At 36.0% G+C, this 144,179-nt stretch overlaps 1 protein-coding gene across 2 annotated transcripts; it reads right to left on the bottom strand.

Moving 5' to 3' along the window:
• Positions 1 to 34,396: 34,396 nt before the first annotated feature.
• Positions 34,397 to 114,401, bottom strand: LOC131068500 (calmodulin-binding transcription activator 3). 2 transcript variants are annotated; one of them, XM_058003685.2, is made up of 12 exons: positions 113,866 to 114,401; positions 103,751 to 103,870; positions 71,850 to 71,965; positions 60,911 to 60,999; positions 59,617 to 59,662; positions 42,477 to 43,023; positions 42,016 to 42,371; positions 39,608 to 40,195; positions 38,704 to 39,407; positions 37,513 to 38,101; positions 36,482 to 36,799; positions 34,397 to 35,036 (listed from the first exon to the last, which is right to left on the bottom strand). In XM_058003685.2, the coding sequence occupies exons 1-12, from the start codon at positions 113,903 to 113,905 to the stop codon at positions 34,938 to 34,940; spliced, it is 3,612 nt and encodes a 1,203-aa protein (XP_057859668.2). In that variant the 5' UTR covers positions 113,906 to 114,401; the 3' UTR covers positions 34,397 to 34,937. The 2 variants fall into 2 exon arrangements, with proteins under 2 accessions (XP_057859668.2, XP_057859669.2); XM_058003686.2 differs by having other exon boundaries at positions 42,549 to 43,023.
• Positions 114,402 to 144,179: the final 29,778 nt, after the last annotated feature.

Here is a 144,179-nt window from a genome sequence, read left to right as displayed (position 1 = left end):
GACAAAATGGTGATTTTGCTACCACATCACCTGACACGGGATAGTTTGGTCGAACTCAGTTTGGCCATCTTGACAGTTATAACTCAGTTTGGCTGAACTCTTGGTGTCATCTAGGTGCCACGACCGCGCCAACAAGTGCCACATGGTAGGAAAATAGTCTGGTCGAACTTAGTCCAGTCGAACTAAGTTCAGCTAGACTGCATTAGTTAGCCCAAAGGATGACACAACATTATGCTTTTTCCCTATTAGAACATTTATTTTATCATATTTTTCTATGGTGAAGGATTTATTCTATAATCAAGAAGTATCCTACTATTGAAATAGATTATCTATAATATATTTTTTAATGGTAATAAATATATAGTGAGTTGAAAAATCCAAGCTATTTAGTGTGCTATTAACTCAATACATTTTTCGCCAAATCACATACTAACTAATTCAGATATTTCTAAGGTTTTCTTATGCTCTCAAGTGGCATATTGATGTATCATGGAATAATTACCAAAATGAAATACCATGCAAAACTTTCTTAAGATTCTTGAGAAGATATAAGCTCTACATGTCAAATTACAAATGCAAAGGTCTAATTCCCATCTACAAGCCTACTATCAAGATCATTCTAATAGATTTTATTTACAAGCTAAAAAAGTCACATAAAACCACAATTAAGCACAACATGAGCCTAACCAAGGGTTTAAGACTAAATATACCAATTCTTATAAGATTGTAACTTATCATTGTACCTAAGAGGTGAAAAACACCTATAGGAGCATCATGACCTTTTCTACCAATTATGTCGACCATATCAAAGGTACAAAAAAACTTTATAAAAAAAATCAAACCAAATACAACACATGTTTTGTTTACATTATAATTTATATTATGTTTCAATATCCACAAAAGGACTTGGGAATTGCATTGCAAATCATCATAATCTTATTTAAATGTTGTAAGTAAATGGTATTTAAGTTCTTAGGAGTACAAAGAATTAGCAACTTGATGAGCAATTGGAAAAAAAATTATTATATTCACTCATCATACTACTTTTTATGAAAATTATAGATTTGGTAGATGAGCAATTGTTGCTACCACAAGGATTTCTAAGGTAATATCCAATGTTTTGAGTTTGAATTTATGATGTTTATTGTGAGTTTAATTTTATTTTACACTAAATTTCCTTTCTCTTGAATCGATTAAAAAACCAATAATTTCTTAGTTTCTATGAATATTTGACAAAATTGTGGATCATAGTGCATGTGCATTCATTTTTGCACTACCAACATAAATATCAATTGAGTCTTCATTGATTTTTATTTTTTTTTAACTAATTCTATTGCACATTAATTTAAAAATCCTCATGGTAAACAATGCAAGAATCACATTATGTTGTAGCTTTTCATACACTCATTCTTATAATAAATAACCTACCACAATTGCCTCTTAGGTATTACTAATCTTTTTAATTAGTAATTTGTATTAATTTATATGATAAAAGAATATTTTAATTAAATTTTTAATATCAACTTCAGAGCTTTGTTAATGATTGTAGGCATCTAAAAATGGTTAATGCTTGCAGTGTTGTACTTTCACATGTATGTGTTACCTTGTTTTAGGGTTTTTGCATCTTATTAACATTTCTTCTATGTCGTGCACTTGATCTTTATCATTTGTTGACATCTTGGCATTCGTCTACATTTTCTTTCCCCTTTGATTGTGTTTCTGGCATTTTCAATTAGGTATTGTCAACATCATCTTCGACTTGTAATCTTTGGTCATAGTCATCTTATCATGTCAATTGGACATCGTCAATCCTAATTGATGTCGAATTAGGGTTTTGTCTTCGATCTTTATCACTTTCAATCATTTTTTATCAATTATCATCATTTTCGATCCTTTTGGATCCCTTGCCAATTGTCAATTGTCAATCCCTTATCAATTTGTGATCGGTTTGTCATTGGTCTTTTGTCATTCGACCTTCATCAAGTCGACCTTTTATCAATCTTCGATCAATTTGTCATCGGCCTCAATCAATCATCATTTCTCGTCAATTTTGGATCAATTAGTCATTGATCCTTATCAATTGTCCTCTATCAATTTGAATCCCCTTGTCAATTATTGATCAATTTGTCATTGATCTTTGTCATCGAAATCGACTCTTTATCAATCATCAAGTCTTCATCATTTAATCATGAACGACCCTATATCAATTTCTTTAGTCTTGTCATGACCTAATTGATATCCTTTCATTTCTAATCTATCTCCTAGGGTTTTGTGATTTAATCATTTAATCCTAATTAGCATTCCCCTCTAGGTTAAATAAATCAATTTATTTATCCTAGGTCTCTCTTGTAACAATTAAATATTTCATTTAACTGGCTAATTATGCTCCCTTTGTGAATTAATTAATAAATGAGAATTTATTAATTAATGTCACCTAATTTCCTAATTTCCTCATTTCTAATTTCCTAATTCACTAATTTCTCTTTTCCACTATTTACTAATTAGTTTCAAATCTAATTTCCACCTAATTATCCCTCTCTAGTTTCCCCTATTTTTGTGCTTCCTTTTTCATAAGATGGAAGCACGATTCTCTCATTCGTCATAAGTGTTGACATAGCAACATGTCATAGCTCTTGACATAGCAACTTGTCCTCACACCTTGCATGGGAAATTCATCATAGTCATGACATAGAAGGTGTCATAACCCTTCCCTTTTCGAATCATTGTGCCAATTTTGAATGAAATTGCTTTTCTCATCCTCTTTCATGCTAATTTCATCCTTTCATCAATTTGTCTATAAATTGGTCTCTCTCATCATTGATTTTCAACCACATTTTCGAGTATCCTTGCATTGTTGTTTTCACTTTTCAATCTTGCTTCCATCACACTTGCAACCTTGTAGGTGATATCCACACAAGTCCCATTTGAAGGAGAAAGAAAGCCAATGGAGAATTATGGAGAATATATCCGCATTTGTAATGGTTTGCATTTGATTTGATCATCTTGTCTTCATAGCTCTATTGAGTGTATTGGGACATTTTTCATTGCTATTTAGCTTTGTGGTTAGCTAATGTTCATTGCTTTGTTCTTGAATTCCTAGCTACATTTCTTGGTGAACCCGACGTGAAATACACTCATTTCTGATCACATTTTGTAGATTTAAACATGGTCTTATGTGTTTTGATTTGATTCATATTTTGACAATACTAACATGATTTATTTGCCTTGTCTATATCCCATATTTTGACAAGTTATAATTATGTTTTGTGCCTTTTCTATGATCAATTTATGACCACATATTTGTTGATATAATCCATCTTCAGGCTGATTTATATACCATGTTTTTATTGATCAAATGACATTAGAACAACAACATTTTTGACAACATTCTCACAATTTCTTTTCTGCAGATTTGAAAGGCACTCAAAACATCAACATAGCATTCCAATGTGCTTATTTTTTGGCAGATTTAAAACTGCATTAAAATCAGCAAAATAGCATTCCCACGTGCTTTCTTTTTGGACAGATTTAAAAACATTTAAATGCAGCAACGTGTAGTTAATAGAACTTAATATTTGGGGTTATTAGCCTTGTTAGTAGTTTGGTAGTTAGTTTATTTCTTTCTTTTTTAGTTTGTTTAGCATTTTTTTTCAGTTTTAGTTAGTATTTATTTCATTAGTGTTAGTGTTAGTTTCAGTTTAGATTAGTTAGATTTTAGTTTGGTTTTTTTTTTTTCTTTTTCTTTTTTTTTTCTTTTTTAAAATGATAGCTTAGTTTGGTTTTAAACTAGAATTGTTATCATTAGATTTTGGTGATTGTTTATTTAGATTAGATTTTATTTTTTTGTTAATTTAGATTATTTTTAGATTAGATTTTTTTTTTTGGTTAATTTAGATTAATTTTAGATTAGATTTTATTTTTTGTTAATTCAGATTACTTTTAGATTAGATTTTATTCTTTGTTAATTTAGATTAGTTTTAAATTAGATTTTTTTTGTTAATTTAGATTAGTTTTAGAATTTTTTTATTTTTATTTTAGATTAGTTTTGGTTTATTTTAGTAATTTAATTTGTATTGTTAGATTAGAGTTTGGTATTTAGTTAGATTAGTTTGTTAGTTTGTTAGTTTGCATGTTAGTATTTTCTTTTGGTTGGCTTTTTATATTATTTTGGCAATTAATTTTGAGCTTTCTTTTGTGCAGGTTATCATTTCCGTGCATTGAAGACAAACATTGAAACTACTAATGTATTTGGTGCAGGATGTGGCCAAAGTTGTTCACCTAAAACAGAGTGTTTGTGATTTTTAGCTTAGTGCACATTTCGATTTTCTAAAGGATAAAGAACACCATGTTTGCTATGTCTTATTTTATTTTGTGTGTCATTTTACTTTTAGAGGGCCTGCCTCCCGATTTTCCTGGAACTTCGCATAGGCATTGGTGACAGGGAACAACCCAAGTGGTAACAAGCTAACGTGAAGCTCTTCTGAGCCAATATAAATAAATGTGTCTATGAGGAAACTCAGGCAACATGTGTTGATGTGTCATACCGATGTGAGTCTCCCTTAGTGTCTGTCTGGCACGTGAAAAATTGTAGAGCGTAACCTCTATGGGCTAGGAGGCCTCCTTTAACGGAGTGGAAAAAGTTGCTGATTATGACCAGCCGGGATGCCTTGACTAAAACCTTTTGTGCTTAGAGACAAAAAACCTTCTATTTTCTCGTGCAGGAGGTCAGGCCTCTGAAGCCATCCCACAATTTTGCGACTCATTGTAGAGATAGCAGTTCCTTGGGAAGTGATGACCTAAGGAATCAGAACTTGGTATGCTCGTAGAAGTGAGTGTCGTGGAGGGGAGCCAGTGCTACCAAGTTCCTAGGCTATCCACTATGAGTGGGTGCAACTGAGATAAATCTCAAGTGGGAATCCAATAAGTATTGTCCTTGTCAGCCATAGGATTTGTTGTCGAAGGTGCATGAGTGTAAAAGTCAAACAAACATTTTGTTTTCCATGTTTGTCAAAAGGTGAATCACAAACAAAAGGACATAATCAACATCCCAATCAACCTTGGTTTTTCAAAAGCAAACAAAGTCCAAACAAGGGTCAAAATTTTGTTCAAGTATTCATCCAACATTTATGAACATGGCCTCTTTAAACATTGTATATCCTTGTTTCAAAATTCATCTCACTTAGGGTTAGGTTTTGCATAGTTTAAACCTAGTTCCTAGGACACAGTCATTATCCTCCATTTTAGTCCATTTCATTGTAAGTATCCTCATTTTGCACTTAGGCTTAAATTCATTCCCCTAGGTCTTGTCTTAGGTTGATATTGTCATATATTTGCATTTATATCCTTAGTTTACCACCATTAGGTCATATCATATCATCAAACCATAGGTCATATCTTTGCATCATAACCATAACTTTGGCCCATATCATAGCTTTGAGTCATTTCATATCTTTAGGTCATTTCATATCTCTAGGCCATAACACATCTTGAGGTCTTGTTCTTAATTTCATACCCTAGGTCATTGTCATTATAATTGTCCTTTTGCATTTAGCCTCAAAACTAGGTTTGTCTAACTCCAAAAATCAAATCTTTACATAAAACCCTAAGTCATTATTAGGGAGTCTTGACCTTGTCCAAAAATTTGTCCTTTCATCAACATCATCATTTTGTCAAGCCTAGCTTAGTATCCAGGCATATAGGTGAGACATTTTCACTTTGTTATTTGTCCTTTTGTCAATTGAGGTCTTGGCTTCATTTTAATTTCCCAAGGTTGCGTCTTAAGGTTTGCATTCCAAGAGTTTGTCCAAACCTTGAAAAGTAAAAAAAAAAGGTTGCATTATTGTCATAGATTGTATCGTCATTCACCTAGGTTGCATTTAGTTGCATATCATTATCATTCAAAAATTGAAAATCCCAAAAAAAATCCATAGTGACATGTCTATTGAAACAAGATTCCAACCTCCTATGATGCAACAAAGTTTGACATATCAACCAATGATTGGTCTAATGAATAACACAATCCAATCAAGTTTTAATCCAAGGTAGTAACAATTCGATCCAACTCAACAACACATAAATATTCATCAAGCATTTTATGATGAAACAAGTGTCTAAATACGAAAACTGGAGGAAAAATTAGCTCGAGAAAGAGAGATTGTAGAACAAAAAATGAAAAAACAGTTACAAGATTAGATCCCAAATGATGAAAATGCTTCAAAAATTTCAAGGTTCAAATCAAAACATTGAGCCAATTAATGTAAAATCTATCATCAAACGATCAGACATACCTGCTCTCCTCTCACAAATAGAGTTGATGAAACAATTTCAAGCCAAGAGTACAAACTTTAACCATGTCCCAAATCAAGTCTTGTTTGACCAAGTTCCAAATCAAACTTTGTTCAACCAAATCCAAAGTCAAACCTCATCTAACCAAACTCCATTCAATCAAATTTTGAATCAACAACCAATGATCCAACATACACAACCGACACAACCAATGGTCCAACATTTTCAAAATGCACAACCAATGGTTCAACATATCCACCATTTTCAACCAACACAACCAATGGTCCAGCATATACAACCAACACATTGAATGGTGCAAGTTCAACAATTTTCTCAACTGACCATACTATTGAAATGTGGCAACTGATCAGCAAAGTATTGTACACTCAGCATGTATCCTCATCGGGGTCTGAGGCCGAGTCGGGCCTCGGGTGGGGGTTTGGGGGCGGCAGCCCCCAAAGCGGGCGAAGCCCGCTACGGGGGTTTGGGGGTCGTAGCCCCAAATAAAAAAAAAAATTGTCATGTTTTTGTTGATGAAAACTGACATTGTAATAAAACTCTAAAAAGGTCGACTTTGTTTGTTGCCCTAAAAATGCATGTTATAAGCGGCTAGGATGCTTAAGGCATTGTAAGGTTGATGTATTATTTTTGCTGGATAATAAGAAAGATTGGACGACTGTGTATGGTGGACGTAACCCATTCTAGGTGAACCACGTTAAATCTTTGTGTTATCTGTGTCCTATTTTATTCCTTTATCTTTTGTATTTAAATCTGCATATAATTGTTAGTTCATATTTGCTTCGGATCTACTTGAAACCCTAACAATTGGTATCAAAGCGAGGTTTTATGTAAATTGGCAGGACTTTCAGATTTGAGTGGGAGCAATGGAGGATTCCAAATTCAAGGTCAAAAAGTTTAACGACCAGAATTATCAGTTATGGAAAATGCAGATGGAGGATTACTTGTATCAAAAGGATTTGTGGTGGCCATTAGAAGAAAAGGCAAAGAAAGTGACCACAATGTCAGATGAAGAATGGGACATTTTAGATAGAAAGGCACTGGGATCCATTCGATTGTTTATTGCACCGTCTATAGCTTTCAATATAACAGAAGCAAAAATGGTTGTAGATTTGATGGCGACATTGGCTAAGCTGTATGAAAAACCCTCGGCTTCGAATAAGGTATTTCTTATGAAGCATTTGTTTAATTTGAAATTGAGTGAGGGAGGATCTGTAGCGGAGCACTTAAATGAATTTAATACAATTACCAGTCAATTGTCTTCGGTAAAAATTACTTTTGCAGAAGAGGTTAAGGCTCTCTTGATTTTGTGTTCTTTGCCAGAAAGCTAGAATAGCTTGGTTATGGCTATAAGTAAGTCTGTCTTTGGAAAAAATACTTTGGTATTTGATGATATTGTTGGTGTTATCCTAAGCAAGGAAATGCGAAGGAAAAGCACAGGTGAGACTCCAACATCATCAAGTAGTGTTTTGAATGTGGAGAACAGAGGAAGATCAAAGGAAAGAGGAAAAGGCCCTTGGAATGAGAAGTCACGAGGGAAGTCAAAGAAAGGACGCTCTCAATCTAGAGGAAAGAAAGATTGCTAGTACTCCGAAAAGCCTGGTCATCTAAAGAAAGACTGTTGGTCTCGAAAAAACAAAGAATGAGACAAAAATGAAAACGACAGTAAGGAAGCTAATATTGCAAGTAATACTGTACAAGATGCTTTAATCTCATGTTTGGATAATGTTAATGATTCCTGGGTAATAGATTTTGGGGCTTCATTTCATGCTACACCCCATAGAAAATATTTTCTAGATTATGTTCAAGGTGATTTTGGACATGTCTATTTGGGTGATGATGAGCCCTATCAAATTGCTGGAAAAGGAAAGATAAAGATCAAGTTGCAGAATGGTAATGACTGGTTTCTGCAGGAGGTAAGACATGTTCCTAACTTAAGAAGAAATTTAATTTTTGCAGGGCAACTAGGTAGTGAAGGTTGCATAGTTACCTTCTCAGACAGTATCTGGAAGGTCAGTAAAGGATCATTAGTAGTAGCTAAAGGTGCGAAGGTAGGCAGATTATATCTGTGTACTGGTAACACTTACTCTACCTTAGCTGCTACAGATAAAGTTACTGCAGGGACACCAACAATAGATGTTGCAAGAACAGATTCGATAATGTGGCACCATAGGCTTGGGCACATGAGTGAGAAAGGGATGAAAACCCTTCACTCCAAAAATATATTGCCAAGACTAAAGAAGATTGATTTAGAGTTCTGTGAAAACTGTGTTTATGGCAAACAGAAAAGAGTTAGATTTCTCAAGGTTGGGAAAGAGAAGAAGAGTGAGAAGTTAGAGCTTGTGCATTCAAATGTATGGGGACCGGCTCAAGTGTCATCTCTTGGTGGCTCTTGTTATTATGTTATTTTTATTGATGACTCAACCAGAAAAACATGGGTATATTTCCTAAAACAAAAATCAGATGTTTTTGAAACTTTTAAGAAATGGAAAGCTTTGGTTGAGAATGAGATAGGAAAAAGGTTGAAGTGTCTCAAATCGGATAATGGAGTTGAGTATTGCAGCAAGGAATTTGAAGATTACTGCTCCTTAAATGGGATTAGAAAGCAGAAGACAGTTCCAGGAACTCCATAGGAAAATGGTGTGTCAGAGAGAATGAATAGGACTATCATGGAACGCGCGAGGAGCATGAGATTGCATGTTGGATTGCCCTTACATTTTTGGGCAGGTTTTGTACATACTGTTGTCTATTTGATAAATAGAGGACCTTCAACCCCTTTGGATGGTGGTATTTCAAAGGAGGCATGGACTGGTAAAAAGGTAAATTATTCTTTTCTGAAAATGTTTGGTTGTGAAGCCTTTGTCCATGTTGATAAAGAAAACAGAACCAAGCTTGATGCTAAATCTCAGAAATGTGCCTTCATTGGATATGGGATAGATGAATATGGCTATCGGTTATGGGATTTTGAAAATAAGAAAATAATTAGAAGTAGAGATGTTATATTCAATGAGAAGGTTATGTATAAAGAACAGATGCAGGAAAAGAAGCATGAATAGGACAAGCAAGAATATGTGGTGTTGGATGAGATTCCTGAAAATGAAATGCCAGAGGTACCTGATGCTCAACAACAACAGAATGTCCCACAAACTCCTGCAAGTGTTAGACGTTCTACGAGGTCAAGTAGACCCCCTGAAAGATTTTCTCCTTCTTTGTATTCTATATTATTAACTGATTCTGGTAAACCAGAAGAATGTGAAGAAGTAATGCAGGTGGATGCCAAACAACAGTGGGAGCTAGGCATGAAAGAGGAGATGAACTCCTTGATGAAAAATAAGACTTGGGACTTAGTCCCTTTACCTGCAAAAAAAAGAGCCTTTCCTAACAAATGGGTTTATCGGCTGAAGGAGGAGGAAGGAGGTCAAAAAAGATATAAGGCTAGACTTGTGGTAAAAGGTTTTGCACAGAAAAAGGGTATAGATTATGATGAAATATTTTCTCCAGTTGTAAAAATGACTTCAATTAGAACCGTACTTAGTCTTGTGGCTACAGATGATTTACATCTTGAACAATTAGATGTCAAAATAGCTTTCTCCATGGAGATTTGGAGGAGGAAATTTACATAATGCAACCACAGGGATATGAGATCAAAGGTAAGGAGAACTTGGTGTGCAGGTTGAAGAAAAGTCTGTATGGCCTAAAGCAAGCACCCCGACAATGGTATTTAAAATTTGATAGTTTCATGGCTGAACATGGTTATCATAGATGTCATTCTGATCATTGTGTATATTTTAAGAGATTGGATAATGGCAGTTATATTATCCTGTTGCTTTATGTTGATGACATGCTTGTTGTTGGGTCTAACATGGAACACATAAATGATCTTAAACATAAATTAGCCAGGTCATTTGCCATGAAGGATTTGGGTGTAGCTAAGCAATTTCTGGGTCTGAGGATTACACAGGACAGAAAAATAGAACCTTGAATTTGTCCCAAATTGAGTATATAAAGAAGGTGTTGAAAAGATTTAACATGCAAGATGCAAAAGCAGTTAGTACACCTTTGGCTAGTCATTTCAAATTGACTAAGGAGATGTGCCCAAAGGCACAAGGAAGAGGTAAAGAAAATGTCTAACATCCCGTATTCATCAGCTATTGGCAGTCTGATGTATGCAATGGTATGCACAGGGCCAGATATTGCACATGCAGTGGGAGTTGTGAGCAAGTTTATGAGTCCGGGTATGGAACATTGGAATGTTGTGAAATGGATCCTTCGGTATTTGAAAGGAACCACTACAAAGGCATTATGTTTCAAAGGATTTAATGCTTCTCTGAGTGGATTTGTTGACTCTGATCTAGCAGGTGATATTGATTCACGGAGGAGCACTACAGGATATGTTTTTACTATAGGGGGAACTGTAGTCAATTGAATTTCTAGGCTGCAAAAGGTTGTTGCACTTTCAACCACTGAAGTTGAGTATGTTGCTGCTATAGAAGCCAGCAAGGAGATGATTTGGTTACAATGTTTTCTAGCGGAATTGGGTCAGACACAGGACGATCGCCCATTGTATACTGATAGCTAGAGTGTCATTCATCTTGCGAAGAACTCTGCTTTTCATTCAAGGACAAAGCACATTCAGCTCAGGTACCACTTCATCTAGACTGTTTTGGAAGAGGGTCAGTTATGGCTTGAGAAGATTCACACAAGTGAGAATCCTGCTGATATGTTCACGAAGGCAGTTCCATAGGAGAAGCTGATTTTTTCATTAGTTTCTGTTGGTCTTCTTGATTGATAATTATGGAATTTATACCAGTCGAGTCCTAGTGTTTTATCCAGCGGATGTTGCATGTATAGTGGTGTCGTGTAGTATCAGTCTCTAAGTGGGAGATTGTTCGGTGTGGAGCCTGATCAGTCTCCAAGTGGGAGATTGTTGAAATGTGGTGAATGATCAGCAAAGTACTTTACACTCAGCACGTATCCTCGTCGGGGTCTGGGGCCGAACCGAGCCCCGGGCAGGGGTTTGGAGGCGGTAGCCCCCAAAGCGAGCGAAGCCCGCTACGGGGGTTTGGGGGTGGTAGTCCCCAAAGTGGACGAAGCCCGCTATGGGGGTTTGGGGCCCAAGAAAAAAAAATTGCCGGTTTTTTGTTGATGAAAACCGACATTGTAATAAAACCCTAAAAAGGCCGACTTTGTTTGTTGCCCTAAAAATGCATGTTATAAGCGGTTGGGTTGCTTGAGGCATTGTAAGGTTGATGTACTATTTTTGCTGGATAATAAGAAAGATTGGACGGCTGTGTCTGGTGGACGTAACCCATTCTGGGTGAACCATGTTAAATCTCTGTGTTATCTGTGTCCTATTTTATTCCTTTATCTTTTGTATTTAAATCTGCATATAATTGTTATTCATATTTGCTTCGGATCTTCTTGAAACCCAAACACATACCATGTCAACAATTTGCTCAACCAACTGTCAAGTATCAACAACAAACACATTTTAACAAATCAATATCAACTACAACCAAACATTCAAAAACCAAAGTTGCAACTCACATCAGGCCAAATTTCTAACATGTCAAACCAATTCTACCAACATTCAATTCAAAATCAAAATATAACATCGAACCAAAACCAAATCATCTTCAAACAAGTTCAAAATCAAAACCCAATCATGTCAAAACCTCATAAGGATTCAAATGTGTCTCCAAAGAAAAATGGTTCTATCACACAACTTTTAAAGATATTCCTTAACAATTCTTCCAAGAAAGATCAAAATTGTGCACCTATTTCTAGCAAAGACTCATCTCCTCATAAAATAGTTGACTCTCTAGTGGCATCTATTCCTACACCTTTCAAATCTTCGCAAGAACCTTCCATATCATCCTCATCAAACGATACACCCAAGGGCTATCCACAATTGATTTCCAAGCTAGTCTGATTCATGATGCAAGTCTCTACCATGCTTTATAAATCCTAGACCCAATGCCACTAGGCACTTCATTTTCCATTACACTTGTTGCAGAGGACCCCATTCAAATCCCATCTCCCTCATGTCCAAGCATGACTCCTTGCCAAAATCCCCCATGCATGTTCAAAGTCCAACCCCACGTCAAGAGGATAATTTAGAGCACAAACAATTGAGTCCTAAAACAAGTCAAGATCAAGATCATGAAACCTTACCATTTCATCCAATTATTGACCAGGATCCCATCTTCCCAGACACTTATGATGTTCCCACCATCCATTTCCATCGTATCCAAAATCCCATTAACATTCCACTCCCTAAGCAAGATCAAGATATCTCAATCCATCCTATCCCAAATTATCCTCTTCCATTGCATGACCAAAATGTCTTTTTAATTCTCATTGAAAATCCATTGCCTGAGAAAGGTCAAGATATCCTTTTCATTATTCCCAATGATACCATTGAAAGCCAAGAGAAAAACACTTTTAAAGATGAATCCAATGATCTTCCTCCTTATCCAGATCAACGTATCCTTTCAGCTTCATGTCCACCATAAGATCATATGATCCCTTTAAATCCCCTGCAAGATTTCATCTCCCCAGATGATCCCTTTATTCATCCCATTATGTTGCATGAAGAGTATGTCATTAATCTTGATTCCCCACACAATCCTAGTCCCCCTGTCATTGATCCTAATCCCCCTCATGATCCTAATCCCCCTAATGATTCTAATATGTTGACGCAAGATATTCATGAACCCCCTACATGCACAATGGGTTCCTCCACTTTGGTCTAGTCTGATTCACTTCATGATCCCATCATTCCTTTCATATCGCATCCACCTCATAATGGACTCACGTCTTCTTCCCAAAGAAAATATTCTCCTGCAAGTCAAAATATTCATAAAGGCAAAGGGGTAGACCTTCACAAGAAGGAACCCATTTATATCAAAAAATATCTTAATGGTCATGGCCTCGGTACCATTTCTCAAGATGTTGGTATCCCTACCAAACCTAAATCCAAAAATACGCCTTCTCCTTCATCTCTTCCATCCATTTTAGGTCCTTATATGCCTTCATCCCCTACTCAAGGTCAGCAAAGGCACACATCTTTGAGAACCTTTCGCCCATCCAAAATACCTTCATATCATTCCTATTCGTCCATGCATTCATTTCTCCCTCCAAGCAATTTGGATGCCAAGCATAAAATCTATAAGTTCAACGATCCATATGTATTCAAGGATCAACATGTCCAGTCTAATTGACATGTCAAAATAGAGCAAAATATGATCCAAAAAGAAAAAGAAATGTCCAAAAGGACAAAAAGGCCCACTAAGAAAAAGAAAGAAAAGTCAAAAGCTATATGGGTTCCTAAATCCCTTATGCAAGAAATGTGCTCCAAGGAACTACAAAAGAATGAAAAATAAAAAACAATGTGGATTCCTAAGCAGCTCCTTGAAGCACAACAGTCTAAAGAAAAATCCAGATTGGCATCCCAAATTGTTATTCCTCCATCTAAACCTTTAAAATATATTCCTTCGTCACCTCCTTCATCCATTTTGGGTCCTTATGTCCCAAAATCCCCATCCTTTCCTCCATTAAAATCTCAATATCCAAAATCCATTTTTCCTCCATCAGTCCACCACCCCTCAAGGTGTGTGCCAATGATGATCTTGTCAAAATTTCCATCTTCTCAAGCCAAAATATTCCACCCCCTCCATTATCCAGTGCATATTTTCCATCCTTATGTCCCTCTAATCCAATCTTTTGCATAAATCTTGGCCTTAGTCCCATTTTATTTCCATGTCAGTATCCTACCAACGTATTTGAGCATACCTTAATAGTCATGGTCCATTTTTCAAGGCTACTGTCCAAACAAAAAGATCATTTAGTCCTTCTTCCATCCCCTATCAAGTGTCCATTTTCTTCTACAAGTCAAAAATTCAAAAATCAAAAAGTAAAAAATGAAAAAGAAAAAAAAAATACAAAAAAAAAAGAAAGAAAAATACAAAAAAAAGCAAAAAAGCAAAAAGCAAAAAAAAATACAAAAGTAAAAATTGAAAAGCAAAAAAAAAATACAAAGATGAAAAAAAAATTAAAAAAAGAAAAATAATTCATCCATTAGTGAAAACTTGGCAAACAAGCTCATTGGGAAAGTACCATGATAAAAACTTGGCAAACAGGTGTCATGTGTAATATATGAACTTCTTGCATACCATACTTGGGGGCATGTTCCATTTATGCTATCCTATCATGTCCTATTACCCTCCATTATCATGTCATATCATATCACCCTCCATTATCCTATCGTCCCTCATATCCATATTCCTTTTTCCACCTTTGATCTTGACAAGGCTGAGGATCTTCATGAATGTCATACATCCTCTTTGCAGCTTTCAGTCTATCATAGTTTTTGGTTTTTATCTATTGGCTTATTACAAGCTTTCATCCATATTCATTAGCTTATTGCAACCTTCCATCATTATCCCTTAGCCTATCACATAAGGACGTAAAATGCATCACATGGTTTTAAAAACCCTCTTGACATGTCCCTCATGCCATACCACTACTTTACATTGTCATATCCAGTCCCTTATCCCATCGCGCGATAGCCCTTGGAAATTCAATCCATTGTGTCTCCATAATAAATGGCATGTGTCTTCCCTCTATCCACCAACATTTCAGCAAGCTTATTTGTATGTTTGTTATATTCCTTGCCTTGCTAGACACTGGGGGCAAATTTGTTATGATCATTTGATAGTTATCATTGTGAGAAGCTTAGAATCTATGGCATGTACATAACTTATAAAATCATGAAAAAAATAACTAAAAAATTGAATATGATCCTGAAAAAAAAAAATTTAAAAATCGAAAAATGTCCTGAAAAAAATCCAAAAATAAACGAAAAATGTCCTAAAAAAAATCCAAAAAAATAAAAAAATGTCCTAAAATAAAACAAAAAAATCGTAAAGTCTTGAAAAAAAATAAAAAAATCTAGAAAATTATCTTGAAATAACACAAAAACATCGAAAAATGTCTTGAACAAAAGCACCAAAAATTCAAATTTTCAAAAACCCTAAAAATTGGAAAGCATAAAAAATTCAAAAATAATCGCTTTTGTTTCATTTTGCCAATAAACGATTCCCTTTATATATAGATAGAAATTTTGAGCAGACGTCCAATAGAAACACGATAAAACATTATGCTTACACAAAATCATGTATTAATAGATGAACTATTCAAGCAACAAGCTTTCAAACTGATTCAATTGTCACATCAATCAAAACAACATCAATATTATCGGTCCTTTGTCAAACATTATCATGGGTCTTATACAACGTGTAGTATACTTGAAACTAGACTGTGGCATGTCTTAGAAGGGGTACTGCATTCTCTGAAACCAAACTGCATGATCGTCCTTTCGTCACAACATTATCAACTTTTGACAACGAAGATTAGAATGTTTGTTTGACTTGTTTGAATTTGTGAGTCTTATCTTTCATTGATTTATCTTTGACCATGTTCCTCTGTTGCTCGATGATGTCACTGAGTGATTTAGAATGGTCGGGATGGCTCATGGTCCTTTTTTGTTTTTGTCTTTTGTTTGTGGGGTGTCCTAGCATTCTAGGGCAAGTATGTTTTGGGTGTCAATGATAAGTGCATTAGCATTGTGAACGCCGCACATACCTTGACCCTTGACACACGTAATGTCTTAGGTTGTTTTTGACTCATTCCTTGTCTACAATGTGGGATTGCATTATTGCCCTGGCCTTCATTGCCATGGTGCCTTGCATCCGTTTTTCCATATTAAATAAAGGCTCTCACCTACATTTTTGCATTTGTGAAAGAAAGTTTTCTTCACCACTAATTGTTCTTTGTCTAATTTATGCTTACTAACATTTCTTTTGTCAGTCCTTGAAGTCATCTTGGTCTAGTCCTGGCATTTTTTTCGGCCAATTCCTCGAGGGGGCATACATATATCCTAATTGTCATCTAGGGCATATTTCTCGATTGTTCTTTGAAACAACGCTCATAATCGCATTGTCACAAAGAGGGGCAAAATATAGGCATCTAAAAATGGTTAATGCTTGTGGCGTCGTACTTTCTCATGTTCGTGTTACCTTCTTTTAGGGTTTTCGCATCTTATTAACATTCCTTCTATGTTGTGCACCCGATCTTTATCATTTGTTGACATCTTGGCATTCTTCTGCATTTTCTTTCCCCTTTGATTGTGTTTCTCGCATTTTCAATTAGGTTTTGTCAACATCATCTTCAACTTGTAATCTTTGGTCGTAATCATCTTATCATGTCAATTGAACATCATCAATCCTAACTGATGTCGAATTAGGGTTTTGTCCTCGATCTTTATCATTTTCAATCATGTTTGATCAATTATCATCATTTTCGATCCTTTTGGATCCCTTATCAATTGTCAATTGTCAATTGTCAATCCCTTATCAATTTGTGACCGATTTGTCATTGGTTTTGCATCATTTGACCTTCATCAAGTCGACCTTTTATCAATCTTCGATCAATTTGTCATCGGTCTCAATCAATCATCATTTCTCATCAATTTTGGATCGATTAGTCATTGATCCTTATCAATTATCCTCTATCAATTTGATTCCCCTTGTCAATTATTGATCAATTTTTCATTGATCTTTGTCATCAAAATCGACAGTTTATCAATAATCAAGTCTTCATCATTTAATGATGATCGACCCTATATCAATTGTTTTAGTCTTGTCATGACCTAATTGATATCCTTTCATTTTTAATCTATCTCCTAGGGTGTTAATCATTTAATCCTAATTAGCATTCCCCTCTAGGTTAAATAAATCAATTTATTTATCCTAGGTCTCTCTTGTAATAATTAAATATTTCATTTAACTAGATAATTATGTCCCCTTTGTGAATTAATTAATAAATGAGAATTTATTAATTAGTGTCACCTAATTTCCTAATTTTCTCATTTCTAATTTCTTAATTCGCTAATTTCTCTTTTCCACCTATTTACTAATTAGTTTCAAATCAAATTTCCACCTAATTATCCCTCTCTAGTTTCCCCTATTTTTGTGCTTCCTTTGTCATAAGATGGAAGCACGATTCTCTCATTCGTCATAAGTGTTGACATAGAAACATGTCATAGCTCTTGACATAGCAACTTGTCCTCACACCTTGCATGGGAAATTCGTCATAGTCATGGCATAGAAGGTTTCATAACCCTTCCCTTTTCGAATCATTGTGCCAATTTCGAATGATTTCTTTTCTCATTCTCTTTCATGCTAATTTCATCCTTTCATCATTTTTTCTATAAATTGGTCTCTCGTCATTTATTTTAACCACATTTTCGAGTATCCTTACGCTTTTTTTTTCACTTTGAAATCTTGCTTCCATCACACTTGCAACCTTGTAGGTGATATCCACACAAGTCCCATTTGAAGGAGAAAGAAAACCAATGGAGCATTATGGAGGATATATTCGTGTTTGTAATGCTTTGCATTTGGTTTGATTATCTTGTCTCCATAGCTCTATTGAGTGTATTAGGACATTTTTCATTGCAATTTAGCTTTGTGGTTAGCTAATGTTCATTGCTTTGTTCCAGAATTCCTAGCTACAATTATATTTGTGTTAATAATTATATATCACAACTCATATACACCTACTAGAACGTGGTAATCTTCAAAGGCCATGGTAGTCTCTACATTTTGACCTAAACTTTAAAAGTTCATTTGAATGGGCCGACTTATGTATCCCTTCTTAAGAACTAGAAACTCCATAGTTCGCATACTAGTAATAAAGAATTTGCATCCTTGCATCTAAGATCAAACATCACAAATATTCATCAAGTTTTGTTTTCAATTCAATCCAATTATAGTAGAATGATAATGAACACATTCTATTCAAGTGTTGGTTCCATGTCAGCATTAGTTCATGAACACCCACCAAACCACATAGGGACCATATTGTTCCAACATCACATGTTCTCACGGCGATTGTCTTGAATACATTACCTTTGTACAACATGGATAGAGCCTTCTTATGTTGCACATACATAGATGATTAGCTCTTCCACACTTCACAAGAACACATGGGGGTATTAGCTCCAACATATGTCACCTATACACAAGGTGACTAATTCAAACACCTATCATATATATGCAATGTGAATAGCTTAATAACTTCTCAAGTACACATAGTGACCAACTAGCAAACAATAAGTAGTTGAAATCTTACTACAAGCATATTTTCCTTGTCCAAGTTCACTAACACATAAGTTGCATCCCATCTAAAAAGTGAATGTCGATTCATCTCATGTTACACCATGGATTCCATCCTTTTTCTTAATCCACCAACATCTATGATGACAAGCAAGCATCTCATGCCAATTTTTGTCATCACTAAAAAGGGCAAAAAATAAACAATGTGCACAGTCCATAATCATGTATCAATAGGAAGTGGATGCAGCACTATTGCATGCATCTTCCCATTACTAAGTGTGCTTACACTTATTCTATTCAAGTGTATCTCACCCAAGAAAAGGAATGTTATTCAATCACGTCCTATATCATGGGTCCCATCTTTTTTACCTGGCTCTTTGCACCAGTTTTAATGATAGGAAAGCATCTCATATTACCTGTAATCATCACTAGGTAAGGTGCATTTGTAACAACACACATTACATAAGACCAATAATAATATTTTCATAGTTTTTTAAATCTTTTTGAGTCATTAGATCCTAACATCTAGTTCCTCCATGCCACTAACAAAAGCCAGTCCAACCTAGTTAGGGTAGCTCTTCGCACCTATCACCTACATGGTAATGGTGAAAGTTGGATAAGAACTATCATACCAAGGGTAGCTCCTAGCATTCATCACATCTATACAACCAACTAAACCCTAAGATATGGCAATTAGCCTTGACATATATCACCTATATGGTATTAGAGACAATGAGTTAGACTACACCTACATCATATCATGGATAGCTCCTTACATCCTTCACTTTTGTGCTACCAGTCAAAACTATCCAACCCATAAGATATAGTGGATAACACCTAACATCCATCACTTGCACAATATTAGTCATAGTCAACTATCCACATTTGTATCATACTTGATTTTGACATGAAGCATCATCTTACATCCAATTGTGTACAATCAACATATCACAACAATTCAAAAATATTGATCAAGTTGACCTAATTATATAACACATAAAGTGGTCCATAAACCTACACATAATTTTGTAGTCGTGGATAACTTATCAAACACATGAGAATCACATTGAACTCATATGATCTAGTCTTATATGAACATATAAATGCATAAGTAATTAAAGTCCATTCACTTTATTCAATTGTTATCCAAAAATGCATTAATTATTAGACTATAATTAAACCTATAGTAGTAATATTAAACAATATCCCACTTCTAACTACGCGGCATTTTGTATAGTACCAATTTAGCATATCATTATTCACCTAGTAGACATAAAGATAAATAAACCATATCAAATTTAATAATACCTACTATTAATTGACCATTGTTGGGAAAGGTGATTATAAAGAAATCTATCCTAATCTCATAATAGATCTAAGTATGAATATAAAGTAGCTAACCATTTATGCTTAATAAGAGTTGTTTGCATTATGAGATCATAATGGCTTAATTCAACATTGACATTAAATATACATTAGTAGGTTACCCTAACTCACCCATAGCCATGTAATGGAAAATTTACTCATACCCTTATTTTGAGAAGAATAGACGTCAATAAGTCTTGAGGATAACCTATACCATCCTCTATTTGTTAATGATTCAAGACATGATGCCATAGTGTTTGACACATTAACTCCAATTATTTTAATTCATATAAGATTAGAGGCATTCTCACATGTTCAAATCATGAAAAACCATAAGGATAGTGACTAAATTTTCATCTAAGATTGGAGTATATTTTAGAAATATAGTTACCACAAACCTCGTAGTAGGTAATCTTGGTTATTATGGGCTACCTTTCATTGGCTCGAACCTATATAGTTGAAACATATTATTGCTAGGATGATCTTACAATCATCTAATGCGAATTTAGCTTCAATTTTGAGAATGTTGAGTTATCCCATAAACCCTTCCCCGTGAACTTGGGTCATAGGACTACTACATAGCAACTTTCAAATAAGATAAAAGTACCATATATTTCTTCTCACAATAATCTCTCAAGTAAAATACACAAAAGTTCCCATATCCAAGATTTCATAGCCACTCAAGTAACATCGCTCATTGGAGAGAACAAAAAGAATACTAGAGTAGGAAAACTATAAAAGGATTTAAGATGAAATAGTGTAACAAACCACCATTTACCAATATCAAATCTACAACCATAACTCATAGGGTTTTATTGATTACTAATGCATATCCCAACAAGGCTCCTAAAAATTATTCTCAATGGTTAATAATGCTTAATTGTAAACAGGGAAACCCAACCAGGTTTCTAATTTAGTAAGTATAAACTATAAAACTTCATTCTAAAGACATCAAGAACTCAAATTAGACCTTACCACCTTTATTATTCACAATTCGACATCAACATCCCCAAACCTATTATAGGTTCATCTCATTAGCATGTGGCTAGGATGAAAACCTACCAACAAGAAATTATCTTTGTCTACATGGACATATTGTAACAATCATCATATAAGTTCTCTCAATATTTATATTGTTGAAGTAATCTTTAATTCATTTCCTCACACCTCTTAGGATAAATAAGGACAAACTAATTATTTAGAACACCTCTAAGATTTTCCACTAGGTATGAAAGGCTACAATAAGATTCAATGACATCAAATATCATAATCACATTAAATTATCACATATTTATTAATGGAATCCACCATGCGTCAAGGCCACATAACAATCATATGATCTTACTTCTTAGTTATGGGTAAGTTGGGGATACAACTCTCATTTTTTACTATATCAACTCTCTTGCTTGTAAAACTTGCAAGTTTAAACTCACCAGTCCTACCCATTATTCCTTTCACTATGCCCTCTACCTATGATGGATTGCAAACAATATTACACATCCTTTGGCTTTGGTGATCACCCATTGTGCCCTACAAGTTGGTAGTGATCATGTTTCCCCTTTGGCATGGGATCCCTTTGCTAACCCTAGTCACATCTTAGGTTTTGTGCCTAAGTTTGTGCCCAGATTTGACTCATTGGCAACTTCTAGTGCCATGGATGTTGGTTGTGTCCCCTTTTCTATTGGTGGATGTTGCTTTGCTCAAATGACTCACTCGGGGTGCTAGTCATCCTTTGAGGGAAAAATCTTATTCTCTTCTCTATGCCAACTCATGATTAGTGGTGGTTTGTGGCTAAAATGAGGTAGAAAATGAGGACTTCTACCAACATAGAGGTATGGTGTGCAGATTCTACAACCTTTGCCATTCTCTTCTTGACCTTCACAACTAGGTGTTAGATTTTGGGAGGCCTCTCATGGCTAGTAAGATTGAGCTCTTCCAATGTGCTAAAGATTTATTAATTTCCACCTTTGCCTCTTCTAAGGACAAGTTTAGTGTTGGGTAAGTTGTGGGATTGGGGAGAGAACTATCTCTATATTAAACCTTGGCCAGCTTCTTGTAACCCCCTTATTGGACAACTTAATGTGTGTCTAGTTTGGGTGAGACTTTGAAATATCTCCCTCCAGTTTTGAGAGGTTTCTTTTTACAAGGCCATTGGCAACTCTATTGATTGCTTCATGAAGGTTCGTGATTCTACTTCCTTCATGAACCGATCTACTTTTTCTCACACTCTAATAGACATTGTCATATCCAAGCCTCTTCATAGGGATATGGTTTTGATGAATGGGCATTGGCCTTAGACTCAACCTCTTGATTATGAGGGTTTCCCTTTCAGATGTCATTGCTACTTCTCCATTGGTTAGATGGCTATGGATTTTCCTCTCTCACATCATAAGGGAATTTCCTCTTGGTGTAAGAATACTAACAATGATCACTTGAATATTCATGTTCTTGATTCTTTGCCAAGCAACTCCTCGTGATGAGTCCCTAGCTTATGTTGTGTCTTTGCCATGCCTTGTAGACCTTATTGGGGAACATCCTTGAGCTTGTAGCTTGATTTGCCCTTAGTTTCATCTCAACCATAAATTCTCATATGGTGGAAGGTCATCTTTTGCCTCATCGTGCTATTTCTCCCTCTACATGTGTGCTAATAGGCTCTCCATGGGGATTCTCCTCCTGCTTCCCCTTGTTCTGAGAATTCGAAAGATAATATCTCCTAGACAATAATTGTAAGAAAGAAGAAAGGTCTTCTTAATTCATTCCCAGACTCAAACTTGAGTGTTGGGTGAAAGGCCAATTTGTTCCAAGCCTGGAATTCTCTAAGTAGGACCTCAAGGCTACCAACTCTCTCTTTCATTTGTATTCACAACTCGGGTGTAACTATTCCTCTTTCTCTTGGTTGTGTTGTCTCTATCATGTTTGGGCTTGTTTTGCGAGCCTTTTTGGCAACCTTTGTGAAGGTTTGAGACCCTCGTTTCACTTAACTTAATGATAGTCATTAAAGACTTACCTTAAGCATGAGGAATACCCTAGTCATAATACTTAAAACAATTGCCAACACCATAATTAGCAATACCATATCCATTAGATCACCATATGAACATATACAATCCATAATAATAATAATAATCTTAAGCTTCTACTTACCTTATTGTGCAATATGATATTTCTTATAATAGTCCAACATGTTGATTATAAAATATTCACACTTGCCACTTATAACCAAGTATGATCTTGATGGTCAAAAATAAGATATCAGGGGATGTTATACTATACTTCAGATTATTTCTCTTAACTCATCTCAACACCATCAAAATAAATGATAATCATCATTTACTTAGTACACAATCAAACCAAAATCTAGTTTAGTTTGAGTATTGTTCCCTCGCTTCACTAAAATTCAATATCGGGTTTCTTATACTTTAGGTCAACAAGCATCATGTAGTCATATAAAGACAATACCCTCAAATTTGAAGAAGATTGCCAAAATTATTGACTTGGCAAATTGAAAATATGTTCAAGACAATGTGGTTCTAATGTCATTGAAAGAAGTCGTTGTCATGCAATTGTGTGCCAAGCTCGTAATAAGTAAACCTTGTTCCTAGCTCATAATATAAGGATATTTACAACTATAGTTCTAATCTAAATCTGTATGCCACCTTATTCTATATAACCACTTAAGGTAAGAATATACACTGCCATCAACTTTTGTCTAAAAGGAAGTTCAAACATTCTAAGGATGAAATAATTTTACCTTGAAAGGATTAATCCATAACCATGCAAAGTTGACATGGTTTGGGCAATTAGTAAACCTCAAATTTGTAGGTCTATTTATACACTTCATTTGTAACCAACATTCCTTTAATCTTTCTATCAATTCAATAGTACCACTACACCTAATGGTACTGAGCTTGAGGAATAACTACAACTTAATGAAGATGAAAAGAACAATGATTTCTCTAGAAAAGGGATTGTTCTACCATACTTTGCATAACGTGTATCTACGGAAGTTTTGATTGAATGTCAATGAATTTGTTTATTACAAAGATATGTGAGGGAAAAAATATATAAAATTGCAAGCAGCCTAACAAGGCAAGAAAACACATGCATCAATACTCTATGGTCTACCAAAAGAAACCCCTGAATGACACTACTCGACATTGCAGTGCAAAATGACAAGGATTTTGAATCACACTAAGCTTGTCCTCTACATGATCTAAAAAGCCTTGAACACTGCATTTCACAGGCATTTCCTTAGTGCCTTGTAAGGGAAACCAACTATTGTGATCAATATCACTATCCCTAATCTTGGATTAAAGAGTAAACATTTCCCCAGTTTCATTTTCTTGTTTAGTTTGTTCCAAGATTAAATTTAGTGTATGGATACAATCTTAAGGGCTCATTTCAAAAGGTTCACTATTGACTATAGTAATAGATGATGAAATGGGACCCAAAATAAACCCCAATACACCCCCCTAACACATCTCATACAATTCCCCATTCACCTTAGCACTACCCCTACACATCACATCTCCAAACAAAGGGTGCTAGGCAAGAATTGACATAGAAGTTCACTCACTTCTTCCATGCAATATCCCTATTTTGGTAGAAATCATTTACATTTTGAGGAGCTGAAAGAAACATAAAAAAAATATTCTCATGCAGCGATAACTATTCTTTTGTTTTTGATTAAGGAAAAACAAGTTTTTAAGGGACCAGAAACCCTTTACAAGACAGGTTTTAGAAGGACCTGCAACCCGAACTGAAAGATAAGCTTGAAAGTCCACTCAAAGAAATAGAACACAAAAGAGACTCGGCACAACCCACCAAAAGAAGGGGAACAACAAATTCCCCCACCAAAAACCAACAGGCTGCAAAAAACCAGCAGCCCTAACCCAACCAGGAAGGATCAAGAATTTGTCCTACCCTTGTGGGATTGAAGGGTCATATCAAAAGAGGACTGGGACAATTTAGATTTTTTACTTTTAACAGTGATCCATCCCTCCTCAACCCTAGTAGCAACCTTTTGCCAAGAGGAAGGATCCAGAATAGAAGGCCTCCCAACATCAGGAGGAACAAAGCTAGCATCCAGAGAGGCAGGGACAGCAGAAGATCCAGCAGCAATCTGGGATGCGGGAGAGCCATCCATTGAAGAAGAAGATCCAGCATTTTTCAAACGATCAATCGGGGTGCCACTACAAGCATCCACACATTCCTAAGGAACAGAGGTAGCAACCAGAGGCTTGTCGGCCTGAGGAACCTGTGCCACCACCTGGGAGAAGCTTTTCTTTTTAACAAAATAGTGTTCAGAGGATGCACCCTTCCACCAAGTAGCAAATCTTTTTTTCTTTTTATCTATTTCACACCGTGCAGCAACATGTCCAGATTGGAAGCACTTTCGACATCTAAAGGGGATACCTTCAAAGTCGAGCAGTTGGACCCAAGATCCCAAGGAAGATTCAATTTCTAACTCAGTTGGAAGCCCTTTAGAGACATCAATGTTAACCAAAATCTGAGCATAAGTAGAATGATAAATTTGGAAAGAATCCTTATCAATCATTAGGAATTCGCCTAAAGCCTCCCCCACTTCCTCTAGCAGAGAGTCCATCCATAGATGAAGCGGAAGGTTAGGGAGCCTAACCCAAATAGGAATCTCATTAAATGAATCAGTAGATGGGTTAAAACCCGGGAACCAGGGTTTTACCATCAAAATAAATTTGTCTTCCTAGCTGAAAGGATTAATACCTAAGATTTTTGATCTATTAAGGGATATAGCTATATCAAAATAACTCTTCTTTTGTTGATTTATTATGCATAGTTTCAATAGCCAGAGAATGAATATGAGTAGCTATATCCCTTGAGAAGCATCATCATGTTACATGTACATCTTGAATAATTTGCAACAAATACTCATCACAAATGCATGGTAGTGTTATTGCGTGTTTATGACACAATGAACACACAATAAAGATGCCCAAAAGACACTCTATCCTCTCTTGAATAAAACCACCATACAATGCCTCGCCAGGAAACCCCAAAGGGATAAGCTAAAACACAAGAATAGAGTGCAAATAATTTTTTTTTTTGAAAGTTAAACACAACATAATGATACAACGAGATATCAAAATTCAGATTACATAGTGGAAGACATCAACTAACACCTAAAGGGTTTCCCAACATGATTACTTAATTCCACAATTCACTTAACTCACACTAATAAATCCAATAATTGATTATCTTATAACGAGATAATTCTTAAACAAGGATAATTTCTTTCAGATAGATGAAAATATAGATCACAATATAAGGTTCATCCATTAAGATTTATCTATACCCTTCATTCAAACTTTCATTTAGAATTTAAGTCATGCATCTAATTTAACAACACACTTGAATTTTATCATAAACTAATGAGTTCTTTCCATGCATACTTAATTTCATTTTCAATAACTGAATGCATTCTATTGCTCTAATCTACAATCTACCATGATCCCATTTTAGCATTTAAACGATGACTGCATAGATGCATTTAAGATTAATTTCTTCTAACCTACTTATACATTCTATCAAAATGTCATCCATACATGCTAACACTAAACATGAAACATAAGAACAAAAGCATCACATAACACCAAGATGATCTCGGAGTTCACCCCTAAAGGGCTACATCTCCGAGTCTACTCAACTGCAAGACCCCTCTGATAAATAAATAAGTTCATAATACATAAGGTTCTCATTATTTACAATCCTGTCATCAAGGCGAAGCATAACCAATATACAAATGACCACATCGGTCAATAAATACATAAACAATCCCTAAAAAGGAAAGGATCCAGTTGCACGTATGCTAAGATTGCAAAGAAGATCATATAGTGATTCCAAGGTTTACACTACGAACTAGAAACTTTAATGTTGAATATAGCTTCTCGAGTGATGTATGCCGATAATCCAAGGGGCAATTGTAAATTTCAATGACAATGAAGAATTTCCGCTTTATATTTTTATTTTGAATTTTCTCAATTTAGACTTTTAAAAAAATGAAAAGGGAAAGGGTTTTAGAAATTCTATACTACTAAGAGTTTAAAAGATGATAAAGATTAGGTGAAACTAATAACCACACTTTGCTTCCCCACACTAAGGACAACTACACAAAGTAGGTGCAATCTTCAAGGGTTGTGCTAAAGATTTTCATACTATGAATAATACATCAAATGAACAATATTTATCCAAAGTAGAAGTTAAAGCATCAACAAAATAAGCTCAAACCAACTTTGCACAATGAACAAAAATCATATGTTCATTAAAAGTATGAGAAATAATTTCACCAATCTATACTATCAAATCTTTCATTCAGCTAACAACTTTGTAAAGCAAATCTATTCTACGCTGAAGAAAACATGAAACCATGCAACCATGTGATAACAATAAGGGTTCAAAGCAAATGCAAATGAACATTTATTATCAAAATTGCTCTTAGCAACAATCTCATAAATCTCTCCACAAAATAAAATGAGAGAAGAGAAGCTTATATAGAGTTCCAAAAACAAATGAAAGGTTGAGATCTATCAAAGATCAACGGTGGAGATCAAGACACAACTACCCTAATTAGGGTTTCCCATAATAGCAATAAGAACAAATGCATGAAAGACAAGTGGCGTGAGGAGCCATCTTCTAGGAAGGTGCATCCTTATCCTCTTGAGTGGTAGTATGTTCGATGAATCTAGACACAATGGAATTGACCTCTTCCATCATGACATGTGGCAGCATATTCATCTTGAATTCTATTTCATCCAAGTCATCTGCATACATGGCAAAAGCATTCTCCCATTCCAACTCTGCTTCTGGAAGGCATCCCGGATGGACAAGAAATTTGATGCCTTAGTCAAATTCTGTTTCAGGATTTGTTCGGTGATGCCAAATAAATTCTCCTGAGTTCTGAGCTTTAGATTTTCCACTTGCATATCATTTTCTTGAATGGTTTCTTTCCCAAGTATATCAGCAGCTACAAGGAAAATCTTGTTATGAATTTCTCTAATTTGTTCCTCAACTTTGATACCATCAGCTTTCACCCTCTCTATGACTTCACTTCGTGCAATTAATGCCCAATACCATGTGTTGAAATCATATACAACACTTGTTGCAATTACCTATTCATCAAGTAATTCTTTCTTAGGAATTCCTTTCAACACCCTTAGGCATAGGATTACTCTATCCTAAATATCATTAAGGTCCTCCCATGTTTGCAATTCTGGAGAGCAAAGAAGAAGTTTGTCCATACGTCAACATCAACTTTTCCACAAATGTGGTAGCTTCTACACTATTGCTTGTCATCCATTCTTTAGCCTCTTTAGTTGTCACCTTTCCCTCTTTGAAGTCTCCAATTGTTTCCTGAGGAAGACTCAAAAGTGGAGGGGCCACTGCATCTTCTTGATCAACGGGATTGACCAAATGTTGAATATACTTCTTCAAGCGCTCAATTTCCTTTTTGTATTATCTTTTCTTTCCTACTTCCTTTTCCAGTCTTGCCTTGATGGAACTGACAAAATTGTCCAAGTCCTCAACTTCTTGACCCTTAGTGGTTGGGCCCAAATTGATAGTGGTAATTTCATACTCCTGAGGAGTAATGTCTTCCTTTGCTTTATCAACCTTCAACACAGCAATCTGAACTGAACGACAGCTTGTTTCATCCCTCTAAATTGTGGAAAAACTCTTGGTTGTCTTGTTTACTGCCATCTTCTCTAATCTAGCCAAGAAATCAGTTGTGTCATCCTCTTCCTGAACTTCCATAGGCGCTTTTATTTTCATTCTTTCTTTTAACCAATCGGGAATTGTAGATTGTTCAATACCTTCTTTTTCCCCATTATTCTATTCACACGGATTATCCTCGACCCCATGAAGAGCGGAAATCATTCCCTCTTGGAATCCCCCATCTAGGATATCCAGCTCATCATTATCTAACTTAAGTATTGTTGTGTTTGAAGGAGATGGGGGCTCTTGATCCTCCTGCTGGATTGATTCAAGATTCTCTTCATGGATTGGAGAAGGAATCCTTATCTCGGCCAGTGATTCATCCTCAAGAATCAATATGCTGTCCAAATTCCTAGATGTAGTGGAATGTGATGGCTCTAATTTCTGTCTTTTTTCAGCAGGTTCCTCATTCACAATTTTCTTCCCCTTTGACCTTGTAGAGTCATCAATTGCTTACTTCCTTTTTCTTGAATTAATGTTTTCAATTGGCCCAACACTCTAAGATACTCCTTCATTAGAAGAATATGACTCTATTACGCCCATTAAATTATAAGTGAGAGTCATATTCTTTCACTTCATCTCTTGGACTTGCTAATCAACCCACCATTGTGAATACTTGACAAATGGCCACATCAGGGTGGCTAAATCTGTGAGATCTAGTTCCGACCATCTCACTGGAGGAAGAGGCTTATTCTCATCAAAGGGTGGCCGAGTGTACTCTCCATCATTCTCTAGTTGGTCTGGTACACGGAAAAGCTCAGTTGTCCTAATCAAACTTATAGGTAATCTGAACCATAGTCTTTTCCTAACATCAAATTCATCCACAACATTTGCCCAAAAGTCCTCAAGATCCACTTTGTGCCTGTACTTCTCTTCATTTACTAGTCCAATGTGATTGTGGGGGTCAAAATTAGCCTTGGATCGGTAGAAAATGAAGGGATACCACTGCATCTCTAGCCTTGCACTTTCAGCTGCATGTGTTGATGAGTAGGATTCAAGCATATTTCCAATGAAAAATGGAAAGGAGATGGCAGCCTTGTGCTTTTCTCTTTGGAAACTCTCATATGTCTCCAATTGCCTAAGAACTTCAAGCAATATCATTATATTGGTGCGATATATCATAAATCGGTAAGGACATCCAGTAAATCCCCAGACTCTCACATATGTGAATCTCAGATATTGGATAAACCAGGATCCATATTTGCTTATCAAGTCCTTGGCTTCTTGAGTGAGCCTCTGATGAGTTCCTCCCTGCATTATCCTAGTGATGTACATCAAAAATGCATCATTCACTCGCTTGAAATGGGATTTTTCATGAAGTTGCAATTGTGGATAACAATCATAAGCTTTGAATTCATTTTCGGCATTACCTACTTCATCTTTGCAAATCAGTCTTATGTATTTGTAGTTTCTTGCTAGAAGGTAAATAATGTGGGAGCTCAGGTAAAAGGACCTTGTATTTTCCAAATTTCTTAGTTGTTCATCTAGGTGGTCGTTGATTATCCGAGATCAATTGAACATTTTGACCCTTGAAGTAATCTCATCCATAAAATAGTACATCTTAGTTTCAAATGGCACACCCTAAGGGTTGTCCATAAATCTATTTAGCAGCAAAATAATGTACCCATAATCCTCCTTGAAATCAATGTGAAGCAACTTCTTTGGCACTTTTTTAAGAGTGGGCCTCAGCTTCTACAGCCATAGCTTATTGACAGTTGTCGCACAAGGCTCAAGCTGGTCCTCATAATTTCTTTTGGTTTCCTCTTTGGTTTGGAATGAAGTCCAATTGTAACTTGGAATCCTGAATGCTTCCTAGATGGCCAATTCTCCAAGATAAGCCAACACTCTCCCGTCTGGCACAATGATCTACCTTTCTTGGGCATTATAATGCATAGCACATTCAACCATCAGCTCAACACATTCCACAGCTGGTGGAAATCCAACTGCTTGGACAAGGCCATTCATCATCGTTTGTCAAGCAATTGGTGTGGGTAAGAATCCATCTTTCCCATACATTCTTCTTTTAAAATCCTTGAAATCTATGTGACCAAGGTTGGTGTCTCCAACCTTTTTCCACTTGGAATTGATTTTGGATTCAGGCTGCAACCCTTTGCTGGCAAACTTCATCTGGACCTTTCTTGATATTCCTCCCTAAGTGGTCAACAACCTACAGGAAACGTGAAAAATGAATATTATTTTCAAGTAAACTTTGAAGTTTTAACCCTGGTTTTGAACTCCTTTGTCCAAAAATTTTAACTTTCAGCCTGTCATAAGATGAAAATCTGTGAAAAAATCAGATTGTAATATGGAAGAAATCAGTCCAAATCTAAGTAGAATTCATGAAATAATTGCTTAGGGCAAAAAAAGATGAAGGAAATCCACCAAAACTCATATTTTGAACTTCTGAAATTTTACTTTGACTGATTCTGGTGAAAAAATTTATCCTCTACTTCTTGAAAATTCACTTTATCCTTCGAAAAATGTTCCTTCATTGAACCTGGGAGAGACAGACCTTTCACTTTCAAACTTGAGAAAGAATGAAGTTGACAAATGACAAGTTAAAATTGATATAAGGTTGAAGAATTCGACCATTTTGGCAATTTCATGTTTTTTAATGGATTCATTGAACTTGGCCCTCTTTTCATCTTTCTTGAAATAGCAACTCAATCTCTACAAAAGACTTCGAAAGAAAGTTTCCAATTTTGTTCTTGGCACCACTTCACACTTACCCAAAATATCTTCTCTTTGTCCATGTAAGCGAATGAGTTGGCATGGAATCTTTAGATTCTTCGTGTTGAAAAAAATTGCTAAGTGTTAGGCAAAAATTTTAAAATTTCTCTAAGTGTTGGATAAATTTCCTTTTTTAACCCTCCAAACTTGGTTAAACTTCTAACCATGGTGGACTTTACCATGTGTTAGGACATTTCATTTTTTATCATGGGGGACTTGATGTGGTTTCATGTCATATTTGTTTCTATCCTTGTCGAACCTTGCCATGTTTCATGTCAAACTTACCTCATGCTTGGCGGACTTTGCCACTTGTCAAGCCAATCTTAATCCCCCCTAGGCGGATTTCATGTGGCCTTAGGCCATCTCGCTGACTTGGAGGGGCGGACTTCTTCATTTGCAAGACATCTTCCTTCATTTCTCCTTGGGCAGACTTGGCACGTCCATAAGCCGCATTTGGCAGAGTTGGCACCTTGGCAAGCCAATCTTGGCAGAGTTGACACCTTGGCAAGCCATTTCTGGCAGACTTCATGATTGTCATGCCACTTTGACCAAGTGTTGGGTGGAGATCATTGTTTCCATGCCATTTCTAACCCTTCATGTGTGAGGCAGAGTTTATGTTTGCTAGGACGTTTTGGCCAAGTGCCAAGGCAGACTTCATCCTTGGTCAAGCTTTTCAAACATGTGGCATAGAAGACTTTGCCATTGCCTAAGACATTGTCTTTTTCAACAAGGCAGAATTTGTATTGGTCTGAGACACGGCCATCCCCATTTAGAAACATTTCTTTGTGGCATAGACAATTAATGGATTTTCTTGCTCAACAGTTCATGTTTGTCTGGAACTTCTGGATCAATGCCCTGTCTAAAGAGTTTTCCTTGCTTTTCATAATTGGAGATACAATTTTTTTATTTGGAAGACAGGAACCCTGTTGACATGGACTTGAGTGACCCAATCCTAGGTCAACTTTCAAAAAAGCTGAAAAAAACTACTTCCCGGATTGGTGCCAAAAATCGAAAAAGCAAAAAAGCAGAATCCCACAAAAATAGTTAAGTGTCAGAATTGACCCTAAGCAGTTGTGTTTTTTGTCCTTCAGGCCTTCTAAGCACTTTGATGGTGGTGTCCAAACACTGTTCTGATGATGATTTCCCTGACTGACCTTGATGACCTCTTGAAAACTCTAATTCCAAACTCTCAAAGATTGGCAGCTAAGAACCCTAAAGAAGCAGAAACTGGGGGTCCCCATTTGCAATGGGGGCGATGTGTGAAAAATGTCACAACAGATGGGAGCACATGATAGAAGCATGACTAGAGCAGTGAGGCAATGGCCACCACCCTCAAACTGTAGGTTAACCAAATAAACAAAGTAGAAGGGCATACTAATCTCCTGTTTTCTCTCTTGCTTGTGCAATCCTGCAGACGTAATAAAGAGGAGAGTGGAAAGGGGTGCCAGGGCTTAGTAATGGTGTGACAGATTGGCTTCCTCCCTCAAGGCACCCATGCCTCTAACTCTAATGTGTCTAGTCCCATAGTATTTCGTGGTCCTTCTGCAACTTGGTAGATGTATTGACCACCACTATTTTGTTTCCCTTCTCTTGTTATTTTGTGGGGAGGGGGAACTTATGTTATTTTATTTTAACATTCATATGAGGGATGTGACAACTTAGTGATTGAACAACTGCCTCTACCAACTGGTCTTTCTCCACCATAAGGTATTTCAGGATAAAATTCACTGTTTCAGTTTGAATTTGTGATATTTTATTCTACATTTAATTCTGTTTAACGCATTCCTTCCTCTTGACTGTAATAAAATATCAGTGATTGCTTAATTTCTACAAGTAATTATGGATACTGGGGATCATATTTTATGGATTTATTTTCAACATGTCTGCATAAATATCATTTTAGTCCTGATTGTTTTCCTTGCACACCATTTCCGTTATACATTTAGAATAAATCCTGTCAGGTTACCACAGCCAGAATTCCATATTGTTGTAGCTTTTCATACACTCTCATCTTCCTATAGAACACCATATATTTTGTATGTTTCTCAAGGTAGAAACCAGTTTTCATTTAAATTTTTAGGCAAGCAGAAAGAATGTGCTCACCATGCTCAATAATTTTGTAGTATTTTGATTATAAAGCACCCTTCTGATTAAGTTTGAAGAGATCACTTGGAACCTACAGAAGGAAGTTCTCATCGATCGAGGAAGATATCATTGATACTGAAGAATGGATTTATTATACAGGGGCAATGCATCTAGCCCTTCACAAGAAGAGTACATGAAATGCAATTTTCTATTGAACGAGAAACTAAGCATTTGAAATACAAGTGATTGACCATAACAGTAAAGAAATTTTCCCTTGAAAGAAACACAACATATTAAAGGTCAAAATTATGCAGAAAACAAGGCAGCCACACCAAGGCAATTCCCTACAACATAGATTTGAGTCTAGTTGCAATTCTCCTTCAGTGCCCATGTAATATTGCAGTGGCATGTAGCACACATAAAATATGATTTCATTTTAGAGGTGGTTAATAAACTATCGTGTCAATCAAATATTAGTTTAGTATCTTACTTCAGCCAAGATGTGGCCTTGCAGTGTTCTGAAAGATATTTGGAAGAGTGCTCGTGTTGAGGTGAGAGCATGTTTTGTCCAAAATGGACTGTAAAGTTTAAAAAAACAAATTGAGGTTAAGGAAACGTTATATTTTAGATTTGGCAATTTATAGGTGCTCCTAGTGTAAGCTTTGATACGGCATTCATGAAAGGCTTGAAAAGATAAGTTTTCATAATTATTAATATACATGCTTTCCATGACCTAATCCCAAAATTCAAGTGCCTTCTGACAACTGCTGAATTACTTATCATGTGTCCAGGCACTAAATTTGTTTCCACAATTATTTGGGTACAATATTCAGTCTTTGCTAGGTCATGAACATGAATTAAAATGACTGGTTGACAAAGATGCAAGTGGTTTCAAAAGTTATTTAAAGAACCAAATTGCCAATTCCTGGATATCAGTTTGAGCATTATGTCCTGATAATCAAATATGCAGTTATATATTTCAATAATACGACAAAGGAATTCCAGCTTCAAATTATAACTTGCCAGGGACAAATCAGACAATAATCAGCCATGTTTCTCATTACATCCCTAGTTTTAAGTTCAGCTAAATGAAAACTGAATTAAAATATGAAAAATATACAAACAAGGTTGCAGTAGTGTGATAAATTTGCCATGAATATTTTTAAAAGTTTCCCTTCCCAGGCATCCTTCGATTTGTGACAGGACAATTGTTTGATCATGCATATAGACGTTACAGGACTATCCATGCAGATACTTTCAAGTGTACAGACTTTCAGAGCTTACAAATCTACATATGGTGATTCTGGTATTGGTTTTACAATGCTTCAAACATTTCTGTTAACTGTAATAAATACATCCACTTGAGACTCCATGGAACTCACCGACTTGGATAAATGCATGTAGAAGATAACTCATTCGCCCAAATGCCCTGCGAAAGATAATGTAAAGAACAAAAGAAAAAAATATAGATTATAATACAAGTGCCACAAGTTCTTGATAAGCAGCATTAAACAAAACTAAGATCAGACGTTAATCTGTAATTGACATGAGAACATCTTGATCTTCTGCATTGCTTTTGGAGTTAATTGTGTTTTGAGACTGCACATCTGAGATTCCTCCAGTATCAACCTGAGTAACAAATTAAAACTTGTTCAGAAATACAAGTCTGAATGTGGAAAATGAATGACAGGAACAGACATAAAATGCAGAAAGGTAGAGACTAAAGAGTCAAGACTGCCAAAAAAAAGGCTGGATCATTTTCGTTCTTTATTTTATTAATATGTTTTCAACATCCTTTATAATATAAAACATCTCAAAGTAGAAAACAAAAATTTATCAAACATCATTTTAGAATTTTTTTTGCAAAATTTGGTTACCTTGACATCCAAACTAATTTATAGAATCTGAATCACAATAAAAAATAATTACAATATTACAACATAGTTAGAAATGATCATAGTTTGCAGACTCAGACTCGGAGAGTACTTGACAAGTCCAAGATTTTCAACTCAGCAAAAACTTGGCACTTAAAAAGTAGTAAAAATTAAAATTTTAAAAAAAACATATTTTTTACAAAATTCAATTACATATGTATTAAATTAAAAATTGACATCTCAAAAGAGAAAATGTGTGGTTTATAGCAAAAAAATGTGAAAATTACGTTTTAACCAGCAATTTCTCATGTTGGTGTTTTTACCCATATTTTTCCTGTGTCTATAAGAACTCCACAAGTTAAACTTGTAAAAACTCGTGCACCCAAAAAAAAAAGAGTACTCGGCAACTCATAATGTACTCACAGAGTTTGCGAACTATGTCAAATGCTAAAGCAATCATTATAATTCCCCTTGATGTGAAATGGCAAGAAATTTTGTATTGTTCTTCCCCAGACGGTGGCAGAACACAGTATGTTTTAATTCTTGAAGAACGTGCCTGCATTTGATAAATAGTCCAAAACCTAGCATATCGAGAGCAAGGAATCTTGGTGGAATGATAGTCACTTCAACCAAAAGGCAAGGAAGATAGTGACTGTCAAACAAACAAAAGGCATGTAAAGAAAAAGATACTGAAGATGAAGTGTTAACCAATGATCAATACTACCAAACTGGACCAAACCAAAAATTGTTGAAATGGAAGGACCTCTTTAATGATCTTGAGGTGAATATTACGGTTTATCAATTTTGAGCAACAGCCTCTTTATCTAAGGAACCTTTCACAATAAGTAATATAATATAATTCCTTTTATTACAATGAAATCAAATCATCTAACACATCCCAATCCCTCCTCCACATCCCTATCACACAAAATAAAAACATCTGCCTCATCCAAATATTTTCAAATTGATCAATTTCTCAAAATTATATTTGATCCACAAGAGGTTTTATGTAGAAAAAACAAAATATACCTTCAATAGCTATGTGAAAACAGGCCACAACACAAGAAAAATTCCAAAGGCTTGAAATTCATATATATGATTCATGAATATTTTGTTGCCATAAAAACTAGTTGATAAGCATGGGAAGAATATTTGAAAAGTCATTAATTCATCAGAATTATTTAATGACAAAATGCCTACCTTATTTTCTTGTGAAATGGCTAATAATCGCCGGTATTGATCTCGTGCTTCTGGATACTGGACCATGGACTGGACACGTGCAAGGGCCTTTTCAACAGCAGCTTCCATTTGCTTTCTTCCAGCCCGCAAAAAATCATAATCATCATTTTCATTACGGTTACCATGTTTTGCACCTGAACCTTCAATAGCTCCTTCTGCTCGAAAACCACGCAATCCAACTCGCTTTCGTCTCCAGCGCAAGATTGCCTTTTCCACAATTCCAACTGACCAAACAATCTTTTTATAATTTTTTCTAACTTGATGTCCCCTTACATGTGCCTGTATGGTGTCAAAAAGGTTAGTTTAGATTTGCCAAATGAAATAAAATGAGTATGATTAATTACCAAAAACTTTATCCCCATCATGATTTGCCTTTGAATTCGCTTCAATAACATTATAGAATATATCTAATTCCTCCTCTGTTAAACCACCAACTTAATCCAACATGAATATAGGTACCAATTACTTAAACAAACATCAATGAGTTGTTTGTACCAATGACATCATTAATTCACCTTTAAAGACCATTTATGTTACCAAACAACTGAATATTTTAGCAAATTTACACTGGAATATTATCTAAAATTCTTTAGATTTTATAAGGCTATTAGATAGTTTCAGTAGCTCTGTAAATCTCCTATACCTGAGAAAACCTGTTGTGCTATCATATTCAACTCATAACATCTAAAATCATGCAAACAGATTAACAGCTGCTTAAAAGCCGATACCCTAACCAGAATCTATGAATCAATCAAAACTTTATATTTTAAACTTCACTGGAAATCAGCAAAGATTTAAAAAACATGACAATCTTATATAAACAAGTTTGAATCAATTCAATTTAAATCTATAAAATTAAATGACAGCCAAAAATAGGTAATTATTAGCTGTCACTTTCTAGTATTCTAATCTTTGTTTACATTTTTGCAGACTGCATAGTTTTTATGCTTTGTGCTGCAAAAATATTGATGGCAAAGTACATTACTATATACCTGAATTTTGACAATGCGTTGGCGAATAATCAAAAATTCCTTGCGACCCTTCCAACCACGAAACTTTCGCTGTATGCGTATAGCTGCCGTGTGCAAAGGCTCATCAGTGTTACCCAACTTAGATGATCTTTGAACAGAAATATATGAAAGTGCTTTTTCCTCTGACATTCCACACTTATCATCTCCATATTGAATCAATTGCTTCCTGCGGAATGAATGCACTCGAAAGGCTCCTTGGATACGGGCTGCTGCTTGAGCAGCATTTCTGACTGCAGCGAGTGAGTCTTTTAATGACAATTGGTCTTCTCTTCCTCCATCTTCAAGCTGAAGAATATTGCGCTCTGCCACAGTCTCCACAGCTTTCTCACCAGCAAGAGTTGCTGAAACACTTCCCATAATATTTTCATTTATTGACAAATTAGACAGATGACTTGTCAAAGAAGACTCTGCCAAATAACCTGCAATGCCTTTGTGTCCCCGACTGGAAGCCAAATCTGCAGGTGTACGGCCAGCAGAAAATTCAGGTGTTGGATCTGTCAATGCCCCTGGAGCTGCCTCTAAGTTGATAAGTGCAGACACCGTCCGTTCTCTGAAACAACGAGTACCAATAAAATTAATTCTTGACTCAATCAAGCCCGTCATGGGATTAGAACATCTTTATTACTAAATCATGAACATCCATTGGGGCTATCTACAAGTTCGCTGAACTGTATTGGAAAGGACCTACAACTGATTTGTTAACCCCATTAATCTTTGTATGTGGCATTGAAAAATTTATATTGCATAGTCCAAGATTGTTAGTCCAAGTACTTCTATATTTTGCTATTCCAAATCGCACTCTTGATCACTGCATGTTTTTGTCTGCAAATAAACCTTTAGTACAAGTGCACAATGGGAGACAACATCTATCTAATATCAAATTTGGTGCACGATGGACCTCAGGAATTTGGGACTTGCAAAGACTACATTTGTTTATTGTTTGACATGTCATTTGCACGTCTATCCATTTAAGTAAAAATGTTCAAGATAAAAGAAAATATTTGCATACTCATAATCAACATTTTTTTGTACATTGTTGTTGACACTATATCCATGGTCAACATGAAAAACTTTAATTAAAATATATTTTTCCAAAATACACCATAAAACGAGTATATCAATTGAAAAAATTTAATTTGCAAAGATGAATACCTTCCATAATATGCAGCCCAGTGAAGTGCTGTCCAACCATGCAAGTCACGAAAGTTGACATTGACACCAGCAGAAACAATTGGATTCATTGCCCAGTCATAACCAAGAGCAGCTGCCAAGTGTATAGCTCCTTTCCCCTGGTCATCTAATACACATGGCCCTTTACCTTCATCATTTATTTTTGAAAGAAGCCAAGCATACAATTCTTCCTTGAGTAACTTCTGCACCAACTTTGCACGCACCTTAGCAAACTCAGCTGTAGATTCTTTTATAGATCTCTCCATCTCTAACCACTCTGCCTCACTGTCTTTCCTCAGAGAAGTTAACTTATCGTGTATGTTACAACTCCCATCCTCATTGACAGATGATGGTATTTGTGCTTTGTTAAAATTCAAACACAGCAATTTTGCAAATTGTATCTGAAGTCTCAATTCTTCTCCAGCTTCATTATCCATATCTGTGCTGGCAATCATGTCTTGAGATGGACCTGCACGATACTCAAACTCCCGTATTTCACTACAAGCCAACCTATCACTGCAAGTAACATAAAAAGGTACTCTTGCAGAAGAATGGGGAGGAGCTTGACATCGAAGAACACCTGGGCCCAAAACATCTGCTGAAACCTCAATTTCCCCAAACATACATGACAGTTTATACTTATAGATATCCTTTATGCCTCCCACGAATTTGCCTGTTATTAGGACCTGTAGTGATCCACAGAGAAATTAGTTTCTCAATCTCAAAAAGTAAATTAATATTGCTTTTTCTATTTTTTATAATTTAAAAAACATACTATTAGTAACTCAGCGATGAGAGATTAAACATGGCCTCCACTGCTGCATTAACAGCAATAGACATCAACAAGAGAAAAGACATCTACTATTGAGCAGAGACATCAGCATACCTTTGTGTCCACTTCTGAATATGCCCAGTCAGGAGAGAAATCAGAGATACTGAACAGCTGGTCTTTTGATAGTGAAGGGCTCATCAAATCACCATCTAATTGAATTTGACGAGACAAACTTGACACTTCCTCAACTCCATTTTGACCTTCAAGTGTGTTCCAATACATACCAGAATCAGATGCCACCAGTGAGTCCTCACCATCTCCACCAATTTCTCTACTCATCCATCGCCCAAAACTATCCAGTTTCTTCAAACCCTCTTGACCTTCAACTTCAAAAGAACATTCTTGTGAGAACTGCCTGCACATCTGAGGGTAAAGTGAATTCTCCTGTGGTTTTATATCATTTTCAGTCTCCAGTTTAGCTATATATTCATTTTCAAAAAGCTGATTGGTGCCATCATTCTGTGTCTCCTGCTTCATCTGCTGATTATTTTGCTGATGTGAAGGTTCTTGAAACAGACCCAAATCTTTTAAATTGCTGTTCTTCTGTTGCATAAGATTCAGAGACCCATATCCCAACCCTGCCATCTGTTGATTATCTGCACTGCTTAGCATGGTATTCGGTATAAACCTGTGTGATCCCATCTATAGATCATCCAAATGAAACAAAATGTCAGGGGTCAATTATCATTATCTTCAGCACAGCCAAGATATGTATATGCCTAGCTGAAAAAATTTCCCCCCAAAACACTGAATTGATTTTTTGTTGCATAACATTCAAGGAAACATTGTGCCCTGTTGTTTATCTACAATGATAAGCACAGTGTTCAGAATAATCCTATGTGATCTCATCTAAAGATCATGCAGACACAACAAAAAGCCAGGGTTCAATTATCATAATCCTCTGCACGTTGAAGATATGTACATTTCTAGGTGAAAAAATGCCCAACCAAATCACTAAAATAGATTTAAATTTGATCTAATGAGACTCCTCTTTTAGATGAATGACTTAGACATAAAAGGCTCTCAAGCAGTAGCGTTGGTTTGGGAGATACACAATGGCAATCAAGGCCTCAAACCATGGGAGCTCATATCGCTTACAACCATTTTATTATGGGTACACTTACTACTTTTTTCAGGGTTTGTGCCAGTGCTACAAGCATACATTGCATATGTTTCTACCATGCAGAATTCAGAAATACAAAACATTAATTAAAAATGGGTAATGGGCATGTACATGCAGTGCAATAAGCAACATTGTCAAAATGTTTGTAACAAGGAGAGGATTTAAGTAAGAAGTTACAGAGGTATTGTGTGCATTGGTCACCAGTTGGCAACATTTTTGTTCTCTTCATTTTGGCACCTAGTAAAGTCTAATGTTTGCATTACATTGCAGGGCAGATCCTCAAGATACTGTCACCAATTTGGCTGGCTATTACTCAAACCCAGTCCAGTCATGATTTTTTGGCCCTGCAAGATCTGTCCAATTTCATCTGGATTTCTCAATTTCTATAGAAAATTTAATGAATTCCCAATTATTTTTGACATCCCAAACAAATTAAATTCTTAAAACCCAGTAAGCTAAGTCACAGGATACGGCGATTTTCATGGATGAGGTTCGAATTTAATCCAATTTCAAACTTCTATAAAAAAAAATCGAATTTAATCGAATTTCCTCTATAAAGCACTGCTATCCGCCTCTAAACACAACTCAGCTGGTCGTGGGTATTCTTTGTATATGCTTTGTATCTATTGGGTCATGGGTGTCTGCAACTGCTGGGTCGCCCTCGGATTTTCTCCAACAAGGGTCGCTATTCTGATAATTTATTAGAAGTATACATATATTTAAAAATAAACAAAATTATAGAAGGCGAATTTTATCCGAATTTTTTTTCGAATTTTTCCCTTGTCGAATTTCATCCGAATTTCATGGCTGTCGAATTCGAATTTAAATTCAAACCTTGTGACTTAGCCAGTAAGTATGCTTTTAGAATTAGAGGAGATCAATAGTAGCAGCACAATGTGGAACAAATTACCCGATAATGAACAAACAAATAAAATTGTAAGCCAAACTAGAGCAATCTGTAACTCCCCTGCAATGAGTCTATTAGATTATTGAAATGCTGAAAACTCTGATGGACTTTGTCACTTTAATTGAACAACATGTGACATTCGTTTTTGCTCCATGGTTGAGGATTCCTCGACTCTGATGTATCAATTGAAGTTCATCAAGTAGAACCACAGGAAAATTTCTACACTGGAAAAAAGTAGAATTCATACATCCTCAATCAGATTCATAGGTTAAGATGATGAGATTATTATCATCGACTCGGGTACAAACCACAGGAGGCAAAAATCATAACCGGAAACAATTTTTAATACATAAACATCATTAGTTTATATAGAGCGTACAATCAAAAATGTGGTATGCACGGAATGGTGTTTTTGACAAAAAAATTATTGACCTGCTCAAAATTGTTCTGCATATCTCCTCTTGCCAAGGCTTGAAGATGAGCGTCTGTGTAAGTTTGATGTCCACCACCAAGCTCACTGCTTACATATGTTTCCATTGCAATGCTTCTCTGTGTTCTTTGGATATCCTCACGAGTCATGGATTGCAAGGAAGGGGCCTTTGTCTCCTCTGCATCATTTGGAAAACCTGTTTTGGAAAGCTCTAACACACCTGTCCATGTAGCTGGATTGTTCCCATGCCCATTATTAATCCTGTTACCACCTACAACCACATTCTTGCTTTGCATACTTAAATCATTGGATCCTGAAGTAGCAATTGGAGAGAATATCTGCCTTCCAGAATAATCCCCTGTGTTCAAATATAAAGAATTTTTATCATTATTGCATAGAGAGAAAACATCATCTTCATATGATTTTTTTATTTTCATTGAAATTAGAAAATTGAATATCCTACCTTGACTTAGAGTTAGGCTTGAATTTTCCCTATTTCTATAAAGCCCCAAAGAAGCATTTTGAAAAGGAATACCCAATTGACTGTCTTCAATTTGTTTAGAAAAATGTCCTTGTGAAGGTTGTTTCAGTCCTAGGAATGAATATTGCTCAGGGACAATTTCACTTGCATTAAGAGGACTGTAGCTCATTTTATCCACTGGAAAATTCCCAATTGTCTTCCGATGTGTCTGAGGTTGATATCCTGTAGAATCTACAACCAATTCCTCATTTTCATTTAGTTGTCTTAGAATAGATTCTTGGTCTGCTGATGAGGCTTCGCCTTCAAGTGAAAAGGCACCACCAACATCATCTCCAGATTCACCTTCCTCAAATTCAGAGGAATGAGTTTGCCCATTCCATTCAGTGCTAGCACTTGAAGCATAGGTTGTTTGTGCCAACAAAGAACTCGTGTGTGCTTGATTTGAATATGAAGTTATCTGTCCCACTGAATTTGCTATCTGCCCAGCTCTTTCTGTATGTGCAGAACGTGGAGCTCCACCTTTGTTACCCTGAAAAGAGTCCCTTGGTCAAAATACTTTACCTTGAAAAGAGTTCCTCAAAATACAGATATAACATAGCTATTTAGTATTCACTAAAGAATAAAAATGAAATAGGCAACAATAAACATCAAAGATGAATTCCCTATTATACTTGTAATTTGCAATGAAGGACAACAATGTACATGTAGAGTGCTTTCTAAAAGGCCACAAGTCTCTGAAATAACCAATAATAACTCTTTATGAAACACAAGAATTCTGATTGCAGAGAAAAAATTCAACTACAGAATAGAAACAAATTATCTTAATGTCCAGAAATGAGGGATGTAGGACAATCAGACTGAGAAGTACAACAAGTTTGAATAGTTGACAGGAGTGCTTAAAAGATGTCAAGAACCAAAAATAAAAACCTCAAGCCGAATTAAGACCTTCAAACCAAGAAACAAAGAATCTAGAATATGCCTTACTATACCAGTAACAGAAACGTGGCTGTAAGCTGTATGTTAGAAGTATAAAAGATGTATTAGCTATATGACTGTGAAGAAATTACTCTGAGCTGAATAAAAATCAGAAGACATTGTACTATGTCTGTAACTCAATTGTTTTGGGAGAATGCTAATGCAGGGCGCATTCTCCACTTGTGGTGTACTGACCATCTATGTGATAACTCTTACCGTGTCCGGATGTTTTTCTTTTATGATTGGATTAAAGTTTATAATGATTTGATTATGACAAAATGTAATTGCAGGATGGATATGTGCCTTGCTAGATTACAGGACAGAAATTGCATACTTCATTATGCGTTATTTTATTCCTGAATGTAAATTAGTTGCCTCAGCTGCTCAGAATAATTTAATGGTTTATTGGGAATGACAATATGCAATTGAGTTAATAGTTGGATTAGCATTAGTCTAAGTTACCAAATCGGAATCGAGTATTGGTACCAGTACATAGATATTATACACCAGTAAGGTAAATTTTTTAACGGGAGTAAGTACATATAAAATTATGACAAAATTTTATGTATACATATATTAGATTTATTGACTACTAACTAATAAAATATTAATATAAAGTTATACTGTATTAAATTTACTTTTTTTAAATGTTAAATATTAATGATAAAAATTAAAAAGATCAAAGCAGAATAGTATAGACATCGATAGGAATATCAAATATAGATACAACTATTTTTCAAAACCTACTAATATGAATGCCACTTAATACGGCATTCCTAAAATCACTCTCACACACATAAATATATAACAATTGAATAATAAATAATATTAATAATAAAATTAACAATAAATATTAATAACAAATAATATTAAACTTAATTAATAATCAATTTAATAATATTTAAAATAATTTATTATAAATAACATCTATTTAAGTTTAGTAAACAATAAACTTCATTAACAATGATTGTAAACAATATTAAATTCAGTAAAATTCTATGCTCCAGAGGGATGCGTCCCCTAGCTTGGTACCCCTATCCCCATACCAAAAACTTCTCAGAGACTCAGGGACGGCCAAGAAACGTCCCCTCCATGTCCCCCTTTTGAGCAAAAAATTGGATACGTTCTAGAAACGACCTAGAAACCAACTAGGGTCCTACAGCCCAGCTCTATTTTGGACGCCAGTTTTTTTTTTCAAAAACACATTTTTAAATGAAAAAAAGGGGTAGACAAGCACACAAGGACCCCCCACCCCTTTAAAAAAACCTAATCATAATCCATCCATCAAAACAACAAAAAAGAAAAAAAAATGTTTGTTCATTTTAAATTTTGCAAACAAAGAGAAGAGCAGCTGGTAAGGAGAGAACAGCAGTTCAAAGAGGAGACTAGGGCATCCAATCCACTGCTTTGGAGGCAAATTTTTCATCTTACATTTGTTTTTGCAATTTGTTTTGCATTTTTTTAGATTTTTTCAAGTTCTTCAACACATAGGGAGGGCATTACAAGCTTTTTTTTGTTTGAAATCTAGGTTACCGGGTTCGCCTCTGGGCCCCCCTGGTACGGGTCCGGGTTCGACCGGGTCCGTGGTACGGGTCCGGTTCGACCTGGGTTTGACCAGGGTTCGAAAAACCCAGAGTGGGTTCGACCCTGGTCGAACCCAGTCGAACCCGGGGTCGAACCCAGTCGAACCTGGGCGGCTGGGCGGCCTGTAAAGTCAAAAAACAATGCAAATTTAATTTTTGTTTCAATTCCGCCTTGTAAAAAGTGAAAGTTATAACCTTAAAAAGCAGAAAATTAGACGTCTTAAAAAATAGAAAACTGATGCACGCCATGGAGTTCCGTGTGGGTTTAAAAAATAGAAAACTGATGCACGCCATGGCGCTGCCCCCAGACCCCCGCAAGGGGCGTTGCCCCTTGACCCCGTTGGGGGCGCTGCCCCTTGACCCCGTTGGGGGCGCTGCCGGCAAAATCCAGGTCCTCAGTTTGAAAAATTAAACTTGGATGTTCTTAGTTTGAATCCATTTAATGATCAAACTTTAAATTGTTGAAAGTTGAAACAATGATACTTGAATATTTTATCATTTTGATATTAGACTTGATGTATATGATGCTGTTATGGTATGATCATGATGCTACGATTACAAGTTTATGTTGGTTTTGTTGTTTATATGATGCTATGTGACATGCTAATCTTAATTCATGCTTATAGGTTGCATATATATATAATTTACATGTTTTTGTACAAACGAACCCAAACCCCTTTTCAAAATTTTGCCGTACCGGCGTACCGGGTTCTTCGAACCCGAACCGGTACCCGAACCCGAACCGGTAACTTAGTTTGAAATTGAAGCTCTCTTTGAAATTATTATCAAAAATGAATCATGAGCAACAATGGAGAGTTTGCAGCCTAGTGTGTCAATGCCTACAAGATGCATGGATGTCACTTCTCATGCAGCAGAGGGTTCTACTTCTACTGGGGGAAAGAAGAGAAGTGCTAATGTTGCAGATTTGTTTAACATTCAATCACGAGATGTGGCTGAATCCTCTAGTGCTATGTTTTTTATGCTCATGCCATACCATTTCATGTCTCATGTTCACTATATTTTAAACAAATGTTCAAAGATTTTCAAGCTACTTGTCCCTCATTTGATCCTCCTAGAGAAACTAAGCTACGCACCACCCTTCTTGATAGAGAGTACTCCAAGGTGAGTGTTTTGATGGAAGACATAAGACAAACATGGATAAGGGATGGATGCTCCATAATCATGGATGGCTAGACTGATATCAAACATCGGCCACTCATCAATCTTATTGTCACTAGTTCAGCGGGCTCTTATTTTCTTAGAGCTATTGATTGTTTGAGTCCATTTTCAGATTTTGAGAAATGCCATAGAGGAAGTTGGAGCCTCTAATGTTGTGCAGGTAATGACCAATTCAGCCCATGTAACTTAGCTGGATTAATGGTGGAGGGTGCTTATAAGCACATTTTTTGGACCCCATGTTGTGTGCATGCATTGAACAATACCTTGAAGGACATTGGGAAGATAGATTGGGTGAAGGCAGTGGTGTCAGAGGCTAAAGATGTGCAGATGTTCATTTGCAACCATCACACTTCACTTGCTTTGTTTAGGACATTTTCGAGAAAGGAATTCCACAGATTAAATATGCCAGCTACTTCATTTTATTAGAGAAGATGCTTGAAGTCCAAGAGACTCTGCAATCAATGGTAGTTAATGCAGAAAAGGGTCGATGGCATGAGGCAAGCACACAAGAAGGAAGAAATATTAAACAAAAAATCCTTGATGATGACTGGTGGTCCACAATGAGGCAAGAAAATTAGCATTGCTGATTTTATTATTTAATTTTTAAAATGTTAATTTAATATACGTTTCTAACTTGTGAAACATGTCCGTTCCTTTTGATGATTTTAATTTTTGTAACTTGTTTGCACTTGCAGATATGTTTGCCCTTTCATTGAACCTAGTGTGCAAGTGATTAGATATGCTGATATTGACTCTCCTAACCTTGTAGAGATTTATAAGACCTTTGATAGCATGCTTGGACAAATCAAGCGAGCAATCCATGGCTAGGACCCTACTTTGGGATATTAAGAGGAGCATCTTAGGTCCGTAGTGACGCAACAATGGAACAGTATGAACACCCTACATCATATGGAAGCCTATCCTCTCAATCCTAAATGGTATGTACCAAAACCACGGAAAGTGCCTCGAATCTAATGATGCGGAGATGAAAGAAGGCTTCATGAGGGCCCTTGCAAAAATGTATATTGAAGAGGAATCTACCATACTTCACACAAAGTGGCGTGTATTTGCCAATCTCCATGGTCCAACCTTCAGCAAAGTAGACACAAGGTCGGATAAAGCCACATTAGCTCAAATTGAACCTAGTGGATGGTGGATGTGGCATGGCAAGAATGCACTAGAGTTGAGAGTACTTGTTGTTCATCTTCTTTCATAGGTTGCCAATTCCTCTGTTGTAGAGAGGAATTGGTCCACATATAGCTTCATCCAATTAGTCAAGAGGAACAACCTTACTTCTAGATAATCGGAGAAGTTGGCGGTTGTACATAGTGCTTTGCGGCTGCAAGATCACCAGACTCCAAAGAATCCCGAAAATGCTATGCAAATTGATGAGGAGGAGACACCGGAGGAATTGGTTAGGGTTCCATTGCCTGAGGCAGCCCCTTATACTAGCAGTGACTCAAACTCGAGCTCCCATTTAGATTTAGACCTACCATATGCCGATTAGGGACTGCCATAAATTGTCTTAGTTCTATGTTTATGTCATTTCATAGTTGAAACTTAAAGCCTCTAGTCATTTTTGTTATAATTCTTATATAATATATATGAACATTGATAATGAAAACATTTGAATTTTGTTAATTTGTTTGCTGATTCTCATGTGAAATCTCAATTCAGGTCTAATGTTGTGCATTAAGCTTCTACAATGTCTATGATGAATGCTTTATCAATGTTATGATATGAATATTTGAAATTTCTTTTTAAAAATTTCCCTATTTTTTAACAGCCATCCCTTGCCATCCCCATCCCCATCCCCAAAACTCCATGGAGCATAGGTAAAGTTTTAATAAATTAAAAAATAAAAACTGAAAACTAATGCTAAACTTAAATAATACTAGAGCCTAAGTTCAGTTAAAGGAAAAAATAAAAAACTCAAAACTCGACAACAATAAAAAAGAACATTCCAACGGCAAGAGGGAGAAGAAGGGCAGAAGAAATGATGTGAAAGCAACCTAAAGACAAACAGTTGATGACCCATGACACAATGCAACCTAAAAGGGAGTTAAACATGATATCAAAGTCTTGATCAAGTTAAACATGATATCGAAGTCTTGATCAAATGGCTCTTTCTTCCTCATCTGCTACTGCTGGTGAAAATGCGGTGAAAACTATTGTCATTTAAGGTCTCGGTCATATGTTTATGTAAAAAAAAGTTATACAAAATGCATTGAAATTCATCCACCACTAGGACTGCTGTGACAACTCCTTGTATAAGTTAGAATCGCCCAGGTATGCTCCTTGACCACTTTAAATGATTCCACCTCAAAAAAGCATACCCTACAGATTCCATGGGCATTTTGTACCCGAACCTGATTTGGAAACAAAGTATACCCAGTTGTGCAGTGTGTTACTGCCAATTCAGTAATATAGTTATTAGTGAGTTTTTTAATTAGAAGTTAATAATTAGTTGAAAATTATACACGCAAGTCTTAAAATAATGCCTACGTAACCTGGGGACGTGTCCCCGGCCTGAAATGCCCCATCCCAGTCCCGGGGACGCCCGTCCCCCCCCTCCCGTCCCCAAATATAGGGGTATTTGCAGGGGACGTCTCGGAAATGGGGGGGCAGCTTGCCCAATCATAGGGGGCGTCCGTACATCCCGAGGATGGCTGGACATCTCCTATGACCGAGCTAATTCAAAACATTAAAACATGTCATTTTTTTAATGTTTTTTGTTGTGAAATAATTAAAAATTAAATTAAAAGTATCATCTTCGACCTAAATGGTTCGAAGTCTTAAAAAATAAAAAAATAAAAACAAAACGATTTTAATATTATTATATTAATTTTTTAATACTTCAAACTATTATATATTATTAAATTTAAATAATTAGAATTTCATATTAAATTTAAATTTTAATAGTTAAAAACATAAAAGCTAAAACTTAATAAGTTAATAATTTAATACTTAAAACCTACTATAATAGTGGAGTGCGAATTTTTTTTAGTTTGATTTATTTTTATTCCCTGCCGAACATAGCCTGTTATTCCCGAACATAAAGAGTTTTTATCATTTTAAAGTTTAAACTTTATCATTTTAAGCAAAAAGGGTTTGCAAGTTACCGGCCAAGCTGGAAGTGGAAATCGCATTTAGTCTTGGATGGAAATCGCATTCTTTGCATGTCGTGGAAACTAGGAAAGTCTGTCGTAGTCTTCTTTACCTGCCGTGGTAGTCTTCTTTATCGTGGAGAGCCGTGGGTAGTGTGTCGTGGAGAGCCGTGGGCAGTGTGTGTGGAGAGCCGTGGGAAAATCTGCCGTGAGTAGTGGGTAGTGGCTTCATCGATTGGCCATTCAACAGCAGCAAGGTTTTTAATTTTAAACTTTTTTCATTCTTAATTTTATTTTGAAAGGGAATGATATGCATTCCCCATACTATCATTTCCAAGTATAATAGTATTAATATTTGACTGCAACATTCTCAGAGATTTTACATAAATGATAAAAGTTTTAGTTTTATCATTTATGTAATCTCTAAGAATCTAGTTTTTTTTCTAGCCTTCTAGGGCATGTATTGTTGTAGCTACAATGGCATTTTCATTTTATTTCTCAATGAATACGAATCTTGTATAAATAAATATAATATATTAATTGAGAGAAATGTGACAATGTCTGATTGTTTTTTATTTTTTTGTATTTTATCAGCTCATTCAAACTCAAAAAAAACGAGCAGCAGTGAGAGCAGTGGGGGTGATAGTAGTAGTGAGAATGAAGTGGAAGTGGTTGGTAGAAATGCAAGTGGAAGTGCTGGGAGAAGTAGTGGGCAGCAACCTGTTGTATTTAAATGCCCTTCAAAAATTATGGAAACATATGCAAAGGGCCCTTTAAATAAAACAAAACCTCTTCTCCAATATGTTACGCCTAAGGGTGAAAAAAAACAAAATTCAGGAGGGAGTAGGGTGTGGAATTGTCATGTTTGTCTGACAGATTTTAGGGGCGGCTACACAAGGGTAAAATCTCATTTTTTGGGTGTTCCGGGCCATAGGGTCAAAGCTTGTCCAGAACTAAAAGATGACGAGAGAATAGAATGTCATAGATTGCATATGGAGGCAGAAATGGGGAAACAAGGTGTGGTAACACCACCACCTTCCTTTGTATCTTCACAAACAGTTGGGCCTATGACATCCACTATTTGTAGTAGTAGTAAAATTGGGACAAGAGGAAAGAGGAAGATGGGCAGTGAGAAGGCAAGATCAATAGAAGCTTTGTTTAATGTAAAAGGACGTGAAGCTTTAGAGTCATCTATAGGTAGATTCATTTTTGCTAATGCCATCCCATTTCATATGGAACGTTCTTCTTACTTCAAACAAATGGTCATGGATATACCCAATTTCGGTCCCACAATCACACCCCGTGGAGATCATAAGCTACGGACTACTATCTTAGACAAAGAGTATTCCAAGGTTAATGTGATTGTGGGACCCAATTTTGGTCCCACAATCACACCCCATGGAGATCATAAGCTACGGACTACTATCTTAGACAGAGAGTATTCCAAGGTTAATGTGTTAATGGAGGATATGAAACGAACTTGGATGAGGACCGGTTTGCTCTATTGTGATGGATGGGTGGACTGATGTTAGACATCGGCCACTCATCAATATCATTGTCACATGCCCTGTTGGTTCTTATTTTTTGAAAGTTGATTGTTCAGGGAAGCGTAAAGATGCAGAGTTCCAATTTAGCATTTTGAGAGATGCCATAGAGGAGGTTGGGGCATCTAATGTTGTACAGGTGATCACTGATTTAGCACATGTGTGCAAATCAGCAGGTTTGATGGGAGAGGGAGCTTACAGGCACATCTTTTGGACCCCACGTTGTGTTCATGCATTGAAAGATATAGGAAAAATAGATTGGGTAAAGCAAGTGGTGGCAGAAGCTAGAGACATTCAAATGTTCATTTGCAACCACCACACCTCACTTGCTCTCTTTAGATCATTTTCAAAGGAGTTCCTCAAACCCGTTGAAACAAGGTATGCTAATGCCACTTAATTTTGTATCAAACTTCCAATTTTTTATTTTAATTCTCATTGAATAAAATATAGATATGCAATTTAATTTTTTTATTATTTTAATGAATGTAGGTATGCCTTTTCATCTTGTTGGAGAGGATGCTTGAGGTGCATGATCCTCTACAGTTGATGGTGGTGAATCCTGAATGGACTAGATGGCAGGAATCAAACTCTACTGAAGGAAAATCTGCCAAACAAAAGATCCTTGATGACAATTGGTGGTCCACTGTGAGGTATGACATCCCTGATTTTATTATTAAATTGCTGATTGTTTTAAAAATTAAATATTAGATTGCTGATTTTCATATTCTGGTTTTAAAATTTTAAACTTTGCACTTGCAGATATGTTTGCTCTATCATCTCACCTATTGTAGATGTCATCAGATATGCTGATACAAACTCTCCTAGTCTTGGAGAGATACACGAGACATTTGACAGTATACTTGGGAAGATTAAGCAAACAATTTTGGCTAAGGATCCTACTTTGGGGTTCTATGAGCAACATATTAGGCCCATTGTGACACGGAGATGGAACATAATGAGCACCCCACTTCATATGGAAGCCTATGCATTGAATCCCAAATGGTATGCACCAAGGGATGGAAGGATGCCTCCATGTGATGATGATGAGGTTTTAGATGGGCTCACATGGGCTATTGATAAGATATATACAGGGGAGAAGGCTTTCATACTCCATGCACAATTCCTTGACTTCGCAAATCTTAATGGTCCTACATTGAGTAAACCACAAGCGAGGTTGGACATAGCCATATTAGCCCAAAAAGACCCTATTGGATGGTGGACATGGCATGGGAGGGATACACCACAATTCAAATTGCTTGCCACTCGCCTACTTTCACAGGTTGCTAGTTCCTTTGCTGCAGAGAGGAATTGGGCCACATATGGCTTTATCCACTCTATCAAGAGGAATAGACTTACCTCTAGACTAGCGGAGAAGCTAGTGGTTGTGCATAGTGCTCTTCGACTTCAGGATCGTCAGGCTCCAGAGTATCAACAGACTCCAGCTTTATGTTGGGATGTTGATCCCAAAGATGTGGCCCAAGTTGATGAGGAGGAGGCACCACAGAGATTGGTTGGGATTCCATTGGATGAGGTTGACGTGGACCATGATAGTGGCAGAGACTCAGAGGACTGATTTTGACGCAATGTTAGTAGATGCAAATTAGGGGCAGCATTATACTTTGCTTTTTTGTATTTACTTAGTACTATTTTGGTTTTCATATCGTAGTTGACAATGAAACTATATGGCAGCAATGTAGCCTTTGGGCATTTTGTATGTTATTTCTTTAATATCTATTATGATATGCATATTGACAATGTGAATGAATTGAAATTTTGAATTATGAATGCATCGAGTATTGACAATGTTGTATGTTCAAAATTTACATTCTAAAACGTTTTCATAGTGTATCATACACATGCTATATCCATGTTTTCATATGAATATAATGTATATATGCATGCTTTATCCATGTTTTCATATGAACATTTAGAATTTTCCTATATATTTTAAATTTTCCCTATATTTTATATTGTCGTCCCCATCCCCAAATTTGGCAAAAACAAATTGCCATCCCAGAAACTCGTCCCGCTGTCCCCATCTTGGAAACTCGAGGTAACGTAGAATAATACACATTAGTCATTTCTGAAAGATTTTATTCATATTGTTTTATGAAAGAAATGAAAATTTATTAGCAAATTGAAAACATTTATGTTTGAAATTATCTAGTTCTAATGTGAAAAGGAACAAAAAACTATTAGTGGTTTAGGAATTTTTATCAAAATGGAAAGAATGCATATTTTGAAAGAACCTGTTCATTTATTCTCTCTACCATGTAAAAATTCTTGCTTGGGAAAGAAGGCTTGTTTTTCTTGAAACCCTTGAATAGAGAATTGGAGAATTGGAAGGGGTTTGTTTGATGACAGAGAGCTTGCTTGTTGAAAGGATTGTTGTGCTTGTTTGTTTTCTTGGGATTGATTCCCACCTCAACAATCTCCATTCAAAAGCTTGCACAGTAAAGAGATATTTTGGTTCTATTAAAGAATGAAATCTCTTCATGTAAATTCCTTGTTTGGACATACTCTCGTATCCTTTGGGTTAGGGATATGGCTTAGGCGAATATGATTGAATTTAAATTGGAAAAGAATATATTTTGTTAAGAAATGGATAGGATTGTAGGTTTCATTTGTTGTAGTTTTCAGTGGCTTTTTTAAACCACAAAACAAATAGCCAAACCCTTTAAAAGTTCCTAGAAATTATGTAATTCATATTTGTAATATTGAGTGGATTTAGAACAAAAGGGTAGCATTAAAACTTAAAAAGTCAATTGGGTGAGTTTCTAGTTTTCCCCTCACCTTTTTGGATTAAAGGGTATATTTGGAATTCTGAAATTGAGTTTTAATTTGGTGAAAAAAAATACTGAAAAGTTTGACAATAATTAATGGTAGAACTTGGTTTTATGGCTCTTCGTGAAATCTTGAAAAGACAAAATTTTGGAATTTTGAAGATTTTAGATGGTATTATTTTGTGGCCTTACGTTTTTTGCATGGCAAATGAAATTATTAAATGTTTGGATATCAGTGCGATGATAACATGCCTTGTCTTCTGCACTATGAACATTTTGAGTAACACAATGATTTAGTGTATGTTAATTGATGAATAGTAATATGGTTTCGGGGTGGTCTTCCTTCTTTCCTCAACCACATTGAAATAAAAAGAATACTATTTGAGAATAGTAAAGGACAATCTTATTGAATTAAAAAGATCTGATATTCCATGTATTTAGCCTATTTCATTCTCTTTGGTTTGATTGGTATCCAAGTTGTGAATTGTATGTTAAATCCTCAAAGGTTTATGTATTCAAAGTGTTGTTGTGCATTGAATCCATATTGGATTATTTATCCACATTTCGCTATTGCACTGAATGGTGTGTGAAAACCATGTGCAACCCTTGGGCAAATTTTGGTGTCTTGCTTGAGACCCTTCTATGTATGTGACATTGCTATTGATAGACAAGTATCCATGATCTTCTCTCTTCATAGCTCGAAAGTTGCCTAGGGTGGCATAAGCACCTATTTCAATTTGTAATGTCCCCTATTTGTGAATGCCCTAATTTAGCCCTACATCACAATTTCCAAATGAACAAGAGCAAGGTTAGAGATATCTATCACCTGATTGAGACCTTGCAAAACAGGTTAGAAACCATTTACAACAATAATTCATAAAACAGATCTTCTTAATTAGGAATCATTACAGCATATAGCAGAAATATCAATTTCATCATAAGATATTTTAAATATGTTTGAGGAAGCTCATCCATAGGAGAGCTAGGATAAGGTGACTCGATAGGGTGTCCTAGAGATCCTCTACCATAGGCCCAAGAGCGGATATACCATCCCTCTTGGCCTCATGTGGCCCATGCAATCCATATGAGGTGGTGTATCTAGTGAGGTGTCCTATACCCATTCCCCCTCATCTTACCATCCATTTCCCACTTCCTAATTGGACTTCTTGGTGTATTAATTCACCATGATAGATTGATGAGGCATATTCACAATAGGTGCCCCGGAAGCCCATCTCTTCTAAGCCCAAAGGCAGTACCCCCTGGCCTCATGGGACCCTTCAATCACCACCATGAGCTGGCATACCTAGACAAGTACCCCATCATCGTTCTGCTCGTTGTAATCCCCTCATTACCCCTATCATGGCTGAATTTAATAATCAGTCAGGACATATAAAGAGTTCAATATTGCGCCTGTATTCTACATATAATGATCAGACATATACAGTAGCATACCATTGATCAGTAATGAGCAGACACCAATAATACTCGTTATGCTATGTTAGCAGTCATAAACAATAATACATTATTAATCAACAGTGTGCAGATATATATATATATATATATATATATATATATATATATATATATATATATATATATAGAGAGAGAGAGAGAGAGAGAGAGAGTATTCACTATGCCAAGTATAGGAAACTCATACCAAACTACAGTATTGAATCAAACTACTGTATATTTCAATTTCTTATTAATGCCAAAATCTAATCTTATTCCCTGATGTCCATTGAATGCTGACACGATCCTCTTCTATCCCCTCCTTTGAAGAGTCATGCTCTTTCATCGACTGGCCGTGTTGATTGTGGAGAGACACCTCCCTACGACTGACTGCTGCCCCCTCATATTCCACCTTGGATTTGAAAAGCCAGGTTTAACCAATCAGAACCCCTTTTCATTTAACCTTTAACTAATTATTAGTTTGCAATAAAAATCGTGGCAACTCTTGGGGAGAAATAATCGATCCTTAAGTTGAATGTTGTTCATAATTATCATTTCAGTCCACCAGAGATAAGAGATCAAGGCAATGGTTCAATCTCATGAAATTTCATCACTGGCAAAAGGGGATGTCAGATAGGGGGCATGACACTATTATGCTCAACAATGGTAATACGATTGGGAAGCAAGTAACACCCCCCATTGGTCCCCATGTCAAAGAACACATGGGGAGCTTGAAGAGGTCTCGGTTTAGTGTATTGCAATGTTCTACGGGGACACACGCCCCCCCCCCCCTCAAATCCTAGTGTTTCGAGGATGGGGATGTTTCCGGGACATCCTACCACCTCTGTTAGTTCTCTAGGGATACCTAACCATCCCTCGGACATCCAGGTGTCCCTCGACTGTCCATTGGACGCCCAAAAGAACCCCATGGACTGTCACATAAAAAGTAACAAAAAAATTAAAAAAACATTAATTTTTTTTTGAAAGTAGAACCCAAGGCCAAACCCTAATGGCCAATGGACCTCACTAATGCCTCCTAAACTCTATTTCACACTCCAAATCCTCATTTTGACTCACAAACTCATTTCAACAACTAGGTTGAAGAGGAGCAAAAGAGAGAGTGGAGTGAAAAGGTGTGATTGATGCACATTCATCGGAGATGGAAAAAGTGGTGAAGGATGTAAGGAAGAGTGATGCTCTTTGGGGTGATGCAAAATATATGATCTCCATCATTACTCCAGTTTCCCAAGTCATTAGATATGGGGATTCTGATGCACATTCGTTAGAGATGGAATAAGCTCAACACTCCCTTGCACATGGCTGCCTATGCATTGAACCCCAAGTGTTACAAGCATAGGCCTAGTAGAGTTACACACATACAAAATGTTGAGGTGAAGGCAAGGTACCCTAGGTCCATTGAAACGATGTATGATCCTATTGAGGCCAACATTATTCATACTGAGTGGACAAAATTTGCCACTCTTAGGGGTTATTCTGAGGCAGCCGAGATGGGTATGGTAACTACAACATAGGAGAACCTGATTATTTGGTGGAATTGCCATGGACCAATTTCTTCGACTACCACTCTAACCATTTGATGACTATCTTAGGTATCTAGCTCTTCAGCTTCTAAGAGGATCTAGCCCACTTATGCATCATCCACTCTATTAATAGGAACAATCTTACCTCTAGGAGTGCAAAGAAGCTTGTGGTTGTACATAGTGCTTTATGTCTCAATGACCGCAAGACACTTTTGTACAAAGAGAGTACAACAGCACGGAGGGATGTAGAGCTAGAGGAGCCATCATAGGTTGATGAGGATGCTACAATTACAGAGGCAAGGCTAGTTGGTATTAGTTTGGCAGACCTTGACCATGCGAAGTCCAATAGTTCTAGCAATGAGGAATTTGGGGATGACTAAAGGCCTCACTTATTAGATTTTGTTATTTCGACATCATTGTACTCATTGTAATCATCTTTATGAAATCTTGAGTGTAATATACATTTTGAATTTGACAATTTCATTGTTCAAACTTCAACGTTAAATTGTTAGTGTTGAATGCTCACTTCAAATTTTAGTAGTATTCAAGTATTTTAGTATTTAGCATTTTACTAATTAGTAATTTGCCAAGGCTTCATTCAAAAATTCAAAATTGTGATTCTTATACATCTCTTTACAACTATTACAACTATTTCTTCAAGTACTATATGTATATTAGTGTTGTCCCCCCGCCATCCCCAAACTTAGGCCCTTGGTTCCCCCATCCCCTCATCAAGAAACTCCATGGAACTATGTATTGCCTCATTTGCATTTATGCCTTAAATTTAGTAAAGGTTGTAATCATGTTATTATTGAATTTAATCTTGTATTTGATCTCGAATGACACTCATCCTTGTGCTTTTGGATTTAGGCTTGTAATGTTAATCCTTATTGTATTTCATATTTTGGTAGCAAATGCATGTGTAAATGGGATCTTGTGATCCTAGATTAGAGTGGTAGTTAATCATTTGAATGCTATGAGTGGATCTCATAGAATCAATGATATAGTGTTATGTAGTTGACATTATGTTTGGGAATCGCATTGCTCTTTTATGTGTGTCACACTAAATGTGTTATGTCAATGCTTGAATGGTAAAATGTTTTTTTGATAAAACTGAATTAATGTAATTCATATATGTTCAATCTCGCTACATGAAAGGCATAATCAAGATGTATGGTTCAAACCATTTGCAAACAACCCTTGGAACATGAAAGTTTCACTATGTTAGTGTTTGGTTGCTTTAGGCTTTGTCTAGGCCTAGCCCTTCACTCACCTCAAGTTTTGTACCCTTGAGTCTTGTCTTGAAACATGGTAAGTTGGTCTTGTGAGTTATTTATGTCTTGAGGCTTGTTGTAGATCCTTTGGTTCACCTTACAAACATTTTTTATGCTTTCATGAACCCCATAATCATATTGAGCCCTATTTCCTATTTGAAATTGTATGTCTGGAACAAGGGCAATTTGCACCAGCAACATTGGCAATTTGAAGAATCACCCCAGCAACTTGGACTGGCGATAGTGATGATTTGATCCTCACATGATTGTTTTGGAGACAATGGGCACTTCTGGACTTTTTTTGAAAAAGTTGTCTAAAGGAGATTATTGTCTCGTGATTATCAGAGATCAATAGAACTTTACCTCGCCACAAGGTCATCATGGGGCTATTGTCACATGACTGAGTAAGTCTTATATTTGTGCGGTCATGTTTGAGCACTGACTTGGTGCTCTACTGCGTGACATCACATTGTGGTGCGGCAACTCTAGGGTGTAAGCATGTAATTGAGCCATGTCTGTGTTGCAATTGTAATGTGACAAATTTGTTCATTCATTCATGACCACTACCGTCTCGAGTGAAAGCTTGGAACAATACAAATGGTGTTGCATACAGGGATAATTTTTATCTGCACTTCCTCTAGGAGTGTGCTGCTTGATGATTTGTCAATATCCAATCACACTTTTCCTAATTTCATTGCGGGTTGTTATCAATTGCACCTCTCAGTGGAAGAGGTTATACACACACACACACTTGCAGATGTACAAAACTCTCTACTTGGCTACAAATGACAAAGTAGTGTATAAAATAATAAGAACCATCATATATGAAAGAAATATGTTACAATGGAATGTTGAAGATTGGCAGCGTCGGTTATCACTTCCAGCCTGAGGAAGACAAATGTGTAAGTGGCCTAATCGGCTAAGATGGAGTGTTGATCAGATTCCTACAGGCCAACATAGATAGCATAAAGGTTGTGATAATTATTGTGATATAATAATTATATTGATAGGCATTGATAATATAATTATTATGATATAATAATTATATTAATAATATTATTATTATTATTGAGATTATATAATATAATATAATATAATATAATTATCTTATATTATTATTGAGATTATATTATATTATTATAATATAATAATTATATTATATTATATAATAACATAATATAACTATTGGGCCAAGAGTGGTGACCCTTAGTGAAGGGACACCACCAATATATATAATTGAAGTGATGAACACATACAATCAATTAATGGACAATATGTAGATTGGCACCCATATGCAGCAATAAAAGAAAGAATCAATACCTGTGGTAAAATCAACATGGAAGTTGTACCAATAATAACCAAAATTAAAATCATAATTCATACGGTACATGCCAGAAAAATAAATTCATTATATATCAATCTTATTAGCAATCATTATGTATGTGCCTCAAAACAAATGTGTCTACAGAGGTGCATGAATGTATCTAGTCAGCAATGTATCACTGCATCACCAAAGTAGGAAATATAAATTGTCATATGCATGTATCCACCTGTACATGCATCAAATCAATGCATACAGAGGATCAAATTTACACCAGGTAAGTTAACATACATTACCAATAAACAAAATTATATTTTTCAATTCCAACATCTGCACAGACTACAAGAGATGGCTGCAAACACTCACCTCTTTGACTTCTCGATAATGAACAAGAACAATATGCTCATATTGCCTGTGGAAAATAATACACACATTAATGTTAACACTATTAAAAATTGTTTCCATATCTTTTCTGAAATAAAATGTATTTCATTAAATGCAAACAAGTTGTCACAACAAATGAGGCGAAGAGTACTCAGTCATAAGAAAAAAAACCCATAATGTTAAAACTTAGAAGTATGCATAAAGAGTCACTGATGCATGTCCAGATTAAAGCCAACTTATTTACAGTGTGTGTTCTGGGAGTATAATTCCATCTTCCTAAGAGTTTGAATTTTCTCTGTTACATTGTTTATGTGATACCTAAGTAACAAGGTTCCCATTCATGTTTGTCTTCAAGTTCAGCAAGGAAAAAATATAAAACAAAAGTCATCCTGGCAAGCATGGCACGAATTCTTGGTGTGTTGCAAATAAGCTTCATCAGACTCTACGTACAACTTGATCTGATTCCACCAATGATATCTAAATTTCTAGAGAGAAAAAGAAAAATTCTTACAATTATTTTATATGAATTGCAGGGTATTGTAATAAAATTTGCCCGATTTTGAACTTTTTGGTTGACATGCAGCCAACTCTGTGGCACTGTATGATACACTTTAAAATGGGTTTTTTACAGGTGAATGCTTTTGACCTGGAGCTATGAACCAGTAATAATTTGGGCCATGGATGTACTCCTTGGGCAGAACTCAAATGCCCCACTCCACATCTTGCGGGTAAATCAAGATACAAGATTGTGGGGGGCCCTCAATTGTTAACACAGTGGAGAATAACCCCACGAGGTTTGAACCTTTAAAAAAGTTGCCGCCACAAGGATAGTAAGAAATAAAAAACAGATGTCACATTAATCCTCTATGCCAGAGAGTATAACAGTTGTATTGTTGTGTTTTTGTTGATGTCTTTTCTAGAGTTGGTTGTATTCATCTGAATAGACTCTAGCTATCAGTGGGCTCATTATGAAGATCAACAATGTACTTTTGCAGTGCTTGGACCATTTAATATTTGTGTAATGTTATTTTCCTGAGTCCAAAAAACAGTCATTGCAACCCTTATATTTAAAATCTTTTAACTAAAGAAAAAAATAGTCTTGACAGTAATGGTTCATAACTACTTATTGTGTTAAAATCACAATCAATTGGATAAAACAAAATCAAACACATTCATTGAGGAAAAAGGTGAAGATGTGAAGCATGAAGAAAAGGAGACAAGCCAACCATGCTACTAAGAGTGTGAATGGAAAGGAGATTGGGACAAACATACTCACTCATCAAGCATCCAGTAACATCGTCGCTGGAAGTTTTCATTATCTTCACCATGAGCATAATAACAATGAAGCACATCAATACTGCCAGCCTGTACAAACCAAACAAAAAAAAGACTTAAAATGCCAAGCACATGAGATACAAGAAACAAAATAGCGAAGATTTGTTTTCTGAAAAACCACAAAACATTATTTTAAACACAGAATATAAAATGCGCAAATGTACACACACACACATACTTATGTCATAGTGTTAGGTCATAAGAAAAACAACCTTTCGGAACTGGATAAGTAATAATAAGTACAGTCCTATAAAAAAATACAAAATGTCAGCTCATCCAAAATCATATGAATTAAAATGCTGAAAAGAGAGAAACTGATGCCTACATTACGTATGTACATATTCAATATTCAACATCGTTTTTACAGGTTTCACTTTCAATTCTACTATTCATTGAAGAATATAACACCAGTATGTAGACCCATTTTCGCATATCCTGTCTACTATGAGATATGAGAGAGCAACTCAAAAAGTTTCTTATAATCCCTGCATCAACTTGATCAGAGGAGCTTGTTCTTTATCTTTGAGAGGTTTCCCAAGGTTTAACTAGGGCTACCAAGTTAATTACCCGCTTCTTTGAACTATTCCGTTCATTGGAAATTTATAATATGTTAAGTAGCATGAGGTGCCAAACACCCTCTTCATATATCACCACCTGCATACCTCAATCGTATTATCCCATCAGGCATTAAGGATTCAATTCTCCTTGATGATGCAGGTTAGCTAGTTCTCACCGCTAACTACCATTCCACAAAGAGGCCCCTACCCTGTCATGACATCTTCTTCATCCATTTCATTATTTATTCAACAATGAACTTACTAGTGCAAGTTTTTTTTGTTATTACATAGGTGATGACTCAATTAGCTTGGAAGCACCCACTTTTCCAACATCTTTTCAGAAATGTAAGATCAAATAGTTTCTCAAAAGAAATCCTTTGTTACTGAATTGGCACATATACAGGCCAATTCTGGGTACAAACATAATTTACAAGGGGTCTTTTTCCTCCATTGTCATGTCACGAGCTCAGCATCAGGATGTATTTTATCACTGTCATATTTAGAAGTTATTTGCTAGGGACTGCAATAATTGAGCTTGAATTAAGTGTCCAGTTCATTCCATCTACCTGCTCCCCAATACAAATGTTTATTCCATTTCAATGGGTGGAGGGAGGAAAGGGTATTTTGCCTCTCCATGAGAACATTTTTAAAACGAGAAGGCTTGATGGGAGGGGTTGTCATGATACAATGTGCCTCACATATCAGGGGCGCTGCCATTCATTATTAATTTAATCTTTTTTAATAAAAAAACTAGAGAAATGCCCCTAGAATAGGACACATGGATGCCCCATGATACCATCTCCATGCCGCTTAGAATGCATTCACATGGAGACAACTACTGACATAATATAAACCTTTACATGATTCCGTATTTATTTTTGCCCTCAAAGGTGAATCTTACAAAACTGAACTTTGGCTGCAGAATTATTTAAGTTTAGCTTTAGTTTTTAGATTTTTAATTTATTAGAATTCTATTAAATTTAATATCATTTTTAACAATTATTACTCTTATAGCTATTTTTTAATTTAAGTTATTGTTAATTAAACTTAATTTATTGGTATATTTAGTGTGTATATATGTGTGCATATATATCAAACTAAATATACCAATAAATTAAAATTTCCCTATATATGTACATATAGCTGCTTTATCTATTTTTCATATGAACATTTTAAAATTTCCCTATATATGTACATATAGCTGCTTTATCCATATATATGAACATTTTAAAATTTCCTTATATATGAATATAATGTACATATAGCTGCTTTATCCATGTTTTCATATGAATATAATGTATATATACATGCTTTATCTATTTTTCATATGAACATTTTAAAATTTCCCTGTATATTTTAAATTTTCCCTATATTTTATATAGCCATCCCCTTTGCCATCCCCCCGCCGTCCACAAAATTGGCAAAAAAAATTGCCATCCCAGAAACTCATCCTGCCATCCCCTGCTGTCCCCATCCCGGAAACTCAGGGTACCATAGTATAATTTATATATTAATATTGTATATACTATATATGATTATTTATGAATTTTACATATTTTTTATATGGATGTTCCCAAACATATCCGACCCACCCTTGTACCCAATTTCAATTCTGATTTCACAACTTAGAAAAATATCATCATGTGTTGCCCTCCCATGACAAATATACATATACTAGTATATATATCTTTAATACATCTATCTAAAAGACACTAAGAGATATCACTATAATATTCACTTATATAATTATAAATTAATTATTGATTATTTTGTTATGATGAACAATTATAATTACATTAATATTATTATTTATAAAAAATATGTAAGTATTGTATTTAAATTATATTCTTTATATTATTTTTTTAATTTAAATATCTATATACGTATATAGAATATTTGTTTTTGATGGGGATGCATCCCTACCCCTAAGACCCTCATCCCCTAGTGTGTTTCTGAGATGGTGTGACATTAGGGGACATGCCTCCATTGTTGTGTGTTTATTGTTCAAGTTTTACAGACTTTTACTTCTAAATTTTTACCAATGAGAAGGGAATTTGAGGGGTGGGAACACGAGACAGCCAAGCATCCCCAATGGAAAAGAAATCTCTGCATCAGTTTTAACAACAAAAAAATAAGTTATTAATTTTTTTAGGGTTGTATGGGTGTGAGGGTCCCACAAACCCTCACAAACATATCCAACCCACCCCTGTACCCAATTTCAATTCTGATTTGACAACTTAGAAAAATTTCATCATGTGTTGCCCTCCCATGACAAATATACATATACTAGTATATATATCTTTAATACATCCATCTAAAAGACACCAAGAGAGATCACTATAATATCTACTTATATAATTAGAAATTAATTATTAATTATTGTTTATGATGAACAATTATAATTACATTAATATTATTATTTATAAAAAAATATGTAAGTATTGTATTTAAATTATATAATACATTTTTTTTAATTTAAATTTAAATATCTATATACGTATATAGAATATTTGTTTTTGATGGCGATGCATCCCCACCCCTCATCCCCTAGTGTGTTTCTGAGATGGTGTAACATTGGGGGATGTGCCTCCATTGTTGTGTTCATTGTTCAAGTTTTACAGACTTTTACTTCTAAATTTTTACCAATGAGAAAGGAAATTGAGGGATGGGAATGCGAGACAGCCAAGCATCCCCAATGGAAAAGAAATCTCTGCATCAGTTTTAACAAAAAAAATAAGTTATTTATTTTTTTAGGGTTGTAAGGGTGTGAGGGTCCCCACAAACCCTCCCATGCCCCTTATAAACCCTAAGATCAAATTTTCAATGCAAAACAAAAAACTAAGAGTTGCAGTGCTGCCTCCATTGTTGTGTGTTCACTAATCAGTTTTACAGACTTTTCCTTTAAATTTTTATCAATTGGAAGGAGATTTGAGGGGTGGGGATAGTAGAGAACTTGACACCTCAATAATACAACAATTGAAAAATTGAAGCCTGGTTGCTTGAGTTGAACCTCAACGATGAGGAAATTTCAAAGAATATACAACAGTGTCAAGGTAGGTTTCAAGATTGCAACTGGTTTTAATTTTAAACTTCTAAAAAATGTTTTGGCTTCAATTTGTTATACCACAATCTATTTTATTTTGTTAGAGAGGATGTTGCAGATGCGGTATGATCTACACTCCATGGTGGTTTGTGGAGTCTGGGAAAAAACAGGCTCAATAAAAGACAAAAGAAGGGAAGGTGTTGAGAGAAAGGGTGCTTAATGAGACTTGGTGATCCACTATCAAATAAGAAAAATTGTTTTGAGTTTGTGTTTTACTTTTTAATTCAATTTTTTTTAAATTTAATTGTTGCTTGTAGATATGTTTTCGCTATAATATCACTTGTTGTGGAGGTAATCATATCACTTGTTATAGATATGTTTTCGCTATCATATCACTTGTTGTGGAGGTAATCAAGTATGCGGATACAAACTCTCCTAGCCTTGGAGAGATTTATGGGACTTTTGATAACATGCTTGATCAAATGAAGGAAGCAATTTGTGACAAGGATCCTGGATTGCAATTTATGAGGAGCATATTAGGCCAATTGTCACAAAGATGTTGAACACAATGAACAACCCTCTTCATATGACTGCCTATGCTCTTAATTTGAACTGGTATGACCTAGACGTGGTCGACTATCTCCTGCCAAGGATGATGAGGTAATGGAGGGGCTTATGGAAGTCCTTTGTAAAATGTATGGCACTGAGGAGCCCACAATATATATATATGTTCCACAGAGTTTCAGGGATGGGATGAAGGGATGGTAGGGGATGCGTTTCAGGGATGACTATATGAGGCCATTTTTTTGGGACAGCAGGATGGGGGAGTTGATGATACATAAACTTTCAAAATGTGAACTTTTAAAAATTTATTTCATATACAGAGAGAAAGCGAGAGATGCATGACAACAGTATTAAAGCATTTTATTGTTCAAATTTTAAAATTGAAGTAACTCAGTCTCAAACTTCAAAATACAACAATCTTTGAGACAACGCCTCATTTGAACTATCAATATCAAAAGAACTATCCGTGTTCCTATTACTCTCTGCCTAAAGTGGATCATCCAATGGAAGCACGACCTATTACAAAAAGTAAAGACAAAGAATGATTATCAAGATATTCAGTATTGATATTAACAAAGGAGTGAAAATCTCATTAAATAAGAGTTATAAAATATCTATCCAATAAGGATTTAATAGACAAATGAGAAAAGAAAAAGATAACTAAAAGAATAAAGAATATTCCTAGAGTCTATTCTAACAACTTAATTGACCATTATAACCAAGCTTTTACCAAAAACTTGAAATGATTAGCTGGTCAAAAAGCATACAAGGCCGACTCCTACTCAAAATGTTTTGCGACATGAGCCTTTGGTGAAGCCCTCCCTGGTTGGATTGTTGATGAACCAACCTCTTTCTACAAAACATCTTCATGTGACCAAGAGTTACCATCCCTCCTGCAATTGTAAGTTAAGAAAAACGAGAAACCCACTGTGGTTGAAAATAACAACGAAATTTTAGGAAAAAATTTTGAAAAACCAAACAACAAACAAAACCACGATTTTTATAAAAAGAATGACAAAAAATACAATAGAGCAAAACCCTAGTCATCCAACATTGAAATACAATTTTATCCAAAAGTTGTTCAAAAAGTTGCAAGATACTTGTAGAAAAAAAGTGGCTAAACCCTCACTAACGTTGGAAATACACAAATCATGCAAAATATAGGTAGAGAAACCCTTTGAAAATGTCTGCAAACCAGTTGCATTGGAAAGAACCAACAAATTTGTAAAAAATCATGCACAAAAATGGTCATAACCCATTGTAAACACATCACTCAGATTAGCAAAACCTGCTGTGACCAAGAAATCTACAGGAAAACAGCAGGAACAAGTGAAGAACCCTTCGAATGTTTTGTCGAAGTCACAGCATGAATTCACTCCAAAAACCACAATTTACCTCAGGAAGAGGTCACAAATTTACAAACAAACAAGAGTTGTGATTTCACAAATAGAAACAAGAGATTTTCCACAAAAAAATTCACAATTTCAATTCAAAAAATTGTTCAAAAACTGCTGAAAAAAGCGTAGCGTGAATTTGTGGAGCCAAAAACCCTCAATTTTATTCAAAACATCAATTGCCACAGTTAATCACAGACCAGCAGGTAGGCTATGCCAGGTCATTTCAGTCAACAGTCATGGATTATTGAAAAAACTGTAGTTTATTCAATAACACATGAATGATCCACAGCAATAAACTGCTGGCTTTTTCAATAAAACCTCTAACCTCTTGCCTATAAACCCAGTTTTTCATTTTACATCATCTTTTGAACTTCACACTCCATAAACAAAAATTTTCAGACTTACAAAGCAAAGGCAAATAAGTGACTAGAGGATTCAATGGTCAACAAATTAGGTCACACCTCCAGCATTACTGATTTTCATCCTTCCCGCACTCTTCCACTTATTTTCATGCTGCAAAATGAAAAAGGTAAGGCCCATAAGGACTTTTTTGCTTAAGTTTAAGAATGCTGAGTAATGGTTAGAATATATCTTTAATATTTAGGTTAGGGATTTTAGTTGCTAGATGTAAGTGTTTATGATGTTAGGGTTAGGTTCGAGGTAACCTCTAACCAAAGCCCTAAGATCAAAAACGCAAATGTCAACTTATGTTTAACCCTAACAACGAACATAGAACATAGTGTCATAAACACTAATATAATATTTTTCTTTTAAGGTTAGGTTTATAGTGTTTAAATTATTTTGAATAAACAATACCTAAAATTTGTCATTGCTATGCTAAAACTGAACCTAACCCTAAACTAATTTTAATAACATTTTCTATTTAGTATTTACTGAATGAAATTTTAAATGTTGCACTTGATATGTGTAATGTCCCCTAATGGGACCCTATTATATTCTGACCTAGAATCACAATTTTAGTGCATCGTAAATACAATAGAGGGACACTATTGTCAACTAAAGCTTAACTGGAACCTGCACAACAGGTTAGTCAACATTTCCATTATGTTATGATAGATCATATATTCAACATTCCTTATATATTGCCCAGTTTATATGAAGGATTCAACAACCCTTTCTCTCCCTACACCTGTCCCCATTATGGAGCTCAAGGAGAATCACACAAGGCGCCTAGAGTCTATCCCTCTCCAACAAACCCAAGAGCACCAAGGACCTCGTCAACTTGGCCTCTTGGCCCAAGCTCGGGGTTGGCGTACCTGCTGGAGCCTAGTGCTCTTGCTTCCTTGTATTCTCCCTCCATAATTGGATGGGGAGATTGAAAAGTATTACAGACTCCATCATATAATTTACTTAATCATCATATAAACAATTAGTGATAGAAAAACATTATTACAGTGTCATGCATATTGCAGTCTATATTAATATTACTATTAGATTCTGCATAAGAACATTATCAGGCGTCATATATTAAGCATACAAATTAAGCACATCCACATGCATACCACCAAGAACAAGGATGTTACTGCCTGTAACTTAATAAGAGTTATGATCTGATCTGATTTTATTCCCCGGTGATGTCCCTAGATGCTTTGATAACTTTCCCTTATATCTCTCAATGTGAGGGAGAGGTCACACCTCTTCATCATGTATGCCCTTTGGCAAGAGAGACACCCTTTCACCATTAGCACCCTTTGAAAGAGTGCAGCTCCTCATTATTTCTGCCCTTTGGAAGGGACACAATCTTTCCCAGTCAGATCTGCACTTCTTGTTTAAATCAGATCTGCACTTTTGATTCCCAAATTATCCCCACTCAAATGAAGTTCTCTTCTCCCTTTTATATCTCATGTTTGAGGGAGTCACAACTTTTCATTTTATGTCTTTTGACAATTCATTAACTTAATTAAATCTTAATTATGTTTAATTATATTCTTTAATATTTTAATTTAATTTTTAATATTTTCATTTTATTATTATTATTTATCATTAAATTCTATTTCAAAGTGGGGACATTACAATATGCTATATCTAAAGCCTATATCTAGTCTTAAGGGTATGCATGTGTTTATGATTCAGCCCATAATGCCAAGGAAGTGATTTTGCATGTGTCTATTGTAAACTCATTCCCAATTTGCATTATCAAAATGCAACTTTTGTGAGATGAAAACAGTGGGATGATTAACTATTTCATATGGCATTTAACAAAGTTGCCAAGACATGATGTTAAACCACACAAAAGTTATCTTGAGGATTAACCTACCAAGCCTTGTTGTCTCTTGAGGCATTGCAAAAAGCAATGTTAAAAAGCAATAAATACCATTAAATCATCCTCAAAGTCATCTACTGATGCTGAAGTTGGACAGGGAACTTTAGATGAGGTGGCACTTCCATGGCACACTCATGTTGATACTCCTACCACTATACCATCTTCCTCAACCAAGAAATCTAATACTAATGAGGGAAATGTGAATGATTTTTTTGCATCTTGTACTACAGCTAGAGCCCAACTATTTTTGGACAGCACAAAATACAAAAAGAATTTTCATGCATATACTCAAAATTCAATAGCCAATTTTGGTTTTACTCTAGCATCCCATTCAATGTTGCAGAATAATCTTACTAATACAGAATGAGTAATACCATTTCTATTGTGGGTTCTGATTTCAAGACCCCCTCATATGAAAGCCTTGAGTCGATTCTAAAACTCGTGAGGGAAATGTGAATACTCTTTTTTCATCTCATACTACACATACAGCTCAACCATCTTTGGAGAGCACAAAATAGAAAAAGAATTTCCATGCACATACTAAGAAAGCAATAGCCAATTTTTGGTTTAACTCTAGCATCCCATTCAATGTTGCACAATATTCTAACTACTACACAATGAAAGATACCATTGCTATTGTGAGTCCTGATTCGAAGGTCCCATCTTATGAGATCTTGTTGATATATTCAAAATGATATAGAGCAAGATGTGAAGTTGATGAGCATCGAAAAGATCTGGCAAACACAAGTTGCAATTTAACATCAAAAGGGAAGACTAATTGAAAAAAAAACATTCATTGATCAACTTCCTTGTGGCAGCACAGCCTTCCTCAAATCCGCATATGCACCTAATAGAATGAAATCAGCCCACTTTTTTTTTACATGTTTGATGAGGTAGTCATGGAGTTTGGACCACAATCTGTAGTGCAATTTGTCAAAAAAATTGCAGCAATATGTAACAGCATGCAAACTTCTTATGGAGAAGTACCCTATTGTTTTAAATCCGGTGTGTGGCACAATGTCTTGATTCAATTGTATAAGACAGTGGCAGGCTTTCATGGGTTAAATATAGACTAGAGAGGGAAGATTTATCACTAAATTCATATGTTGAACAGGATGAGATCCTTCACTTAGTGAAAGAAGCTCATGCAACAAGGTGTGACAAGTTTTGCCAGTCACTTCCTTGCACCATAGAATTTAAGTGCCCAAAGATAAACCTGAAACAAATATCCTTCACTTAGTGAAAGAAGCTCATGCAACAAGGTGTGACAAGTTTTGCCAGTCACTTCCTTGCACCATAGAATTTAAGTGCCCAAAAGATAAACCTGAAACAAATATCCTTCACTTAGTGAAAGAAGCTCCTGCAACAAGGTGTGACAAGTTTTGTCAGTCACTTCCTTGCACCATAGAGTTTTAAGTGCCCAAAAGATAAACCTGAAACAAATATTTGTTGAATCGGATTCAGTTGTTTGTAACTTTGCCAATCACATGGATGGTATCACAATGCACACCTTGCTTTTGTCAAGTCATTTTGAATGAATAGAAATGAGATTGTGAAAATTTCAATGCCCTTGGTTAGAGTGATGAGATTGGTCGATGGGGAAAATTTTCCTACTGGTTGTTTCCACGAAGCAGTATGGTCCAAAAAGTAAAATTATGAGAGCAAGTACACACCAATTTGGGAGATTAATAATGCTAGATGGGATCTCCAAAGACATTGCTACTTAGATTCTGCTGGATATTACTTGAATTCATCATTCAAGGAAGATGCAGAGTTGACAAGGGGCCTATTCAAGGGCATTGCAACAATTCTTCTAAAGCACAAGATCAACAAGCAGCCATTGCAGAGTTTGCCCATGTACTAGAAGGCAAATGGCTACTTTACCAACATATGCATAGTAGAGTCAATGAAGACAATAAGACTTGATATTAAATTTAAAACTAATAAGTTGCAATCGGACTTCAACTATAGCCTTTTTTCTTTCAAAATGTTAAAATAAATTATATATTGATTAATAAAATTTAATTTTGTGACTAATCCAATGTCACTTCACTACGACAGTAGGACTGCTTTAGCAAGGAAAACCAAATCCATACGATGGATGGTAATGCATGTTCTAAGTTAAACGTGCAATTCCACTTGCAAGCATTCTTGGAGTGTATTCAAACATATGCCCTCTAAGAAAAACAGCACTTGAGCCAACAGCAGATGAATGATTTGATCTCCATCCACCACAACCTTCATCTTCACCTTACAAAAATTCAAGGTTAGAAACTTCAAATACCAGAAAATTCAATGAATTTTAATGATAATCAATAATCTAACTTTCCTATTTGTGATTTTATGTAGTTCAAGTTCCATAAATTCAAATTTTTAGCATGCAATTATAAGTCAAGAGCTTATGGTACTTATTCTCAAGTAGAGTTGAAGATGATTAACTAACTAATGTTGATGAGATTGTTCTTGAATAAGAAGAGATCGCAACCAAGGACAAGCAGTATCTTTTGGAAAGATGATTTGGCCATCTTGAATGATGATTTTGGTGATTGTGACCAGTCATGGGGAAAACATGGATTAATGACCACTGAGCAACTTATAAATAGGGTTAAACTTTATTTAATATGATGGGACATGAGTTTGTCATAACTTTCAATTGTGAAGAAATCATGAATCAAGAAAACAGTTTAATGAGAACACAGTCAGAAGATGAAAAAGTTATTCCTTGTAGAAAAACTATCTGGACTGAAACAAGAAGAAATGGAAGCAACTTGGATAGATTCCAAAGTAAAAAGTACAGAATTGGCAATAATTGAGCATCAGTCTGTGATAAAAACAACCAAAATCAAACTTAAATTGCATAAAGCACTGTCCCAAAGTTAGAAAACATATTAAAATAAATTTATGTGAACTGTGGAAGGTCAGTAGAAAAGGAGATGTATAATATTTCTTATACTATGACAAAAATGGAACCTCGGTTTTTTAAAGCCTGTAAACAATATAAATATTTTTCCAACAATCCCTGAAATTTTACTTACTTTCAATCTTTCATGCGCTTCCCTTACTGTTTTGCCATCTTTTTTCTTCCGCCAGTTAAGGCCATCTTTACGAAAATAACGCAGTGCTTTCCGATCAAACAGAAACAATGATCCACCTAGAACCATAAACAAAATTAATTACTATATGTAATTAAATATGCCATCTCACTTTTTTCTCACGAAAGCAATAGAAACGAAAGGATAATAACAAACAAACCAATTCAAACAGACAACTGTAATTCCGATTTAGCCTTGATATGAACAAATAAGTAAAAAACATTCCACCCAATATGTGCAAGAAACACTGCAACGAAGTCACTGGAATGGACATGTCAACATCTCCTTGACTTCTAATCTTGTTTCGATATTAAAAGACTGGCTGATGAAAAGCATTATTCCAATTCAAGCTTCCAATAAGATTAGAGTATCTTTTTCTCATTTCAGATGGAAAACATGTTACAATTAGAACCAGAAAGGTAAAACCCAGAAGTCTGAAACTTAAAATCTTCACAGAAACAAAATACACAAGAATTTATCCTGGGAAAACCCTCCACCTAAGGATGAAAAACCCAGCCACACCGAAAATCAAGCTTTATTGAAAGAACAAATTTTGAATGCAATGCTCTCAAGCTTAATCAAGCAAAAATTGTTAACACTTACCAATCAACAATATAGGTCGATATCATCTCAGAACAACTGAAATCTTCTATACTACAGCTAGCACAACTTTCTGTAACATGAAATAATCAACATCAATAATATATGAAAAGATAGAGAAGATACAAAATCGCTGTAGAAAATATAAAGACACTGAAGGAGAAGCTGATCCGAAAATCATTGCACGGAAGAACACACAAAAATGTAGACTCTCTCTTACGAACATGCATCACCCGCAACACAAACAGCAACACGTCTTTTAAAGGCAAGGCTCGAAACATCTCTAAGACGGAGGAAGACGAAAGGCCAACACTTCATACGCGCAATACCCAAAGTGGCAGTTACATTGTATGCCATTTCATAAACCATCGCCGAAGGGAACTGCATATACGTTGTCATTCCCGCACTTCTTATTGGATGAAATACGATAAGACACGCATCCACCAAGAACAAGACTCCCATGAAGTTGAAGGCAATACACAATAGTCGGTGACAAGTAACAAGGAAACTGAAACACTTCCAGCTAATAAAGAGCTCATAAATGCAGAATACAAAATTGTCGAACAGAAAGATGGATTGAGAAGAGTTGAGACATGAAAAATGCAAAACATTAGCAAGGCGGTTTCACAACCAACGCAGGAATAATGAAGTGTCCTGCTGCTACAAACATTAACACTCCCTCTTAGCAAAGGAGATATCATTAGATGAGTTTTCACAACATGACAAACACAATGGCTACACCCATATGTGTAATAAGAGATCAAAAAAAAGTTATTTTTTTTATTTTTATCACGGATTCTCTCAACGTGATAGCATCATGGATTCACTCAACATGATGTTCACCATGGCTACTCCCATGAGTGAAATAAACACAAGCTCTCATCACGGAGTCACTCAACATGATGTGGAAATTTCTCCATCACAGAGAACAATGCATTACAACATGAACAATGCTTTCACCTCAAATTTCTCCATCACAGAGAAAAATGCATTACAAGGGCTTTCACCTCAAATTTCTCCATTACAGAGAACAATGCATTACAAAATGAAATGAGAATCACTGAAGCTGAGACTCTCTCTCAGCAAGAGCATCATTCTCCACAATACCAAGCTTATCTCGAAAGTAAGAAAACTTCACTCTAGGAAATGGCTTGGTGAGGATGTCAGTTGTCTGCTCATCTGTGCAAATGTACTTGAGCTCAACCGCTTTCCTTTGAACCATATCTCTTAAATATTGATACTTGATCTCCATATGCTTGGTTCGATCATGAAATACAGGATTAACTGAAAGCTTCACACAACTTTGGTTGTCACCAAGAATCACAGTTGATTCCAAGGGCTGCCCAAACAGTCCTGCAAGAAGCTTTTGAAGCCACACTGCTTCTTGTGCTGCTACACAAGCCACAACATATTCAGCTTCTGTTGCACTTTGAGCCACACATGATTGCTTCCTGCTGCACCAGGAAATCATAGTTGAACCTAAGTTGAAACACAACCGAAAGTGCTCTTCCTGTCAGGAACACACCCTGCCCAATCTAAATCAGAAAAACCTTGCAAGTTCAAACCTTCACAAGAAGTATATTTCAAATCATATCCCACTGTACAACGCACATATCTCAAGATATGCCTGGCTGCAACAAGATGAATATGTCTAGGCTCACACATGAACTGACTGAGAGTGTTAACAACATAACATATATCAAGCCTTGTATTGACCAAATACATCAAAGATCCAATCAATTACCTAAACATAGTGGGATCAACTAAATTTGAACTAGCTGCAATAACTCATGATCTTCTCTATCAATTTCAATAGAAGTCCCTTTAGATCTTTTGCAAGCTACATCTTCAAATGAAACATCTCTGCTGATTTCAATCTGTTTTTGACTCGAAATGTAGACTCAATAAGCTTTAGAAGATTCACTGTAACCAACAAAACTTCCCTTCTTGCCTGAAGGTTTTAACTTAGACCTTTTATCTTTAGGTACATGAATGTAAACTAGACACCCAAAAATTATGAGATGAGTAACTTCTAGTTTAATACTTGTGAATGCTTCTTCAAGAGTCATATTGTCTAGAATTTGATGAGGACTACGATTCTGAACATAAACAGTTGTCCTGCAAGCTTCTGCCCAAAGAAAGGTTTGAAGACCTTGATCATGGATCATGGCTTTCGCTGCCTCAACAATAGACCTATTCTTTCTTTCTGCAACACCATTTTGTTGTGGATTATAGGGACACAAAACTCCCTCTTAATCCCAGCTTCAATACAGAAATTTTCAAACAAACCAAAAGTATATTCACCCCCATTGTCAAATCTTAAAACTTTGATCTTCTTTTCAGACAAATTTTCTACTAGAGCTTCGAACTCTTTAAATCTAGACAGCACTCCATCAGACTATTTAGATTTCAGAAAATAAATCCAGGTCTTACGAGAGAAGTCATCAATGAAAGTAACATAGTACCAAAAACCACTTAAAGAAACAACGGACATAAGGCCACACAAGTTAGAATGAATCAGCTCTAGAATTTCTTTTGCTCTACTTTCACTAGAGTGAAAAGGACTTTTAATGTTCTTACCTAGAGCACAACCTTTGTAGACACCATCATGTTCTTGATTGAGCTTAGGAAGACCAATGACCATCTTCTCCATGGAGGAAAGAGTTCTAAAATTTAGATGAGCAAATCTTTTAAGCCACAACTCACTAGAAGACATGGAATCGTGTGCTAAGGCTTGAATAGGACAAGTTGAAAGTCTATATAGACACTCATGATGAACACCAATTTCACGAGTTGTCTTAATACTAGTGCTCTTTTTCCATGCAAGAACTTTGCCTTCAGCAAATGCAACTTGGTATCCTTTATCTTCCAGCACTGAAATGGAAATCAGATTTCTCTTAATTCCAGGAACAAATAGCACATCACTCAGATGAAGAGGAATTCCTGAATCTAAATAAAAGGATGTAGATCCAGCTCCTTTCATAGAATAACAAGCATCATCACCAATGATAACATGTTGTTGGTTGAAAATTTTGTACACCTGAAGAATGTGCAAATTTGTGGTTTCAGCCACAATGTGTGAGTATGATACTCTACTAATTTAGGGAAGGCCCCCCTATCTACAAACTAAACTAATCTAATATGGATGGGACAACAGTCTTTCTTCTTCTTTCAAGAAAAACTATACTCTTTTCTCTTCACATAAAAGTAATAGCAATTGGAAATAAATAACAACAAATACAGAAATTCATTGATTTGGTAGTTCGTGTGTACAAACCGGACTGACAAGGGAAGGGATAAATTGATGCAAAAATGGGCTCATAGGTGAATTTCGGGTTCTGGAAGCTGCATTACATGTGTGGGAAAAACAAGAGCATTAACTTGCAATTGTGGGGAACAAACATGCAACTTCATATGCGTAATGGGTAAACACAAGTTTGCACTTGTAATTGGACCTTTAAAACTCATTTTCAAGTGTTTTTTGAGTGCATTTTGGACCAATTTCGGGTTCTGGATGGTTGACTGCAAGTGAAGACTTTAAATGGGAAAAATGAATGAAGGTGTGAAATGAGTGGATGAAATGGTGGGAATGGTATGTACGGATGATGGAAATGAATATGAGTAAAAATAAAAAGATTTTGGGAAGATCATCTTTATGAAAATGGGAAGCACTTTCAATATGTAATCCGGTTCTAAAAACCCGATTTTGAAAGGATGAATATTTTCCAATTTAGAAACTTGGAGTTTCACCAAAAGATGGTTAAGATATTCCAACCAAAGGGGAAGATCAACTATTTTCATCTTACATGCAATCGGGTTTTTAAATCCCGAATGCAAGTAAAGAGGGAAAATGGGGAAAGACAATGCAATTCACAAATTGCCTTGCAAACTTGGACCAAAGGGGAAAATCTCTCACAAAACCGATTTTAGGCAAAAGCAACATATATACAGATTTACAAATTGACCAAGGAAAACCAAACAAACAAGAAATAAAAACAAAAAAGAAAGGAAAGAAACAAAATACCTTGATCAACAAAAACGACCTCCCAAAAAGCAAGAAACAATTCTTGAAAGAAGAGAGGAAAACTCTTAAATAGATACAAGGAGGAGATTCAAACCCTAGCCACGTTTTTCCAAAAAACCATGTGCAGCAAAAACAGCTATCAAAATGGCATAATAAATGGTCAAATCTCCATCCAAACCCCACGCCTGGGTGAAGGAAGCAAAAAAGACTTAGGAAAGAATGAATTCGTGGCAAATTTCAAAGGCAAATCGTGGCATTTCTCAAACACGTTTTTGCTGTTAAAACACCATAAAACCAGCAACAATGTCTTCCAAATGGCGTGAAGAGAGTTTCAAAATTCATGAAAATAGGCATGAAATCAAAACGCCTTCCTGAATTTCTCCATAAAAATCGTTGGAAATCTTCAACAAAATCCTCCAATGTTGCTGGTCGGGTTTTTGGGAAAGAACAGCAAGTTTAAAATTGCAAAGAACACATGAAATCGGGTTTCTAAAACCCATTTGCAAGTTTAAAAATGTTCACCTTTCATGCATAAAGGAAAAATCGGGTTTGTGAGAGCAAACAACAAGTTTAAAATACTTGTAATAGGGAAATAAAACTCCCATTTAATAAAATTCATTTTACAAGTCATAAAAACAACTTAAAAATAAAACTTGTAATAGGGAAATAAAATCCTTATTACAACTTAAAGTGACTTTATAAAACTTGTAATAGGGAAATAAAATCCCTATTACAACTTAAAGTGACTTTATAAAACTTCTAATGGAGGAGAAAAACCCCTACCATAACAAAAAATCACTTAAGTAGAACTTTTTAAATGAATTACAAGTTTTATTTAAACTTTATAATTTAAAGTTCACTTGTAATATGCCCAAAAAGTTCCTACAATGACTTAAAAGCCAAAAAGCAACAAGGGGGAAATAAAAAGTAAGTTACAAGTTCTATTTCCATAAAGTGCACTCGTAATTAACTAATAATTTCCCTACAACACTAAAACAAAGGGAAAATTAGAACTTGCAACTTAAGGAAAATTTCCCACCTGCAGTTAGGGAGAAAAAACCCGAAATTGAAGGAAAAACATAGCAAACGGACCCAGAATGCGATGAAATTTGAAACGTGGTTTAAGGATGGACTAAGGATTAATCTAGTCCAAGGATAAGGCGAAATTATGTCTTGGGAAGCGTGCCTTGGAGTAAAATTTTCATTTTTTGACAAATTTCTATGTAATGGTCCATATTTTTTAAAACAAAAATGAGGACAACACATGCAAAAGAGAATCTTTTTCAATCAGATTAGAGAGATGTTCACGATATCCTGTAATGTGGCGAGAAGCTCCACTGTCAACTAGCCAAGTATTACTATCAAAGGGAACATTACTTGAAAGAGCAGAAATAAATAAGAAACCCTTAGAATTTTCACTTGATTCTCTATGAGGAGAAGCATTTTTAACATTTGTGGCGGCAACTTGATGCTTGGGTCTAGAAGGGCATTCTATAGCAAAGTGACCAAACTTGTCACATCTGAAACACTAAACCCTAGAGAGATCCTTCCTCTTCTTAGGTTCAAAAGCTAAATCAGGATTTCTATCTATGTTCCTCTTGAAATTTGCTTTCCTTCCTTTTCTTTTAGAACTATGGTCAGCAAGAACATGATCTTCTTCATGGTGAGATTTTCGCCCAATTCCTCTCGCCTCCAATCTGCATTCCTCTTCAATACAATCAACTCTCAACCGATCAAACTTGGGAAGTTCATTTCTTCCACTAATACCTTGAATAAAAGATTCCCAAGAGTGAGGAAGGCCATTCATGGCCAACATAACCAGGTCTTTATCCTCAATAGAATCTCCAATAGCATCGAGCTGATCCTTCAATTCTATAATTTTCATAAAGAAGGAAACAACAGATTCACCTCTAGCCATTTTAATATGAAGCAGCTGACGTCTCAAGGCTAGAGCTCTACTAGTGTTGTTGAATTCATACAAGCTTTGAAGACACTCGAACATCTCTTTGGCTAAATCCAACTTGGATATAACTGAAAAATAAATTGAATGAATGATTCAATAATCGGATGATTACATTGAACAATATACACACGTATATATAGAGGTTACAAGACGATGTTCTATAATTAGAACATAACATTAAAGTAAAAGATTAAAAAGCTAAAAACTAAATTAAGCTTAAAAGCAAATTAATTAAAAAGAAAAAGCTAAATGCTAAATAAAGCTTCAAAGCTAATTAACTAAAAAGCTAAATGACCATTAAACAAGGAACTAAATATAGGTGACTAAAATATAATTAAATATTCTAATACCCTCCCTTAATCGGATGAATGAATGATTCAATAATCGGATGATTACATTGAACGATATACACACGTATATATAGAGGTTACAAGACGATGTTCTATAATTAGAACATAACGTTAAAGTAAAAGATTAAAAAACTAAAAGCTAAATTAAGCTTAAAAGCAAATTAATTAAAAAGAAAAAGCTAAATGCTAAATAAAGCTTAAAAGCTAATTAACTAAAAAGCTAAATGACCATTAAACAAGGAACTAAATATAGGTGACTAAAATATAATTAAATATTCTAATACCCTCCCTTAATGGTCATGCTATCTATCACACCAAGCTGCTCTCTAAATTTGAGAAACTTTGCCGGGCTCAAGGACTTGGTGAGGATATCTGCAGTCTGATCTTTTGTAGGAATGTACTGCAGTATCACTGATCCATCTTCAACATGCTAGCGGATGAAATGACAATGAAGCTCCACATGCTTTGTCCGCTCATGGAAGACTGGATTTTTGGCTAATTTTAGAACCCCTTGATTATCACAAAACAAGGGAGTAGGTCCTGGTTGAGACATTTGCATGTCTGCAAGCATCCTACGTAGCCAAATTGCCTCACATGCTACCTTAACAGTTCCCCGATACTCTGCTTCGGTCGAGGAAAGAGCTATTGCCTGTTGCTTCTTGCTGGTCCATGTGACTGCACCTGTACCCAAGCTGAAAACATACCCAGAAGTTGACTTTCTGTCATCAACACAACCTGCCCAATCTGAGTCTGTAAAACCAACCAGCCTAGGATCTTTGCTTCTGTTGTACAGAATGCCAAAATCAGGAGTGCCCTTCACATATCTAAGCACACACTTCGCTGCAACCCAATGTTCAACTTTTGGGGCTGACATGAAGCGAGAAATATAGCTCACAGCATAACTGATGTCAGGTCTAGTGGCGGTGAGATAGATGAGGCTGCCCACTAGTTGCCTAAATGAAGACTCATCCACTACAGGTGAATCTGATTTGGCTGATAATTTGAGCCCTATCTCCATAGGTGTAGATGCAAGTTTACAATCTTGTATTCGAAACTTATCTAGTAGGCTCTTGGCATACTTTGACTGAGAAATGAATATGTGGCTATCAGTCTACCAAACCTCTACACCGAGACAATAATGGATAAGTCCCAAATCTGTCATATCAAAATGCCGACACAAATTCTGTTTGACCTGCATCATCAACATAGACTACTAGAAATAGAATATCATCACTAGTATGTTTGACATACAAATTGGGATCTGAAGGACTCCTCTGAAAGCCTTGATCAATCAAGTACTTATCAATTTTGATGTACCATGCACGAGGAGCCTATTTGAGGCCATAGAGTGCTTTGACTAGTCTACATACCTGGTGTTCCTTACCGGCAACCTTGAAACCTGGAGGCTGCGTCATGTAGACTTCTTCCTGCAAATCACCATTGAGAAAGGCACTCTTGACGTCCATTTGATGGACTTTCCATCCAAATTGAGCTGAGAGAGCGAGGACAAGCCTAATGGTACTCATCTTGGCTGTGGGAGCAAATGTCTCCTCATAGTCGATGCCCTCCTTCTGTGAAAACCCTTTTGCCACCAACCGAGCCTTGTACTTACCAAGACTTCCATCAGCTTTATACTTGACTTTAAACACCCATTTGCAGCCAATGGGCTTCTTTCCTGGAGGAAGATCAGACAATACCCAAGTGTTGTTTTTCAGAAGACTATGTTGCTCCGCTGCCATAGCCTTTTCCCATTTAGGTACACCTTTAGCCTCTGTATATGTTTGAGGCTCATAAATACTGTGAATGTTGGCCATAAGAGCAAAATTAACTGTGTTGTTGACGCTTACCTCTAACGGATCTACCCTCAATGAGCTCATCATCATGAAGATCACCAATGGTCTTGGCCCACCACTTAGGCCGGAGAGTAGAAGTACCAACATCTGCTACAGGATGAAGAGTGCGTGGAATATCTAGAGCAAGCTCCGCTGGATGTGGATCGAGAAGATCTTGAGGAAAGTCAGGGGGTGCAATGTCATGCCTGGGAGACCCCACAACTTTAGAGTCAACTAAATCCCTCCCATCAAATGGAGCTAAGGGAAGACGAACACCCATAGTTATAGCCTTTGGAGAGTGATCCTCAGTGCTCAAATCAGGAGAGGAAGGCTGAAAAGGCCCTCTTTCTTCATCAAATACTACATCTCGACTGAATATGAGGTGATTAGTGTCTATATCAACCAGCCGATATGCCTTGTGGTTGTCACTATAGCCGATGAACATCAATTTCTGACTCTTTGGATCCAATTTGGTGTGCGTGGCATCTGGAATCCAAACATAAGCTGTAGAGTCAAAAACTTTCAAATGACTGATTTTGGGCTTCCTGCCAGACCAAGCTTCCTCTGGAGTCATCTTCTTAACGGCCTTTGTGGGAGACCGGTTCACAAGGTAAACTGCAGTGAAGACCGCTTTCGCCCAAAAGTGTTTTGGAACATTTCTATGCTCCAACATAGACCGAGCCATCTTAGTGATTGTACAGTTCCTGTGCTCAACAACACCGTTCTGCTGTGGGGTGTAAGGTGTGGTAAGCTGATGCTTAATGCCATGTGATGCACAAAAGTTGGTGAACTCTGTAGAACAAAATTCCCCTCCATTGTCGGACCGAAGAGTGACAATCTGACAGCTAGACTCTTTTTCCACTAAGGCCTTAAACATTTGAAACATGGTGAACACCTCTGATTTCTGCTTAAGAAAATAAACCCACATGTGTCTGCTGAAATCATCAACAAATAATAGAAAATACCTGTATCCAATGACTGATGGAGTGTTCATGGGACCACAAATGTCTACATGAACGAGTTGCAAGACCTAAGATGCTCTCCATGCGTCTCCATCTGAAAACAGAGTCCTATGCTGCTTTCCAGCTTGACACGCTCCACAAACTCCATGATTCTGAGTTCGAATCTCAGGTAATCCTACGACTAGATCCTCTCGAACCAACTGAGAGAGATAGTGGACATTGAGATGCCCATATCGCTGATGCCAAAGAGTGCTGATGGAAGTACTCCTAGCTGCCATGGCGAGCTCCTGAGAACCAATAGAATCAACAAGTCTATAAAGACCATGATCCTCAATACCAACTACAACTGTAGTGCGAGTCTCCCTGTCAACAATGCTGCACTTGTGCAACCCGAAGACGACATCTAACTATGGTGAATGCTGCATAATCTGACTAACTGACAGTAGATTGAGCTTCATACTAGGTACAAAGTATACATTGAGGAATATTAAATCCCTCCCACCAGATGAAATCTAAACATTGCCCTTGCCAACAACAGTATACTCTTCACCTCCACCAAAGATCACTGAATCAGTGAAAGGCATGTACTCAGTAAACCAATCCCGACGATGTGTGAAATGTTGAGAGGCTCCAGAGTCAATGTACCAGGTTGATGATTGAACATCATCAGAGGAGGTTTGGGCCATGAACGCATAGAAGGCAGATTCTTTCTGATTAGGATGCATCGCAGAATTGGCTTTCTGCTTGGACCCTCCCTGTTTGGATTGCTGGGATGCTATCAATTTCCGGCAATCTTTCACCAAATGGCCATATATATGACAGTAGGAACACTGTAAGCTCTTCTTTTTGGAAGACTGTTGAGGTTGACCTTGACCTTGTCCTTTCTGCTGGAAGGACGGAGCTTTACCCTTGTACTTATGAGAAGCTGAGGCTGTGAAACCCTGTTCAGTGGATGAACTAGCGCTGCTTCCAAACTGTTGCTTCCATCGATCCTGTTGGAGCAGCTTGTTGCAAAGATCAGGAAACTTCAAATCAACACTAGTAGAGGAGATATTGAGCGTATCAATGAAATGCTCGTAGGATCTGGGAAGGCTTTTCAACGTGATCACTACCATATCCTCTTCCACCATGGTTCGGCCTATAGCTTCTAACTGATCACGGATGTCCTTGATCTTCGTAAGATGTGCCTGGATAGATGACTTCTCATCCATCATGATAGAAAACAACATATTCTTTAGAAAGAAAGCTCGGCTCTTGTCGGACGTTTCATGAAGATCCTTCAAAAGATCCTAAATCTCTTTTGCTGTTTTACCTGAAGGCACCTGTGGGAGTTGATCATCTGTGATGGAAAGTTTGATAAGTATGACAGCCTCTCGATTCTTCACATCATGTTTGTCTTGATCATCACCTGCTATTGTAAGACGAGATTCCTTGCCTAAAACAAGCTGATCAAGGTAACGATACTCAAAGATGGTAAGCATACGCTGTTTCCAAGTGTTGTAGTTGCGGCCGTTGAACTTCTGACTGTGTTCCACCATGATGTTGGTTAATGATGCCATCACGGAAATCGAGGTTGATCGAGGTCAACTAAGTGAAAGCAAGAGACAGAAGAATCTGATTTTTTAAAAAATCAGAATAGAAACAGCTGCTGAAAAAACTGAAACCCTATAGGAGAATTCTGGCACAAATTCCAAGGCACAAATTTCGAGGTTTGGAAGAAACCCAAAAATTAAAATTTTCTGCACACTTAAAACAGCATAAATGGTGCCAAAAAACAGCAAAAATCCCAACGTCCACACACAGAAATAGCAGAAATTGTGAACTATTTTTAAATTCCAAGGTAAATTTACTGGCACAAAAATTGAGGCACGGAAAATGAGGCACCCAGAAAAATCTGAGACCAACCCAGAAAAGCTCTCGAAAAACCCACCAAGAATTTGAAAACAGAATGCAGATCCGACAGCTCAAAAATTGAAGCACGGAAAACGATGCACGCAGAAAAATCTGACGATGACCCAATTGAGGTCTCGAAAAACCCACCAAGAATCTGCAACCAAAATAAAATTTCGACTTGAACATAAGGGTCAAAACCCTAGTCGAAAATTGCAGAAACCCTAGGAAAATTTTCACCCTGCAAAAAAAAAAACTGCCCAGGAAGAGAAAAAAAATCTGCTTTTTTTAAAAAAAACAATTTTTAAAAAAATCTCTTCAAAAAAAAACTTTGAAAAATTTTAATAATAAAAATTTTCGAAATTTTTAATTTCCATGCTCTGATACCATGAAAAATAAATTGAATGAATGATTCAATAATCGGATGATTACATTGAATGATATACACACGTATATATAGAGGTTACAAGACGATGTTCTAAAATTAGAACATAACGTTTAAAGTAAAAGATTAAAGAGCTAAAAGCTAAATTAAGCTTAAAAGCTAATTAATTAAAAAGAAAAAGCTAAATGCTAAATAAAGCTTAAAAGTTAATTAACTAAAAAGCTAAATGACCATTAAACAAGGAACTAAATATAGGTGACTAAAATATAATTAAATATTCTAATAATAACAAGTACCAGATGATCCTTAACAGAATCAATTAGTATCTTTCTTGCCATGAAATTATTCTTTCTCCATTGTGCTTTCTTAGAGTCATCAGAAGGTTCATCTACAACAAACTTCACGAAGTTGAGAAGATCATTTTCTTCAAGCACAATAAGAACTCTGAATTTCCATGAGGTATAATTAGATGCACCATCCAACCTGTCTTCAACTTTGAGTCCATTCACCATTGTAGGAACCTGAAATATACAAGCTAAGCACCGAAAATTTCAAAGCTAAACGTTCTGGTTTTGGATCTTTTCTTTAGACCCGCTCTGATACCATGTTACAATTAGAACCAGAAAAAGTAAAACCCAAAACTCTGAAACTTAAAATCTTCACAGAAACAAAATACACAAGAATTTATCCTGGGATAACCCTCCACCTAAGGGTGAAAAACCCAGCCACACCGAAAATCAAGCTTTATTGAAAGAACAAATTTTGAATACAATGCTCTCAAGCTTAATCAAGCAATGATTTAAGCAAGAATTGTTAACACTTAACAATCAACAATATAGGTCAATATCATCTCAGAACAACTGAAATCTTCTATACTACAACTAGCACAACTTTTTATAACATGAAATAATCAGCATCAATAATTTATGAGAAGACAGAGAAGATACAAAATCTTTGTAGAAAATATAAAGTCACTAAAGGAGAAGCTGATCTGAAAACCATCGCACGAAAGAACACACAAAAATATACACTCTCTCTTGCGAACATGCATCACCCGCAACACAAACAGCAACACCTCTTTTAAAGGCAAGGCTCAAAACATCTCTAAGACGGAGGAAGACGAAGGGCCAACACTTCATATGCGCAATACCCAAAGTGGCAGTTACATTGTATATCGTTTCATAAACCATCCCCGAAGGAAGCTGCATATACGTTGTCATGCCCGCACTTCTCATCGGATGAAATACAATAAGACGCATCCACCAAGAACAAGACTCCCATGAAGTCGAAGGCAATACACAATGGTCGGTGATAGGTAACAAGGAAACTGAAACACTTCCAGCTAAGAAAGAACTCATAAATGCAGAATACAAAATTGTCAAACAGAAAGACGGATTGAGAAGAGTTGAGACATGAAAAATGAAAAACATTAGCAAGGCGGTTTCACAGCCAACGCAGGAATAATGAAGTCAACCATTAACAAAACATTCTCATTTAATTACCAAATACAACTCAACCAAGTAAAAGCAAAGCCATAGAGATGCATTAAACCATTGATTCAAACCCTATCAAAAAAAAGTCATGTTGAAAATCACTAACATAGATATAAAATTTTCAGCCAGAGGACAAAAGTGGGTAAAACACTAAGGTTACTAGCAAACAAACCTCAATTTGAAATGTAAACTAAAGAACCAGGAATCACCAAAAACACATGATTAATTGCCAAAATAGTAAACACCACTGCTGGCAATTTTTTCCCCATCAAAATCGTGTTTTTTTAAATCATGGTCAAAATTTGTTAACCATCTTTCTCTGGTCTACGCACTTAAAATCATATGCTGCAATTTTCAGCAATTTTCAACACTTTTTAATCAGTTAAACAAAAAAAAAATTCCACCAAGGCCCTGTTTTGGCTAAACAGCTGGCTGCTGGCATCCATGCATCGCCCTCACTCTGGCAATGAGTGGGCAAAGAGAGAGTAAGTAAAGGTTTGGCATGCACAAGACTATTATCAACCCCATAGGGAAGAGGGGTGGGGAGTGTTGTGCCCTCAAGTTGCTAAGAATTGAATTGAAGTGACCACCACTAGCCAAGCAGAGGGATCAACAAAAAGAATTCAGCAGAATTATGAGTAATAAAAATTCAATTTTTAGTGAAATCAGGAACAATCTTCACAAGATGGGATGAAGTTCTACAGAAGTGGGACAAGCTAATAAGACCTAAAGGGCAATTAACAGACTAGAAAAGCAGGCGGGAGGCATTTTGGAAATATCCAACTCAAGGAAGATTTAAAATTAACTTTGACAGCTCAACTAAAGGCAATCCTAGAATGGCAAGTGCAGGATGTATCATTGTAGACAATGATGGACAGTGTGTTTGGGCATTATCAAAAAAGATAGGATATGCCACAAACAACGAAGCAGAAATGGAAGCCCTGGCTTTAGGATTATGGATGTGTAAGCAAAAGAATATTAAAAACATAGAGATTGAAGAAGACTAATTACTCTGCATACAGGCAATACTAATAACCAGGGACCAAATAAGGAATATTCAATTAAACAAAACTTTTGAATCAATGCAATAAGTAGTTGACATAAGTAGACAGCTAAAGGACAGGACAAAAGGAAATGATGTTAATATAAGGGCCTAATGCCAGAAGCTGGAAGTTTGATTTTATAAACAGAGTGATCTCTACTCATTATAGATATAGAAGTATGAATGACATCAAAAAAAGGATGTTGACAAATCAAAGGAATATCCTCCGAATTTACTGGATCAGAATGCTCAAATTAAAAACAAATGCAAAATCAAAGGATATCATTAAAGATTTGACAATGATTCAATAAGAGCCTTTGAAAAATAAGGCAGTATAGGCAAGAGCCTTTGAAATATCCAGTGATGCATATGTGGCGAAATATGGCATTCTCTTGACTTGGAAGGATCAAATGAACAAATCTTGCTAAATCCAAAAAGGATTTATTAAAATGATTGCAAAAACAAGAACAGACCTTCATACTATTCAAAGGAGGAAAACAAATATTCAAAAATTGAATAATCTTTTCAGTCGGATAGAATGGCAGTCAAAGTTGCCAAAATGAAACATTCATCACTGCAAATTACTGATACAACAGAGCTGAGAATTTCATCATAACAAATCTCATGAGGCATCTTTTCCTTCATGAAAATTACTGATACAAAGAGGAGGGCCACAGGAAAGGAGTTAACCTGTTTTAACACACTGGTGTTATCGGGTTAATGTGGATAAAAACCAATAAGGTTGTCCTTCGACTAATCCTCAAATGTATTCAAGGGATGATGGCACAACTGTAAATTCCAAATGGAAGGCGAGATAAGGGGGCGATAATCTCGGTACAAGAATAGTAATATCAAAAGGAATTAACATAGATTGTGGAAATCAGCTCTCAGACTGCATCAAGATTTCATATCCTCTTTGGTTTTGTGCCTAGAAGAGTAACAGAAGTGCTATTTGAAGGGGTAGTATCTATGGCTTTGTATCTTCTGTTCATTTGTTAGCAACCTTCTGGATATGGCAGAAAGCTTCGGTGTTAAATGCAGATGCGCCACTGAGTCTCCAGAAGAGCGGTTCACCTATCTTTCTCAAAAGGGGACTAAAGAGGAGCATATGACAGTGATCAATGTGTTCGGCCTTGATTTTTGGATGGGTGGACATATTCATGATGGGGAGGTTTACGCCAATCTCTTATCACAAATCGTGCAGGTGCTCGGATACGCACTATGGAGCATGGGCATTGCTAGAAGGATTGTTCATCAAGAGTATGCTGATTCAGTCAGTATGGCCATTGATAAGTTGGAATCGGTTCCTACTTCAAATGTGATGTTGGGCTTTTTTAACTTGAATGTAGAGAGCAAAAAGACAAAGATGAACAAAGCTTGGAATTTGTATAAGAAAGGAGTGGAGAAGTATAAGTTAGATGAGTTTGCATCTTTTATGAATCAAAACAGTGAACTACTGCCACAAGATATAGTAGATAGGCTGATGGAAATAGGGTCTGGGATAGGAAATCTTTATCAGCGATCTCTACCCATATGATGTAACTTTCTATTTTTTGATGTTTAATGAAAAAGGAGCTGCCCCCACCGGGCAGCACTTATCCTTACCAAAAAGAAAAAAAAATTATAAATATTTATATATTTTTGCATATTACAAATACTTTTAATGTATAGAATTATAAATTATAAATATTTTTAATATTATTTATTTGAATACTTTTTATATCATATATATTAAAAATGTATGTTCAAACCAGTACTCATACCCATTCCTATAGGGCTAGCAACATATTTTGTTGTTTGTTTAAATTCACTTTATTTTGTTTGAAAATCTCTACTATCATTTGTTGATATTCATTTTTCATGTTAATTGTTAGCTTCGTGGAGTTTATGCTCTTTGCCATTTAATAAATTCCATATGAAGCATAATCATGGGATTTAAATTTATTTAGGGTTTCATCGACTCTAAATGTGTTGTTTCTAGGTTAAGCGTTTGGGTTTTAGGCTTTTCACCTTTAGGATCTTATCTATTTCTAATATTATAATTGAAATTTGTAATGAATTTTATTATATTAATATATAATTAATTATTAATTAAAAATGAATAGAAATTAGCAATAGTCAAATCTAAAAGTGTGGATGTCAAACATGTTTTGAAATGTTTGAAGGAGTCTTGAAGAATGGTTAAAAGCGATACAACTATGGAAAATAGCATGCCCTCAAACCCCTGTGAGGGGCGCTGCCTCTCAACCCTATTGGCAGCATTGCCCATTGACCATGCTAGGAGCTGCCATGCTAGATCCCTACTCTCATTTTTATTTTCTCTTTGTATCACTGTGCTATTAAAATGCCTATAAATCAAAAAATAGTAGATTTTTTCTCTTTTATTGTTTTTCTATGTTTTTGATGATCTGATTTTTTTCCAATTTTGTTCCAATTTTTTTCAAAAAAGCTTTAACTTTTGGTTTGCCATTGCTGCTATGATGTAAACCATAATCTCGGATAAAGCACCTTATTCAAAATGAGTACATCTGAAGAATTCTACAAGACTTCTAAACATAGAATAAAGAAAAGATTTGTCATGTATAACAGTTAAAACAACATATGAAATTATTAACTATCAAATACACGAGAATCAGAAAGCGTGCATGCAAAAAAACACAATCTTGGAGAACTTTATAGCCCAAGAATCTTTGGTAACATTAAAGGAATTGAACACCAATGCAGGGAGCATCGATGAGTTTTTAAACAACATATGACAAGCCATGTTTAACAAGAAAATTTTTGGCTAGAATTCAAACTCACTTTGGATTCCCACTGTGAAAATATAAACTGCAATGCAACTAAAAATAGAAGTTAAAGACAGAATTACAAGATAAAAAATGCACAACTAGAAAGATGCTAGAAAAGATCTGACGTCATATGACATTCTGATGATTGATTAACTCACAAAATGATCATTCTGTTCAATTAGCCCATCTTTGTCACTGGACTTGCTTATCAATTATGCCAGCATTATGTTTCTATACAATCCCAAAAGTTGGCTTACAGCACCATGTTGGCAATTGTTGTCATTGATGTCAACCCTCAATGCAGTGTTGTCATTAATGTCACATGTTGCAGTTGAGTGCAAAGATATGATGATGGAGATTGTTGGAATTGTTGTCATTAATGACTAGATATTGTCATTGCTGATGTTGTTGCTAATGTTGTTGGCTTGTATTGTTGATGCTGCTAAGGATGGAAGTACATGTTGATGTTGTTGTTGATGGAATACATGTCGCTGACAGCTGATGATGAGCTCTTTGTAGGAAATAATACTATAATTGTTGGTTGTTGTGACTAATCGGCAGTACAGGCTGATATCTCAGGTACTGATATAGTGGATTCAAACGAGTGTGTAGACAGTTGATGTTCTTGTTATAGATTGTGCAGAGGATTGTTGTAGATTATGTTGAGGTGAGAATCGAGCAGATGTTTCATGTTTCACGTTCACCCTTTTAGTGTTGATATCCAACATGCTATGGTGTCATGATTAACAATATTGATGCTAAGTTGCTAACAATGATGAGTTGTGTCAAATGACAGTAATGTGGTTGATGTAGTCCTTGCCTAGATTGCTTGATGATGATGATTGTCAGAATATGGGGAGATTGTTGTCAGATATCCTTGCAAATACTATGTGTTGTGGATGTCCACCTTCTTGGTGTCTGATGTCTACAATCACTATGATTAAATGGTTGTGTACTATGGTGCAGAGATGTTCCTAGTTAAATGTCTATACCTAAGGAGTTGCGGTATGATCTTGATGGTGTAAAGCAGCGATGATGATAATGATGCATTAAGAATGGTGATAATAAAGATTTTTATGTGAGGCTTGCCCTTGTATACTGATGTTCATGGCAATGTTGGTGCTAATGCGCTTGACTGGTAACAAAGATGGTCATATCATACTAAGATGAGGACTATATGCATTGAGATGAGAATTAGAAGCATAACAATAAAGTGGATATGATTGTGATGATCTTGTATGTGCTACAAGATGATGGTTTATGATGTTTTCGGGACATTTTGGCCCTTGGAAGATTGATGAAGTAGTTGTAGGAATGTATGCTAAAGACAATTTGGAAGAATGCTCCGCATTCCTCTGCATTTGATTTTATGGTCTTGCAGATTTGAACATAATATGTATGCTCTGTCGATGTTGTACTCCTATCTTTTTAGGTCCTTGGTGTTGCAGCTGATATGGTTGGTAATTGCAATTTGATGGCAGGTTGGTTGTTTGTTAGGATTGGTCTGAAATATGGTCCGCATTTTTTCGCATTGATGTTTCAGGTGTTGCAACTTGGAGGACATGTTTCTATTGTTTGTGATGTGTCTCAATTCAAGTTTCAGGTGTTGATGTTGTCTGCAAGAGTTGATAATGATGCTTTGTTCATGATTGGTTTCCTCTAGCCTTCTTGAATGAAGTGTTATGTATAAGTTGTGTTCGCCACTATGTTTTGATGTGATAGTAAAAAAGAGTATTTGGGAATGTTGTTGGATGTTCAAGGAACGTCATTGTGTGCTCCGCACAATGTTGATGATCAGTTTGGTGCGGCATTGTGTCTAGTGTTGGCTTTTCAAGGTATTTGTTGTGGTTTGGCCGACAAAGTTTGTTCTCTTACTTGCACTATGTCCTTGAGGGTCTGTGCCAGCTTCGAAGATTGTATTGAGGTATATTTGGGCCTTACCTTGGCGTGTGAGAATCCACATTGAGTTATTTCATATGAAAGATATGTTTTTGGGTTGACTGGTAATGTGCTACATGGCTTATCTACGCATTACCTTATTTGCCGACTTGGAGGATGTGTGCTAGTGTGTAAAAAGTTTGAGGCAGCTTAGAAAGATGTGATATGATGTTTTTAGGCCCCCTCTATCTCTCGGATTAGACCACTTTCACCACAATTATGCTTTGATGGCCAACGTGATAGGACCTATGTTTGTCCCCTGCTCTGGCCAACCCAAGTGATGTTTTATGATGAAGAGGATGATATATAAAGAAGATCAAATCAGTGCTAATGGTGTGGATGTGTGTGTCGATCAAAATATGCAATGTGCTTACATGATCATATCATTTGTAGAGTTAGTGATGTGAAGTTGTGGCAGTGTGGTGATTGTTCTGAAGTTGGCCACTTGAAACAAAGATTCAAGGGCAGCTTCATACTTGAAGATTGCTGGAGGCAGTGTTGTTGAAGACCAGGTCCTTCAAGAAGCAGTGAGCTTCCTTGGCAATGAGCCTAAAACAATATTGTAATCTCATTCATATATTGTGAGTTGACTCTCACCGTGGTTTTTCCCTATTTGGGTTTTCCACATAAATTTGGTGTTCTCTTGTGCACGGTGTTCATTGTTGTATCTTTGATTGCTGCTGATAAGACTAAGGTTAAGTTGGTAATGAATTGTGGTATAAAATTCAAATGTTTGATCAAAACTGATTCACACCCCTCCCTCTCAGTCTTGGGGTGTGTTTAACACACCAAATCTAAAATGGTACAAGCAAACCTCTCAAAACCATTTATTTAAGTAAGAGGTGAACTGAAAAATTAGTTGATTAATCAATTGACACAGATGGCAGAATCAGAAAACCCTAATATAGAAGAGTATATGTGCCACTGAAACCTCAGACTACAATGGTAAAAGGCCCATGTTCACATGGCTTATTATATGACACTCAGAGGTTGTATCCTGACATATATATCAACTAGTCATTAAAACATTGTGACAAGACAGCCTAGAACCACAATTTAAATGCTACCATTATAATAGTGCAAGGTTATGAACAAGATCACTCATTGCAATACATGAAAAGACAAAACCAGTCCTGCTACACAATGCACCCTTTGAAAGCTTTACTCCAAACAACTGTAAATAAATCAAAATGTGCATAAAATTTAGTTAAAAAATAACCAAGCATGCCTTTTGACTTGAAGTCAGCAAATCACAAAAAATTTCAAAATTCCATCATCTAGTTTACCATTTAGCTTCAATGCTTCATGATGTGGCATTCTAGCAAAAACAATTATATGGTGTAAAGGAGTTACTAGAGTCATGGAAAGATGTTAAATAAGCTAGAACAACCAAATTTCACTCTATTGAAATATTATTACAGCTAAATGAGCAAATATTTGAGCCCAAAATGCTTTCCTCAATTGGGGCCCACCAAGTGTAATACAGTATTTTTTGTGTTAAAGTGATGAGAACAACATAAGTTTTACTGAGAAGTAATTTGCAATAGGGTTTGCTAAACACATGTATCCCTCTCCTTACGACGCCATTCGTTCTTCCACAATTCTTCTTTTTCATTTCATCCCTTGGTTCACACTTATTCTTCACTCATTTTTTGGGTCAAAAAATGGACACTGATTCCCCCTTTTTCCTCTGTGTCTATTGCTGTATCTCCATTTGCTTAATCATCTTCCTCAACTCCATTCCTCTTGCACATAGTTGGGTACTACATCATCTTCATATTCTTAACCTCTTCTTCATGCAAGTGTAACAGTATTGTGCTTTCCATTTATCTGCAATCTTTCAGGTAAATGCCTACTGTATTATGTATCTAAATGGCCACAAAATTTCTCCTATAAATTTTCGTTTGTCTAGAAGTTTTCGCCTCTGCCAAAAAATACTTCACTACCAGGCTTGTGATCAGAGAACCATTCTATTTTTCTGAGTCCCTCACATCTGACTTATGAGGGCCCTGTCATACTACATCTAGCACTCTGTATATTAGAAGAGAGAACTCAACAAACAAGTTTAAAAGCCAAAGATTCAACCAGATAACCAAAATTTGGTGCAGCTGTCAATCTAAAAATAAGATGGAAAAATAAACTTCCATGATCTGATGCACAAGTATGAACTCCATGATACGATTTGTGTAAATGAAATGATTGCCAGACTAATAAAGTTGATGAGATGGGAAAGTCCACTAATGCAATCATTCAGTCTTCCTAAACCCCACAACATCATAAGACCACACTAGTGGGCATTGGGCCCACAGCAACACAGAGATATGTCTATTGAAGTATTAAAACATTAACTTATGACAACCTAATTGGGACCTCAACTTCATTATATAAAATATATAATTCCATAATGAAAGACTTCTAGAGACATTATGACACATTTTCTAAATGTATCTTGCAGTTTATCCAGAAGTCTTTTCATTTTAAAATTGAGTATCGTACAAATTAAAAATTTCCAAGAATTTTCGAATAAATTGGAACATAAACATTCAATAAAAAGGACTTTTCTCCTGATGCTTCTCATTTCTTGCAGTTGCATTTGTTCCCCTCCTACAAAACCAAAAGTAATTTCTTCATTGGCAATCTTTCATTCTAAAATTAAGGATTGTGCAAATTTGGAAATTCCAAGAATAAAATTAAAAAAAAAAACTGGCAAATAGTATTCAATAAAACAGATTATTTTCCTGGTGGCTTCCATTTCTTGCAGTCGCACTCATTCCCCTCCTAGAAGCCCTAAATTAATTTCTTCATCAGCAGTTGGGTGTTTGAATACTGCTATTGTTTCACACTGTTTATCTGCTGCTGCATTGGATGGTAGTGCTCTTGGCTCTCCAGGCTGTTCATGTAAATTCACATCTATGAAGTTTGATCTGCCTGTTAATGGTATTTTGTCCCACCTTGAGCACTCCTGCATAACTGTGTCTATGGTGGCAACATCTGGTCTGCCTGGAAGTGTTTGACCATCTGTTGCAGCTGCAGGTGATGGTAAAATGATTGCGGCAAACAGTTTGAGCTTGGTAAAGAGCTCACAGAAGATTCCCCTACTAGTTATGGGCTCAGTTATTTTGGATGAAGAAGCTCACTGGGCTGAAATGGAAGTGTTTTGCAAATTTAGTCATGTTTGCTATAGCTTGTCTGATCTCCACACTTAGGTGACCAGAAAATGACTGCCTTTCATTTGAAGATTGTAGATATTTATTGATGTGCTCAAGGTTTTTTTATTATTATTTTTGAGACAAAAACAGAAAGGGAGTTTATTCTTGAGGAGGGGTACTGTCAACCCTCTAACTAAATCCTTCTTGGTGATGTCAGTTTGGGTCAGACTTTCAAACCTGTTGAGATGAACCGAAATCTGGCTCAAAGTAGAAAATCCAATATGAAAATAAGAGTTAGATTATGAGAGGATAGCTTTTAGAAGTTGTAATTGTTATAGACATAGTTAAGTGGTGGATGCTTGTACATGTTTAAAGCATAAGGCTCCTGCTTATGCCTCCTAGTGGAGGAATTCAAAGCTTCATCATTTATCAGTTTGGAAGGTGTCTCAGGTGGGACTTCCCAAGAGCCATATTTGGCTCCCTACATGGAGCCTCCTGCAGTTGTTGCTCCTCCTCCTGGTAATGTTCCTTCTTTGAATGTTCAGAGCAGATCCTTAATGGTCACTCCCGTGGTTGTATTCAATGCTCTTAACCTCTCTTGAGTCCAACAGTTGTTACCATGAGATTATGAAATGACCAACAAAGAAGGTGCTAGTAGTGAAATGAGTATTCAATGCACTTAAACCTTCCTTGAGTCCAACAATTGTGGCTTCCTTACCAGAGGATGATGAACTCTATATCTAATTTGAGAGTGCTAACATTACATGTTTTTTATGTCAATCTTTGAAGAAAAAATAAATCCATTGCTCAGCATGAACATAATCAATTAGGGAAGATACTAGGAGAGTTATCCCCCTTTAGTCATGCACCATAACATGCAATTGCCCTATTCTCAAAAATTGGCCCATTTCATCTCCTTTTGCTTTTTTGAATGTGGCACAACCTTTGACTTCACAGGCTGGCCAAAGGAATGTGCATTCAGAGCATCTTGTTAGGGCCACAAATGAAGGAAACTGATGTTGCATGCTACATAGGATGAATTATGGTTCAGCCATAAATCTAAGGAGGTCAAGAAACAAGCTAATTTTGTGGCACAATTGACAGATGTAACTTCCAATTCATGAGGTGTTCCAATGCGTCAAACTGTGGGTGGTTCTTCTTCACCTATGTATTAACATTGCAAAACGTGTCTCCATTCTGACTTAAATTCAACCCACACAAAATTTGTTTCCAAGGACCCAATGGTACTTTGAAGGTAAGTCTGACTATGAGTTCACCAAATCAAATGCATCACCTTAGAAGATAGACAAATCAATCGACAACTCCACAACAATGCATGTTCATTATGCTCTTTTTGCATATATTTCTCATATGCCTATTGTCATGAAGGTTGCGTACATAGATAATTTAACAACTGCACCTCCAAATCTTTCTAGTTTAGTCATTAAATGGTGTATTAGGATATTAATTATTTATTGGAATAATATGTAATAGTGTAACTCCTATTACACTTGTCTGTTAGCATCATTTGTAACTGATATCATTATGGCCTTTAGAATTGTCTTCTATTATAGACATTCCTCAATAATATAATGTTGCGATCTCTTCCTAAGACGGACAAGCCTCTTCTCTCATTCATTCTTCTGCTCTTACCAACATGGACGAGAAAAGGGAGACATCAACAAGAACAGAGTGATCAGTCATCATGAATGAGCAAGTAAATACTAGGTACTAAGCACTAACCAGTAACCACTCATCAATGTCATGGTTACATGCTAGGCTGGCCTTATTTTCTAAGGGTTACTGACTGTTTATAAAAGTTCAAGAAGACTGATTTTCAATTTATTACATTGAAAGATACCATAGTCAAGATTGGTGAGAAGAATGTTGTACAAACTACAAATACTATCTTTTTTCAACTTATTTATTATTTAAGTTTGTTAATAGTCTGATATATTATTTATGCTTGCGTATTTTTATTTGTTAAGCCCTCATACTCTAGAATTTTTTTAAATTCTTAAGTTTTTTAATATTTCTATATTTTTCATTTTTACTAGGTCATACATGCAACTCTAGTTTGCAGATTAGTTTGCAGATAGGCATGTATTCTAGTCCAACTACTTGCAAACACACCTTTTGGACTCTTTGTATTCTAGTCCAACTACTTGCAAAACACCAAATGTTAAGCACTTCGATCGCATGTTCAAATTACTGATTGGGTATTGTGCCATTTAGTCATGATTGACTAATTTTTTAGTTGCATTGGCAATTTGGCCTATTTTGTATTGAGTACTCTAATCTCTCACCATGGTTGGGAATGCAATTTCATTTCTAACATTTGTACTCTCAATTTTCTGACTTCATTTGAATGTTCAATGTTCGTTTGTTTCATCAGAAGTACAAAACTTTTAATCTTTTATCAAGCTTTAATCTGAAAACTGAAAAACATATAAGATGCAACAGTAAGAACTCAAAGCACAAGATTTTGCGTGGAAACCCAATGTGGGAAAACCAAGGTGAGAAATGCCACTAGGATCTACCATCCTAATCCGGCCTCACAATCAAAACTCTAATTACACTGTTTAGGGCACCAACCCAAGGAATTTTCTAATCCCTTCTGAGTGCACCAACTCTTTACACGTTTACAATCTTCCAAACTGAACACCAATTCAGTTATCATAGAAATTCAATATGTTGATAGTCACTTTAAGAACTGAGGATACAAATAAATTTTGACAATTTAAATACCAATGTATCCCTTAAATCATCTGAAGAAACTCATACAACAAACTAAGAAACTGATCAATATCTTTGTATATCAGCACAATAGTATACTGCAAAAAACAGTCAAATGTCTTTGTATTTCCACAAAATAATGTTCTGCAAACTGTTACCAAAATTCTTTTATAAATCTGCAGAATGTTGTTCTGAGGATAGTTGTCGAAACTTTCTGTATCTCTGCATTATAATGTGAGAAGAACAAATATCCAAATGTTTTCTGTAAAACACTATATGTTCAAGGCAAGATCTGAATATTATATTAATAGCAGCATTATATTAATAGTAGCATCACAGAAAGATGTAAGAAATCTTCAAATAGAAATGCTATTCTCACTATAATTATCTGCAGAGCTTATACCTGAGTATTTGAAACAAGATATTATTCAACTATCTATATATTGTTTCAGAACATTCGAATGTCTTACTTCAGATCGATTGATATCAGCCTCAACATCTCTTCTTTCATAAAACTCTTGTTCACATCTTTGTCTTTAAAGATTGCTGTGTCTTCATCTCTCAAAAATAACTCATAATGCTGTAAATATCATTTCACGTCATTCACAAGGAGCAGCACCCATACGTGTATATATGCTGCATAACTCCGATTCAGTTTGAACTGTCTTCAACCATCTTTTTTTTAACTGATTTAGTTAGCGCTTTCCTTAACTCCTTTGTTTTAAGCAAATGAAATTTGACATTATGACATATTGAAACAAAGAAAAAAGAATAACTAGTTGCACCATTTAGACCAAACACAAACAGTTATATGAACTGTTGCTGGAAGTTTGTTAACAGCAGAATTAACCGAACACAAATAGTTATATGAACTGTTGCTGGAAGTTTGTTAGCTGCAGATTTAAGCGAACATGCTGTGTACAACTTTTGCCTCAGACCATATCGTGACAAAAATAAACTTTTGCTTGAGACCATATCGTGACAAATATTCACAACCATTATTTGACCAAGCAACAATGTGCTGTCATCCAACACAAAGTACTGTCATCCAACATAAGGCGCTGTCATCCAACAAATACAATCAGATATATAGACAATAAGAAATGAAAGAACGGCTGATACTGTAAGTATTTTGTTCTGAGATACTGACAACAAACAACTGTATTTGACATCAATGACAATGCTTTCTGTATTTGACATCAATGACAATGTTTTGCTAACATGCTCTTCTTCTATTACTTCCTAGTATCAATTTTGGGCAATTCATTCCTGTTTGCTGGAATTCCTTTTGCGGTTCTTAATTAGCTATTGTAACTTGTACTTTTGAGTCCCTCTAACCTACTTTTGTCATTCATTGACCATCAATATGATTTATTTGTACAAACTTTGTATCCTTCTCATCCTGGCTAAAGAAATTGCACCCTATACTACTGAGTTACACCAGCTAATTAAATAAATGGGTGAATTTCATTTCTGGATAGATTTGTCAAATTAAGTGCATTAAAAATGTAGTTATGTAGATTTTTGTCAAGGTTTGTACAACAGTTATGTTGTAACAATGTATCCGATATTTCAAATGAACATATGTATACAAGATGACTACATGCATAGCTAGGTTGGTGGATAAGCTCTATTATTGATTCCCTTGTTTCTAATTAAGTAGGGGAATGTATGATGCATGTCCACATTATAAATTTTCATGTACAGGAGCATTTAAGATATCTTCAAAATGACCATTGAATTTATCACTTCATTGTCTTTCTCCCGATGCGGTGAGTACCTTGATTAAAAAAATCTTCTAGGCAAAATTAACATTGCACCACATAAAGCATGTAACCATTCTGCTCCTCTCAGTAGAGGGCAGAATATTGATGTTGCCCAGGAAATCTATTAATAACTTTCATGCTCATCAATATTTATCCACCTTTAAATTCTTACAAAGTATATATTTTATTGGCAAACCACATAGTTGAGGAAAAAGTCCCAAATTTTGAATTCAATAAAAGCTTCTAATATTATTAATAACAATAGTTGCATGAAGACACATCTTTGATCCCCCAGGATGCATCCCAGAGACTGAGACACATCCCAATACCAGAGACCTTGCCTAAGACGTCTCCAATTGTATGAAACTTTCAACTACAGTCTCCCAGAAACTCCTGCTGTCTCCCACACAAAAAAAAAATCCCTACAAATTAAAAGTTAAAATGCACCGGGAAGCTGGAAAATAAACACACCACAAAAGGGAAAAGAGGAGCCAACACAGGGCAGGAGTCAAAGTGAGCTAACAAGACCACAAGCATTTGCCATTTGGCTATGGCTATTTGCAGTTCGATGCAAAACTCAAAAGATATTCATATTTTCTAAATTCTTGTTGTTCTTCTTTTAATTCCTTTATGTAGACTTTGCTGTATACACAATGAGAGATTCAAGAATTTTCCTATGATATACATTTTCTTTCTTCATTCTTGTGAGTATGTCTATATTCATATTCTCATACATATAATCTAAATTCACATTCTCATATATATAATCTATATTCACATTCTCATATATAATCACGTAGAATAGCGAAAAAATTTGCAGTGTTGAAAGATTCAACTTGTTGGTTTGGGCCATTGCCTTCAATTTCCTTATACACTTTGTCTATATTCATATTTAGTTTTACAAATATACACCTATTTTCAGATTTTCTATGAATTATTAAATTATATAAAAAAATTGGCATCTCCAAGTACCCCGTCTCCTATTTTGAAAAATAGTCATACCAGTACAGGTACCAGTCTCCAGATTCTCCAAGTACCCCCATCTCAGTGCAACCTTGTTAATTATTTTCATACTAATCAATATTTGTCTTGCTTTAAATTTGTAATGTCCCCTTTTTCACAGTCATATGGCGATTTGTCGTTAGCCCTTTTTGCCATGGTCCCGAGGGCTAACCAGGACCTTACAGGGATCATTGATGGATTTGGCCTAGACAATTTCAGTTGCAGGCCAATCAGAGGTGATTTGACAGGTTTTCCGGAAACTTACTATTTATAAGTCAGTTTAGGCTCAGTGACTGGTAAATTTTGGAGCAATTTTGGTTGTCAATATTTTGGTGCATTTAATTCTTCACCTGGATTGCGAATTTGATGAGCCATCATTTATTTGGGCAATAAATTAAAAGTTCCTAGAGTTAAATTTAATTATTTATCTTTGGTGGTTATTTAATGCTGAAACTAACGTTAAAGGGGAAAAATTAAAAGTACCCTTTCCTTGTGGAGACATAAGGGGATAATAATATTTTATTCCATCTTTCATTTATCCCACATTATGGGGCCTTGGGATGTGTGCCAAAACGAAGTAATAAATATGAGCATTTAATGAAGATTTAGACATCTTGGAAATGGAGTTCTTGGAATTTGTGTGACTGAGTTTTCTGGAGAAATCTGGAAATCTTCTTGGCTTTTGGGGAAGTATACCCTCATTGGCAACATTTCCCACATTTGTGGAAGATGAAATCTGGGAAATCCTTCAATTTAAGTTGCAGAGCTTGGAAATAATGGAGATGGTATTTGCTGATTGCAGTTCAAAGTGAATTGCAACTTGGTAAGAGAATATTCCCTAACAGCTAGAGACTTGATTCGTATTATTCCCAGCTAGAAGCAAGACGTAGGAGTTGGAAGAACAATTTCTAGGACTGCAAAGGCATAGGTTTTGAACTTTGCTGGGCGCGGTAGAAGGAAACCATCATTCTTTCCATTCGACAACCGCACAGTCCGAGTTTGGGAAAATACACAGGCGTCTAAGTTTTCTGAGGGTTGCTAATCGACAGTGAGAGCTGGAACCAATTCACAGGTGCTGGGCATTAACTTTTCTCTGTCTGGGCGTATAAGTTACACTTGCTGGGCATAGTTAGCACCTCTGGCTGGGCGTGAACTCAGTATTTGTTGGGCATGAAATACATTATTTGTTGGGCGTGGAATAAATTACTTGCTGGGCATGAACAAAAGTTCCTGGTCTGGGCGTGATTGACATATTGGTTGGACGTGTCATTCCATCTTTGTCAGACGTCATATATCAACCTGCTGGCCGAAAACAAACATGTGCGTGGCATGGAATTTAGGAGGCTACAGCTGTTGTGAGTGGAGATTACTGCTGGAACAAAGGGACCCAAGGAGTCTCTCAGCAAACTAATTCATTCCAGGTTCCCAGCTAATACATTTGCAGCTGCATCTATTATTTGTGTATTGATCCGTATGAACTGTATTGTACTCTGAGGAGAAAGAACAGTGAAAGTGATTTTTTGGTGAATGCTGGAAAATTGTAACATTAACAATGCTTACTGTTAGTAATTCTGATATGAATCATTTTCAGCTGAATGGAATGCCAAATAATGTTCATTAGTTTAGTTGTTGATTGTAAGATTTATTGTCAATGAGCTTGTGAATGAATGAATGCACGAAGAACAATTAAAACGCAACAGGGACAACTAAACCACAGGGAACTTTCAGAAAAAAGAAAAAATCAGACCACTACTGAATGCTAGTAAACTGTTTGAAGAAATACCAACAGCAGGGTTGTCCGGGAAATTTACAGCAGATAGGGCAGCCTACAACAAAATTCTTAGCATGCATATATTTTATTGCTAGTTCATGAAAATTGTAAAACCAAATTCCCAAAATTTGAACTCAACAAAAGCCTCTGATATTCAGGCATTAAATCAGCTTCTACACACGTTAGAAGCACAGCATTCTCATGACTGTATGCTAGTTTTAGTGAAATTTATAAAAAACTATGTAGTAAAAAATGTGTTGGGAAAAGAAATCACTGTGCACAGACAATCAACTCAAACAAAAATGCATATAATGGCAAATAGAAATCAATTTCAATAGTATTTACTCATCATTTCAAAGGCCTTGGAGATTAGACTTTGTAATTATTTTTCAATCTGTGCTTTTCCAGAAATTCCATGATAAATATTTCCAGCTACAAACCATGCACATGAATAAAGTACTAAAAAGTTTGTAATGTCCCCATTTTTTCGCCATACTGTTCTGTAAGTGTTGGCCAATTTTTAGGGTTTTCCAAAGGTTTCCAAATGAGCTGGGAGAGTTCCAATGTTCTTGGAGAGCTCAATTTCAACTTTTCTTGGCATCTGATGATGGTTTGGTGCTCAGATAGTGTTCTAGTTGGTGACAACGCTCTTTGTAGTATTTTTGGTCTTCTGGGTTGTTCTCCAAAAAATTTGAAAAACTCTGCTATTTATAGTAAGTGCTTGTTTCGGCACCAGGCATCATTATTCAAATCAGTTGTGTCTCAACACATTTGGTTTCAGTTTCCAGTGCCTTCGTGGGACTTTCCACAATGTGGTTGAAATTATTTTAATATTTACACTAAAGTTATAAAGTAGTATTTTAATATTCACTTAGTGTTTAAATATATAAGATGATGTTATATCCCCAAGTTGGATGCCTAAGGAAATGGAGCATGAGGACTTAGTTGTTTTAAAATGTTGAAGAGACCTTTTTGAAGGAAAATAAAATAGTTAAAAAAATTTAATTGTCCTAATTTCCTCCAGCTCTATATAAAGGGGTTTTGGATCTGTTTTTCCTCATTCAAAGCTACACACATAAGCAGATGCAGTCAGAAAGAACAGAGGACTTCTTCCAGAAGATTTTTGAGGACAAAAACAATCTTCAATCTTCCTAGTTTCGATGGCAAAAGATCCATCCTATCTGTTCTGCTGTTTTGACACAGGAAATGCATTGAATTTCATAGTTTTGGACTCACTGTTCCAGAAAAATGAAGCTTTTTAAGGTAAACTAATTGTGACATTTTAGTGGATTGGCATTGGATTTTGGGTATTTTTTGTGTGTTGTTTCAGCAATTTGCAGAGTTTTGTGGGTCTGGTCATACATCCTTTCAAGGCTGGCTGTACCCTCCCTTTTGAAGGCCTAGGTCAATGAAGTGACTTTCTGATTCTGGGTATTGTTTCTTTGGTTTCCTCTATGCTGTTGTTGACTCTCTAAAGCAGATCACCCCTATTTGCAGGCCATCCTCTTGGTTGGAAGCTCACTTGTGGGTTTTGGAGTGCAAAAACAGAGCTTAGGGGTGTTTAAACCCTTCTAATTTGGTCGCCCAGGTGGTTACAATTGCTGTGGCTTCATTGGAGGGATGAAAATGACTATTGGAGTGAGATTTGGCCTCACATAAGGCTGACGCCCCTGCTCCAGCACCTTGGTCAGTTGGTTATGACTGAAATATAATTGTTGCAAACTTGTTGCCTCCATTTTTGAAGTGTTTGAAGGTGATTGCATCGAGTATCACAACTGATGACTCATCTCAGGATGTTTGGTGATAAAGGTATTCATCCATTGAAGGTTTGTTGGACAATTTTCATGCCCAACTCGCCTGTAGCAGCATATGTTTTACTCATGTTCAGGCCTGAAATTATAAACTCAGACCTGTTAGGAGGCATTCCTCAATGGGGTTTACTGTATCATCCATTTATGTAATGTTTATTTTCATTTTCACATGAATATATTTTCAGAAATTTGTAACAGCTGTAGCACTTTCAAAGAAAAATCAGTTTCAGCCTTTAACACCAGTATGATTCAGTTTGCCAGCTCATGTTATGAGCTTACTTAGCCAAATCAAACAAAAAAAAAATAGGGCATGTTATTACATAGCTCATGGAGACTCATACCTGGTGGTTTGTGTGGTGGGTCAGGTGCTAAGCGAAATTTTTTATAGTTCCGAAGAATTTCACAAACCTCCGTTGGTCGAAGCCAACGGTGTTGAGCTTCCAGTAATATTTGCCCAATGTCTGTTTATAATAAGGAAAAGAAACATCAAACAGATTTAGAAATATTTCAATTCATTCATCCCACTCATTACTTGTATAAACTTTGTAGTGAGAAAAGAGTTAAAAACCATAATTTTGTTTGTTTTCCCATAAACAGTCATTATAGTTGAACAAGAGAAAAGGATAATATAAATTTATTGAAGGATCCAATGTTACATACATATTGTTCCCTAAGAATTCTGTCTTTGAGTTGTCATTTTTCTACTTCAAATAGAATAAGCATGAATTAAATTAATAGCACAAAGAGTTGAACTAAAGCTTTAAGTGGCAACAATTTGTAGGTTTATAATGTCATTCTCATTTCAATGTTACCTGAGCCGCATGAATAAGAAAAAATTAAATTGAAAAACATACTTATATAAATGATTTAATAAAGTTGACTTGCATGAAATGAAAAATGTGACAAAGATAAGATATTCTGAAAGGGGTAGTGAAAGAGAGAAAGTTCTAGACAAGCAATCAATCAAGCAGTGAAATTATTAGAAATCCCACAACTCAAAAACATTTCTTCAATAAATGATAAGATGAATCAGTTCTGACTTTTTTTTTGAGTACCCAAGAGATAATTCAGCATAAACACATATAGCAGAAATTTAACAGCAATGGTAAAAGTAAAAAAAAAGCAAGTAACACTAATGAATTAAATTATTAGCACAAAGAGTTGAACTAAAGCTTTAAGTGGCAACAATTTGTAGGTTTATAATATGTCATTCTCATTTCAATGTTACCTGAGCCACATGAATAGAAAAAGAAAAATTGAAAAACATACTGATATAAATGATTTAATAAAGTTGACTTGCATGAAATGAAAAATGTGACAAAGATAAGATATTCTGAAAGGGGTAGTGAAAGAGAGAAATTTCTAGACAAGCAATCAATCAAGCAGTGAAATTATTAGAAATCCCACAACTCAAAAACATTCCATCAATAAATGATAAGATGAATCAGTTCTGACTTATTTTTTTAAGCACCTAAGAGATAATTCAGTACAAACACATATAGCAGAAATCTAACAGCAATGGTAAATATCAAAAACAAGCAAGTAACACTAATGAATTCAAAAGATAAGACATGCTTTCTATTTCTTCAGATTGCGTGCATAAATAACTATGAAGATTATCACCATCAGCAATGCCTCTGTGACACATTTTCCAAATTAAACTTAAATTATAAGCAGTAAACAGGTATTAAATCATCCAGTGGTGTAATCAATTAACTCTACTTAATGCTAAGAACTGGGCAAAATGCACCAAGTACTATTCATGCCTGCTACAATATCAAATAATGCTTGTCCTACTCCCATGGGCATGGATAAACAGCAATGAGAATATTGTTCGATACACAAGGGGTCTATGATGCTGGAAAAAAAAGCAATTTTAGTTTCCAGACTAAAAGCATAAAGATCTCTTACCAATTTTCCAAACACTTAGTGATTTGATGGCTACAGTCTCACAAATATTCAGCAAAAATAACTTAGTCATGAAATTGGAGAAAACATTATCATGAATGACTTTGTTGAAAAGTCTTGCAACAATGTATCATCATGTTTTCCCACTTGTCACACATTTGCTATTATTTAAGCTACAATTAAAGTTTTATAAAATACACAGAGGAACAATTATGCACGGAAAAAGATAACCAAGGAATTTTGAGCTTTATTAGGGTTTAACACATGCTTGGAAAAGCTATGTAGGACTTGATACAGTATTTCTAGTAATCCTAGGGAAATCCAGATTGCTTTTGTAGTGATCATGGGCGATGGCATAAAGGAAAGGCCAGGCACTATAATACCCCAGGCTTTTCCTTTCGGTGGGCTGTAACAGAAAGGAGATCGCAAATGCACAGAAGGAGATGACAGTAGAAATAGGAGATGCAAGGAACTAGGCAATACCAATCCAGAAAGTGTCTTCAAAAAAGCAAGAGGAGATACCAAGTATTGTACTATCGACATTCAGGATCATGTGGAATAAAATCAAGAAAAAGGTAACAAGGCCATTGATGCAGGTACCATTCAAAGGAGCCTCTGATATCAGAAATAGGAAGGCATTAATATTGGCTTTTTTGAATCACTGATCAGTTGACACCTCATATACAGGTTGTTTTTAATAGTTTGATAATATCTTCATGACATGATTTCCTTTTTTAAGATGAAGAAGATAAGTTCATCAATGACCACGGGTACATCAGAGAGCACATCGTGGCATTTCATCAAAAATTGAAGATGATAAACTTGTTTACATTACATTCTGTATTTTGCAAAGTTTATTACTAGTTCAAGTGATAAACTCTAACTATTGCCAGTATAATAAAAATGTTATAGGTTTTCTGTTATAAAAAAGGAAAGATTAAACAACTATAAATAACAAAGAAGCAAGAGTATTCTTTTGCAGTCAAACATAAAAGAAAAGAAAGAAAACTGCTTGTATACGTAAAAGTTAAAAAAGACATTTTCCATAGTACAAAAATAAAGAAAACTTCTGTGTCTGGTACTAGCAATCAGAAAGAAATGTTCAAGTGTTTCTTTCACTGAGGAAAGCCTGGATACATTTAAAAATTTAAACAAGTGCACAAAATGACTTTTACTCATAACAAAAATAAATAGAGAGGACATGCTGGAAATTTTGCAGTGCAAGGAAGTGGAAAAGATGAAAAGAACCTTTTATAGTTGTAGGCTGATGATACATCAAAACATGTCTAGTATGTGGCTTTTGGAATCTCTAGACATGTGACTAGTAATAAGGAACAGTTTGTTGCATAGTTGAAAGAAAATGTAACAACAAATCTGATGTTATACATAATAGCAGAACAAACAATGTACACAAACAAGGGACTAAAGAAATGAATTTGTCAAATCATAAGGTGAACTGACCTAGCATTTGAAATTTTTTCTACGCACAATACAACCAACCTTAATCTCCTATCTGGACCACAATTAGCCATATCTTTTTCTGGTCTTCCTTTCTCATGCTCATATGAAATGTTTGAAACATGTGACATTATAAGTATTTGCATGTTTAGGGTTGGCATGCATTTTGTTTGTTAAAATATTTTTTTGTACTTGTTTCTATCCCTTGTCTCTTTACTTATATTTTTTTTAACCCCACCACCCCCTCTTCCCCACACCATATACTATCAATCATCATGGAGTTTTACCATCAAGAACTATTGAACTAGTTTGGACATTCATGGGCATTCATATAGTTTATTTATTTTTATGTTCCAGGCTTAACCAAGAACATAGTTTTAGTTAGATTACAAAACAAAATCTTAAAGTTGAGTTTTACACGAGGAAAAAAAATTCTGAACAACGACGACAGTTGCACAGTAGTTGTAACAAATGCAAGATGTTTTGGACACATTTGATATGCTAGCTGCCGCAGAAGCAGCTCTGATGCTAGAATTAATTCCAGGAATCTTGTCTAGCATCACAGATATAAACATCCCACCTTTTTTGTTTGACTACCTTGGTCTTTATATTATAGCCAAAATCGTGAAAAACTTATCTAGATTGAAGTAGCTATTTGTGAGGTTTGTTTAATTGGTAAACAGCATGGGAAGATTAGATTTTTTATTTTTGTGGGATTTAACCCATATATTTTTATCCATGAATATTCATCATTCTAGTGACAATTTCCCTCATTTATGTTGATAATAATTACGAGGCAAGAGGACCCAATGTTACACAAGCACCTTTAAGTATTTGTTAGTGGTGAACAGTGTACCATAACCAGCCATTTGGGTTTTTCATCCTTTAGGCTTTTTCACCATGGAAGCCTTCAATAACTTAGCATGGGAAGAGCCTTCACAAATCATGGACTTGGAGAGCACCTCAAATTTTAGATTTAGGATATAGTGAAACTATAGAGTCAATTTGTTAATAGTTTTTCTTGTAAGATCTGCAGATATTACCAAAAGTTCAAAGCATATGCTTTTGATATCTTTTAACAATTTAGAGTTAAGATTAAAAAGTAAAATGGTTAAAATTTAAATCCTCCAAAGTCCAAATTAGCCAATGGAGGAAAATGTTTTTCAAAAGACATTGTCAGTTATAGGAAAGATTGTTACATAAATAGCCAGCAAACTATTCTAACCCAAGAAAATTCAGTGGCAAAAATGAAGAACGAAAATTATAATCAAGATAGCACCTTGCAAACTGTGGCATTCCCAATGGATGCATTCCCACTGGTCCGGGTGACAACCCGAACATATCGAACATCCTAGAGACTTGGGGAATTGCAGCAAATATCTCCTTCTTTTGAGACTGGACAGCCTGCTCTATTTGGTGTTAATTTTTTTAAAAACATTAGAGAGAAAGCTAAAACATGGAGGATTGCCTTTGCAAAATCAGCACATTGTATTTGCTTTCTAAATTTCCACTGACTTAGTTTGTTAAATTCATTTTAATAGTACTCTCAATGTCATCCCCACAATTCAGACATTTTTTGTCATCCCCAAAACTGCATCCCCTCATCTTGGAACCAGAGAGAAACACGGGTATAACACAAGGTAAACGCTTCCAAATATGTTTGGGCAAAAAATTGTGTATGAAAAGATTTATTTTAATCAGCAGATGTCCAACAAAGACATTTAGGATCAGTACTCTGGAAGCTAGAAACCTGGACCAAATTGATGTACAATAGATCATTGAGATAGAAAATTGAAATTGGGAGGAAATAATATAGAGCTTATCATTATTGATTATAATTTAGAACTTATCATTATTGATTATAATGATGGAGCAAAGCTCTTAAGATTATATAATACAGCATAATAAATCATTATGAGTAGAGACGCAGTTTTACAATCAGTCAGATTTAAATCAGCTTGATATTGGGGATAAACAAGGCGTATCAAGCAAGTAAAAGCAATTAAACAAGGGCAAGAAAAGAGATGACACTACTAATCCAAAATAAGGTAACAGGTTCATAAAATGATTTTAAAATTTTTCTAGAAGCAGAAAATAATGTTGCCACATACGGGTACACATCAGACAGATAAATGAAATGATTTTATATCATCCTACAGGATCAAGAAAAGATATACTCATGCAGTCCAGCATAAAGGAATGAGTTTAAATTTTAAATACATAATAAAATCAGTTCAGCTCAAGGCCATTAAGCTTCACTGTGTGTTTTTATAGTTTCTAAAGCATATTCATCTAAAGATGTAAATGGTAGAATATATGGAATAAGGAAGCATCTAGCAGAATATATCGAATAAGGCAGTAAACTTGATAAAATATAGGCAGAATATATATGGTCATATATAGAATAAGGCAGTAGACCATATAGCATATAGGTAGAATATGGTATACTTGTGAAGAATGAAAAAGCTCCAAGAGCCTGGCGTGTGAAGAAAATAATTACTAACTATTAATGGATTCATGATAAATATCTTTAATCCAAGTCTTTATATTGCTACAGGTGGTAGCATTGCAATTAGTTATAAACTTATAATAGGTGTATGTGTTGATGGTTCAAAACGGCTTTACCAAACATGTGAAAGTCACATAGCATATAGGTAGAATATGGTAATCTTGTGAAGAATGAAAAAGCTCCTAGAACCTGGATCACCAGAAAAGAATTAGCATTTAACTGTTAATAGATTCATGGAGAATATTTTTTATCCAGTTCTTTATGTTACTACGGGTTATAGTATTGTAATTTGTTATACTGGGTGTATATGTTGATGATCGTGATTTTACAAACAACAATAATAGCCTTACCGAACAGGTGAAAGTCAATCTCCCTAAAGCCCTACTGAACCTATAAAAATTGATCTTTCTAAAGATTTTAATATGACTAACCTTAATTTGCTCTATTAATGTTCCATTAATGTTAAAGGCATAGAATTCTAACAAAAGAAATTTTATGTTTTGATTTTTTAACTAAAGATGCTCAAAAACATAATGCACAAATTCAAGCTTGCTTATTACAAATCTTTAGCTACTACTGTGGAGGTTGAGCTCAAATTTCAATTTCAAGCAAACAAATCAATACTAAATCATTGTGCAGATGACTAACAAGTCGCTATTCCTATTTTATAACAATTGGGCCTGATTTATATTGTGCAATGAGCATCATCTTGCAATCTATGAGTTGAGTTAAGAGTTGTACATTCATATGCCTAAAGAAGACTTAGCCATGTGGGGAAGAACTTTAAACTATATATAACTTGAAATAAATGAAATTCATAAAAATCTAAATGTAAGTAATTTTAAGTTGACAAAATACATAGGTTTCAGTTGGATTGGTTTGACAAAAAGAAACCTGTAACAAGCTATAATCCAATCTTAGATGAGATGAGATACCAGGTTTGAGTAGCAATCAACCTGTTGTTGCTCTTACCTCTACAAATCTGGAGTCTAAAGCAGCAGTTTGCCAGTTATAGCAGCATTTGAGGCCATGTTCGTAATAGAGGATTCTAGAAGACTTACGGGTAGAATGGTTGCAGCTAGATCATTGCTCACTGTAGAAATCTGATAAGTTTTAATGTGCATTTCATATAATTTTTTGTAAATTTTCCAGATTTCGCATGTTTCTACGATACGTGTATTTTTAAATATAATAAGTTATTTATATTCTTCCAGAGGGAATCAAACTTTCTAGGAAATCCCAACTTCCAAAGTTATTCCCTCTCCCTTGCCAACAAAACTTTCCATACCTGCTAAGTAAAAATTGGAAATCAACTGTGATAGATAGCAATGCAACTTTTGGGATGCCTTCTGGCACTTAAAGTAGATCAGTACTCAACAGTTTGAAAATTGACTCATATGATAGTTATAAGTGGCTTTTACTTCCAAGAAGGCAGACACAAACATTCTTATAAAACAGTCCATAATCATCTCCAAATATCAAATAAATTACAAATCTCCAGACCAAGGTGCCACACATGAACTTAAAAAGCAGATTTCCTTCAAGCAAATTCAGCTTCAAGCCCATGACCCCACTGAAATACATTAATCACAAATGGTTCATAAAGAACAGACTGAGGATCCCTTTTTCCATTCGATGATATGTTGAATCAGATTAACATATCTATTCCCAGGAATGCATGATTTATACTCTAGGATTAGAATACTTAACTTAAAAGTTAAAGCTGCCATATGACATATGCTGGTACTAGATGGTTATCTAAGATATTGCTTTAAAAATAAAGGGATCTTCAGTCCCCATTCAGACAGCTTCTATAAAATGAAGGTAAAATAAGAACAACATATACAGCTTCAGGCTAAAGGCCCTAACAAGTTACATTAGAAGCTAATTTTCAGTAGAGGATTAGCTAAAAATACATTAAGTAGACTAATGTCCCCAGCGAGTTATGTAATAGCTAATTTCATTAAGGGAACAGCTGTCAATAAAATCAGCAGGCTGTTGAATTGGATTAATGTACCTAAGTCTTCAAATCAAAACCTATCATTATTCCATAATTCAAGTTCTACAAATGAAAATGTCAATGTAAAGATTACACCATAAATGCTCTATAATGCACCAATTTCTCATATATCAAGCTAAGAATAGGGGAATAGGGCACATAAAATTGTCAACAGTTTTCAGTGAAGGATGAGCTGACAATACATTGGATAAGTTGTATTGGAATGCACATTTTTAGTTATAATACTAAATTCCTTCTGTTAAAACTTGCCAAGTCCATAATTGAAAACAATTCCGTATAGTCCCTAACCAGCCAATTTTCAAGGAACAGTGTGCTAGCATCAAAAAGAAAAAGAAAAAGAAAAAAAAAATAAAGATAAATTAAGCACTAATTTTCAGTAGAGAATCCTCCAATAACCTAATCACTGTAATGTTAAATTTTGTTAACATAACTATCCAATGGAACACATGTTTTAAGTTCTAAGAATTAACTTCTGGGCTCAATAAAATGGAATATGATTAAGATCCAGATCCCTAAATCATGATATATGAAGTCTCTAATCACCAAGTTTAATATGTTAATCATATCTTCCAGAGGGAACTAAACTTAAGAGGAAATTCCAAAGTTCCAAAAGTATTGCCCCTCCCATTACTACAAAACTTTCTATTCCTGCTAGCACTTAAATTAGATCAGTACAGTAGTCGTACTTAAAAATTTGAAAAGTTGCTCATACAACTATTAAGTGTAGCTTTTACTTCCAAGTAATATGACTTATCATCTCCAATATAAATTAACTACTAATCTAACTTCCTCAGGGGCCAAGCTGCCATAAATTAACTTAAAAAGCCCTAAATCCTTCAAGCAATCCCAATCTTCAGACACATGATCCCAATGAGATAAATAAAATCACAATCCGTCCATATAGAATGGACTGATGATCCTTTTTTCCATTCAAGGAGATCTTGAATTTGATTAACATATATGTTTCTATTCCTGGGAATGCATAATTTAAGCTGTAGGATTAGAAACCTTGCCTCAAAAGTTGCCATATGACATACACTATTAGTAGATGATCTCAAGAGTTCATCATTGAAAATAATGGGAAATGCAGTCCCTAATAAGGACACTTTTAAAGAAAATGAGCTAAAATGAGAGCTATATGTTACACAGATGAGCTTCAAAAAGGCATAATCCTTTCACATGAATACAGCTTTAGACTAATGTCCCTAATGAGTTATTTTAAGACACTAATTTCAGTTGATCGACTAAAAATACGTTCATTAAGTAAATTAATGTCCCCAACGAGTTATGTTAATAATTAATCTCAGTCATGTAGTGTCGCGGTTAAAACACTTCGTTGGTGAAGCGACCACCAAGGTTCAAACCCCTGCTGGACCATTGTGCTTGCAGGCCTTGTGTCTTCGCTGGGTCATTGTGCTCGCGGGTTTGAACAAGTGAAGTGTGGGGATGAGGTCCCCCAGTTGTGGCCTCACCGGTTCATAGCTCCGGGTCAAAAGCGTTTCACGTGGAGCCGGAGGGCGTGTCATGCCAGCGTCACCGGTCACGTTAAAAAGTTTACCAGGCATTATTTGAAAAAAAAAATAATACTAATTAATCTCAGTAAGGGAACTGCTGTCAATAAAATGAGTGAACTGTTGAATTAGATTGATGAGGCTAACCACCAGGAATGCAATAGGAAACTTTTTGTGTCAAAACCTACCATTAATCTATAATGGAACCTCTACAGTTGACACTGTTGGTTTGACGCTTACACTGTAAATGCACTATATCAGCCAATTTCTTGAATATCATGCTACAATATCCGGCCCAGGGTCGGGGGGTTGAAGTGGTGGGGGGGAGGTGGGGGGAGCGCATGGGGGTGGGATGTCTTCAGTAATTTTCAGCAAACAATAAGCTGACAATCCATTGGATGTGTTGTATTGGAATGCACGTCTAAGCTCTAAGATCATATCCTCGAGTAAAACTTGCCGTGTCCATAACCGAGAACGATTCCATATATTGTCTCTAATCAGCGAATTTTCAAGAAAAAGAAAGGTAAAATCAATGAAATGGGAGGCAGGGAGAAATTAGGGATAAATTGAACACTAATTTTCAGTACAGAACCCTCTAAGAATCTAATCACTTTGATACTGAATTCGGATAACATAAACATCCCAATGAAATCGACGTTTTAAGCTACAAGACTTAATTTCTTGGCTCAATTAAATAGAATAAGCCAAAAATTGAATGTCCAGAACCCTAAATCATGACATATGACGTCTCTGATCGGCAAATTTATATCAAGATTAAAACCAAAGCAAGGTCGAAGACTTTCGTCTTGGAGCAGAGTGAAATTGAGGTCTAGAGTTGAAAATAGTAGGACTAAGACTCCATAATCGGACATTTTTTATAAAGTCGAGGTCAGGCAACAGGGAAAAAAAAAACTAAAATAAGCCACTAATTTTTGAGCTACCTGTCGATGATTTTTAGAAATGGAGCAAAACCATAAGTCGAAATTCATAAACTCGACCAATTTTCACTCAATGACTAAGCTAAGCTAAGAAAAAAAGAATAAAGAATACCTAATTGAGGAGTCAGCACATAGCGACGATTATCCGCCATCACAAGACCGTTATAATCTCCCGTTCTGTAAGTTTTCTCCACATCTATACAATTGTCCAGTTTTCGTCGCAGCTCTCAAATCCTACACAGAAATAAAAGCAGAGAATCTCCCTGTACCACGATCCATCTACCTCTGCGTACAGTCCAAACCCTAAATTGTCCGTATCAGCAATTCATAAACCCTTGTCAGTATCCAGAAATTGTACGAAACCCTAGATTTCTTACACACGGAATATAATTTGCTCTTAAGCTGTGTATGCTTGTAGAGAGACCTAACAACAAATGCTGAGAAGTTTATCCCACACCAAACCAGGCATTAAAATGCATGTACGAATTAGAAAATGCTACTGTCTAGGGAACGGGCTCGATGTGCCTCGCCAGCTATTTATGGAAGTGGGCCAGAAATAATGCTGTTTTTAGCGACCATTCTCACCGCTAAAACAAACCGATAATAACTACTAGCATAGGCCGCCACTTGACCCTCTACCAAAGGACAGCCGCCAAATGATGCGCCACATTTAGAGGCACTTTAAGCTTTCAGCTGTCCGAAGCCGGCATTCTTCGCCTGAGGGTTCTGTGGCGCCGATGTGACCGGCGGCTCCACCGGTCCCGCCGCCAAACCTGTTGCTCTCACTTCTTCATTGATTTTTGGTTGCCGGGTATTAAAACAGAGTTTCCCGGTAATAAATTAGCTGGCACCGGCGAAAGTGACTCGTGATTATGACACGTGGCGCGCTGACACTGGTATTTGTTGGACTTGCCATGTCATCTTTGGCTTTTTGGTCCGAGGAATCTTTAGTCAAGAAGAACAGCCGATTTTATGGGCTGGAAGGTCATGTGATGAGAATGGGGGCTTTACATTGTTGCTGAACATTCCCTAATGCATGGGGATCATGACCTAAATAATTCTGTTTTAGGGATTACCTAGTGAACACAACTTTTAAGGGGAGGTCTTATGTGAATGTGGACCAACCAATCAAGCCTCAAAAGTTTTGTTCTTTTATCTAAAACAAAATATTTCTAGATAATAGTCAAATCCATTATGTTATGGTATGAAATGATAAGATCTTGCCAAGGAATAAAAAGTCATTTTCTTCTTTTACTCTTTTGAAGGAAATTTTTTATTTCTTTTTAATAGAGCTTAGTATCAATGTTCAATGTACTACTACTATTTTTTTTGAAGTATCAAAGGTTTGAGAAAAGAGAATTTAGTTATGACCAAAAGGAGAATAAAGTAAGGGGGAGATTTGATGTTTATGTTTATTTATGTTTAATTTAGATTCATTTTGGTGAAATGTCTTAAAATAATTATATTTTGATAAGATTGGTTTGAGATTCTATGCGTATTTTTATATATTTGTTATTAATTTAAATCTATTACATGTATTTGATTTTATCTTTGTTTATGCACTTTTTTTTAATAAATTTAATGTTTATATATTATTTATTGGTTTGTATTTGTTCTCATGTCTATATATTCATCTATTTTCTTCCATTAGCACTTATTTATTTATTATGAGTCAAACTTGAGTGGTTTGGGGCATATTCAAGAATCTTGGGATTGACCTCAAATTTTAAATTATAGTTTCAAATATAAGCTTTCCCACACCTTGTTACTAGCTATTGTGAGCTAACTTAGCATACAATTTTGTGACTTGTTATGTATTGATATCTAAAGATATTCAAAATGAAAGAAAATCATAAGAAAAGATATCATTTTTTTAGTAGAAGTTTTTAGAGTGTAATGTTTATCACAAAAGCTTGCACCCTTGTTAAGCTTGCACCCTTGCTAAGCTATCAACTCAGCAACCTTCTGAAACATGGAAACAACCCCGAAGTGTGGGACCTTGCGCAAGGGGGTTGAATCTCCGGAGAAGGTCAGGTTCCTTCTCAATCCAGGTGCAGGTGTCGAACCAACTCAACACTTCATAAATTACTCCTAAGCCTATCCTAACAACTTGCTGAGGAAAAGGGAAGAGAGAAATGCTTAAAAAGAAAGGAGGTGATGCACCAGGATAAGAGATTGTTTCTCTCCCTACCTGAAATGACACAAAGCATCAACTGAAATACCCAGGAGATGCACAAACTTCAGTTGTATGTGTCGTGCATGTGATGTGCGATACCTGCAGTTGCAACACAATACACTCAATAGATCATTACAAGCATGGTTAGCAAATAATAAGAAAACAAAGATGAACCATGACAAAGCGACCTATCGCCTCCTAAGAGATGCGAGTATGGATTTGCTCTCAGATCTGGATAAGCAATCCCAATGACTTGACTACACCTAGATGGAGGATTTGAAATGATAATGATATGCAAAGATGAGATTGATTATGCTAGATTGATCCAAGAGACTAATTAAGCTAATGATATGCATGATTAATCTATGATGATGATGCAATTAAGCTAGAAAAGAGATTGATTAAGCTACATGATTCAACAATTATGCTAGAAAATGATCAAATAAAACTAAATCTAAGATGCAATTGCCTATAATAACAATGCTCAAATGATGTGCTGGAATGGATATGCCTATAGTAACAATGCATAAATTGATATGAGATGGGATCCTTATTGCTCCAAAATGGGGGATATTTATAGGATTTCCAAGGCCAGGGGTGAGGCGGCAGGAATCAACAGTCAAGATTGAGTCCGAAGATATCAAGGGTGAAATTGGAGGAGGTTGAAGAAGAGGTTGGAGGAAGGTACACTTGTCATCTCTATGGTGACAGGTGTCAAGGAGCTTTGCTCATAAAAGGGCAAGTGTCCAAGAGAGGAGACATGTGGCCAAAGTGCCATGTGTCTCAAGAAGAAAATATCCACACTATAGGAGGTTAGGATAATGAGGTTAGAATGTGCAAGATAGGATATGGTTAGGCAAACCCAAGGTTGGGTGGAATGAATTGGGTTAGAGGGATGGTTAGGTTAGGGGGGTGGTTAGGAGGCATGTGGGTAATTTGAATTTAAAAATTCAAATAATAGGAAAAAGACTAATTAATTCTCAACAACTCATAAATTGATTTGTTTTAATTAATTAGAGGATTAGAAGAATTGAATTAAAATGGGGGGGAGGATTAATTAATTTGAATTAATTAATCAAAGGGGACTGTGGAATGAACCTATTCAATAAATCCTTAGATTTATTAATAAGTAGATGAAAGGGGGAATTTAATCAAATTTTTTAATGAATTTGATTAAATTAGGAAGAGGGATTAATTAAATAATTGCTTATTTAATTAATTATCTTCAAACCATTTTTAGGTGTATAGAGGTATGAGTGACCCCAATGCATGTATGGAGGTTAGAATTCGTTGAATGTCAAGAGGGGAGAGGGACTCCCAAAAGTCACACTCAGAAATAAATTAACACAGCATATATGAGAGAAGAGCCATAAAACATACACCTATGATGAAGGTAAGGAAACATACACAACATTCATAAGTCGAAGGAAGGCAAGAATAGCTCAATTTCAATTCATTCAAAGGCCAATGGCCAAACTTACAGTTGCAGAAATGCAAGATAAATACAAGAGAAGTGAAAGAGCATAGAATAGCTCAAGCCAGCAGGGAGAGAACCCTTTACAATGAGGCTTAACGGCCTTTATATGGAAAATTGGTTACAAGAGTGATCACGACCCTTGTGTGTGCAGGAAAATGTCAGTCTGGGAGTGCAGGGAAGTGTATGTACCTTACTTTCTATGCATGCAAGCAACCTAGCCATGCCCTGAAAATGCAACCCTGAGAAGGGTGGATCGACTGACATTCCAAAGTCAGAGCATGCACACATGACATAAGTAACCACAACAAGCATGGCCTTGTACCTCTCTTGATGGAAATCCTGCCAAAATCATTAAATGCACCCCTGTAGCTCCACAAAAGAAGGTGCACAAGTTACAAAAGTCGTCAAAGCATTTAAAGCTTTGAGTGTTGATCAAGCCATCCAGATGTGTTGCAAGCCGAAAGAAAGTCCGAGGACTTCAGGAACTCGAGTTCCCGTAGTGGGGAAGACAAGGAAAGAACTTCAGAACCTCGGGGTTCTAGAGTTCCAGGAAGGAGAAAGGAGAGGCAGCAAGGAAGGGTTCCGAAGTTCCAGGGAACTTCAGAGAGAAGGCAAGGAAGGAAAAGGCAAGACCTAGCAAAGGAACTTTGGGACCTCGAGATTCTGGAGATCCGGGAAAAGAAAAGGGCAAGGGAAGGAACTTCTGAACCTCGGGGTTCCGGAGTTCTAGGGAACTAGAAAAGGAGCAAGGAAGGAACTTCGGAACCTCGGGGTTCTAGAGTTCTAGAGAACTGGAAAAGAAGAAAGGAAGGAAAGGGAGGAACTTCGAAACCTCAGGGTTCCAGAGTTCCGGGAAAGGGAAGAAGAGAAGGCAAAGGGAAGGAACTTCAGAACCTCGGGGTTTTGGAGTTCCAAGGAACAGATGAGGAGACAAGGAAAGGAAAGAACCTCGGAACCTCGGGGTTCCGGGGAACTGGAAAAAGGGGCTAAAGAAGGAACTTCGGAACCTCGGGGTTCCGGAGTTCCAGAGAACTAGAGAGAAAAGGAAGCAAAGGAAGGAACTTCAAAACCTCAGGGTTCCAGAGTTCCGGGGAAGAAAGAAAAGGCTAAGGAAGGAACTTCCTCCAGACAAGACAACACTTCAGTCTTCATAATTCCATTGCTTTTCTCTTTGATCAACTGGGGCAACGCTACTCCATGGAACATATCTTTGATTGATTCTCACTGATGGACCAAGGGTGTCATAAAATGACAACATGTACTTTAATTTCTAAGCAATTAAGAATCAAAAACATATAGGCCATCTACATGCTTGAAAATGTTGTCTGTGACCATTGGCTTAAAATCAAAAAGTCAATCTAAAGGGGCAAGGGATAGAGCCATGTGGACAATGGATAAACCATTCTAATGCTCGGCCTCCTAAGCTTCTTAGAAATTATCTCTTTATTGGCATGCTATGTAGAATTCTTTGACATGTACCTTGGAATCACCTTTTCCCTTGTATATGTCAAACTTGGGGATTTTCATATTTTGTGGAAAAGGTATCATGGTGACAGATTTGTCAAAGGGATAAGGACATGTATGTCCTCAAAGGAATAGTTCTTCCTTTGATGTCCCACTTGTAAGTTGTGGAGTATATTCATCATGTCTTGTAACTTTTGTGCAAGGTTTGGGGTTGGAATATTGTCAAGTTGCTAGTTATGAAGGGCTATGTATGTGATATGTATGTTTTACTAGCTTGACATGTTGTGGGTATGTGTTGAAGTTTGTTGTGAAGATTAAGGGTTCATGTATTGATAGGATGATGTGTTTGTGTTTACATTTGTGTTTGTATTTGTGTGGGAGAGATTTGAAGTATGAATGGTGCTTATGGGTGGGAGGCTAGTGTGTATGAAGTTGGTTGTGTTGTTCATCGGTGTGGATGGTATGGTTGGTAGAATACTTGCATGTGTGGTGTTTAAGAATGTGTTATTATGTAAGGGTGGGTTGAGGATGTTATAGAATTTTTTTTTATGATGGTTGTGATGATGTTGGATGTTCCTTCTATGTTGTAGGTGTGGGATATATTGGTAAGTTGTGGCATGTCAAAACCTTCCAAAAGCCTAGCCCCATTTTGGATGAGCTCTAGTAACTTAGTGCATCTTAATTGATCTTTGTGGATTTTCACATTGTTTCTTGGTTATACTCATCTTGTGAGAATGTGGCTAGTCTAGGGGAGACCTCAGGTTGCTCTACAAAAAGGTTATTCCTCAAGTGGTGATTGTGGTGGATTTGCATTTTCGTAAGTGGGCATTCCCCAAGGGAGTTTGCTTGTGTTAGATTCCATGATCTTCTTGGTTTAAGCTCTCATGTATACCATGTAAAGGTGACTCTGGTGTACTTGGATTTATGTGTAAGTGTAGTTATGGAGATGTTTATGTTTGGTATTGAGAAAGTTTGGATGTGTTATGATTTGGGATGTTGGTCAAAGGTGGTGTGAGGCTAAGTTTTGATGATGGTTTTAAAATGTTGTATTATTGAGGTTGGGATAATTGAAGGTTGGTTGAGGTGCAAAGTAAAGTTCATAATGGTCAATGTGAGGGGTTTGGTTTCAATGTTGATCTAAGGTCAATGTTGATGGTGTGTTTGACTAAGGTTGGTAATGCAAAGGTGATGTTGGGTGAGGTTGAAAACCTAAATGTTTGGACCTTAGGAAAATTTTATGAAGATGATTGAAAGGATGAATTTAGATTTTGATATTCTTGGGATTTTGATTTTGGGATTTTAGATTTGATTCCTTTTAGATTCGTTGGATGAACTAAGGTCAAAATAAGCTTGAGAATCTCTAGATCCTTAGAAAAGGGGATTGTTTTGGGATTTTATCTTTTTTTTACTTGGGATAGGCAAGTTCCCAAGAAAAACAAGATGGTTCCCAAGTAAAAAAAAGATGGGCATATTTGGATATCATTAACTTAGTAGAGTCAAATTCCTAAGCTAATTAACCCAAATGTGATAAGGGCTAACTAAATGTAGAACTTGAGATAGGCAATTTCTTAAACACCACACTAGCTAGAGATACAAAGGATTAAGGACCTAACCAAACTTTTGCTAACTTTAACCTTGTTGGAATAGGATTTGGAAAATATTTTTTGGCGAATGAAAGGAATGATTTTTTCTTTTTTGTTTATTTTCCTTTTTTCTTTTTTGTTTATTTTCCTAAGTCGAAAATAAAGGTTGGGTTAGTTTTGATGGAGGTTGATGGGAGCCTAAAGAATGCTAATGAAGTTTTAAGGAATGGTGGATTGGGGATATTTTGGAAATTTTTTACTACAAAGGTTTTATCTCAATGTTTTGGGATGAAAGGTTTTGGTGAATTTTTCCTAGGGTCGTTGATGGTGAAAATTGATGTCAAGGAGTATAACTTGTCAAAATCTGGACAAGGTATATGTTCTGTAAATATTGTGTAGGCACTGAAAGTGCAGGTAGTGAATGACAAAGTGTAGGTGTTGAAGATCAAGCACGGACAATAAAATATAGGTGCATGCACCTAAATGCAAGCACATGCACTAAATTGGAGGTCCTAAGGCTTTGGACTATTTTGGAGAATTTTGGGTGTCTCTTGGAAAGAGAGAAAATAAAAAACACAATGATCGACATTGACTCTTTTCAAGGTAATAAGGTTGATTGTCTTATACTAGCTTTGCACAAAAATACATGCCAAGCATACAATTCCTATATTATTCAAGTGGGTGTTTTAATCCTTGTGGACTCACAAGGTTGACCTTCATCTCCACTCCAGAAGAATGGAAACATCCATCCCCTTAATGTCATCTTACCATGTGAAGGATAGCTAGAGAATGCATGGTCATGTATCACCATAAACCTCTTACCTTGGAGGACAAGCCTTGCCCAAAGTAGTCTTTATCTCAACACACAAACACAAAGTGAGCACTTTCCCTCCCCAATAGCGGTGCACCAAGATAAAATGGCTAAAAGGTATTAATATAGGCTTTAAAAGTTTTCTAGGGGAGTCCTCTAAATATTCAAGGTGCATGAGGCACAATCATGAACACTAGTCCATCACAAGCATGATTCAATAACATCAGTTAAGCCACTTAGACCAACCCTACACCCCTATATTGGTATTAGCCAAGCATCGGGATTTCACTAATTATGATGTGATGTAGATTGAGCTACAACTTTCGTTCTCACCCCTTTATATACCCCATTGGTACATGTGGTTGAGATTGTCACTTAGGGTGATGGAATTCCCAAGTGAGCCTCCTAGTTCAAAAATAAAAATAAAAGGAAAGTATTGGTATTTCTCTTACAACCAATGTCGCATGAGCATGTGAAGGGAGAGGATATGTACATAACACTTTCATGTTCTAATTTAAAATACAAAATTACAACTTTCAAGGTTTTTTATCGCCCAAGTTCTCACTTGCACACAAGGGGAGAGCATACCCCAATTACAAGTTTTCCCAACATGGCATACAAGTCAATTATCCTTATATTCTACCTTAGTGAAACTAAACGAGTGAATATAAAATGACTTTGACCAGCAAACCTGCATACAATATGTCAGTAATTTGCCAAATAAGTATCTAGAAAGCATAATCAAGCTACACAAATAGTAAGAAATACAAAAAATTAAAAACACTACTTAAAGACTATGCTAAGTGTTAAAGAAGCACAAGGCCCAGATGCTAAAAAGCACAAGTGTTGATGTGTAGGTGAAGGCATCGAAAGAAGACTAGCACACAATTGGCAAAAAAGGAACAAAAAATAATAAAACTAACTAAAAAGTGCAATAAAACCCTAAAAAAATAAATATTAAATGGTATTTTTTTTTTATTATTTTTAATTTTTTAGGTCTATTTAAAATAATGCTAAAAAGTAGCAAATTAGTAAATCACTAAAATGTGAACAAGAATATAACATAGGTGGATGTAACGAAAATCAATTGCACGCACCTAATAGTGAAAGTGCCAAAACACAAACGAAGGTGTTGAAACATGAACCGAGGCACCAAAACACAAAGAAAGAGAACACAATCAATTCTAGTAGAAATTACAACAAAATAAACATCTGCCAAACAAATCATTAATCAAAACCCAACAAAATCTAATTTTAAAATCTAAACGGGTATCGAAGATAAACAATGAACACACAAATTATAGAGGGGAAAAAAGTAAACCACTCTGAAATGCATTTGGAAACCTCTCAAGGAATCAGTTGATCAACCTCTCCACTCAAGCTAAGCACAAAGTATGAAAATTGTCAAGTGCTAGTAGATAATAGTGTTTTAACTATAAAACTTGAAATTACAATTCATAGAGATCTTATGGTGACCTTTGTTAGCTCTTTGTCTAGGACGCATGTGCAAGTCATGGATGACATCGTGACACACTGACACCCATACGAACAAAGTACAAAGTTTTGTACCAAAAAATGCAAAATGACTGGTACGAGGTGTTTTATGCTTTTAATGATAGAAAATGATAAAATGAAGATAAAACTAACCATAAATAAAGAGTACAATGACAAGGGAAAGGAAGAAGATGTTTAAAATGGGTCCATGAATGAAGCCTCCAACAAAGATGAATCTTCTTCAATAACATGCACACAAGATGAAAAGGCAAAACTGTTGGGGTTGTTTTTAAGAGGTTTGCCATAGTCATACCCCTGTTTCATTGTTTCCACCTCCACAGACAACCAAGATAGATATATTGCTAGGTGTGCACCCTTGGTCCCCTTGTCTTATGTAGCACAATGCTCGAGTTTGCGACATGGCTTAACTGCCTATCGTGGAGTCATTAAATCTTGTTGTTGTATTGGACATTAACAAGTTGATATTTTGGTGCAACAACAACCGTGTTTCTAACAAGTGGTATCAAAGCCTAGGTCATGGGTTCAAACCCCTCACTTGTGCTAGGGGGAGAGGATTGTTACAATGTGTTCACCCTTGGTCTCCTTGTGTTGTGCAGCGCAGTGCTTAGGTTTACAACATGGCTTAACCGCCTCTCATGGATTAATTAAATCTCAAGGTTGTATCGGAAATTAATAGGTCAATTTTTTGGTGCAACAACAATCGTGTTTCTAACAAGATAATGGATAATATGATCAACAAGATATAAATGAACAAGATAATTAATATGCTATGGAGATAAAATGGCAGTAGTGCAATCACAAGAAGGAAGAAACTCCCCTTTCACACCCAAAAAGTAGAGAACTTGTTGCAGCGAATAAGAAACACAAAGCCCTCCAAGGCACAAAGCTACAATTACAATGAAGATGCAACAATGGTAGAAAATGTAGCAAAACCAGTGATGGACTCTCAAGCATGAAGTAAAGATAGAGATGAAGAAGCAAGAAAGCAATTAAAGCTTTAATTAATGCAAGAGAGTGTGAGAGGGCCAAAATGAAGCCCAAAAAGGCAACATATGCAACTTGGAAGGGAATATAATGTCGGTATACATAAAAGGAGGTGTTACAATTGCTAAAAATAACAAGTGTAATGCTCCAATGACCACCTTCGAACTATATTTTTCGTGAGATGCTAGCACAACACACAAATGTCTCTATGACACACTATTGTCCATGAGTCAGACGATCAATAGGGTCAAGAAAAGGACAAATAGGAAGCTAAGAGGGCAAGCCAAGCAGGAAAGTTGATGGAAGCTACGAGAATTATCCAATTAGTTTAAAGCGAAGGTGCTTATGTAGCATGGAATTCCAGGAGGTGCAATTTATGATGTTACAAAAATACATTAGACATATATGAAGCACTGAAACAAAGGCGTAGGCACTAAAATAGAGGCATAGGCACTGAAACAAAGGCACAAATGTCAATTTGTAGGGCTCGGGTACTTAATCAGGGATCTTGCAAAATAGTTGTTAGACTTGTAGAAGTACTTATTACTTTAACAAAATATCAAGGTAAAACAACAAAAAATAGTGAAACATGAAAGAAAGATTAGTCCTAGAAGCTAATTATAAGTTAAAAGCCAAAAACCCTACAACCAAAATGGTATATTCTAACTGAAACCAAGGCATTAAAACTAAGGTGTGTCTGCTAAAACACAGAGCACATGCAGCAAACGAAAACTTGGGATGTAAAAATAACATAACTCTCCAAAATTCAAGTTAGTTTATAGGGACATGGGTTCCACTAGGCATGCAAAAATGAAGATAAGAAAATATAAATGAAAAAGTACATAAACAATAAGAATTAAAATATTGAGGCTCGTTAACGGGCTCTCCTGGGTGGATGCATCTTTGGGTAAAGGAAATATAAGGGAAGTTATTGTTTGGTAGAAATTAAAGATTGGTTGGATGAAAGTGAACTTTGATGGGGCATCAAAGGGTAATTTGGGGCCTTCAAGGGCCGGTTTTGTTTCCCGAGATTGGAATGGGAATATATTAGCTATTTGAGCCAAGAGACTAGTTGATGGAATGAACAAAGAAGCTGAGGTGTAGGTTGGGTTTTGGGGAGTAATAATGGCATAATGCCTATCAATTTTGTGTTTATATTTGGAGGGAGACTCTCAAATTGTTTTGAATGCCCTTTTGAAAGGTGATATTACGGCTTGAAAAGTTAATAAATTTATCAGATTAATTAGGAAAGAGTTAGATTGCTTCTATTCCTTCAAAATCTCTCATGTATTGAGAGAAGGAAATGATGTGGCGAATGTACTTTCTAAAATGGCCACATCATTGCACAAAGTGGGCGGGGATGGAGTATGGGAGGAATTTTGAGAAGTCAAGTTGGTCGAAGGGTGACAAGGTCACCACCAAACACGCGAGCTTCAATTCCCATTGATGATGATTATGACAGGGGGTGAATTGGAGTTTTTAAATCCAAAGGTGGGTGCCAATTATTTTGCATTCTCCAAGTGTTCTTAGGAAGCTAGTGAGATTGTGATAGAAGGGTTTCCAAGAGAGTTACAACTAAGTGAGATGGAAGTGAATTTCTCATTTTCAATCAAGCAACAACTCGCCTTTTTCAGCAAGATTTCAAAGAAGCGGTTGGGGGAAATTTTCAAGTTCAACAATCCCTCCTTCCTACAAATAATTGAGTTGTTTCTTAGTAAGGACTATTTGCAGTTTGAATTCTACTACAAAACAAATGCCAACATCATCTCCATGATGGTGGCTCGGGGGTTGGTTTTTGGGCAGAGAGAGGAGGTGGCTTGGGCGGCAAAAGCATGTGTTCTGAACCATTTCTTGTGTGGGCTAACATCTCTCATGGCACATGCGGTGGTGGGGAAGGGGTTGTGATGACCGTGTGGTGAAGGCATCATGCTGGAGGGTGTGGAAGTAGAATTTTGCCCCTTCATTCTTTGGAATGTCAAAGCGGATAGAGAAGCACAAATAAAGGAGGCAAGCCTCAGGTGGGAAGGTCTCAAGGATTTTGTTCAGGAGCGAGAATTGGAGTTACGACTAGCGAGGGAAGCCAAGAAGAAGGGCACAATGTTGAAACCTAATTTTGGCCACGAGGACTATTGATTTAATAGCCCAGGTAAGAAGAAAAAGAAAATGCAATATGTTTAGTTTCTTTTATATTTGGGTTGTTGGGTCTATTTTATTTTATTGTGTATTTGGTAGATGGTGCTCAGTGATCATGGTAACAAACCACATTTTGTAGATGCAAGGTTTTGTTACGTAGGCGGGTAGTTTTTAATTTTGTTGATAGGTGATATAGTGGTGTGGTTGTAGAGGGATATATGGTTAGTAGTTTGGTGGTTTTTTATTGCACTAAGACTTGGATAGGGGTTAATCTCGGGTTTTGCTATTATAGTATGTATGATTCCTATTTTAAATTAATAATATAAAATTTACATTACCGATCAAAAAGAAAAAAAAAATTAAAATATTGAACCCATTATACCTTCTCTTGCTTGAGCTAAAGTGATGCACCCAAACTCACTTGATTTTCTCTTAACTTGATTAAAATGTAAAATGCTCTCAAATAGTAATCAATATGGACTCTAAGATGTAAAATTTAGCATAATAATAGTATTGTATACGACTAAAATCTGGGGGAAAACATGAGCAATAGACCATTAAGCAACCACAAGCCTAAATCTATCACTAAATCCAATTGTAAAACAATAAAAAATTATAAATAAATTCAATTATAAAATGAATAAATTAAATCAATAATGAAGCAAAATCCATGTCGAATCCAAGCATGTAATTTTTATTGTCCTCCTCCTCCCTATTCCATATGATGGTAGTGGCCTTCAGATTCACACAATACCTGTAGAATATTGACATAAGAATTTGAAGAATGTGATTCTCCATGACTGAGAATTGATGTTGAATTTATAGATTTTATGAATTTAAATGAATGGTTGAGATTGATTTGGTAGAAAAGTCAATCAACATTTGAGGATTGATGAGACAAGTTGGTCGGAGATTATTATTGAACCTGACTAAATTTGATTGAGAAATTTACTCATTTGATTGACTTGATGAGTGGATAGATGAGTTAGTTGGGAAAAGGTGATTTTGAAAAGTGTGGGTTGATTGATTAGTTAGAAAAAGTGATTAATGACTCACTTGTGGGACCCAAGAGTGGGTGGTACTCACTCATTTTCAACATGTAATGTAGGGAATATAGATGAAATTGAATTTGGAGGAAATTTTGGTTTTCAAAAATGTGAAATTGAAATTTAAGAGAAATGATATCAATTTGAATTTTTGAGTGAAATGATATTAATTTGAAATGCGAGGAAAATGAAATTAATTTGAATTAGGAAATTTATTTGTGTGGGAGAAAAAGTGACACTAAGCAAACATGCCCTAATCTCACTTTCAACCACACACTTGTGGAATACGAAAGAGCCTAGAGGTATCACACAATTGGTTACTTCTTCTTGTGGAAGAGAGAGCCACAGGCTACCTATTAGGATTTCTATTCCTTTGTTGCAATTGAAAGATGAAATGATGCAAGTTCAATCCCTAACCCCAAAGTGCAAGTATGAACTAATAACAAGATTACAGAATTGAACTTAAATGATGGAAAGCTGTAAACACAAGGACAAGACAAGAATGCAAATGCGTACCCGGAGTTAAAATCTGACTGAAAATGTTCGGGACGGGGGCGCGGGCGCCACTGTCCTGATTCTGCCCCTGAAACTGCTCCGAAAACTGCTGTTTTGCACTCTGGAAAAGCTGTCAAAAATGCTGAAAATGCTGTCTGTCAGGAGGACCAGGGCGCCCAGCGCCCCTGTCCCAGGGACCAGGGCGCCCCACGCCCCTGTCCTGGTCTTTTGCTCTGAGATTTGGTGTGAAGTTCGGTCTCCATCTGCTTCTTCCAGATCTGTAACTTGCGGCGTCGTCCGAATTCTGAAACCTGCACTTATATCTGAAAAGGTGTGGTGGGCGGCTATATAGGGTTTTGCCTTAGTCAAACCCCCGCTTTGGTGATTTCCACCTCCACGAATAGCCAAGTTGTATTGTAAAAGTTGTGTGTGTGCAGACCTTGTGTGTGTGCAAGATCCTAAAATGCAAGTAAGCAAACTAGAGCAACCTAGAAAGTAAACCCTAATTGCTTCTAAATGATAAGGTAAATGCTCCAAATCAAGATGCAAAGTGATCTAAAGCATGAAAACAAATGATGTAATGAAGCTTATGCAAAGACATGAAAACAACATGAAATCATACCCAACCCCAAGGGAGGGGTACAAGCCAATCTTCAGTCGGTGATCCCCTATTGTTCTTCAATGTCTTCAAAGCCCTAAATGGATGAATGAATTTGATGAATTCTTGATGGATGGATGTTGAATGTTGTTGAAGTCTTCAAAGATCTTCTCTTTCGCTGCATAGAAGACCCTTCAAACCAAAATCCTCGATCCTTTCCCATGAAGAAAGAGAGCTCTTATATATGAAACCCTAGGTCTTAATTTCAACTTTTGGCCGACCTAGAGATTGAATCTCCCGCCAATTTCTTGGGGTTAAGCTTTATTTTATGATTGGATCGCGCTCCTAAAATTTCGGGAAAAATGTCCGGGACCATGTGCACTCTGGGCGCCATGGTCCCGACAACTTTTCACCAAATTTTCAGGGTCGTCGGATATGATGATTTTAGAGAGAATAGCGAAGTTACAAGTGATTTCGAGATGTTTTGACCCCCGAAATCAAGCCCCCAAGTTCAAAATAGGACCTAATTAGGGTTTTTGATTAAATGATGTATTGGAGGAATAAAATGAAAGGGGCACACTTTAATGAAAGGGCCCAACTTTATGATGTGGAAGATGATGAAATAGAACCTTAGACCTAATTAATTTAATTAATTAAGTGCTAAAGGGGAAATGCAATGCAAAATGCAAAATGCGCTAAGGCGGGTGCTAAACTAGGTGTGAAATTGTACCACCCTAGCAAGTGCGTACAATTTACGACGCTACATTTAGCCCCCACTTTAGCGGTCATATGAACACTACGTGCATATGCAAGCTAAAGTATAGAAAAGTAAACATTATTTGAAAAAGGATATATCCATAAGTCTGTCGAACGAAGCCCCCAGCGGTATCTGCAGTACACAGTTAGGAACCGCAACCTACAAAACCACATGTTAGATCACAAAATCACCTAATGCTTACTAAGGAAGGTGATGAAAATTCGAGGGTAGCTATATGCCCCCCCCAGTTTCGGCTTGCTAATTTTAGTGAGTTGAAACAGGGTATCATGTTTACCACTTCGAATTGTTAAAGAATATTGATGACAAATGCTCACAAGAAGATTTGATATGAGATCAAAAACTAATGGAGAATCATTTGGTAAGAAAGAGGACTAAATCTCAATTCCAACACAACAAAGAGTGTGAGGATTTGAGAGTCAATGGAAACAAAATGCAAAGAGAAGAAAAGAAAGGAAAAAAGAATGAATACACACATTGGTGATCCATGAGAAGAATAGTGAGAGAGAAAACATGAACTTCTCGCCCCTAGATTTTGTCTAGGTGATCCATGGGAAAGAGGACATGGAAAACTAGCCCCTAGAGTCTGTCTAGGTGATCCATGTAAGGGAGGAGAGTGAGAAAGTCTAGCCTTATGCCGCTAGTTCCACTCAACCTCGTGCATGTGTGTGTAAGTGAGGTTGGAAGCACCTCATAGGAGTCTATGCCCGAGTATGCTACAACCTGTATATGTATAGTACAAAAGCGTGACATCTCGCTCTAAGAGTCTATGCTCTGGTTCCGAGAATAATCACCCTGCATAAAAGAAAAATGGAGACATCTCGCTCTAAGAGTCTGTGCTCTGGTTCCGAGAATGACCCATTGTTAAAAAAGTGTAATGTTTATGTCATAAGCAAAGTAGAACAAGGATACCTACCTTCATCACAAAAGAGGATACCCCAAAAATGCAACAAGATCCAAGCAAGAGAGTTTTGCACTCTTTAAGCAAGGATAAGATAGTTGAAAAGGGATATCTTGTAGTATGTGTAAAGGATATCCTTAGAGGAGAAGAGATATTTGTACAAAAGACACCTATCCCTGAGAGAAATTGTCTTAGACAAATATAACATCTTCTAGAATAAGACAAAGAAGAGAATAAGAATGCAATACTTCCTTCTTTTGTGAGGTGAAAGTGATTCTTAATGAAGGATGACGCTCTTTTTAACCCAATTGGGAGAGTGAATTCATTATGGATGTATTTTACCAAGTGCAAAAGAGGTTGTAGTCAAGGACTTACACCTCTTGTAAGAGAGAATCCTTGAACAAACGACAACAAATGCATACAAGGAATAACATCAAGTAATAAAGTTCACACCATCCACGAAATAGGAAAAAGTGGATCCTTAGAAAAAAAATAAGGAAAGATCATTGCCTCCCAAGGATAAGGACAATGAGAAAGACTTACACAATCTTCTAGGGAGAGATTTAGACATAAGCAAAATGTACTACATACTCACATGAGTTCATGCAAGCAAGACATTAGTGTATGTAAAATGCTCCCCACAAGAAGTGGGTAAGGTAAGAAAGAGAATACACATCTTCTCCCATATCTAGGAAAAGAGGATTCTAAAGAAAAGATGATCAATATTTCCACACTATTACCCCAGAGGGAAATTTTAACCATAAAAAGAAGAGATGTATGAAGTCACTCTTGTCCCCATAGGAACAAGAGATAACATAGAAAAATTAAGCTATTATGTTGCTTCAAAAAATATGATTGCACTTGAAATTGTACCATCATGAATGACAATGAGCCCCCAGTAAATGAGCTACCAATGTCACATAATGATGAGCAACATAATAGCCATTAATGTTATTTAAAGACATGATAGACTAAATGAGGTATTTGAATATGACATGCTAAATGCTCAACTATAAGTGAGATCAAAAACATGTATAAAATGATAAAAATTGAAGAAGAAAAGTCACAAGAAATCTTAGAAGAGGGATGAGTGTAATTTATTAGAGCCTTATCCCTAGAGGAAAGGACTTTATGATGAATAGGAGATAAAGATTCATAAGTGGATTTAGAAATTTGAGGGGAGTCATAAAGAGATTTGTTCATTGCCAAGATTTCCTTATGAGGGGAATGAGAGTTGATAGAAGCAGAAGATGATTTAGTTGAAGTGAGATCATCATTACTACTAAATATAGCATTCACATTGAGAGATGGTCTTTTAGATGCTTTGGTGGGCTTAGAAAGATTATATCCAAGTCCAAATGAATATTCATGCATGTTATGTTCTAAAGGAACTTTAATTCCTTGTTCATTTGCGCCACAACCATTTCCACTATAGCCACTCTTAGCCAAAATATGAAAACCACGACCATAACGATTAGCCATTTCAGAAAGAAAAGGTGGTTTTTCATAAGACAGAGAATCAAATTCTTCAGAATTAGAGGTGTGAGGAGAAGAAGTTTGAGAAGCAGCCACAAAATTATTGCTCATAGGTTCAGGTAAGACTGATTGATCTCTAGTTTCTTCCTTCTTTTTAACTTTAAGCTCTCTAGGAGGAACCCTATACTCACCTACAAAGGTGGGATTAAAATCAAGAGATCCCCAATCGTCTTCTGCGAAAACCTTCTCAGGATCAAAAGCCTTTTCATGTGTAGATTCAAGTTGAGAAGAATCTTCTTCAGGAACTTTAGACTCTTCCAAAGAATTTTGATTATCAGAGGGTGATGATTCATCCATAGGTATCTTGTTTAACGAGTCATCACTAGAAGAGGAAGGCTTAGAAGAACTCCCTTTGGAAGTAGATGTTTGCAAACAAGTTTGAAAATTAGTATCACCTATCAAGGTATATGTCTTATTATTATAAATAAATTTAACTTGTCTATGCAATGTAGAGGGGACAGCTTGCATACTGTGAATCCAAGGTCTCCCTAATAACAAGTTGTATGTTAGATTTCCCGATATAACATGGATAGGAGTAGGCAAAGTAACAGGTCCCACTGTGATGGGTAAGGTGATAATACCTAATGAAGACTTAGCCACATTATCAAAGCCTCGAATGGGACGAGAGTCAGGCTCAATAAGGGATGTATCCACATTCATCTTATGCAATAGATTAATGCTACACACATTAAGGCCAGAACCATTATCTACCAGTGTTCGTCTTATAGCAGTGTCATTTATGATAACCACAATCATCAAGGGATCATTTTGATGTTGAATTTCACTAGTAGGCAACTCATCTTGAGTAAACACGATTTGAGCTTTAGGATTCATCACAGAGTTAACCAAAGACACTATATTACTAGATGTATTAGGTGGAGGAACTTTCAAATCTTTCAAGGCATCTTGTAACATTCCATGATGAGCGGAAGAAGTTTGGAGCAAATCCCAAAGGGATATCTTAGTAGGGGAAGCTTTAAGTTGTTCTATAAGATCATAGTCCTTACTAAGCATTTGTGAAATACGTGGAGCTTGAGGAAGAATAGGTTGGGAAGGAGGAAGCGAAGTGGGGATAACTGGAGGAGGATTAGGTTGCCTATTGTTTCTTGTGTTATAGGTATGGGCAACCGCATGATAACTCTCTCTAGTCAGTTGCTTAACATACTCATAAGGGCTCTTAGTAGAATAACCTCCTTGCACAGTAATAATAGGTTTCTTAGGAGTGCAAAAAGAATCATTAGCATAACCACCTTGAACCACTAAGATAGGCTTATTTAAAGGTTGAGAATTTTGAGAAGGACAAGCACCTTGGACAGTGAAGAGAGGTTTGTTAGGTGTTTCATTCACATGTATCAAATTGATTGAGGATGGTTTAGAGGAATGAACAAAAGTGTTGGAAGAATTATTGATAGTCTTCTCTTGCACTAAAATCTTATCACGGATTAAATCGATTTTAGGAGAGAGACGAGGCGTAGGCATTGATGTTCTAGTAGGAAGAGTAATACTAGGAAAGGTCGTATCATCCTCTATCATCAAAGGATCTACATGGGGAATGAACTCTTTATGAGAAGGATCAACATTACTCTCTAAAGTCTCACTTTTGAGAGGGAGATCTTTGAAAGAGATGTTAACCATCTTGCTTTGAACTAGGGTTTCCTTATGAGTAGAACCAAGTTGAGGAGAGGGAGATGCTTTATTTTTAGAGGGAGAATAGTTGAGATTCAAGGAAGGTGAGAAACTATCAAGGGGGTTTTCAATCTTGATTTCATCCCCTTTGGCTAGGGTTCTCTCATGGGGGAGAGAATAATCTACACCTTCTTCTAATGGTTCATCCCAAATAGTGAAGTTGTTGAAAGGAATGTTTGAAGTATTGTCAATTTCGGGAGAGGAGATAATATTGTTTATTAATTCCTCATCCTTAGGAGGGAGAGCATCAATAGATGTGTTAAAATTATCCTCTTTCCTCAAAATACGTTCAATATGATCTTTAGGGGAGAGAGAATTAAGGAAATTGCTTATTATTTCATCTTCTTTCTCTAAGGGATGCTTATGGGTAAGACAAACTTTAGGAGAAGGATAAGCATTTATCAATAATTCATCATCTCTAGTGGGAATTTTGTTGGAAAAGGAAATGCCATCACTAGGAAATGTAGGGATAATGTCATCTTCTTGCACAAAAGGATCCTTATGAAGGGAGTGTTTTTTAGGAGGAACATGAACATATTTCTCCAAAGATTCATGCTTAGGAAGGAGATCTTTGAAAGAAGTGTTCATAACCTCTTGTTGCACTAACATGCCCCAATTGGAAGGACCAACTTTAGGAGAAAATAAGTCAATGTCCATCAATACCTTTTCACTTAGAGAGGCATCGTGTAGGGAAGGTGAAGTAACATTAAGAAAGGTGTTTATGATATCATTCTCTTCCTCTAGGATAGCTGAATAGGAAGGGCACATTTTAGGAGAATTGTCAAGATCACTCTTAAAGTCTTCATCCTTAGAGCATGGGAGAGTCTTAAAGGGATTGGTAGCAACTCTTTTAGGCACTAAAATGTTGTTATAGATGGAGGGAGGTTCTTTAGGAGAAGGAAAAATTGAAACAAGGGAAGCTAACCCATTATCACATCTATGAAATGAATGCATCATGACAACAATTTTCCTCTTTCAAATGATAAGACATGCAAAATAGAAGGAAATGTTTAATTTTAACCAATGCAAGCACTTATAATGTAGATTTAGAAAATGAAATTTATGATTCAAATGAGTTCCTAAATCAGATTGATCCCAATTAAGCTATCCACAAGTTCAACTTTGAATTGAAAAATTAGGGCTTTAGCAAAAATTTTCCTCTAAATTTTTTGAATCTTGCAAGAAATTAAAACTTGTAAATACAAATTTGAATTTGAAATAGCATAAACACTCAAATTTGAAAACATAAGTCAGAATTAGAGAAGATTGGAATTCACGTCGGGTTCACCAAAATGTGCGGGGGAAAAAGTGACACTAAGCAAACATGCCCTAATCTCACTTTCAATCACACATTTGTGGAATACGAAAGAGCCTAGAGGTATCACACAATTGGCTACTTCTTTTTGTGGAAGAGAGAGCCACGGGCTACCTATTAGGATTTCTATTCCTTTGTTGCAAATGATAGATAGATGATGCAAGTTCAATTCCTGACCCCAAAGTGCAAGTATGAACTAATAACAAGATTGCAGAATTGAAACTAAACAATGGAAAGCTGTAAACACCAGGACAAGACAAGAATGTAAATACGTACCCGGTGTTAAAATATGAATGAAAATGTTCGGGACAGGAGCGCGGGCGCCACTGTCCTGATTCTGCCCCTGAAACTGCTCCGAAAACTGTTGTTTTGCACTCTGGAAAAGCTGTCAAAAATGTTGAAAATGCTGTTTGTCAGGAGGACCAGGGCGCCCAGTGCCCCTGTCCCGGCAGGACCAGGGCGCCCCACGCCCCTGTCCTGGTCTTTTTCTCTGAGATTTGGTGTGAAGTTCGGTCTCCGTCTGCTTCTTCCAGATCTGTAACTTGCGGCGTCGTCCGAATTCTGAAACCTGCACTTATATCTGAAAAGGTGTGGTGGGCAGCTATATAGGGTTTTGCCTTAGTCAAACCCCCGCTTTGGTGATTTCCACCTCCACAAATAGCCAAGTTGTATTGTAAAAGTAGTGTGTGTGCAGACCTTGTGTGTGTGCAAGATCCTAAAATGCAAGTAAGCAAACTAGAGCAACCTAGAAAGTAAACCCTAATTGCTTCTAAATGATAAGGTAAATGCTCCAAATCAAGATGCAAAGTGATCTAAAGCATGAAAACAAATGATGTAATGAAGCTTATGCAAAGACATGAAAAAACATGAAATCATACCCAACCCCAAGGGAGGGGTACAAGCCAATCTTCAGTCGGTGATCCCCTATTATTCTTCAATGTCTTCAAAGCCCTAAATGGATGAATGAATTTGATGAATTCTTGATGGATGGATGTTGAATGTTGTTGAAGTCTTCAAAGATCTTCTCTTTCGCTGCATAGAAGACCCTTCAAACCAAAATCCTCGATCCTTTCCCATGAAGAAAGAGAGCTCTTATATATGAAACCCTAGGTCTTAATTTCAACTTTTGGCCGACCTAGAGATTGAATCTCCCGCCAATTTCTTGGGGTTAAGCTTTATTTTATGATTGGATCGCGCTCCTAAAATTTCGGGAAAAATGTCCGGGACCATGTGCACTCCGGGCGCCATGGTCCCGACAACTTTTCACCAAATTTTCAGGGCCGTCGGATATGATGATTTTAGAGAGAATCCCGAAGTTACAAGTGATTTCGAGATGTTTTGACCCCCGAAATCAAGCCCCCAAGTTCAAAATAGGACCTAATTAGGGTTTTTGATTAAATGATGTATTGGAGGAATAAAATGAAAGGGGCACACTTTAATGAAAGGGCCCAACTTTATGATGTGGAAGATGATGAAATAGAACCTTAGACCTAATTAATTTAATTAATTAAGTGCTAAAGGGGAAATGCAATGCAAAATGCAAAATGCGCCAAGGTGGGTGCTAAACTAGGTGTGAAATTGTACCACCCTAGCAAGTGCGTACAATTTACGACGCTACATTATTCAATTGAGAGGACATTATAGCTAATTAAATAATTTGGGATAATTATTTTATTATGGGAGAATAGTAGAAATTGATTTAATTAAACAATAATGATTGTTTAATTAAAGTAAATAATTAGGATTAGTTAAATAATAAAATTATTTAATTAATATTAGCAAGATAATGATTAAAGATTAATTGATTATGAATTAGAAGGAAATTTGAAATAGAGAGAATATTAATTTGGTAGAATAAAGTTGAAATAATTAAATAATTAAAACTACTTAATTAAGAAGGAGAATGATTAATAAAATTAGTGTTTGCAAGCATGGGGCAATTTTAGATGTCTACAAGTATGAATGCAAATGATATTAAATGAAGGGAGAAGGGGCTAATTTATAGAGTATGAAATGGAGGAATGGAGGATCGAGATTCAAAGTGGCATGGAGGGCTGAGATTAAAGGAGACGAGATAAGTTAGATTGAAGGGTTAGCCTTGTGACAGGTGTGACAAGGTGGAGTACATGAGAGAGAAACTTGTCATGGGGAAGAAAGCAAAGTGTGCTCACACATGTGTGAGTATATCTTGAGAAGAACAAGTAGATGGCAAGTGTAAACACAAGTGGAAAAGTGGAAGAGGTGTAACCGTGGAAAGATGACAAATGGAGAAAAGAGGAAAGTGCTTTGAGAAGAATAATCTCACACATGAATATCCAAACCAAAAGAGAGTGAAGTAAATAAGATAAACCAACCAAATCACCTAGAGACTAATACAACAAATAATGCCAAAAAATAGATCAACATAACTTCACTTGCATTGCAAACCAACACTTGAATTATGAATTGGAATGTTGCATGAACAATATAAATATGTCCTCCAAGACACACCACTTAAACTAATTCTATGAAGGAATGCACAACATTCTCTAGACAAGTCTTGATAAATAGCCTCAATGACAACAAATTGCCACACCCAACTTCAACACCTGAATTGTTGAGAACCTAAAAATGTAGTAGTGCAACATCCATAGAACATAGACATTAAATCCAGAACTGCAAGCCATCATCTACAAGAATGGAGGAATGTGAAGTATTATCCCATTAAGACTTTAAATACCCTTTCTTGCGTATTTCAATTTCCAATACTATCATCTTTTGGAAACACCACATAGTCACTCAATATCACCACTAGACATCATAACAACATCTAAACACCCATCTCTGGACCATACATACCAAGAAATAACCACACTAATAACAATGAATACAACTATATTGAAAAACTACAACTTCTTCATCTTTGTCATCAATACACACAAGTGTGACGCCAATGACAACACCATGCAAGGCAACAATCTCCCATAACAAGTTTGACATCAATGACAACACAAACTCATGTTTCCAACAATCTCCCCCATTGTCATTGATGGCAACACTAGTACCACCAATCAACAATAATATTCTCTCCAATTTTAACTCTCTTCCCCTTTGACAGCAAGGACAAAGGGCACTACACTTCAAACTATAACTTCTTCAACTAGTTTTGTAGCATAGTAAATTGTACCCTTATACAATTTCATCCTTGCCTAGTCCTCATCTTAGCATTGTGGTCTCGGGTGCTCAATGTCTACTAGTCTAATGTTGCTCCTACCATCTTGAAATCTACATTTTCAACTCCTAATTCATCCATTTTCCCATTTAGAGTCCTGATTGACAAGACCAAGATGCCTTGGGCACCCTGGTACTCTTAATTAGGACCCAAAATAGAACCACACAACAATCACCTAATTTGAGCATGAAATTTATCTCTGTGTCGACTTGCTCCAAAAATTCAAACATTTGATTCATGGTTAGGTATAAAGGGAAGCCTAACCCCTCATTTGGTAACTAAAAATGAGAAAGGAAATCATAAGTGAGCTCACAATTACACTGTAGCAAAATCAATTTAAGATTATGTGAGCAAGCATTCAAGTATTCATCAAGAATTGAAGGAGAAGGTGAAGTCAAGATCAAGCATTCATGTTCAAGCATCCATGATCAACCTTCTATGAGGATATTTTACATATTTGCATTAGGCTTCAAGTAAACTTCATTAAGGTATCAAGTTCAAGCATTTTTAGATCAAATCTAGCCTTTCCCTCAAAAGGAAAACATTCTATTTTAGTTTTATTTCAACTCCATTTCAATTATTAATTCAAGGTTAATTCCTAAACCAGGGTTTGATCTAAGTCAAACCCCAATCAACCAAACCTATTTCCTTCTTTCTATATATACAGAATTATCTCAAGAGTTGTGAGCAAGGAATTGAGCAGTGTAAATGATGACAATCAGAATAGGATTTTGAAGGTGCAAAAAGAGGATGACTAAGATGATCGACTCCCATCGATCCCAAGAATTTCTAATGACCTTTCAACTATGGATTTTGTGCATCATCCTGATTTAGAAAAGATCCAATCTATATGCCCTCAATATTTGGAGGACCAGGGAAAACTGCTCCCCTCAGTGCCAACAATTCAACCTGAATCTTTTGTTACAAGTTTTGATCCATTTTCCTTCCTTAGATCTTAGTTTATACCTCTACATGATATTTGGAACATTCTGTTACTATTGTTTTATGTCAATTTCTCATTGTTTCTCCTACATCTATCATTGCAAATCAACCTTAATTGCAAGTCAATTTCAACTCTAATAAGGGAAGAATTAACCTTATCTAAATTCAGTCCTTTTGGGATTGACCAATCAAGTTCAATTCCATTCCCTTAATGTAAGGTGATCCTATAAAATTTTCTGGCCTTTATTACTAATTAAGGTGTTGAAGCCCTAATTTTCACCATCTTACATTTTTGCGAATCTGCCATTTTTGGTAAACCCATTACTCATGCTTATTTCTAATTTTTATGTTTAGATATCATTTTTAGGCATGTAATTCAATTTACCTTTAATTCATTGTACTTAAATAACATAAATTTAAAGTTTAAATTGACAAATCCCTAGAGATTGTGTTAAAATAGATTTATGGGTTACATAAATTTCAAATTTAATGCTTAAATCTGATTTTTATTACATATCATTTTTAGATTCAGAAGCATATTGTGTTCAAAATCCTAATTCATGTTGCTTAATTCATTGGTTAATCGATCATTTTATAAAAAAACAATAATCATACATATAGCTTGCATTATAAAAAAAAAAGTGGTTTCAAATCTTTTCATTCAATATTTTCCTTGTGCATGATTTTTGTTACCCTTAGTCCTACGTCCAATATTCTAGTGAGAAGAAGCTATAGATTTATGCCTTCTTGAAGTTTATATACCAAGGACATGGAGCTCGAGTTAAATAACCTATTCTATGTGAATGTTGGTGCTTCCTCTAATCCAATACATGACATACCTAATATAATATATCCCCATTCACCTCACATTTCTTATGATGAATATAATGTCTCACCAACTAGGGTTACTAGTTCTCAATTGTGGAAGCTTGACATTTAATTTTACAATCTTCAACAATGGATGGGCCAAGAGCACCTGAATAGTGAAGCAATCTCCTTGATTGAAGGGTTAAATAGAATGGTTGAAAGTGATAAATTAGGCGTGGAAGTGTTACATGGCATTGCTCATATTGTTGATACCAATATTGTGCCTATCAAAATTTGTGCTAAAGATCTTGGTTATTCTCATCCTACTAGTCAAGTTGAGCATTCCATTCCTAAGACTACAACCTTGCCTCGTATGCCTACATATACATCTTCTATCATGACTACCTCTACACAAAATGTTAATCCTATGTTAGTATGCGGACACTCCTATTAATTCATACTTTTATATTCCTCCTTTCGTGACTCTTACATTTATTTCCCGACCATCTCCCATACCAACATAACACAATGTTCCCCCTCCTTACACTCAACCTCCACCTACCTACAAACATATTACTTCTCCATCAAAATTCAATATTTCCAATTCCAATCCATCCACCAAAGCCACTAGCAATAATCTAGATCAAAGTATTTCATCCTTACAACAACATTTTGCTTCATTAACCCAATCCATGTTCAACATTCCCACTTATGATGTAGCAATTTTTCATGTGGTTGCCCCTAACAATGTGGAGATCCCTCAAGTAGAGTTATATAATAGAAAAGGTGGCCCCTTGACTCATAAAGACATTCTAAACACTGTGTAGTGATTTATCTCATGATCAAAGACTCATGGCAAAATTATTTACTCAAACCTTTAGAGATAAATCTTTGCAATTGTATTGTTCTTTGCCTCCTTATGCAATCACATCTTTTCAACAATTGGGTAATGCTTTCATTCAACAAATTTTAAAATAATATTAGTCCTAATGTCTAGGGTTTTGTCAATTTAACCTTTAAATTTATGCTATTTAAGTACAATGAATAAAAGGTATATTGAATTAGATGCCTAAACATTAGATCTAAACATAAACAATTAAAAATAAGCATGAGCAATGGGTTCACCCAAAATGTTAGGTTCACAAAAATGTAGGCTGGTGAAAATTAGGGCTTCAACACCTTAATTAGTAATGAAGGCCTAAAAATTTCATGGATCGCCTTACATTAAGGGAAGGGAATTGAACTTGATTGGTCCAATCCCAAAAGGACTGAATTTAGATCAGCTTAATTCTTCCCTTTTTACAGCTGAAATTGAATTGTTATTAGGGTTGATTTTCAATGCTAGATGTAGGACAAACAATGAGAAATTGACATAAAATAATAGTAACAGAATGTTCCAAATATTACGTAGAAGTATAAACTAAGATCCGAGAAGGGAAAATGGATCAAAACTTGTGATAAAAGATTTAGGTTGAATTGTCAGCATCAAGGGGAGCAGGTTGCCTCGAGCCTCCAAATATTGAGGGCAAATAGATTGGATCTTTTCCAAATCAAGATGATGCACAAAATCCACTATCGAAAGGTCATTAGCAATTCTCGGGATCGAGGGGGGCTAATCATCCTAGTCCTCTACTTTTTTCACCTTCAAAATCTAAGTCTGATTATCATTGTTTACACTGTCTGATTCCTCACTCGTATCTCATGAGACAATTTCGTACATATAGAAAGAAGGAAATAAGTTTGGTTGATGGGGTTTGCCTTAGGTCAATCCCCATTCTAGGAATTAACCTTGAATTGATAGTTGAAATGGAATTGAAATAAAACTAAAATATAATGCTTTCCTTTTGAAGGAAAGGCTAAATTTGATCTAAAAATGCTTGAACTTGATACCTTAATGAATTTTTCTTCAAGCCTCATGCAAAGGTGTATAATATCCTCATAGAAGGTCAATCATGGATGCTTGAACATTAATGCTTGATCTTGACCTCACCTTCTCCTTCAATGCTTGATGAATACTTGAATGCTTGCTCACATAATCTTAAATTGATTTTTCTATAGTGTAATTGGAAGCTCACTTATGATTTCATTTCTCATTTCTAGTTACCAAATGAGGGGGTTAGACTTCCTTTTATATCTAACCATGCATCAAATGTTTGAATTTTTGGAGCAAGGTGACACAAAGCCAAATTTCTTGCTCACATTAGGTGACCATTGTGAGGTTCTATTTTGGGTCCTAATTAGGAGGACCAGGATGCCAAAGACATCTTGATCCTATAGACCAGGTCTCAAAATGGGACAATGGATGAATTAGGAGTTCAAAATGTAGATTTCATGATGGTAGAAGCAACATTAGAGTAGACATTGAGCACCTGAGACTAGAATGCTAAGGTGAGAGCTAGGTGAAGTTGAAATTGTATAAGGGTACAATTTACTATGATACAAAACTATTTGAAGAATTTGTAGTTTGAAGTGTAGTGCCCTTTGTCCTTGTTGTCAAAGGGGAAGAGAGTTACAATTGGAAATTTTATAGTTGATTCGTGGTACAAGTGTTTTTTATTTCTTTTTTTTTATTGGTACTAGATAGATTTGTATTAATATCAGATAATAAAAATTACAAAGATATTCAAAATGACTGATATATGTAGGCTACCAAACCCCATATACAAACCAACAACTACCCCACCCATCACCAATCTACCATCTACCAGTTGGTGTTATATCAAAATCACCAACACTATATCATCTAGGAATTACATGCAGCAGAGCACTAACACAAAGTCCCTTTGTCGATTACCGGACTGAAAAACTCAAAAAAATACCCATATTTCAAACTACAGAGACTTCCATACACAAAAAAAAGAAAAAAAGAGCACTAAGATATAACAACCTGAAAATATAAAAGGAAATTAAAACAAGGTCTCATAACCCTTTCTCCTTCAAAACTAGGGCACGCCATGAGAGTGTTTTCTCAACCCTTCTCCATCAACATTCCACCCAAAACCACCCACAACTTCAACATTGCACCTCCCCGACCCTCTTTTCTGTTTCAGGCTCCTCATACCAACTTTCCTTCTCTTTCCCTTGCTCACGACCACCTTCTTTACATTTTCACTAGCCTCAATGTTGCACATTCAATCTCTTTTTCCCTCAAGTAGAGTTTGAGGGAATCCCAACCGATTGCCACCTCTACTCTACGCTCATCTCTATTCAAACCAAAGGGCCACCATATGAAGGGAACCAGCTCCCTCAACTCATGAATTCTGTCTATGTCAAGCCCTTCCCTTGCATCAAATCCATCCCTTGACATTGCCATGTCCAGAAGCTCCATTAAACCATAGAGCCAGTCATCCTCCACACACTTTCACATCACCTCAACCAAAACCTCATTTTTTTCTCCCAACTCTAGTCCCCAATCCAATACCATTGTCACCACATCCACATTCACTATGTACTTGTGCATTGTTTGCAAAAAAATCTCCCCCAACAATGTCTTCATGATTTGCACAAATGCATCATCACCATATTTAAAAACCGACTTAATTCTTTTATCAAAGACATCGCCAACAAATGCCAATTGTTGCCTGGAGGTATATAGTGTAAATGTAGCTTCCATCTTGTCTCACACCTCATCTATGACCGCCACTAGATGCAACCAAAAACTGGGCTTATACATCTATAAATAAAGCCCGATCACATCACAAAACTCTCAACCACTAAAAGTAATAAATGCCTATTAATGCCCTACTGTACAAAGTACCCTACGTCACCGCCCTCCAAATCTTTATAATATTCGACATGTGTCTCATCCACCACCCCAAATGATACTGCTAATTTGGAGAGTACATCATAAACTTCATTTCCACCTCGCTGCAGATGTGAGATTTTATAATTTCTAAAAAATTGTAAATCATTTTTAATTTTGGAAATTAATTTATTCAAAAATAATGCTTGGGCTTCACCTTTAATAATTGCATTTGTAATTATTTGTGAGTCACCTTCTAAATGGAGATATGCCCACTTTTATTCCCCATTGAACCACCAATAATGCTACTTTAGCCTCTACTTCATTGTTCATGCCATCTTAAAGCCTTTGTACCCACATCACCAAAATGTTTCCCAACTAGGGTGGATTCACAATAGTGGTTCCCACTTTTCCTCACAAAGAAAAATCGTGGAGGTGGGGAGATTTGTTTAAGGCGGATTTATATGAACTAAGGGTGTTCAAGTGAACTACCCTTGCGGGTTTGCTTGAACCCCCTTACGGGTCATGGTTCGAGCGAACAACAATTTAAAATTGGGTTCGCTTGAACCATATAAAATGTTATATTTTAAAGGGGTTCGCTCGAACCCCCCTTCAAGCGAACCCCTTTAAAACCGAATTTTTTAACTGTCGCTATATAAACCTAAAATGACAGTTGAGATGTCATTCTCAACTGTCAGTCTGGCCTCCACTAAAGCGGTTAGAGTGAACCCCCTTGTTATTTTTCATCAGTGGCTCTTGTCTGCAGTCGTCAAAACTCCTCAGTATTTTCCGTTCAACCTACATTGTTTCAGGTGCACAAAATTACCCATTTTCTTATTTAATTATGTTATTTTTTTGATTTATTGTTTAATTTATTTTTAAAAAATAGTGAATAAAAGAGTTTTCTTTTGTTTTTTTGTTTTTTCAAATAAATAATTGTATATATAATATTTATATCAAATATTTTAGAAAAACGTTAGAATTTTTTTAGGAAAACTTAAATAAATTTATTTTTTTAGGAAAAAAACAATTGAATTTTTTTAGGAAAACTTAGCTTACATTACAAAACAATAGAAAATTTTAAACTATGTCCACTTAAGTCAACTTAATCTCAATTTAAATTAAAGCCTATGACCCCTTTTAACATCCTAATGCACAACATGACCCCTTAGGACACCATATGACATATGGTGTCATAGAGGGTCATACGATGTTCTAACACCATGTGT

This window comes from Cryptomeria japonica, chromosome 7 (genome assembly GCF_030272615.1).
Source record: "Cryptomeria japonica chromosome 7, Sugi_1.0, whole genome shotgun sequence".
NCBI lineage: Eukaryota > Viridiplantae > Streptophyta > Pinopsida > Cupressales > Cupressaceae > Cryptomeria > Cryptomeria japonica.
This window is presented reverse-complemented; position numbering and strand designations above follow the sequence as displayed.

Bases quoted from the DNA above. Each gene is read 5' to 3' on its own strand.
- LOC131068500 (XM_058003685.2), bottom strand. From the start codon at position 113,905: ATGGCGGATAATCGTCGCTATGTGCTGACTCCTCAATTAG. The intron at 103,871-113,865 runs GTATTCTTTATT...TATTATAAACAG, and splicing joins TGTGCTGACTCCTCAATTAG to ACATTGGGCAAATATTACTG. The intron at 36,800-37,512 runs GTATATAGTAAT...GACACCATACAG, and splicing joins AACGCATTGTCAAAATTCAG to GCACATGTAAGGGGACATCA.